Raw genomic sequence first — 143,585 nt, forward strand, 5'->3', positions numbered from 1 at the left:
CCGCGCGGCTCCCTAGGAGAGCGGCGGCGGGGGCTCTCCGAGCTGCACGCGGATTCGGCGGGGGGACCGTGGCCGGCGATGGAGGTGCCGGCGGCGTGCGCACCCGGCGAGCTGCTGCGGCGCGGGCTCGCGGCGGAGGCGCCGGCGTGGAGGTGGCTGAAGCCGGCGGCTGGGAGCTTGGCGTCCAGAGAGGCTGCGCTGCGGAGGTGCTCGCCGATGCGGGCGGCGGTCGGCGAGGCTGGTCAGCAGGGCTCCTATGGAGGCTTGGCGGCCGGATCCATCGTCCCCCATGGCCGGATCTGCCACCCCCATGGGTGGATCTGCGGCCATTGGGGCCGGCCGCGCGTGGACGGCGATGGAGGGCGGCGGTCCGGCGTCTGGGCCCGTCTTCAAGACGGAGGGTGATGTGTCGGGTGTCCGCGCGCCACGGATGCGGTGACGGCGGCCTCGTCGCAGGGCGTGGTGCCTAGTGCGCGGCGTTCGACGTTCGCCGCAGCAGGGGCAACGGTGCGAGGCACGGGGGCATGCGCGGCGTCGGTTTCGGCGCGGGCCTGCGCGCGGTGTTGGTGGAGCTGTGACAGTGGCGTCTCTCGGTTGGGGCAGCCGCAGTGATGGTGCAGGCTTGAGGCGACGAACGCGTGTATTGGGGTGCCGGCACTCCGGGCGAAAGCCCTCGCCAGATTTATTCTGGTGAAATGGCGGCGGCGCCTCCGGGCGTTGCTCTCCCTATTGAGGGCGTCATTTTGGAGTTGCAATCCTCCTGCACGAGGTCTCTGGGTGAAAACCCGGTCCAGCTCCTGGACGAGCGACGGCGGCGCCTGTGGGCATCGTGGCCTCCTTGGAGGCGTCGTCTCTAGAGACACCGTTCGGCGACTTGGCCGGCTTGCTACTCGCGATTTGCTTCGGCCGGTGGTGACAAATCTATCGGAGAGCGTGCGGAGAAGGGGGTTGCTTACCTCACGCCAAGACGCCTGCTCTTCTGTTGGTGGCCGGGGGTCATCACTCGGGCTGTTGTTCGCCTGCTTGCAGCGTTCCGCAGTGCATGGAGCTGCGTGGCAGTCTCCAGTGCGGTGCGGGACAACGTTTAAAGGATGGCGCTAGCGGCAACGACAATCAGTGACGACTTGGCCTGCAGCGGATCGCGGCGGGATGTTCAGCACGGCTGAACCCTTCTGATGCGATACAACGTCGGAAGACGGCGCGGGCGACATCTTCGATCGTCTGGCTCGAGGCGGCGTCTTCGTGCGAGGGGGAAAGCAACGTGATGATTTCGAACCACGGCGGTAGTCTGGCGGCTTGGTTTAGTTCCGGCGGCGGGGGGGGCACCTCTTCTTGCTGCCTCGACGGCAATCCCTGAAACGAGTACAGAGCGTGGTGCCGTGTGGCGGGTTGGAGGTCCCCGCACACGAGAGAGGCGTGCTGAGTGGCGGGTTGGAGGTCCCTGTGCACGCGAGAGTAGCGTCCAATGGCGGAAGTGGCGAGGCCCCCGCGCGTTGGGTTGCTCCGAACTTGGTGTTTTTCATGCCGTCGGGCAGTCGGTTTGGGTGCAACAGCACTGCGGCGTTGGGTCCTGCACGGCAGTGGCCTCCTGGTGTGGTGGTGTCTGCCTCTTCTGCTCCTCTATCAACGCTAGAACACTTCAGTTGTTTCGATAGCCGTAAGAGTGCGATGGTAGGTGGAAGCTGCGGTTGTGCCTTTTCCCCTCTGTCGTCGTTGTGATTAGAGTTTGGCCGTGTTGATGTCCCAATCCAACCGGCCAGTGAGTATAGTTGAGTGGTAACCCGTGTTGACGTCCCAATCCAACCAGGCGAGTTTGTTGTTTTCTTTTCTTTTTGTTTCCTGTCTATGGCCTCCTAGGGCCGTAGTCTTGTATTTTTCTGCTATATCAATAGAAACGCACTCGTCGAGTGCCGTTCGTTCAAAAAAAACCGAACAGAGCCTTTGAAATTTTAATGTATATAAGGTTTAAAAAAAGAAGTTGAATCAAAGCAGCGGCTAAATATGGATACTGAGATTTTCGTCAGCTATACCTCCCTGTTTGTAAATTTTAAATGTTTGTTTATTGTACGTGCAACAAATCACTAATTAGCGTTATCTTGGACCATGGCGGCTAAAGAAAGCTACCGTTCTGTACATATTTGTTAGGTATCACCTTCTATACAGTGGCCACTGGGGCTTCCAGTTATCTCGATAGCAATATGATAACAGTACTTCCTAGGACTGGGCAAATATCACGGAGAACCGACCGAAAAACCGAGAACCGGAACTAAACTGAAACTAAGAATTTCGGTTCCTAGTTCTCAGGAACCAAAGTATTCGGTTCGGTTCCGGTTCCGGTTCCGGTTCCTAAGTCGCTTAACCGAGGAACCGACCCATACATTCAGTCCATCAACCTATTAGTTTATAGTCTGTTGTGAGTGTGAATCACTGAATTGCTTGTGATTGTTGCTTATTTTTCTTTGAATTCTTTGTAGTTTGTTGTACATTCAGCCCATTGTACATTGTTTTCCTTTAAATAAGGCAAAACGTTGTCGAAATTTGCTATTAAATAAGCTATTTTTTGTGCATCTTGGAAGTTCGATTCTATCGGTTATAATCGGAACCGAAACGAAACCGAAGTTCCTCAGTTCCTAGTCCTAAAAAAACCGAATGGTTCCTATTTTCCAGGAACTGAACTTCTTCAAGAACTGAGAAACCGAACCGATCGATTCGGTTCTAACCGAACGCCCAGGCCTAGTACTTACATCACATCTTTTTTCCAGATGGGTCGTGCTGTCCTTTTACAAAATCACGAGCCTATTTGCATATAAGTATAGAAGAAAATGTTTTAAGTAAAATATATTTTTAAAAAAGGAAATCAAATCCTTTCAAAATCTAATGGTTAGAAGAGCGGCAGATAATAAGGATTTGCAGAAAAGATTTGCATCACTTAGTGACATTATACTAACATGGACGCACCCATATTTTCCCACCACAGACCTGTATATCGTGTCAATGCTCTTCTTCCAGCTTCTATTTGTCTTGCCGTGATCCAAACGGGTTAAGTACCTGAAGAGCATATCTACTAGAACAAATACGATTACCTCGGTAGGATTGAAATACATTGCTTACTAAGTATGGCAGTAAGTAGAGATAGTACAAAGGTATGTAAACTATAAAAATGAATCATTTTCGCCCTATATTGTAGGGTGGATCTCCAAAGAAAAGAAGGATCTACCTCCAAACCATCATACTGACTTTCATCATTTATGGCTTTCCACGGAATTCTATAGGGATCTATGAGATCGAATTGGAGATTGACCACAGTTATTAATTCATAATCCGGTATGTACACAATCAAAACCTCATTTTTAATTCTACGAGCCCTTCTTCTAAACCCTGCCCTTTCTCAACTGAATTTTTGTATAGCCTACTACGAGGAATTCCATCAAGACCTACTCTATTGGTAATTCCATCAGTGCCACCCTTATAAAAAAAGATCTTTAGTTCAGCTAATAATCTTATACCCAAGATCATTTTAGAAAGAGCCATTAAACTAAATTCTCTTTTATATGGAGTATGAACGCTTCAATCTGGAGCACGACCTCTAGGCCTTTCCACCTCCACACGACATTGCTCCGTCAAGGTTTCCCTCATTGCGGAAAAATCCACATTCCTGCCTCCTATGAATCTTGTTTTTTAATTTGTTTCTTTTACTACAATATTCTATTCACGTATTATTTTTCTCCCCTGCCATGGATGTCGTAAAAAAAAGGCAGTTGAGTTAGACACCATTTTAGTCTACTAATCAATTCTATGTACATTCAAGATAATGTGCCAGCAACAATATGTAAATGTGGTAGTTCTTGCTACCACAGTTTAAAATGCTAACCAGATCCTTTCATTTAACACTTGGGGTTGTTTTATTTTCTGCGATCCCTTTTTTATGTCTTCAATAACTGAATGGAATTCCAACTAATCCCTTTTTTATCCATTGTTTATAATATTTTATCTCATGCACCATAGTCTCGTGCATACAACCAAATAACATCTATCTATCCTGGCTGAACCAGCACCGGTAAACAAAAAAAAAATAATCAAACTATCATTGCATACGCTGAGCCAGGCTCCCAGAGCCAAGCTCCAAGGTTCCACTTAGCAACCAACCAATCAGACCAAGCTGTCATGGCATAAGTTGAGCTACGCTCCAAGAGCCAAGTTCCCGGATACGAGCCAAGCTCGACTCAGCGACCAACCAATCAGGTCAAACTGTCATGTCATAAGTTGAACCAGGTCCCAGAACCAAGCTTGTAGATAGGAGCCAAACTTTTGAAAAAGAGAACATATCATGTGCAAATAGCCCTGCTAATGGATTGAGTTGAAATGAGTTTAATGAGTTGGATTTTGATATGGATTGTATTTGGATGGATTCAAATGGGTTATATTAGCTAATGGGGTGGGGTGGAGTGAGTTCTATGTAAATATAGATCGAAGCGGGTTGGAGTAGGCTGAAATGAATATTTTATGCAAAACAGTATAACTATATATAAATATCGGTCCCATAGGAGCCGGACTCTAAAAATAAATCTCTCATTCGCACTATAAAATTTTATCGAAACTGACTGAAATTTGTTGGAGATAACTCAGTATGACTAGCAGCTACTCTGTGCAAAGCAGTGTGGCTAGAATTATATGTGGGCCTTACGGCAAGAGCCGGACCCCAAAAATAAAACCTCGCGTTCACATTATAAAATTCTATCAAAATTGATCGAAATTTATTGGAGATGACTCAGTATAACTGGCTGCTATTCTGTGCAAAACAGTGTGGCATAATCTACACTATAATTTTTTTTTGAGAAACGAGTTTTTATTGGGTTGTAACTATAGTTTGGCTAATAGTTTATTACATTATGACCGAAATGTTTGGGCTGGATTGGTGTGTGGTGGTGGTGGTTTGGAGTGGTGCGAGTAATATTAATCTCTCTAAGGAGAATGGATTGGTATGGGCATAGTTTGGTTTCCAACTTATTTGCAGGGCTAGGTGCAAACTAATCTCTTCGTACAAACCGTGTAAACTTTAATCTGGACTACCAGATCAATATTCAAGCGGGTGCACCGGGGTGGGATGGAGGATTTACAAAAGTGTGATTAGAGGTTGGTGGTTAATTGTAAAATTACCTAATCCCACCATATCTCTTGGATGTTGATCCGGTAACCCACAGTAAATTTTGCACGATTTGTATAAAAATTAATTTACACATGATATATTTTATATTTCTTTTAAAAGATAAGATACGAGCCAAACTTGACCCAGGGACCAACTATCAGGCCCCACCTCAAGATAAGAATGAGCCGGGTCGACCCATTGGGTCGCTGGCCCGACCCACTATAGCAAGACCAATGGACCATTAGGTTGGCCTCAAATGAGAAACAGTCCATTTAAAGCCGAAACCTGTTGACCAGATGGGTCGACCCGCGTGACACCTCCCCCCGTGATATTCTAATTCAGATGGGCTGATCTAGTAGCACCTATTTAGGATTAGACCTTTTAACTATTGCAAATTGTAGTTTTCTTTATGTCAGAGTTTGTAGAAGGCTATCAAACTAATCATAAGGATAACTTAAAGCTTGAGATATTTTTGTTCAGATGAATCATGTATCTTCTACCATATTTATATTTTTCAATTATGTCTGCTGCCTGGATGTTGAATTGTATCTGCTTATTTTTTGTACAGAAGTTTGTTTGTGCTTGTTTATTAAAAGAAATATTTATGATACCTTATCTGTATAGGAAATTGTTGCTGCACAAATTACTTTTCCATTAAACCCTTGTGGTCGATAGGGAATTCTTGAAAATTTTGTTGTTATCTCCTAAAGTTCTAGTCCTCAAGAGGTACTAGGTGCCCTGTGATGATACATTTGATATCAGCCATATGTTTGATCTGCTACGTCAGGTAAAAAGAATGGATGTTGCTGGTTTTGTTTGTAACTTGCTTCAGATATTTGAAATAAAAATAAAATCAACGCTTGTTAAATTTACTTTTCAGTTCAAATCATGGTTACGAATAATGATGCTTGAAATGATTGTCTATACATAGGTTTGATCGGACCGACCCGTGATGCCCATTGGACCATCAAGATCATAGAAAAATGTTAATTTGGATCGACCCATGACTTCAAAAATTGACCTTGAGACCCTAGAGACCAGGTCCAAGGCAGATCCGGGCTGGCCCGTTCTCATCCTGGGTGTTGAAAGCTGTGTGCACTTCTTGTAAGCTGTGTGCCCTTCTTGTAAGTGTGACCGTCCACTCCACACAAGTTGCAACGTTTTTTCTTCATTCCAGTCGGACTCGTCCATTCCGTTCCGGATACGACGTGTCTGCCGTCGGCCTATACCCCTCTTCGTAGCTAGATCAGGGATGAGCATTGGATGGAGATTTTTTTGAGTGAATGGGCCTAGAATACCGATGCCATATATCTCATGACACCAAGTCTGTGCTGCGGCTTCTTTTGTGAAATATTGAGAAACATATGACGCAGCATCTAACTCAGATACAGAACAAGCCGCGATGACATGGGAGCATGGTAAGTGATGCACCTTTGGCTTCTGGCATCGGCAGAACACCCTCCCGTCAATGGTTATCAAGACTTCTTGAATTACCCTTTGTCTGCGGACACCCTGTCCGGTCCTATCCCTGCATGATACCTCAAATCTTTGCTCCTTTGTACCCATCGATATGACTGAGTGAAATCGAGCCTTTTCAATTTTTTCCTCCATGTACTCATTGACCCTTCTGCAAAAACGCACTCCTGGATCATGAAGTAAGGAAGCGGCTGATGCGTACCGCTCCCTAAAATACCTTATACATCCATACATGATGAACTCAACAATGTCAACAAGAGGAAATCCACGAACACGACGCATTACCATATTGTAACACTCAGCATGGTTGGTTGTCTCGATTCCGTAACGCCTCCCATCTGTGTCATACAGAAGTGACCACTTCTCTTTAGGCGCACCATCAATCTACTGTGAAAATGGCTTAGCATGTCCAACTACTGAATCTGTAGAACGTCTCCTGCTGGATGATGAGGCCTGGCTCTTAAGCAATTCGGCGCTTATATCATCAATTATTTCCCACAAAGCATCGAACTTCCTCTGCTGATTCTGAGCGCACAATCACTTGAACAAATTCATCAGATCCTTGTTCTTGAACTGCTCATAAAAATTAGCAGCCATATGCCTCACACACCACCTACTGACAACATCTGGCCATATAGGAGGTGAAAATGGACTACCTTCTTGTAGCTACCTTATAGCTGCAAGGAGACCTGCATGTCTATCACTGATAAGGCAAACATTAGGCCTTCCAACAACAACGTGATTCTTCAGACGTTCAAGAAACCAATACCAGCTTTCTGTATTCTCATTCTCAACAAAGGCAAAGGCGATGGGAACTATCTGCTTGTTGCAATCAATTCCGATTGCCGTCAATATTGTTCCCTTATATTTCCCTGTCAGGAAAGTGCCGTCAATACACAGAACAGGAAGGCAGTAAATGAATGCCCTCACACATGCTCCAATACAGAAGAAAGCTCGCAGCAGAATGCTTGGCCCCCTGACAAGCTCGGTACACTGTATGTATCAAGAGCACTTCCAGGATTTCTGTGCATAATTGCTTCAAGCATACGAGGTAGGTTGTCATATGATGCTTCATAAGTGCCAAACCTCATCTCAAATACTTTTTGTTTAGCCCGCCAAGCCTTTGCATAGCTGATCACGTACTGGAAATTCTGTTCAACGTCCCTAATTATCAATGCAGGTTCATAATCCATGTTGTCAAGAATCACCCCATACATCTTCTTAGCCACGAAAGTTGATGTGATATTACGATGATGTTCCACAACACCTGTCAATCTACAAGTATGTGGTGTAACAATTGAACATTCCAAGTATGTCTTGAACTTTCCCTTGTAGGCATGCACTCGCCATGTACAGTCTCTATCTGCATACCTCACCTCGTATTCTTTGCTGCTAGACTTCATTACTCTGAATTCCTTCCTCAGAGATACAGCCCAGAGCTTCACATCATCCTTCACATCCTCAATGGTACGATACTTTGCCCCTTGTACAACCTTATTCACTCTGTATTCAAACTCCGAACTCCTAATATCTTGTACCACTGGATTCCCAAAACCCTCTTCACGCCATTCACATAGCACTGGGAAGCGCTCATCGTCCTCATCGTCCGATGAGTCCCCACATTGCTCCATTATTCGCGCATCCTGGTCTTCTTTCTCCATGTCCTCCACAATTCCAGGTATCCGCTCGCCTTCATCTGTTAAACCTTGTGGTTCTGGTTCTGGAGCTTGCACGTTCTCTTCTTCTTTATCCTCTTCTATCTCTTCATTCTAGTCAGATGTTGTGTGTGTTGACCCTTCACCTAAATCACCGGCCTTCTGGTGAATCTGAATTACCATTGTGAGAGGCCACCCACTTTCAAGAGCTGCGTGCATGTAATGTTGCCATTCTTCCGTACTACTTATAGGCGTCAACTCCCAGAAATCCCCATTAGTTTCCCAGGAAGTCAAGGTATGAACCGTAAGCAAATGAGTCTTTGGGTTCACATTGAACTTCCTGTGAAGACATTTTCGTATGGACTCAAAACTCCTTTCTAGGGGTTTATCTAGACTGTACTGTCTTCTTTCCAATGCTGATAGATTTACTCCATAGGAATCATGAGTAATTCTATAGAAGTCACCGTAATGAACTTGAAACGCCACCTTGCTCGACATATCTGGCCATCCAAAGACTTTATTTTAATTAATCCAATATCTAGAAACATGGTATGGCTTCAATTATAACCACTAATCCGAACCCTAAGTGCTTGCAATAATAAAAAATACTAATCATAGAATTAAATATACAAAAAAATTCCAATGAGAAAGTTGAGAAATATTGGTTACCTGCGGTTCGGATCCAAAATCCGGCAGGGCTTCGCCGGTGGAATTACCTCCCTCACCCCTCCTCTCTCCCTCTCCCCTCTCTGGATCTCGTGGGCAGGAAATGAGGGTGCGAGGAAAGGGGCTTAGCTTTTATATTTGGGGGGGGGGAGCCTGCCGCCCCCCCTGCCGGGAGGCAGGCTGCCAGCCGTCCCTCCACCGGGCGGCAGGGGGGCGGCAGGCTCCCATCAGGGGCCTCCGTGCAAAAACAATTTATATTTGTTTACATGTAGGTCCCTGCTGGGCGGCAGGGGTACAAAACTGTAAAATATGAAACCGAAAATATATTTTTGAAAAAAATGTTTTTAAAAAATATAAAAATAAAAAGCCTCCCGGACGGCCAGGGAAAGAGAAAAAAAAGAAAAAAAGGGCTAAACCCTAAACCACCCGTCCTCCGCCTGGCCGCCTCTTCCGGTGATGTCGTCATCGTCACCGCCGCCGCCGCCGGTGCTGCCGATATCGGAGCACGAGGACGAGATCGTAGCCGCGGTGGATGTGAACCCGGTGGTGGTGGTCATCGGCAAGACGGGCTCTGGCAAGAGCACCCAGCTCTCTCAGATCCTCCACTGCTGCAGATACACTCGCCGGGGTGCCATCGCCGTCATCCAACCCCGCCGCGTCGCCGCCGTCTCCGTCTCCAGGTTTCCGCACCAATACCTCTCTCGCTCTATCACGTGCACGCAAGGGCATGTTTTTTTAGCTATAGCAGATGACGCCCATGATTTCATCTTGCGAATATCTACCCTATGTGTTTCTTTTGCTTTGTCTTGCTGTCAATTTGCGAGTTGAAATTTGCAATTAGAAGGATTTTTGAATTGGGATTGGAATTGGAACAACCTTTGCATTTAGAAAGGAGACCGCCTGTCAGATTGGAAGCTTTTGCAAGCTACTGACAGCTAATTTGGATTTGGATAGCCCTATTCATTTCTTAGCAAAAGTGTCATGCAGAACAAGCTTAGAAGGAACTGTTATGTGAGGGTTATTAGGTGGAGTCGTGGTACTTCCTATTTGATCAACTACTCTCAATTTTGAATCAGTTTCCTCCTGTTTGCTCAGCTAGCTGCTGTCAATTTAAAAAAAAAACTCGGCCGGGTGGGGAAAGACCGCCCCACCGGTATTATCTAAGAGAAGACTCGGCTTCCCCGACCGAGAAAATCCCCGAACCCTGGCCCCGCCCTGACACTGGGAGACGTAACCCCTGGGGACTACCTGCCTGGGCCATGTAAGGGTCCTCAGGCCGACCTGGGGCCGGCTCACAACCAGTGCTTTGGCACACAGGGCCAGCGGGGGGATTTTTTTAACCTCAGCCTGAAATTCACTCCCACGGGGAGTCGAACCCAGGACCTGAGGAGTGCCGCTGGGTTCCTCTAACCATCTCAGGTAGAGGCCCTTTGGCACTGCTGTCAATTTAACAGCATGGGATTCTCTGTTCGTTCTTTTACTCACTGCCTTCAAATACAAAACATATATGTAACTGATTTTGTGAGTAAGAGCACTTTTGTTTGTTATTTCGCAGAAGAGTAGCTCAGGAGCTTGGTGTCCCACTTGGGGATGAAGTTGGTTATGCAATTCGATTTGAGGACAGAACTTCGGAGAGAACATGCATAAAGTAAGCCTCAGAAACATGCAGAAATATTGCATTCCAAGCTCAATACCAACGGAGGTGCATGATGTAATAAACCTTTTGGTCCATAGAGTGTTGGAGCAACCAGTGTTGGAAGAAGGGAAAAATAAGTTAAAGGTTGCTTAAAAACTGTAACACTGCCGTTTCCTTTTTCTTGTTTTCACTTATTCACTACTACAAAACAGGCCTTTGTTCCTGGCCATTTGTTCCGGCAGCCTTTGGGCCCGGGACAATAGGTGGCTTTTGTCCCGGGTCCAACGGCTAGCCGGGCCAGCGGGGGGACGGGGGCCTTTTGTCCCGGTTGGAGACACCAACCGGGACAAAATGGGAGCCTTTTGTCCCGGTTGGTGGCTCCAACCGGGACAAAAAGCTATACGGACCTTTTGTCCCGGTTGATAACTCCACCCGGGATTAAAAGTGACTTTTTATCCCGGGTAAAGTCTCCACCCGGAACAAAACCTGCATCCAGCATTTATTAATCTCCACCGTCACTTCCTCTCTCTCATCAGTCTCTTCTTCTCCCTCCCAGATCTCTCCGCCTGCTTCATTCCTCTCCGTGATCCATCCCCTTCCTCCCTCCGGCCCGCTCCCTCATCGATCCCCTTCCTCCCTCCCTCCCTTAGCTTTCACGGGTACTGCCGCCAGTGCGGCCGAGACGGCATCCCGGGACCAGGTGATCCGAGCCCGCCTTGTTTCTTGGCTTCTTGCTTCGCTCTTCTTGCAGTTTTGAAGCTCTGGTTTTTCTTCTCGTTTTGCAGGGAACCTTGGCCAGGAGCCAGGAGTCCAGGACGCCCCCGCTCCTCGTCAACTAGCCGCACGGCCACCTGATGGGGCCGCAGTCTCCGGCGTCGCTCCTGGAGCGAGCATTTCCGGGCTTCCGGCCGGTTGGACAGTGCGGTGTAGCACCAACTCGGGCAGGCCGCGGCCTTAGCCGGGACAGCAGGCACGTCCAGTGCTCCCCGCCGACCAGCCGGTGGGACTCCGTCGCCAGACCGCACCCCCTCGTCCTCATAACACCCGCGACCTCCTCCACCTGGCCGGCGAGCCGCCGCTGGCGCGGGCCAGTGCGTCGCCGCGCGGGCGCGGGCCGGTGCGCCGCCACCAGGCACCGGCGCAGGCGGGGCCTGCGGCGCGGGCGGGCTCGGCCTCGGCGGGTGCTGGCGGGAGCAGTGCGTCCAGGCCGGCGGGGGCAGCTCCGCCAAGAGACGGCGGCCGGCGGCGCAGCGCTAAGCTTTGTTCTCTTTTTTTTTTCCCAAATATGTATATGTGAGGAAATTGATTTGTGCATGATTTGTTCGTTGTTGTGATTGACTCGTAGTTGTGATTGACTCGTAGTTGTGATTGATTTTGAGATTATAATTGTCATTAAATTTTTGTGCATCAATCTGGCTCCCGCTCCGAGCTCCGGAAGGCGGGAGCTAGCTAGTTTTTTTTTATTTGCCAAAATTTACATTGTTCCCGGTTCGGAAGGTGCCGGGACAAAAGGTTGAGACCTATTTGTCCCGGATGGTTTGTCCCGGTTGAAAAACCGGGACTAAAAGAGGTTGTAAACCGGGATAAATGAGCTATTTTGTAGTAGTGATTTCCTATAAGCCTTTGATCACTCTTGTTGCTTGTAATGCAGAGTGCTGTTGAAACTCTATGCATAGCTAGAGTAAAATGAGCCAAGTCTTGATTCTTGAATTTTTATTTAGTAGTAACCAGATTAAAAGTGATTGCAAGGTTTCATCATAAAGAGTGATTTCACAGTTGAACCCATTGGGCTGATTATGCTTGATATCTGCCCTATGCCTATGTGTTGGAATTGTGGATTTAAGTTCTTCACCTCTTTTGTAGATACCTCACAGATGGCGTTCTTCGTGAAAGCCTTTCAAATCCTGAATTGAAGCAATACTCAGTGATCATACTGGATGAAGCTCATGAGCGTAGTTTGAACACGTATGTGTACCTGAATCTTATCTACTTGAGCCAATTTAAAATTAGATAGCATGTGTTTTGATATTCATGTCTATTGTATTCCAATTCATTTACTTGATAGTTGTGTCAACTACTATAATATGAATTCTTGTCTTAGATGTGAATGTATTACATTACCATAAGCATACCATACACTTTGTTTTCTTGTGCATCATCATTGTTAAGAACATAGGACCATCAAAGATTCATTATATGGCCACTGTATATAGTGAGGCTAACTGGCTAATCCAAATATTTGTATAAATGCTAGTCATTACCACTTATTCTTATTTTAGTAGAGTGAGCCACACACTATCATAGATGTCTTATAGACAACAACTTTAGGGCCTACCAGATCATTTGATGTGCTTTCTTATCTTTGTTGTTGTAGCAGTTCTTGTCATGTGTTTGTAGCAGTTCTTGTCATGTGTTGTAGCAGTTCTTGTCATGTGTTTGTTTTGTTGGTTAATTCTATCTTACTCCCTCCGTCCCAAAATAAGTGTTTATTTAGCATTCGAATTTTGTCCCACAAAGAGTGTTCTTTTAGATTGTAGTGAAGTTCATTTAATTAAAGCAATGTCAAATACCAAGAAACAATTGTATTGAGAAGGGCATGGAGCCAATCAAATGCATATGTAGATGCTACTTTTCTGGTTCCAATGCATTTACATTTATTGAGGATCTAGGGAACCAATCAAACAACGCGGTTTTCAATCACAATTGCTAGAGTTAATTAGGGGTAACATGGTTATTTCTCACTACTACTAATGTGTTTGAAATGTTCTAAATGAACACTTATTTTGGGACGGAGGGAGTATGTCCTAACCTGTACCGGCGAAAAGGTAGTTCGTAGTGGGCACTTGGCACATACTCCCTCCGTCCCTTTTTATTTGTCGTTTTCGGTATGCGTGCCACAAGTTTAACTCAATTTATAGAAAATATGTATAACATTTGTATCTCCAAATAAATTTATTAAAAAACTAGATTAAAATATCTATCTAATGATATTAATTATATATCATAAACATTAATACATTTTTATATAAAATTAATCAAAATCATTTCTCGGGAAGCGAAAGCGACAGTTATTTAGGTATTTAGGGACGGAGGGAGTATGTTGCTAACTAGCCCGTTGTGTTTCATCCTGCCACATATTTGAATTAGGATTACATCTAGCTTTTTTTTGTCAATGCCTTCTTTCTCTATTGATAGGGCATGTACGACCTACAAACTAATATCACTTACTGTCTATTTTTTCTAGGTGACACTACTGTCTATCTTTTCTAGGTGACGCTAACCAGGGGGCTGTTTGAATTAGAAATGTTCCCTAGGAATTTTAGGATTGAGTATAAAATGAACTGAATTTGAATGATGTTGAATGAAATACCCTTTATTTAAACAGGCCCTTAATATTTTTTCTGGTTCGGCATTATGGATCCTTAGTGGTGTGAATGGAGAATGGAAGAAATGTTATAGAAAATAGTAAGATGCTGCTAGCTTAGAGTATGTTCCCTGAGGTTCTCATTTTCCATAGTTCGCACATTAGATGGATTAATTGTGCGGAGCTGCTTTGTGCTACCCTTGAACTTACAAATGTACTTTACCCACTATAGTTCTGAGATGATAGGCATTCAGTACTGCTCTATTCTTTTTTGAGTTGGGACTGGTGTTACAGGGGATATGTACATTCTTGTGGAAAGTGTTTGCATAAACTCATTTTAATATTTATCTGGTTATACACAGTGATATCCTTTTAGGTTTGATGAAAAGATTGATCAAGGACAGAGCTTCAGATTTAAAAGTTCTGATCACCTCTGCGATTCTTGATGGTTTAAAAGTTTCAAAGTTCTTCTCAGGATGCCCTGTGTTAAACATTCCTGGAACTTTATTCCCTGTGGAGAAACTTTACAGCACTGAGCGCCCAACAAATTATATAGAATCTTCACTTAGAACAGCCATAGGTAAGCAGCAGTTTTGTCTTATTGTAACCTTTTACAGTTTTAAGCTTTTGGGATGGTCATGTCAGTATTGTTAGGTCATCAACTATGTTCTGCATCTGCGTTGTATCACATAGAATCTTATTCATTATTGTCAATAGAGAGAATATTTCTGACAAAGGCCACCAATTATTTTAACATGTACCATGAAGAATAGTGGTCATTACAGTGGTAAGAGGGAATCTGCGTTGCTGCCATTGGCCCTTATGTTGAACACACTATTCTACCATGAAATTGGTTGGTAGGGTGGAAAGAGCCAAAGAAGAAATTCTCTCTATTTGTAGCTGCCTAGAGTAAAATAGTGTGGAGTGGCATGGCAAATACTAGGGTCTTGCTGTAACTAACCTTGGAGATTTGGGTGAAATGAGATAATCTGTCCATTAGGGACAAGACATATATATAGGGTCCTCATGGGCCATATGGGCCTACAATAATGATGGGCCTTCATATACTTAACACCCCCCCTTCAAACTCAAAGTGGAAGTGGAGGATATGAAGCATTGAGTTTGAGCAAGTGAAGCCGATGTTGCTGTCGAGTATGTGCTTTAGTGAAAAAATATGCTACTTGGACACCTACTGAAGAGCAATAGTTTTCTGATGACAATGTGACCGGGTAAAAGAGGCATCGACACCAATATGCTTTGTTAACTCATGTTTGACTGGATCATTAGCAATTTGCTATGTTTTTAAAGCGGTAAGGCGAGGCGAGGCGATCCACCACCGCCTTATCGCCTAGGCGGGCTAAGGCGAGACCTTAAGCAAGGCGAGCTGCCACCGCCTTGTCGCCTAGGCGATGCCTTGAAAACAGAGGCAATTTGTATTGCTCCAGTGTTGTCACATAGGAGAGGTGTGGGAGCATCACAGGAGATACCAAAATCAGCCAATAACCAACGAAGCCACACAATCTCTGAAGTGGTGGTTGCTAGTGCTCGAAGTTCTGCCTCTGTACTAGATCGAGATATGGCTGCTTGCTTCTTGGACTTCCATGTAAGAGGAGAAGAGCCAAGAAGAATACAATAGCCTGTGACTGATCGACGATCTGTTGGATCACTCGCCCAAGTGGAGTCCGAGTAAGCATGGAGCTGAAGCGGACTGTCACGAGCATAGAACAAACACTGGGATGATGTCCCTCTCAAGTATCTCAGCACACGAAGCAAATGACCAAAATGAACAGAAGTAGGAGCACTCACGAACTGACTCAAGATATTAACTGCATGCGCAATATCAGGTCTTGTAACAGTGAGATAAACAAGACTGCCACAATATGCCTATATCGAGATGGATCCTCAAGAACTGTACCATCAGTAGGACGAAGCTGCAAGTGAAGATCCATTGGTGTTGCAGCAGTCCTATTGTCAGTGATTCCAGAACGAGCAATGAGGTCTTGAATGTATTTGGATTGAGAAATATAATATCCCTTTGCATAGTGCAAAACCTCAATCCCTAAGAAGTAACTGAGGGGACCCAAATCAGACATCTGAAACTCCTTACCAAGCTGCTATTTGACATGAGAAATATGATCCAAATCATCTCCAGTAATCAACATATCATCAACATAGAGAAGAAGTAAGGTACGTCCATGTGGAGAGAGATGAATAAATAAAGCAGGATCATGATCACTTGGTGCAAAACCAGCAGCCTGTATGACGGAGACAAAGCGCTCAAACCAAGCACGAGGGGCTTGTTTAAGACCATAAAGAGCACGGCGGAGACGACAAACATGTCCTGAAGGAACATCAACACCGGGAGGTGGCTGCATATAAACTTCCTCATGCAAATCTCCATGAAGAAATGCATTTTTGACATCCATCTGAGAGATAGTCCAAGAAGATGCAGCAGCCACTGCAATCAAAGTACGAACTGTGGTCATATGAGCAACAGGAGCAAAAGTCTCATCATAATCTCTTCCATGAGTTTGTTGAAAACCCCGAGCAACAAGACGAGCTTTATATCGCTCAATGGAACCATCTGACTTGGTCTTAATTTTGAATACCCACATGCATGTAATAGGAACTGCATGTGATGGTAACGGAACAATATCCCAAGTTCCTGTACGATCAAGGGTAGCAAGTTCCTCAGATATAGCAAGTTGCCATTCTAGAACACCAGAAGCTTCCTTATAAGTGGATGGCTCTTGAACAACAGCATTCACATGTGAAAAACCATACTTGTTGGCGGGCCCAATTGTCGCACGATCACAGAGATTATATTGTGGACCTTATCTGTATCTCATCAGAAATAACATGTGACTCATCAATATTATTAGAATCATCAATAACCGGAGTGTCAGGACTAGCCGAGGAGAGCGGATTAGGTGGAGGCGCTTTGGGACGACGTGTGTAGACTTTTGTGATAGAAGGTTTGGAAGGTGGGAGTGAGGGTGGGGCTGATGGGGGCTCAATAGGGGCAGTGGATATGGAATCGGGAATGGATATAACAGGTGGTGGTGGCGGCGGTGGTGGTGGAGTAGCATCAACACTGGATGGAAAATGAGGCAAACTAAGAAATGATGTGGACTTTGTAGGAGAGTATGAAGGTTGAGTAGAGGGGTTGTAGAAGAAAGGATGATCCTCTACAAAAGTCACATCACGTGAAATCCATACGCGACGAGCTGAAGGGTCATAACACCGATAACCCTTATGCTCAGGACTATATCCTAGAAAAACACACTCAACCGACTGTGCAGTCAACTTAGTTCGCTCACGGGGTGCTAACAGAACATAGCACGTACATCCAAAAACCCGAAGATGATCATAGTTAGGAGGAGTACCAAAAAGTACTTCACCTGGGCATTTTCCAGACAATTTGGATGAAGGTTGCCTATTTATGAGATATACCACAGTAGAAACAGCTTCTCCCCAAAAATGAGTGGGAATGAAAGAGGAAATGAGAAGCGTTCGAGCGGTCTCTATGAGATGACGATGTTTGCGTTCCGCAACACCATTCTGAGCATGACCACCAGGGCATGAGAGTTGAGTAAGGGTACCCTGAGGTATCAAAAACTGGCAAAAAGCATCAGATAAATACTCCCCACCAGAGTAGGAGCGAAAGACTTTAATAGGAGTGGAAAACTGAGTATGAATCATGTGAGTAAAAGACTGATATATGGAGCACAACTGGGAATGATGTTTCATAAGATAAATCCATGTATAACAGGAATGATCATCAATAAAAATGACATAGTATTTGTGACTGCCCTTTGTAGCAAAAGGCGCTGGACCCCATACATCTGAGTGAATAAGATCAAAAGGTCTAGCTGAATGAGAAACACTAGAGGAATATGGAAGTTGTATCTGTTTTCGAAGCTTTTGTTTTCCAAGCTTGCATCCCTTACAATGAAAACTAGACTCAACAGATGTCTACCCTAAACAACCTTTATTTATTAATGTAGACAACCGAGACCCACAAAGATGACCAAGACGATGATGCCACTTGGCAAAGGACGACGTGGAGGATGATGCAGCGGCTGACACACGAGCGGAAGACCGAGTGGAAGATGGAGGAAGGCGCAGGGGGTGTCGAGAACATAGAGGCTAGGAGAACCTCAACGGCGATGGCCAGTCCCAATCACTGTCCCGGTGCGACGATCCTGAATAAAGCAAGATGAGTCATCAAATCCAACAAAGCAATTATTATCTGCTACTTGACCAACTGAAAGAAGGTTCATAGACAACTGAGGTACAAAAGATACATCATGTACAGAAAAGTGAGAGGTGCAAAGAGAACCCTCATGAGTGATGTAACAAGATGTACCATCTGCTGTCTGAATAGAAGCACCATCAGCAACTGGTGTGCAATCAGTAAGCTGAGTCCGATTTGATGTCACATGAAAAGATGCCCCTGAATCAAGTACCCAAGATGATGGAGCAGCACTGACAGGTGAAGCAGCAGCAGCAGACACTGAACCTCTAGAAGTAGGTGCTGTACCGCGACCACGAGCAGCCCGACGTGCACGAAAATCAGCCAACTTCTCCGGATGCGCAGGAAAACAATTCTCTGCCGTATGAGTAGTCTTGCCACAATGCTTACATGGCTCTGAAGAGGTGCCTCTAGAAGTGCTGTACTTTTGAGAAGCTGCCAACACACTGTGAGATACTGATACAGGAGCAACAGACATAGACTTAAGGCGAGTCTCTTCAGCAAGTAAATCAGACAACACCTTAGCCATGGTAAGATCAGAACTATCATGGAGTAACCATTTACGAATGGAGTCAAATTCTTCTCGTACACCCATGACAAAACGATATGTAAGGAACTTGGCAATAAAATTGTGTGCTGGACATGAATCTGATGTACAGGTAGGCACCATGGAAGTCAATGAGCCCATCAAACGATCAAAAGCAGTGAAGTACTCATCAATAGACATATCATTCTGCTCAATAACAAGAGTTTGCTGCATAAGACTATGTAAAAGAGCACCACTATCCTGAACATAATGCTGTTTCAGAGAAGACCATATTGCTTTGGCTGTTTGGAACTTAGAGAGACTCATAATCATAGATTGCTTAACACTATTAACCATAGCAGCCATAACTTTCCCATCATTAATCTGCCATTGTTTTACTTCTGCTGCATTAGTGTTATCAGTCTTAAGCACAACAGGTTCATCAGTCAAATGAAAGAGCAAACATGGCCCCTCAATGCGGTCTCTACACAAAAAGCCCACTCTGGATAATTCTGACCATCTAGGGTGATATTGATGACAATTGCACTGACCGACATAGTGGATTACTTGCTACTGTTATCAATTTCAGCAACAGAAGGAACAGAGAGCAGGAACTGCGCAAATCACCAGCAAAACAGAGCACTAGAGCTGACCACACGTACAGCAGCAGAACAACAGACTCACGACCGGAGGAGGTTGGAGACAGGAGACGAACACCACAGCCAGCTTCGCAGCAACAAAGGAAGAGGCTGCAGCCGGAGCAGATGGAGGCGGGGCGCAACGTCCACGACTGGCGGAGGAGACGGTGCCAGGCGGCGCCAGGCGCGTCCTGGACGGGTGGAGGAAGGTTGCGACGGGCGCGGCAGACGCCCGCCATGGACGGGCGGCGGACGGGCGGATGGAGGCCCGCGGACTGCGCGGACGGGCGCTGCACAACGAGCGCAGATGGCGCGGACGGCGCTGACGGGAGCCGCGCAGATGGTGCGGACGGGCTCCGCGTGACGGGGACGGCGCGGACGGCGACAAATCGGCGCCGGGATGAGCTGCAATGGGCGGCCGCGGCGGACGGCCGCGACGGGCGGCGGACGAGCGGCTGCTGCGGATGGCCGCGACGGGCGGCGGACGGGCGGCCGCGGCGGAAGGCCGCGACTGGCAGCGGACGGGCCGCGGTGGAAAAGAACCCAAGGCAGGGAAAATTTTTTTGGATCTTGAGGGATTATATTAGTCTAACCCTAACCCTAATCCTTGCTCTGATCCCATGTAACTAACCTTGGAGATTTGGGTGAAATGAGATAATCTGTCCATTAGGGACAAGACATATATATAGGGTCCTCATGGGCCATATGGGCCTACAATAATGATGGGCCTTCATATACTTAACACTTGCAACCCCATATGCTTTCCTACAATTCGATTAACTTGATCTCCTTTCATCTTCTCAGAACAAAGGAATATGCAATCCCCATTTAAAGTCTAGTGCATCCACAATACTACTGCCAAGTTTATCGAATGGATACTACACTTTATCTCTTAAACCAGAAAACAACTGTAGGTACATGAATACATGATGGTTGCCAGTGATTGTACCATCAATTTTGCAATATTTCACAAAGTGAAAAAGGTTGACCAACAAATAACTTGTTTCTAGAATCTTACTCATCTATGATGGGCTTGAGTCCCGCTCATCTCAAGGTAGCCCTGTTTGGCGCAGCTTCTGCTTGTGCGGAATCCACTTATTGTAGAAGCTGGTGACACACAACTTCAGTTCTTAGACTCTGCTTATTGATAAGCTGCTGCAGTTATGTTGTTTAGCGCAGCTTTTGCTTTTGTGTGGAGATGCCAAGAAATAAGTTGCGCCCTGCATTGGCTTTACGAGCCTTCTGTCGCACTTAATTGTTGGCAGCATATTTTGGAAACCATAAAAAATCTGAACTAGCTTCATATCTCTTTTTATGATATCACAAATCTATCACATGGGAATATTATAGTTCCATGTTAATGTTTTGTTAAATATTTGGGTTATGTAATGTTTATAAATTAAACTTTATAAATTCCCATTTCTTTCGCTAAACTTAACATGTTTGTTGTCACATATCCATGCCAAGGAACCCCCAGGGGATGTCTTAATATTTATGACAGGAAATGTCAGTTTTTTTCTCGAACACGTTGGAGAGCTGCATATTATTGTATTAATAGAAGAGGAGTCTTACAGAGACCACACACACACAACATAATCACCTATGCTTGTTAATAAAGACCTGACCACAACACCCACTAAGGCCATGTTTAGTTCATGAAATTTTTTGGGTTTTGGTACCATAACACTTTCCTTGTTATTTGGCAATTAATATCCAATAATAAACTAATTAGGCTTAAAAGATTCATCTCGTCATTTACAGTTAAACTATGTAATTAATTATTTTTTCAATTGCATTTAATGCTTCATACATGTGTCCGAAGATTCGATGTGATGGGTATGTGATGGGTACTGTAGGAAAATTTTTGGGAACTAAACAGGGCATAAGCTACAACAACACTATCTGTGCAAGGACAGACCCTTTGCACCAGCTAAACTCCACAAATGGGCTTCCTCTCTGGCATGGGCTAGAGCTGCAGGTATGCTAGGGGCAGCACCATTGAACACAATCATTTCGAAGTTTCTAGATGGTCCAAGCACCAAGGATTATGACGGAGTTCAGACCCTTTCTTGTATCACAGCTGACCGTCAAAGCCACCTTGACCCACCAAAGGAAGGATCGTCATGATGTGGAGCAAGTGTTGCAAGGCCAACGATCTGCAGAAGTTCAAACCTGAATTGTCTTGTGAGAGCAATTGAGACTGCGTCGAATTAGTAGTTAGATTAGGGTATACAATACATGTACATATATAGGCAGCCCTGAGAGAGGTTTATAGAATCACAACCAATCTGGGGATAACCTGCCTAACCTAATCAACTAGGCACGACAGAGAGCCGGCCATGGGCCTTGACTCCAGGCCCATCACGCACACACATCACATATATTCACACACCCCTGCAGTCTGATCGTCGGCAGCCTGATCGTTCAGACTGAGACCTGAATTCCCTGAAAACAGAAGAAGACAGGCCTTTTGTGAAGATGTCGGCGTACAGAGAACTGGTAGGAACATGTAGAACGCGGACGTCTCTTGCAGCAACACGCTCCCGGACAAAGTGCAGATCTATCTCCACATGTTTGGTGCGTTGGTGCTGAACGGGGTTTGAAGACATATAAACTGTGCTGATGTTGTCACAATAAATCAGGGCACTGTGGGCAAGGGAACATGCAACTCAACCATTAATTGGCACAGCCAAGAAGCCTTAGCGACTGCATTGGCCATAGCTCGATACTCAGCTTCGGCGCTCAAGCGAGAGACACCATTCTGACGCTTGGAGGACCAGGAGGTGAGATTGTCGCCCAAAAACACAGCATAGCCGAGGTAGACTTGCGAGTATCCTGACAACCAGCCCAATCGACATCTGAATAAACCAGGCGACCAGACTGAGCAGACGGCCATAGAAGGAGCCCAGATGCAAAGTGCCCCTGATGTAGCGGAGAATCCTCTTGGAGTAGCAAAATGTGGCTCACGCGAGTCATGCATGTGAAGACAGATTTGCTGAACGGCATAAGCAATATCTGTTCTGGTGAAAGTGAGATACTGCAAAGCTCCAGTAAGGCTGCGAAAGTGTGACAGATCAGCAACAAGGGTACCATCTTCAGCGGACAGCTTTGGATTGGTGTCAACCAGAGTAGAGCAAGGCTTACAATCAACCATACTAGCACGATCAAGAATCTCCAACATATACTGTCTCCGAGACAGCAAAAAACCACCACCAGAGCGCTGCACATGCATACCTAGAAAATGAAGCTCACCAAGATCCTTCATGGAGAATTCCCGCTGAAGAGCATCAATAGAGCGGTGAAGCAAGCCAGTTGAGGAAGCGCTGAGCACAATATCATCCACATATAGCAACAAGTAAACTGTGTCGCCGCCACGATGGTAGACGAAAAGTGATGTGTCGGTCTTGGCCTCCACAAAACCAAGCGGCAACAGATACGTGGCGAAGCGACTATACCAGACACGAGGAGCTTGCTTAAGACCATAAAGAGATCGATTAAGCCGGCACACATAATTAGGATGGGTGGAGTCCTCGAAACCTGAAGGCTGAGTGCAGTAGACCGTCTCGGACAGAGTACCATGGAGGAAGGCGTTCTTGACATCAAGCTGATGAACAGGCCAGCTGCGGGAGAGTGCCAGAGAGAGCACGTTATGGATGGTGGCTGGCTTGATGATGGGGCGCTGTGTGAAGCCGCGCAACACCCAGCGCGCCTTGTAGTGCTCAAGAGATCCATCTGCCTTGAACTTGTGCTTGAAAACCCATTTGCAGGTCACAATATTGGCTCGAACTCCTCCTGCATAGCACCTTGCCAATTTGGACCAGCAAGGCCACCTCGGTAGGTTCGAGGGATGGGTGACAGCGGCGCCGTGTGGTATAGTGCTGGCAATCAAAACCCACTCTTCCCGTGTGTGACCATTCCGTGTTGGTTGTACACGGGAGGCACAGGAAGAGCGCCCGGTGGAAGCGGACGAGGCGCAGCCTGGACAGCTCCCTGAGGAGAGATCTGATCGGCGCATGAACTGCTCGGCGAGTGTAGACGTGGACGTAGTCGAGAAGAGGTTGATGACGAGCCGGATGCACCTGCTGCTCATCAGCATCTAGGGGAGCAGCAGGAGCGCTAGGAGGGCTGGTGTAGACGACCGATGGCCCAGTAGGAGTGCTGGGCGAACCAGCAAGGCGTGCAGGGGAACCAGCAACACCTACATGGGAGCCAACAACACTGCCAGTGCTGGCTGGAGAGCTTGGCGAGCTAGCAGGAGAGGCAACTTGGAGGAACAGAGTCAGCCATCAGGAAGGGAGGGGCGCAGCGGAGGATCGCGCGCCGGGGGCGCAGTGGGGTAGTCGCGCGCCGTGGAAGAGCGCTGCCAGAGATTGGCGGCGGGAGGGCCGCAGCGGAGGATCGCGCGCCGTGGAAGAACGCCGCCGGAGATTGGTGGTGCTAGGTTGCGGAAGCGAATTCAGGTTTGACCTGAACTCTTGATACCATGAGGGCAATTGAGATTGCGTGGAATTAGTAGTTAGATTAGGGTATACAATACATTTGCATATATAGCATAGTCTTGAGAGAGGTTTATAGAATCACAACTAATCAAGGGATAACCTGCCTAACCTAATTAACTAGGCATGATAAGCAATGTTCTTAAGGCGTCGCCTAGGCGACGCCAAGGCGTCAAGGCGCTCAGGAAGGCCAAGGCGTCGCTGACGCCCAGCTAGAAGAGAGGAAGAGCAAGGGGAAGGAGCGACCGGGAGATGAAAGGAGGAGCAAGAAGGTTACCAGAACTAGCAGGCGATGACCTCTGCCTTCCTCATCCTTGACGGCACTGGCGCCGGCGAGATCTGGCCCCCAAGAAACTGGGGAGGTGCGAGGACTTGAAAGGGGAGCGGCTGCGGTGCTCCATTTGAGCAGCTGGAGGGGACGCCGGGGTTCATTGCTGCACGGGTCTGCTACGGCTGTAGTCGATGTGCAGGGGAGCGCCAGCGGAAGGGAGGAGAGGCATGCGGGGCGGAAGGGAGGAGCGGCGGCACTGCTGCGAGGGAGGAAGAGAGGAGCGGCGCTGCTGCGAGGGAGAAGCGGCGGCAGTTTTGGACGTAGGGTTACGGGGGGATGGGGTAAACACAGATAAGGTGGTCATGGGCTTGTTAGTGGGCTGGGCCTTACCTTCTCCTTGCCCTTTTCTCCCTTTTCTTTTTCTTTTCTCATTTGTTTTCCCTGACTATGGCATCGCCTAGGCGTTGTGGCGGGGGTAGAGCACCACAGCTCGCCTCAACGCCTTAAGAACATTGAAAGAAATAAGAAATATTAATATCAAAATATTTGTGCAAACATACCATAACAAAACACTTCAAGGGAAAAATGGATATACTGTCATTTTGAGCTTTCAAAAACATGATAGATATTGTGAAGTTTGATAGTTCAGTTGGGCAGTTGCTCACTTGCTCCACTATGCCAACAGCTGAACTCTCTTGTATCACTATGTGCATCCTGATTAACATCATGTTTCTAGTTAAAGCACCCTCCGTTTCATAAAGCTATCATGTTTATGAAAAATTCTTGTTTTAAAATATCAATCAGTGAGGGGATCTACAGTTTGGTGATTTAAGTTCCTGCCAACTCTACTGCTGCTATTAGTGGTTTAAAAGATGTTCAGTGACACCAAAATGTCATACAGGTCTAGCCATGATTTAATTACAGTAAATATATCTATCGATTTTAGTACCACCTTGGTCTCTTAGATGTCATATAGTAAAAAGGAGTATTCAGCTATTAAGTATAAACAGTAAAATAGTTAAATATAATCACATTATCAAGTTTTGTTGCATCAGCTGTAAGCAATTCTACATGGACTTACAAGTGATTCAGGTAATTTTTTTATATTCAGACTACATATTTTAGACAGTGACAAAATTCTCAGATGGCAACAGCTTACTTGATTTATAAATAACACCAAACAATGTAGATAAAGTATGAAAATTTATGGCTTCACAAACAAATGAATGCTGTTTTGAATAAGATATTTTTCTTCTAAACAACAAATGTTTCAGTTCCTATTAGCAGAGAAATCAATGCCACACTATTCTATTGTTAGCATATTACTTTCCTATCCTCTACTACTTCAGAAAGCACCAAGCAATTTTATCAACTCCAATTTAAATACAAGAACTAGAATCTGAGATGGAAACAAAAAGCACATGCTCCTCAACTGATTATGTTTACTGCTTACACGACACCATCTACAGTCAGAGAAGTTTCAGCAACATTTGCTGCAACAATGAAGCGTCGACAGTTTGGAGGTGCTGGAGCAAATACCCTAACCTGTATGAGAAGTGTACAAAATCAGAAATGCTGCATAGCATGAAAAATGTTTAACGGAAGGAAAGAGAAAACCAAATATGAAGGACTGCAAAGCTATTAAATAAAAAAAAGGTATGATATTTATCCTGTAAGATAATAGCAAAGTTTCGTTGCTGAGAGGAGCAAACCAATGCAAGGCTAGGAACTTGCCTGCAGTTCAGGTGGCAATGAACCATGAAGAGGAAGGACAAGAGCATCCATACAGGAGCCTTCCTCAAGATTTTGAATTCTCTCCTCCAATTTTGAGACCATCTTGTCAATATCATCCTGCAGAAATCTCAAATAATCAAGTTCAGCATGAGCAGACAACACATAATTAATAAATGAAAGAAAAAAATAAGCATAAGAACCAATAGTTATCATTATATATAATACTTGAAGAATACAACATAAGTTCCCTAATTAATCCTACAAGAAAACGAAACTAGAACTTCCTGTATCAATGCGAAATTAAATATCAGCGAAATTCCAAATTAATTAATTACAACAAAAAAGATAGCAAAAAGGTACCAGCAATATGACAAAAGGTAGAAATTCCTACATTTGTCAAAAAGGATAGAGTTTGGTTCAGCAATTGTAAGGTAAACAGATTACAGAGGGTTATAAGGTACCGTTACAGAGGTTTGGTTCAACTTGACTCGGTAATTGGATACCCTGTAATATATATCTCAGCAGTTCCAGTATGTATGTCGATTATGGTCATGGAGCCAAGGAATATAGAAGTATATTTAAATGTCACAAAAAAATTGGTAACCAAATCACCAAATAATAAAAGGGACATTGGTGTTTTTTACCCTGGTTGTGAAGTCTAATTGAGATTTTGCCTTCATTTTTCCAACTTTAAGATTTTGCCCTGGCTTTTTGAAACCAAGGTCGCCATTTCCCCCTGTTTTTTACTCTGTTAGATGGAGCGGCAATAAATGAATTAATTGCAGCCTTTGCGCGAGTGCGCGGGTCACCCATGTCCTTGTGTTGGGTCATTCCCTTCCCAAGTGATTGCAAGGAGGACAACATTCCAGTGGCAGTGGTGGTGTACCCAACTTCCGCGCACGCCGGTTAGCGGAGGAAGGCTGGTTCCTTAGGCTCACAGCGTGTGGCAGGCACTTGCAGCAGCCACCGTCCATGGATGTGATGCCGCCGACACTGCGCCATCTAGGCCAAGCGGAAGCAAGTGACGGTGCTTGTCAAGGCCATGGAGACCATCCAGGATGTTGTGGCTGGAAGCGCCATCGAGGCCGCGTGTGGCGCGGGCCAGGCGAGCAGCACATGTAGGCATGGGACGGCAGCAGAAGCCGTGTGGCTTGATGGCTCCCCGGTGAGCAGCTAGTGCAAGCAGGCAATGTGGCCTGGGTGGCAGGTTGCATGCTGGATAGACAAACCTGACAGCCAAGCGTCCCAGCAGCTTCACGTGACAACACCCAGCAAAGTGCTTGAATCGACCGGACCAGTACACCGACATGTTCAACAATATTTTCATGCTTGCAATGATATTATAAGTAGCTTTGTTATGCATACTGTGCGATAGTTGCCAATTACTATATATAATTACAGCATTGAATATATATGCAAGAGGTATCGTAATGCTATCAAAATTTTGTCGAAGTTTTGTCATATTTCAAACATATGCAAATTGTGTCAAGTTTTGTTGACAAAAAAATGTTTTAAATCTGTCAAAGTGCTGTCCAAATGTTTGATGTCAAAACAGGGGTAAAATCTCTAAGTACTCAGAGAAGGTAGGATCAAATCCGCTAGGGCATACTTGTCTTTTTATAGCTGAATTGACAAAAAGCTCTTAACGGGATAAGAACAAAATCAATCTTCAGTTTGCATAGTTAAGGGCAAACTAATAGAGTTGAAAAAACAAGGGCAAAGTCCTGCGTTCAAAAAAGCCTTAGGCGGTTTCTAGGCAGTGACCCACCGCCTAGAGCCTAGGCGTTTCAAGGCGTTTTATAGGCGTTAGCACATACACACATATACTTATATCTTTTGTCATATACATACAAGTATCTCTAAAAGAAAAAGGGAAATAAGAAGCTGATGAGCCTAACTTTGGACAAAAGCCCATTAAAACAGCCCAACCCACCTCCTACCCTCCCCTTTATCCACTCACCGCTCCCTCGGTTCCTCGCACTCCCATCCGTCACACATGCTTCGTCTTCCTCCGCCGCCTGTCCGCCCACCCACCCCTGCCTCATCTCCCTCCGCCCGCCCCCACCTCCTCTTCCTCTTCCTTCTCCGACCGCCCGCCCTGCCTCGTCTTTCTCCTCCTTCGCCGCCAGCCAGCCCGCCCCTGCCTCCTCTTCCTCCTCCACCAGCCCCTGCCCCCTCTGCCATCACTGACGCTCTCTGCTCTGCCTCATCCCCTGGTTGTTGGATCTGCACGTAGGACACCGGATCGCTGCCAAGGGCCCGCCTACACCCAAGGTGCCGCGGTACCCCTCCTCCGCCAGCGCCGACGAGCTAGCACCGCCTAGGGGTCCACCTATGCCCTAGGCCAGGCTGGACCCCCTCACCTAGCACATAGTCGCGCCTAGGTGGGTGCCTAGCATTGCCTTTTTGAACACTAGCAAAGTCATAATTGGCCTTCAAAGTAGGGGCATGAACACAAAAGCCCAAATATATGTGTTGTGTGTGCGTGATGGGCCTGGAGTCCAGGTTCATGGCCGGCTTTTCTTTAGATTTGTGATTGATTGTGGTTATGTAAAGCAACGCCAGTATAATCCATCAAGTGGAATGTATTCACTTGATGTAGTTCAGATTAGCAGGTAAATAATTTGGCACATGTGATCTCGTTTTTATTTGCATCTTGTTCACTGTCATATTCCTTCCATCCATATATGCCTAGTTTTAGTTGCTAACATGCACTAATAATTTTAGTGAATAACTAGAGTGCAGGCTGATCAGCGAGCAGGGCGAGCTGGAAGAACTCGGCCCGGCAAGTGTTATAGGCTATATCCAATGTCTATATATGAAAAGGAGTTTTTTGAGGCTACAGTTCCTGAAATTCAACGCTCTTCTCTTGCTGGAAGTGTTCTGTATCTGAAATCGTTAAATCTTCCGGACATCAACATCTTGAAGTTTGATTTTCTAGATCCACCATCACGTAAGATAGCACTTCAGATTCTTACAGTTCTAATTATTCTTCTAAACCAGCCTGAAAGCATCTCTTTATTGCCTAGTTACTTATTTTGCACAGAGTTTTATGGCTTATTTCTATTTTATTGTTTTCTAAAGCATTGTAAAATTTTTTATTACTAATTACTATGAAGTCGTGCGAAGAAATTACTTTTAAAACGATTGTTACGGGGCTGGTTGGAGGACATGGTTTCTCAGAGGTTGTAGCTGCGGTAGGCAGTATGGGGGGGCAATAAACTTTGTCTCTGGCGAGCTGTGGTCGGCCTTGGTAGAGGTGGGCGCCTGGGTGGCAGCTTCAGCCTTCAGCTTGGCAGGGGCTGGTGGCAGCGGAAAGGACTGGGACAGGGAGCTTCCAGGGAAAATTACATTTCTGGTTAATCCATAATAATGATGGAGAGAATAATTGTTTGTATTCCTCCAACCCTATAAGGTTGGGTATATATAATTCCTATACATGGGCCTCTATACACATGAGCTCAATATACACCAACACCCCCCGCAGTCTGAACTACCGACACAGCGGTGTTCAAGACTGGACAACGAGAAAGCCAACACCCCCTGCAGTCTGAACTACCAGCGCAGCGGTGTTCAAGACTGGACAAGAAGAGAGTATAAATAGAGTACAAAGAGCAAATAGTCCCCCCGCAGCCACAACTAGCCACCGGCTACGTTGAGGCTGGAGCAAAACTCCGATAAGGTCGAGGAGGGTAGTCCCTTGGTGAAGATGTCAGCAAACTGGGAGGTAGTCGGGACATCGAGTACCCGAACATCGCCGATGGCGACTCTGTCGCGCACAAAGTGTAGGTCGATCTCCACATGCTTCATCCGCTGATGCTGGACGGGGTTGGTGGAGAGATACACGGCGCTGACGTTGCCGCAGTAGACGAGCGTGCTCTTCGCGTGCGGGCTGTCGAGCTCCGCCAAGAGCTGTCGTAACCAGGACGCCTCCGCCACGCCGTTAGCGACAGTCCGGTACTCCGCCTCAGCACCGGAGCGGGAGACAACTGGCTGCCGCTTGGACGACCAGGAGACCAGGTTGCCGCCCAGGAAGACGGTGTAGACGGAGGTGGAGCGACGAGTGTCCGGGCAGCCAGCCCAGTCAACGTCGGTGTAGACCACCAGCTCAGCAGAGGACGAGCGGTGAAGCACCAGGCCGAGGTCCATTGTGCCACGGACGTAGCGGAGGAGACGCTTCAGCGCAGCAAGGTGTGACTCCCGGGGATCATGCATATGGAGACAGACCTGCTGGACAGCGTAGGTGAGGTCCGGCCTGGTGAAGGTGAGGTACTGCAACGCGCCGGCCAGACTCCGGTAGGCAGTAGGATCAGCCACCAGATCACCCAGATCAGCAGACAGCTTCGCCTGAGTGTCGACAGGAGTGGAGCAGGGCTTGCAATCAGTCATCCTGGCCCACTCCAGGATATCAAGTGCGTACTGCCGCTAGTGAAGGAGAAGACCAGACGGGCGAGGCTCAACAGTGATGCCCAAGAAGTGGTGGAGCTGACCAAGATCCTTCATAGCAAACTCCTGCTGCAGAGAGGAGATGACACTCTGAAGCAACAGCTGACTGGAGGCTGTGAGCACAATGTCATCGACATAGAGCAGCAGATATGCAGCCTCATCCCCACGGCGGTAGTCGAAGAGAGACGTGTCAGAATTGGCCTCGGTGAACCCCAATTTCAGCAAGAACGTGGCGAACCGAGAGTACCAAACCCGAGGAGGCTGCTTCAGTCCATAGATAGACTTGTTGAGCCAGCAGACCATATCCGGACGAGTCGAGTCCACAAATCCCGCTGGCTGAGAGCAGTAGACAGTATCTAACAGAGTGCCGTGAAAAAACACATTCTTCACGTCCAGCTGGTGCACAGGCCAAGAGCGCGAGAGCGCAAGCGAGAGGATCGTGTGCACCGTAGCAGGCTTCACGACTAGGCTGAAGGTCTCATCATAGTCCACACCAGGCCGCTGAGTGAACCCCTGGAGAACCCAGCGAGCCTTGTAGCACTCCAGTGTACCATCAACCCGACGCTTGTGCGTCCAGATCCACTTGCCAGTCACCACATTGCAACCAGACGGACGCGGCACGAGGTCCCACGTCTGGTTGGCAAGAAGAGCCGCATTCTCCTCTTCCATCGCGCGACGCCAGTGAGGATCCACCAAGACGTCAAGGACAGAGGAGGGTACCGGATAGACCCGCGGCTCTCCCTCGGTGGCGGAGAGAGTCGCGGCCTGAGACGCCATCCGCAGAGTAACCATGGGATGGATATGCCGAGGATCCTGATGGATGACTGGCGGGTGGTACACCTCCGGCTCAGCTCGAGAGGGAGCCGGAGGAGGCGGCGACGGCCCCGGTGTCGGCGTCGCAGGAGCCTCCGGAGCAGGAGGCGGCGTCAGTGTCGACGCCGAATGACGCCAGTACACTTGCACCGGCTCATCGTACCACTGCGGCGCCGAGCGACGCCGGTACACCTGCACCGGCTGAGCGTACCGCGCAGGTGCAGGGGAAGGCACCGGGGCCGCGCGTGGCGTAGCGGGAGACACCGGGTCTGCGCGCGGCACGACCATAGGTCCGGGGGCTGTGCGTGGCGCGACCGCGGGCACCTTGGGCGCGCTCGGCGCAGCAGGGATCACCGGAAGCGGTGCCGGTGTGTCGGGAAAACCTGTAGGAAAAGGACAGACAGGTAACCATGGCTGAACCACCGGGTCAGTCGGAAACAGAGACTCCAGCTCGGGGTCAGGAGAAGGTGTGGAGGAGGTGGAGTAGGGGAAAACCGACTCGTCAAAGACGACGTGTCGGGAGATCAGAACACGGCGAGAGGTGAGGTCAAAGCATCGGTACCCCTTGTGGTCAGGGGAGTACCCGAGGAACAGACAACGAGTCGAGCGGGGGCGCCAGCTTGTGAGAAGCGGTGGCGGAGGTGTTAGGATAACACGCACACCTGAAGACCCGAAGGTGGTCGTAGCGAGGAGGGGTACCGAAGAGAGCGTAGCATGGAGTGGGAGCTGGAGATGCAGTGGACGGAAGGCGGTTGAGCAGGTAGGTGGCGGTGTGGAGGCTCTCAGCCCAGAAGTGCGGGGCAGAGAAGCCTGGATCAGAAGGGTGCGCACGACGTCGTTCGTTGTGCGAATCATCCGCTTAGCCTTGCCTTTCTGAGGAGATGTATATGGACAAGACATACGCATCTGAACACCCCGAGACAGGAAGAAGGACCGGGAGGTGGAGTTATCGAACTCCCGCCCGTTGTCACACTGGACGGCCTTAACGGTGAGGCCGAACTGAGTGGACACCTAGGCAAAGAAGTGGAGGAGGGTGGGGAAGGTCTCAGACTTGGCGCGCAAAGGGAAAGTCCAAGAGTAATGAGAAAAATCATCAACAATGACCAGATAATATTTATAGCCAGACATGCTGAGTACAGGAGATGTCCACAGGTCACAGTGAATCAGATCAAAAGCATGCGCATCATGCGATGATGAAGAAAACAGAAGTCTAACATGACGACATAACTGGCACGCATGACAGAGGTGCTCAGTAGGAGCCCTAGTACATGGAACATTGGTACTACGGCTAAGCTGAGCCAAAACGTCGAGGCCGGGGTGACCAAGCCGGTGGTGCCAGGTGGTGGAGAAAGGCGTCACGGCAAAAGCAGTAGACGAAGAAGCCGAAGGGGAGGTAGCGGAAGCAGAAAGCCGAAGAGTGTAAAGGGGCCCCGGGCTGTCACATCGGAGGAGCGGACGCCGGGAAGCCGAATCCTTCACAGTAAGACTAGAGGAGTCAAATTCGATAGAACAACAGTAAACTGGCGAATAGAAAGAAGGTTGTGAACCATTTGAGGAGCAACAAGGACATTAGGAAAACGAGGAGCAGAACCCACGGCAGTGATAGGAAGGCAAGACCCATCACCAACCATGATAGAAGAAGGACAAGAGGGGTGTGGGGGTCGGACAGAAGAGAGGATACTGGCATCAGGAGTGGTGTGGAACGAGGCACACGAGTCGGCGATCCACTCGGTGCTGACCGGCGGTGTCAGTCCCATGGTGCTAAAGGACTGCACCAGAGCGGCCTGGTCCCACCCCCCAGGCCAGGTCGGCTGTTGGCTGGGCTGAGCGGGCGGGGTCCAGGATGGCGCGAAGAGGGGAGCAGCACCAGTGAACATGGCCGCCGGCTGGAGCTGAGGATGAGGCCCCCTCCCGGACCTTGGAACAGCCACATCGAGATGCGCCCTGACCATGGGTTGCTGAAGGATGGCCAGGGCGTATCTCCAGGGGCAGGGGTAGGAGCGGGAGCCGGAGCTGGAGCCAGCGTGCCTCGACGCCCCCACCGATACCGATACTCCCAGGAGCAGGGCCACCAGTACCACCACCACCCCACCCCCCCGCCAGCGACGTCCACGGCCCCCCACCTCCGGTCTGCCCCGGCTAGAGCAGCACCAAGGAGCGAGGTGGCAGGAGCGGCGGAGGAGGCCAGAGGAGCAGCGACGAGCGCGGTGGCGGTGGGCGAGGACGATCCGGGCGCGAGACCCCTGGTGATCTCCTCGAGGGCGAGGTCGTCCCGGACCTGTAGGAAGTTGGCGAAGGGCCTCTGGCAGGCGATCCAACTCTTCAGGTGGTCGTAGGTGCTGCTCAAGCCCCATAGGACATTGAGCACCAACACCCGATCGGAGACGGGACACCCGAGGTCGTGAAGAGCATCGGCCATGCCCTTCATCCTCTGGCAGAACTCACCAACGGAGAGGTCCCCCTGCTGGAAGGTGCGGAAGGTGGCGTCGAGCTGGAGGGCGTGGTACTCGGCGTTGCCGAGGAACTGCCCCTCGAGCGCCACCCAGGCATGACGCGCGGTGCTGCCGTGGGTCCTGACGAGGTCCTGAAGATCCAGGGAGATGGTCCCGAAGATCCAGGACATGGCGACGCTGTCGAGGCGCAGCCACTCCGCATCCCGTGCCTCGGTCAGTGTGTCGAGGAAGACGTGGTCGTCGAGGGCGTAGCGGCGGAGGGCGAGTAGAACCTAGTCCCGCCAGCGTCCATAGGAGGAGGACGTCGGGTCGAGGAGGACGGTAACCAGGGCCCTGATGTTCTTGACGCCGGCGGCCTGGAGGTGGAGCTAGGCGACCATGGGGTCGGTCGAGTCGTGCAGGGCTCCAGATCCAGCGGGCGGGGCCTGGCGGGAGGAAGAGTCGCCGGGCTCGGGGTCGACGGGCAGCTGTCTGGAGGAGACGTGGAGGAAGTGCTCCGCCTTGGCGACCCGCAGAGCGGAGGCGTCGGCCACGGCGCGCTCGTGCTCCCTGGCGAGGGCAGCCACGCGGACCCGCTCCTGGGCCGTCGAAGCCTCCGACTTGGCGGCGAGGAGGGCCGCGGAGAGAGCGGCGTCGGCATGTTGCCCTCGGATGGCAGCGCCGGAGAGCGGCGCATCTGCGGGCGACATCCCGAGCCCGGTCTACGCGGCATCAGGCGCGACGTCCGTGGCGGGCCGCTTGCCCCCGGCGACAGCGGTGCGATGGGCCGCAGCGGTGGTGGCGGGATCCTGCAGCAGCGGTAGCGCGACCTGCAGGGTGACCGGATCGGCGCCTGCAGCCTGTAGCAGCTGTGCCGCGGCCCGCAGGACGGCCGGATCGACGGCGGCGCGGTGGGCGACGGCGGCCTGCGCGGCGGCAGCTGCAGCATCAGGCGCCGGCGCGGGCGTCCCAGACAGCTGTGCTGGACCCTCCGCATCCGTGGCCGCGGCCTCTGCCCCAGCTCCCGCGGCCGCGGCCCCTGCCCCAGCGGCATCGGTAGCAGCGCGATCAGGGAGGGGCGCAAGGGCCGCCAGGGCCGCGGCAGCGTATGGCGCACGCGGCAGGCGCCAGGCGGCGGCGGATCCAGGGTTGGCGGCCCCGTGGGCGGCGGATCCGGCGGCCCCCAGGCCCCTGCCGGCGGCGGCGGCCCCGTCCTGCTCGGGATCGAGCAGAACCAGAGAGGCGGTGGGCCTGGTAGGCCGAGCGGAAGGCCATGGCACCGGAGCAGAGAGAGGGGAAGGAAGGGAAGAGAGGGAGGGGAAGGAGGAGAGGGGAGGAGGAGGGGCTGGCGGCCGGCGGCCGGCCATGGCGGCCGGCGGCGGCGGCGGGCTGGAGGGTGGAGAGAGGAGAGAGAGGAACTCTAGGCTAATGATACCATGATGGAGAGAATAATTGCTTGTATTCCTCCAACCCTAGAAGGGTGGGTATATATAATTCCTATACATAGGCCTCTAGATGGACCTCTATACACATGGGCTCAATATACACCAACACATAAGGGTACTGCTAAAAGATTTATCTTATAGATATGATCCACCCTGCCTAATATGATTGAAGCTTTCCTAGCAAATCTATCTCTTATTCTTTAATATTCATAACGTGTTGGCGGCCCCCACTTGGAGGGGAAGGGAGGCTGCAGAATGCCAGCAGCACCCTCCGGTGGTGGCAACAGATAGGTGGTGTGGTAGCTGCCACCTGTGGGTCAGGCTGGCTGCTTGGTCTGTGCGCCTTATGCCCATAGTACAAATGTTCAAAACTATTCTTAGAAAGATATCCGTGGCCAAAAGGGAGTAGTGTGGGAATTATAATCTGTGGCTTCCGCATAGTTTTTTTAATTCAAGAATGGTCTGCAGGTGAGTCCTTAGAAGATGCTGAGGCAATTATACCTCATTGATGCAATTGATGAAAATGGGCAAATAACAGATGTTGGACGCATTATGGCAGGTATCTTGAATCTGTCTGCTTCTATTGAAATTCAAAGCCTTCTTGAGCTATTTATTTGCAGATTAGTTTTTTAACATATTTTAACCTGAAACGTTGGCAAATCTAATATAATATTCCTTAACTCTGAAGATTCTGTCGAATCTGTCTGCTTCTATTGAAAGTGAGAGCCTTCTTGAGCTTTTTATTTGCAGATTAGTTTTTTAACAGCTTTTAACCTGAAACATTGGCAAATCTAATATAATATTCCTTAACTTTGAAGAATCAAGCCACATGTCATTATAATATAATGCTGTCATCTTGAGTTTCAGATATGCTTGTAATGAGCTTCACTGTATCCATTCTCTGTTTTTCAGTATGCCTCTGGTATTGTCCCTTGAAATTCTTTCCATTCTCTGTATTTCAGTATGCCTCTGGTATTGTCCCTTGAAATTCTTTACAACCTGGATAGTATGTAGGCATATATTAGTTGGTGTTTATACATGACAACGTTAACATACCTTGAATTCTTGACACATGATTGTTTTTCATTTCTGATGTACTATGCAAGGAGGTTCTGTTTTATTGTTTCAAGCATCAAGTAGAATACTACCTTTGTTCTTAAGTATGCGTTGTTTAGGAGAAGCAAATCAGTTCATTATTTAACTAATTTTCTTGTCCTAAACGACATACCGGATGTGAAAGGATCAAGATGCATAAGAGGGGTGAGTTAGGCTTCTACAATTTTTTCATCCGGAAATTAAAACCTACATATAAGCCTAATCACCCTATGTTCCTAAACCTTAGAAAGTGTGATTATTCTAGTTGTTCCAAAGATTTGCAACATAGTTCTAACGCTATACCAGCGTAGCAATTCTAGAAATTGAAATTGTGGAAAGTAAAGAGAGGTTTAGAACCCAGATTTTTCTCTAGGTGTCGTAGAGTTGGCACTCTCCCTTAGTTCTCGTTGGAGCACCCGCGCAAGGATATCGCTCCCCCTTGGTCCGCATGTTGGTGTACATGTGAGCCCATATATAGAGGCCCATGTATAGGATCTATATATCTCACCCTTCAAGGGTTTGGAGGAATACAAGCCATTATTCTCTCCATCATAGTATCATTAGCCTAGGGTTAGGGTTTTCTCTTCTCCTCCCTCCCCTCCCCTCCCAGCCGCCGCCGCCGGCAGCCATGGCTGGCCCCCGGCTGCTAGCGCCTCCCCCCTCCTCCTCCTTCCCTCCCCTCCACCCTGCTTCCTCTGCTGGTGCCGCCATCTCCCCTGCGCCCAGCCCCTCCTCTGCCTGGGCCGCCGCTGCTGCTTGGTAGTAGATCCGGCCCGCAGCCGCCCGTGCCCTGCTCGAGACTGCGCCGGCTGGCTCTGCTCCGGCCGCCCAGGGCTAGCGCGCCCCTGCCGCCGCCGCTGGCCCGGCCTGGCAGGGTGCGTGGCCCTACGCCGCCACCATGGTCACTGGGCCACACCGCAGGGCCCCTGCCGGCGCAGGGGCCGCTGCCACCCCCAGTGCTGCCGCAGGGGCCGCCGCCGGCGCAGGGGTCGCATCAATTGCCGGTGCGGGCGCCGATCTCGACGACGCCGCCCTACAGGCTGATCCGGTCGCCCTCAGCCTCTGCTGCAGCCACCGGCCGTCGATCCCGCCGCCGCCGCCGCCACTGTGATAAAACCACCTGAATTATCCCGGCTCAAGTGCGCTGGCCATCACCCTTAAGGCAACACCGGCTCAAACGCACTTCAAACGGAACAATTATTGGTCTGTCGGGTAACGTCCCGATACAACCACTGGTTCTTGGATCGAACAAGCATTCCTCGCACAATGGCGAGTCCAGAGATATTACAACCATAATTTTACAACACAGGTATAACAGTTATTACAATAAGTTTAAAACATTATTATAGATCCAAACTTAGTAAATCATTATACAAGACATAAGTTTAAGTTCGGAGTTTAAAGCAGCGGAAAGAAAACATGACGGCTACAACACGTCGCAAAAGGACACCAAGCTAGCCCAAGCAAGGTATCACTCGTCGGGGTCATTGCCGGTCGAAGACGGATCCCACTCTACGGACCAGCCAGGGGGCAAAGAGCAGGGCCAAGTCAGACTAGCGATCTGGTCCTCAAAACTCATACCTGAAAAAGGTTTCAATAGCAAGGCTGAGTATTCTAATACTCAGCAAGACTTAACCGTCAACGGATATACTTAGTCCACCTAGCTAGACTATGCCGGGTTTTGTAGGCTCTGGTTTTTCTTTTGCTGAAAAGCAATAAAGAGTAGGTCCTTAATTTCACATTTTAGCTTTCAATATTCTAGTTGATTATCCATTCTATGTAAGCAACTAACTCTACTCAACCATGGTAGAACTTTAGTCAAACATCAAGAGTAGGGCTTGTGGATAGGGTCAAGCAGTCCCAAACCGTGAGGAGCGGACGATTCGAATCGAATTTGTTGACCTGGCCAGGCAGACCTAACACACACGTTTGGAACACCATCGGGTCATTCCCAAACAACCGTTGACCTTTCATTCCAGCTTGTGGATAGGGTCACTCTCCCCGATTATAGGGCACCAACTTCCTTCCTGCAACTGTGGTGTTGCGCAACATAAATATAAATAAAACCTATCTCTAAGAGAGAGTGAAAGGTATATCCACTCCCTGGTCCGATCGGCTACTAGGCTTACCGCGTACCATATTTACGGCATGTGGCTAGTACGTTCAAAAACTTAACCACCGCTACCACACACCGCGACCTTAGCAGAATTTATCAACACAGACGGGGTCTCACCCAAGGTCATGATATCGAACACGATCCCGTCCGTCGTCCTTATATTGAGAGCAGAAAGTAAACAAGCAATTCCTATAGAGCTCGCGAGGGACAGGCAATCACTCGACTTTTACCGGTCCTATAAGCTTAGCAATTGTTCGAACTCAGGTCTAGTGTTCAGTACATAGGTTTCTAGGATCATGCATCTAGGGTTTCAATTCAAATCCTAAGAACTGTAAATGCACAAGTAAGTAATAACGATAAATTGTAATAATTTGAAATACTGGGTTATGTCCGGGGCTTGCCTTCTCGGTAGTCGCTAGCTAAAACAGTCTTGGGCTCTTCCAAACTTTGGTCCGGGTCTTCAGTCAGTATGGCGTCATTCACTTGGGCTTCTTGATCAACTTCTTCGGAATCCGGGATCAGCTCGTACGTCCCGTCCGATAAAACAGTCGTATCTATATGTGATGAAAGAAACGATATTTCAAACACATACATTTCACGATAAAGTTGTAGTCTAACAACTAGAAACAAAACTTAGCATATGGGCAATCGTTTATAGAGTAGTTCTAATCTTAACTTTACTTCATTAAAAGAATTGGGTGGCAGTTTTTAAAAGCGAAAAGAAAAACATGAAAGACTTTGACTATTTTAAAACATAAGCTAAGCACAGATTCTGCAGCTACAAAATTTATGCAAGGTAATACATCTAATCAGCAGCTTGCAATAAAAAGCTTAGCTAAAAACAGTAAGGCATGATTACATGAAAAATACTCAAAACAGATTAAGTTTAAACAAAGATGAATTTCTACATAACAAACTACTACACCTATGAAGCTCATAATTTCTTAGAATATGCTTCATATGCTTATGAACATCCTATAAATTTTCAGAATTTATCTAGGCATAAAACAGAAGTAATAATATTGGCAAAATTAAACCACATATGGTAAAACTAATTAGTACAGAAAATTCTATAAGGTTTCTGGGTCCTAAGTTTTACACACATGAATACACAACAAAAGTAGAGTTACACAAAAATTCTCAGAATTTTCTAAGCAAGGAAATTATTTATCACAATTAAAGCCTACTTAACAAGCATTAAATTAAAGATATAGTTAGACAGCTCTAAAATTTCCCAAACTTGGGTAACAGTAAGGTTGTAGTGACATGTAAGCATCGAAAAAGTTTCACACTCACAACTTACATATTTCTACCAGCACAAAAAAATTAGCAAAACTAGTAGATTTAGGAATCTTGAAACTTTGGCCTAGTTAATGATGTCAAAAAGGTTTCAAATTTTTACCAGGTACTAGTAACACTGCAAGACACAAGGTAGCCAAAGCTCACATGAAATTACTGAGTAGAACTCGTAGAACAATTAAAGCCTAATTATTCACTTCTTTTTCTTGGATTAAAATACAGGCCAAAACTGAAGATGTGCATATAACAAAACTTACTCTGTGTTTGGATGTAGATATTCAGAACTAGACTTTGGAATTGGAACCCAATTTTTCCAATTCCAGTGTTTGGATATCTTTGGCATTGAGAGATGGAATTGAAGCTAATTTCCATGGTATTGGGCCATAACTAAATTTGCCCACCTTCGATACCGAGCTCCACACCTCCATATTCGTTAGAATCGTGAGCACATACCCTCCCTTTTCCTCCCTGCGGCCGGCGACGAGCACCCCTTCTTTCTCCGTGTGGCTGGCGGCGAGCACCCCCTCCTCTCCTTCCCCACGGCCGGCGACGAGCGCCCCTTCTTCTTCTTCCTCGTGGCCGGCGGCGAGCACCCCCTCCTCTCCTTCCCCGCGCCGGTGACGAGCGCCCCTTCTTCTTCTTCCTCGCGGCCGGCGGCGAGCACCCCCTCCTCTCCTTCCCCACGGCCGGCGACGAGCGCCCCTGCTTCTTCTTCCCCGCGGCCAGCAGTGCACACCCTTCTCTTCTTCCCTGCTGCCGGCGGTGACCGCCCCTTCTCTTCCTCGAGGCCGCCGGCGAGCACCCGTCTGTGCCCGAGGCCACGGCCGCATCGCTCCCGAGCCAGTCGCCGCTGGGGCCGGGCCAGGCCCGGGGCAAGTGCCAGGACCGCGCCCGAGCACGCCATGGCCGATGCCGCCTCCACCTGCGCATCTCGGTACATCCAGACAGGAACTAGTATTTGAGGTGTCCCTCGATTCCATATTGCGAATTCTTGTACATCCAAACAATAGATTTGGTATTTCGTCCATTTCCAATGCTGGTCAGATTTGGTATTGGTACTCAATTCAATTCCAGGGCCTCAATATCTACATCCAAACGGACCCTTATAGTTCTTGTAACAAGGATTCCAAAACATTTGAATTTTAATTTTTCTGATTTTTCTACGAATTTCTAGGTATTTTCAAAGTTCAGCCTAAAAACAAAAGGAAAAGAACTGAAGACTTGCATCCAGGCCCCTAGAATTCTAAAAGTATTTGCAGGGAAGCCCCTAGCCAGAGTCAGAGCAGGGGAAGGAGTTGATCGGCCGAATCTCGGCGAGGCTCGTCGCCGGCAGCGAGGGGAAAGAGACTAGGGAGCAAGAGGAAGTCAAGGCGCACCTGATGGTGTGCTTGGATGGGTCTGGGATGGTCGGAGCGAGGTGGTCCACTGCGAGCAGGGCGACGGCGGCGGAGAAGAACGGTGGAGCTCGACAGCGACTGTGCTGCGGTGGTGGATTGGGGGTGCAGAGGAGTCTGGGAGCTGCGCGAGACTCGGGCAGTACTAAAGGCTTCGAGCTCGCCGGCGTTCGGGCGGGCGGCGGCGATGTTCTGGGGGTTCTGGGCAGGGAGCGGGCAAGGCAAGGAGGGGAAAATGAAATGGGATTGCTCCTGGTATTGAGGCGCGCGCGAGTTGGGGAGCTGAGGCTCTGCATCGAGCTGTCCACGGCGACGGCGAGGTGGCGGCCGCGGAGCTCGTCGTGGTGTCGTGGCGAGGGGAGGAGGGGTCCAGCGCGAGGTGGAGTGGGTCCAGGAGATCGCTGGGGTGCCGCGTGGGGCGGTGGGCGAAGCAGGAGGTGGCCTGCGGCCTCCCACGGCGGCGAGCAGTGCCGCTCAGCGCCGGCGGCGGTGAAGCAGAGAGGGAGAGGTGGAAGAAGACTACTGGGTCTTTTTGCAAATTCCAAAAAGTTCAGGGATCCCATTGTAAAACTAAAATAACTTCTAAACTAGGGCTCAAATGAAAAAGTGGCCAACATGAAAGTTGTTCAACTTTTCAAGATCTACAACTTTTATGTTGTGCAAAAATTGATTTAACCAAAGGTTAAAGAGTTATTTTGAAAACATAGGAAGGATTTTGAATTTAATGGACTTTTGTCTTTTCCATTGCAAATTCGGTTTAATTTCAAACTAAAAAGCAAAATTTTCTGCCATGTAATGATTACACTGAATTTTACACATAAACCCTCCACAAAAGCAAAATTAGCTCTCCCTATTCAAATTAAACTATAGAAAGGACCCTACAATAAATCATATTTACACAACTACCCTTTTATTTTTACAATAAGATCCTTTTTCAAGAAAATTAAGCACATGATGCATAAAATAAATACAATTCTACTGTGCAGACACCTAGAGTGTCACAGCCTCCCACCCTAAAAGGAATCTCGCCCCGAGATTATAAGAAGAATAAGGATGGAAAGATTTAGTACCTGGATTGGTTCTAAGAAAGTCGGGAAAATTTCTTTGGAGATAAATTTCAGTCTCCCAAGTGGCTTCTTCCTCAGTATGGTGATTCCACTGAATTTTGTACATTCTAACTTTCTCCCTTCTAGTACTTCTTTCTTTGGTGTCAAGAACTCTGATTGGATACGCAGCATAAGATAGATCGGGTTCAATTTCGATATCTTGTGATTTAATGGTCTTAGTTGGCACTTTGATGCATTTCTTGAGTTGAGAGATATGGAAAACGTCATGAATGGCGGCCAACTGAGAAGGAAGACGGAGTCGGTAAGCAACCGGACCACAAGTTTCAATGATTTCAAATGGTCTGATATATCGGGGTGCCAATTTCACTTTTATGCCCAAACATTGAACCCCTTTAGTAGGAGATACTCGCATATATACGAAATCCCCTACCTTGAACTGTAAAGGGTCTCTTCTTTTGTCGGCATAATTTTTCTGTCTTGATTGGGCTACTTTAAGATTAGTCTGGATAACTTTGACTTTCTCTTCTGCTTCAATGACTAGACCTGGCCCAAAAAATTTGTGTTCTCCGGCTTGTGACCAACTCAAAAGAGTTTGACACATTCGACCGCATAACGCTTCAAATGGTGCCATTTGCAAGCTAGATTGGTAACTATTATTATATGAGAACTCTGCCAATGCTAGGCACTTATCCCAGTTCTTGCCATATTGAATAGCACATGCCCTCAACATATCTTCAAGGATTTGATTGATTCGTTCGGTTTGCCCATCTGTTTGTGGATGATAGGCTGAACTACGAATCAATTTGGTTCCAAGGGATTCTTGCAATTGCTCCCAGAAACGTGCAATGAACTGCGCCCCACAATCAGAAATGATCGTCTTTGGAACTCCATGCAGACGGACAATCTGGTCGAGATAAATCTCTGCATACCTCTTGGCAGAATAAGTGGTATTCACAGGAATAAAATGAGTGGTCTTGGTGAGTCTATCAATGATTACCCAAATAGAATCATGTTTCTGTGAAGTGTTGGGTAAACCAACGATAAAATCCATACTGATGTCCTCCCATTTCCAGGATGGAATGGGTAAAGGTTGGAGAGTACCAACTATTTTCAAGTGGCTAGCATTAACTCTTTGACAGACATCACACTCAGAAACATATTTGGCGATCTCTCTTTTTATTCGAGTCCACTAGAAATTCTGTTTAAGATCCTGGTGCATCTTGGTACTACCGGGATGAATAGAAAACTTCGATAGATGTGCCTCATCAAGGGTTTGTTTTCTAAGCTGGTGATTCTTGGGTACAACAAGACGAAATTCAAACCATAGAACTCCTTTATGATCGACTCGGAAACACTTGTACTTTGCTTCTCCTTGGGATAGCTTTTCCTTGATGATTTTGATACCTTCATCATGTAATTGTGCCATGATGATGCTATCATGAAGTGTAGGCTCGACAGCTATATGGTTCAGACTTCCTTGAGGTACCATTTCTAGATTTAGTTTCATCATTTCCTGGCATAGAGTTTCGTTGAATGGCTCTACAAATTGACAATGGCATTGTGACTTGCGGCTGAGTGCATCCGCAACCACATTAGCTTTTCCTGGATGATAGTGCACTTCTAGATCATAGTCCTTTATCAATTCTAGCCAGCGTCTCTGTCTCATGTTGAGATCAGCTTGGGTGAAGATATACTTGAGGCTCTTATGGTCAGTATAAATGTTACAATGAGTTCCCATAAGATGATGTCTCCAGAGCTTAAGAGCATGAATGACAGCTGCTAACTCTAGATCATGTGTTGGATAGTTCTTCTCATGATTCCGAAGAGCTCTTGATGCATACGCGATCACCCGGTTGTCTTGCATAAGTACACAACCAAGTCCCGTACCAGAAGCATCACAATAGACATCAAAAGGTTTGGTACTGTCTGGTGTAGCCAGCACTATAGTAGTAGTTAATCGTGCTTTGAGAGTTTGAAAGGCTTCTTCACATTTATCATCCCAAACAAATTTCACTTCTTTCTTTAATAACTCCGTCATAGGTTTGGCTATTCTGGAGAAATTAGGAATGAATTGATGATAGTATCCAGCTAAACCGAGAAAACTACGAATCTGATGAACTGAAGTAGGAGGTTCCCAATCCATTACTTCTTGCACTTTAGTTGGATCAACTGATATATCTTCACTGGAGATAGTATGACCTAAAAATTTCACAATATCTAGCCAAAATTCACATTTGGAGAATTTGGCGTAAAGGTGATGATCTCGTAATCGCTGAAGAACGATGCGTAAATGCTGAGCATGATCTTCTTCATTCTTGGAGTAGATCAAAATGTCATCGATGAACACCACAACGAATTTATCAAGCTACGACATGAAGACTGAATTCATCAGGTACATAAAATATGCCGGGGCATTGGTAAGACCAAAAGACATAACCAAATACTCATAGAGTCCATATCTGGTTGAGAAAGCTGTTTTTGGAATGTCACAAGGTTTGATCTTTATTTGATGGTAGCCAGAACGAAGATCAATCTTAGAGAAAATCTTGGCTCCAGCTAACTGATCAAACAGGATATCAATGCGGGGAAGAGGATACTTGTTTTTAATAGTGACTGCATTGAGTGGTCGATAGTCAACACATAGCCTCAAACTGTTGTCTTTCTTCTTCACAAACAGAGTTGGACATCCCCATGGTGAAGCACTCGGACATATAAAACCCTTGTCAAGAAGGTCTTGAAGTTGGATTTTTAATTCCGCTAACTCATTTGGAGGCATACGGTTTGACCTCTTAGAAATAGGGGCGGTACCAGGTTGAAGCTCGATAACGAATTTGATATCTCTATCAGGGGGCATTCCAGGTAAATCATCTGGAAATACATCTGCATACTCACACACAATAGGAATATCTTCAATTTTAATTTCTTTTGTGGCATAGGCACAAGAGTTGAAACACTCTCGTTGTGGCAGATAGAGTATGGTGGCTCCTTGATAAGGTGAATCTATCTCAATAGCTCGGGAAGAGATATCTAACAGTACTTTATGTCTAGTCATCTAATCCATGCCCAAAATAACATCCATGCCTTCTAAATTCAACAAGATCAAATTTGTCTTTATCAAATTGCTACCCAACTTAATTGGCACATGTCTAATGATTTAATTGGAAGCTATTTTCCCACCAGGGGTTGCTATCATGCAAGACCTCTTGGTATGACAAAAATCCAATCCTAACCTTGCTCCAAATTTGGATCTTATAAAGCTATGAGTTGCACCAGAATCAAATAATATGATTGCGGGTTTATTGTGGATAGAGAAAGTACCCGACATGACTGGTGCTCCTTCGGGAAGCTCTACAAGAGTAGTGAAATTAACTCGCTCCTGTCGGACTTGCACCATTTGCTTCTTGCCTTTGCCCTTGTTGTTCTGATTGGAGTTCTACCCTGGATAAGATTTCTTGGGGTGCGGGCAATTCCTGGCGAAATGGGAAGTACTGCCACAATTAAAGCATCGATTATCACCATTCCCACGATTGAACTATGGGGCATTTAGCCTTGGGCCAAACTGCTGCGGCTGCTAAAAAACTGGAGGTCTGAATCCTCCCGGTTGCTGAGGCAGCCTAAAAACAAACCTGCCCGTTGGGGCATTTCTCTGTGGAGCTCTTGGTGGAGTATTCTGCACCAGATGATACCTTGGTGGCTGAGCACTCGGGGGTCCCGTTGGTGCCTTTCGCTTCTTCTCGGCGCGATGTACCGCGATACAATCTTCTTGAGTAATGGCCATATTGACCAGCTCATTATAAGTATTTGGCTGAACAAGGTTCAGGTGTTCCTTGAGCTTGGTGTTGAGGCCACGACGAAAACGGTCGCGCTTCTTGGCGTCAGTATCCGCATGATGGCCCGCGTACTGGCACAAATGATTGAAGGCTTGTGCATACTAAAGCACAGTGCGTGTCCCTTGATTCAAAGCCAAGAATTCATTCAACTTTCTCTCAATCAGTCCCTCGGGAATATGATGTATCCGAAAATCATTCCGGAATTCCTCCCAAGATATAACATGTCCAGCAGGCTGCATAGCACAATAGTGATCCCACCAAATGCGAGCGGTGCCACGAAGTTGTTGGGCGGCGAATTGAGCCTTGTTCGCATTAGCACAAGATACTGCTAGCAAAGCAAACTTGGACTCAATAGTATTGAGCCAAGCATCGGTGTCCAAGGGTTCATCAGTCCGGCTGAACAGCGGAGGTTGGGTACCAAAGAATTCCTAGTAACCTGCTGGTTGTGCATCACGTCCTCCATGCTGCTGGCGTGGCGGATTCTGCTGCCCCTGCACCAGCTGATGAAGCAATTCGGTTTGCATGGCCATTAGCTCGGCCAGATTCAGTGGTAGTGGCGGTGGCTGCTGAGATCCACTGCCAGTTTCACGGCCGAAACCTTCAAGCGATCCACGGGTATGACCAACCATTTGTAATTATGGAAGACATCCATTAGATACATTATTCTTGCTCCCAAAATCAATGGTATGTGCAATGATCATACATTGGATATCAAAACAAAATCAGCAGAATTTAACAAAATATGATGTAATCCAATATGCATAACACACATTTGCTTAACCAACATAGCTCAAAATTGGTCATCTGTTAGATAACTTCATACTCTATCATTTCGGTATTCATCAAATAGCCTAAATATGCACAGATGAAGAGATAGAAAAGTTGGCAAGCAGAAAGATCAAGATTTCCAAACTGATAGCCATGACTATATTACATCCAAAATAGTCTTTATATTACAAGCCTAGCATCACACTTCCTAACCACATATGCTACAACAAGTGGTACTCCTTCCTAGGGCTATTTTACAACATTTCCTTCCCTATGTACATATACTACAACAAGGAAGATCACATACTATCTAAGAGAATCCTAATATGCCTAGAAGTCATCGAGGTTGCCCACAGAGGAGGCACTGCCGAAGGAAGAGTCGTCCGGCTGAGGGTTAGGCTCGGCAGGCGTGTGCTCGGAATCTATCTCTGAAACTCCCTCAATCTCCTCTGGGTCTTATTCTTCTGCTGCATGCTCGGCTGGGACAACTGGGGGTATTGGCTGCTCAAGGAGCATACCAATATGGTCCATAGCATCACCCAGCTCCAGTTGGAGCTCGTGAACCTGCTCCTGAAGAAAAGCAATCACTGTGTTGTGCTGCACTATTTTAGCACCATGCTCCATAACCTGAAGCTCATACTGTGCAATGGCGTTATCTCTCCCAGCAACAGCCTCCTGAAGCCCCTGAACATGAGTGTCTCTCAGGCTAAGACCTCGCTGAAAAGTCTGGGCCAAGTCTATCAACTGATCCATATGCCTCTGCTGAAGAGCCTGATAGTTGTACTGTGCATTCATATACCTAACCACCACCTGGATAGTCTCATCAGCCACATCTCCAACTAAATGACCAAAGTGGGTGGTCCTGAAGAGCCACTCTGCATTGCCAGCACTGACTGCTGGAAACAAGCCAATAGGATAAGCGGCCACTTCATTCGGATGGTGCTCACAGAAGGTGGTAATAGCTTTGAGAGCTGCTGTCTCAAAAGCGTCCACAAGGCGATATCCAACCACCTCAATCTCAATAGGCGGCCACTCCAAAGTAGGGTGCTGAGGAATGGTCATGGTGGCACTGCACTTCTGAACTCCATCCTCAGAAAACTGTCGTCCCATGTACCGGGTGTAGCGAAAATGGCCTCTCATGCCATATTTCAATATAATGTTTTGGTGATTGATATAGACAACACAACACTTGGACTAATATGAGTGTTAAGATGACCATTCTCAGGCTTTTAGGTTCAAGTGATGACAAAGAGAAGATAGGCGTAGCTAGGCCCGAAGGGCCGCCCCTACGGGGGTTCCGCCCTGAAAGCTCTTCGGTCCATGGGACAAGGATTGAGGCATTTTGCTATCATCGGTTAAACCGACGTAGGGCAAAATGAACTCACCGGTGCAATCACAGAGAAGGTCTGCGGGCTAGGGTTTTACACCGGATTAACTGACGCTAAAGAAATTGCATACGTCGGTGCATTGACAGATGAAGGCAGAGGAAATTCTCTACACCGGTTAAACCGACGATTAGATATTGGTGAACGTCGGTGCAGTTGTCCAGAGAGTTAGTTTTTCAGCAACTACACTCACCGGTTAAACCGACGTTTATATTACATTCACCGGTTGATTACGTCGGTCGATTGAGGTAGCCATTGAAGTATAACGGCTAGTTGGAAAATGCACTCATCGGTTAAACCGGTGATGACAAAAATGGGAGCGTCGGTTTAACCGGTGATAGCACTTTTTGTCAGCCTTTTTCCAACGACTAGTTTGGGGTGTGTGGGCTATATATATGCCATCCCACGGCTCATTTGAGAGTGCTGGAGACCATACAAGCATACAAGAGTAAAAGATCATCTCCAACCATCCTAGAACTTCATTGTACATCATATAGGCTTAAGCACACTTGTGAGAGTGCTTAGTGCTTGTAATAGGGATTAGTTCTTGCGAGAGCTCCCTTGAGAGAAGCCTTGCTGTGGCAAGCAACTTGTGATCCGTCGTGTGACCCTCCGTCTTGGTGTGGAGTGGCAACGACACTTTGTGCGGGGGAAGAAGAGGCCCCCTCCTTGGTGGAGAAGCTCCGTAGTGGATTTCGGCCGGGTGACCGAGAGAGACGGTGGCAGTGCACGAGACTTAGTGTCTTGTGGGCACTTGCCTTTGCTTGCCGACATTGCCTTGGTGGCGTAGTGCAAGACGTGATCGGAAGAGCCTCGGTGTCCCGTGGACGTAGGCGTTGTGCCGAACCACGTTACATGACCGTGTCTACTCGGGAGTTTGCATCCCTCTTGCACTTACATCTTTACTTATCGTATTACACTTCCGCATTTACTCTATCTTGCATGCCTTTACTTTCCTAGTTAGTTTGATTAGGATTGGCTATAGGTTGCAAGTTTTTAGGGGTAAGTAGAGAGTAGCATAGATAAACCTTAGTCATAACTAGCATGTGTAGGACGTGTTAGGTTTATCTTATGCAAGTAGTTTGAGCCCTAGGACAAAAAGCGATTAGCGACCCTATTCACCCCCTCCCCCTCTAGGGTCGGACACCCCGGTGATCCTTACACCGGGGTGGTTCTGGGTAGTGGAAAATACGATGTGTATCAAACAAAATCCTAGGAAAGCCCTCCCAGTACAAGCAATCAGTATGAGCATTTCCATCATCATCCCAGAAGATGCTCGGAAGGTCCGCCATCTGAATTCAAAAAGATTCAAATGTGAGTTATATGATTATCTCAAGACTTCTCAAATAAAGCTTTTAAGAAGGCTGCGGGAAAAATGTGAGTCTGATTCAAAAGATTATACGGTTTCATAAACTCAGGAGGTAAACAAACCACAATTGGTACAGGTTCATCATTTGAGATTCTTTGGAATAAAAAGATCATTAGAACATCAAGATGGGGCTAAGGATGAAGGCATGACTTAAATCCATCTTTTTATCCAAGGAAATCTAAATGTTTCAACAAACATGCTCCTAATATCAAATTTAACTAATCTTATTTTCAAGCACACTAATACATATCCATGAAGATCCACACTAGAAATCCCTCAAAAAGACTCATGCAACAATTTCAAATTCTAGGAATCAAATCATACATCATCAAACCATGCATGCACGGCCTATTCGCCCTCTCAAGATAAACAATTGCCAACTATTGTTGGGCTTACGCGGTTAGTATGGTGACATAACATAGATACGGCTCTCCCTATAATATCTAGTCGATAAATTCTAACCGTTCTTAACTTATCGAATCGCGGTTAGTGTACCTACAAAAGTTTGACAGAACATATATATGCATTGAACCTTTCATGCCAGCACTCATGAAAGCGTCCCCATACATTACCGCTCACTATAGAAGCGGCATCCATGCGTCCAACACTGCATGGACAGTGCTCATACGCCATCGAGGCAACATATTCACGGTACTTTTACTCCCAATATAATCGACCGATGGTCAATATATTGGCAGTAGCTCAAGTAGGTCACTGCTTGAGCGCAGCATTCGGTTCGCATTGCCGACGGAAAGGTCAGACTCCCTCAGCTGACTGAGTACACTTTACTCCCAATATAGTCAACTAATAGTTGGTATATTGGTAGCACCTCAAGTAAGCCACTGCTTGAGGGCAGCGTTCGGCTAGCATCACCGACAGAAAGGTCAGACTCCCTCAGCTGACTGAGGATCCTTACCTTCTTACCTTCGCGTAGGTGCGTCGTTACAGAATTCAAAAAGTTGATTGTGCACAAATGTAAGGTTTGACAGAATGTAAAGTGCTGGAAGTCAGATATAATAAACCATGCATAGATAGCCACCTGATAAATCCCATAATTTCCCTAGGGCTTTACACTCTATGCATAATCCTTAACGAAACCAACGTAGTTTTATAAACACTTTGTTGGTCTAATTTTTATACCGAAATCGATTTTTAAGGTTCCCACACCTCTGGTGTACACTTGTAGCTCTGATACCAGCTGTGGCAGAACCACCTGAATTATCTCGGCTCAAGTGCGCTGGCCATCACCCTAAAGGCAACACCGGCTCAAACGCACTTCAAACGGAACAATTCTTGGTCTGTCGGGTAACATCCCGATACAACCACCGGTTCTCGGATCGAACAAGCATACCCCGCACGATGGAGAGTCCAGAGATATTACAACCATAATTTTACAACACAGGTATAACAATTATTACAATAAGTGTAAAATATTATTACAGATCCAAACTTAGTAAATCATTATACAAGACATAAGTTTAAGTTCAGAGTTTAAAGCAGCAGAAAGAAAACACGACGGCTACAACACATCGCAAAAGGACACCAAGCTAGCCCAAGCAAGGTATCACTCGTCAAGGTCATTGCCGGTCGAAGATGGATCCCACTGTACGAACCAGCCAGGGGGCAAAGAGCAGGGCCAAGTCAGACTAGCGATCTGGTCCTCCAAACTCATACCTGAAAAAGGTTTCAACAGCAAGACTGAGTATTCTAATACTCAGCAAGACTTAACCGTCAACAGATATACTTAGTCCACCTAACTAGACTATGCTAGGTTTTGTAGGCTCTGGTTTTTCTTTTGCTGAAAAGCAATAAAGAGTAGGTCCTTAATTTCACATTTTAGCTTTCAATATTCTAGTTGATTGTCCATTCTATGTAAGCAACTAACTCTACTCAACCATGGTAGAACTTTAGTCAAACATCAAGATTGATCAAATAATGTTACTCTTATTACTCTGTGTGGCAAAGGGATCAAACAGTCCCAAACCGTGCGAAGCGGATGATTCGTATCGAATTTGTTGACCTGGCCATGCAGACCTAACACACACGTTTGGAACACCGCCGGGTCGTTCCCAAACAACCGTTGACCTTTCATTCCGACTTGTGGATAGGGTCACTCTCCCCGACTACAGGGCACCAACTTCCTCTCTGCACATGTGGTGTTGCGCAACATAAACATAAATAAAACCTATCTCTAAGAGAGAGTGAAAGGTATATCCACTCCCCGGACCGATCGGCTACTAGGCTTACCGCGTACCATATTTACGGCATGTGGCTAGTACGTTCAAAAACTTAACCACCGCTACCACACACCGCGACCTTAGCAGAATTTATCAACACAGACGGGGTCTCACCCAAGGTCATGATATCGAACACGACCCCGTCCGTCGTCCTTATATTGAGAGCAGAAAGTAAACAAGCAATTCCTATAGAGCTCTCGAGTGATAGGCAATCACTCGACTTTTACCGGTCCTATAAGCTTAGCAATTATTCGAACTCAGGTCTAGTGTTCAGTACATAGGTTCTTAGGATCATGCATGTAGGGTTTCAATTCAAATCCTAAGAACTGTAAATGCACAAATAAGTAATAATGATAAATTGTAATAATTTGAAATACTGGGTTATGTCCGGGGCTTGCCTTCTCGGTAGTTGCTAGCTAAAATAGCCTTGGGCTCTTCTGAACTTTGGTCCGGGTCTTCAGTCAATATGGCGGCGTTCACTTGGGCTTCTTGATCAACTTCTTCGGAATCCGGATTCAGCTCGTACGTCCCATCCGATAAAACAGTCGTATCTATATGTGATGTAAGAAACGATATTTCAAACACATACATTTCACGATAAAGTTGTAGTCGAACAACTAGCAACAAAACTTAACATATCGGCGATCGTTTATAGAGTAGTTCTAATCTTAACTTTACTTCATAAAAAGAATTGGGTGGCAGTTTTTAAAAGCGAAAAGAAAAGCATGAAATACTTTGACTATTTTAAAACATAAGCTAAGAACAGATTCTGCAGCTAAAAAATTTATGCAAGGTAGTACATCTAATCTGCAGCTTGCAGTAAAAAGCTTAGCTAAAAACAGTAAGGCATGATTACATGAAAAATACTCAAAACAGATTATGTTTAAACAAAGATGAATTTCTACAGAACAAAATACTGTACCTATGAAGCTCAAAATTTCTTAGAACATGAATCATATTCTTGTGAACATCCTATAAATTTTTTAGAATTTATCTAGGCATAAAATAGAAGTAATAATTTTGGCAAAATTAAACCACATATGGTAAAACTAATTAGTACAGAAAATTATATAAGGTTTCTGGATCCTAAATTTTGCAGACATGTACACACGACCAAAGTAGAGTTACACAAAAATTCTAAGAATTTTCTAATCAAGAAAATTAGTTATCACAATTAACGCCTACTTAACAAGCATTAAATTAAAGATATAGTTATACAGCTCTAAAATTTCTCAAACTTGGGTAACAGGAAGGCTGTAGTGATATGTAAGCATGAAACAATTTTCACACTCAGAACTTAAATATTTCTACCAGCACAAATAAATTAGCAAAACTAGTAGATTTAGGAATCTTGAAACTTTGACATAGTTAATGATGTCAAAAAGGTTTTAAATTTTTACCAGGTACTAGTAACACTACAAGACACAACCTAGCCAAAGCTCACATGAAATTACTGAGTAGAACTCCTAGAACAATTAAAGCCTAATTATTCACTTCTTTTTCTTGGATTAAAATACAGACCAAAACTGAAGATGTGCATGTAACAAAACTTGTAGTTCTTGTAACAAGGATTCCAAAACATTTTGATTTGAATTTTTCCTATTTTTCTATGAATTTCTAGCTATTTTCAAAGTTCAGCCTAAAAACAAAAGGAAAAGAACTGAAGACTTGCATCCAGGCCCCTAGAATTCTAAAAGTATTTGCAGGGAAGCCCCTGGCCGGAGTCAGAGCAGGGGAAGGAGTTGACCGGCCAAATCCCGGTGAGGCTCGTCGCCGGCGGCGAGGGGAAAGAGACTGGGGAGCAAGAGGAAGTCAAGGCGCACCTAATGGTGGGCTTGGACGGGTCTGGGATGGTCGGAGCGAGGTGGTCCACTGCGAGCAAGGCGACGGCGGCGAAGAAGAACGGCAGAGCTCGATGGCGACCGTGCTGCGGCGGTGGATTGGGGGTGCGGAGGAGTCTGGGAGCTGCGTGAGAATCGGGCAGTACTAAAGGCGGGGTTAGCGTGGGCGGAGCGGTTGCGGAGGTGCGGGGCGACGGTGAGGTTCGAACTCACCGGCGTTCGAGCGGGCGACGGAGATGTTCTGGGGGTTCTGGGCATGGAGCGGGTAAGGCAAGGAGGGGAAAGTGAAACGGGATTGCTCCTGGTACTGAGGCGCGCGCGAGTTGGGGAGCTGAGGCTCTGCAGCGAGCTGTCCACGGCGACGGCGAGGTGGCGGCCGCGGAGCTCGTCGGGGTGGCGTGGCGAGGGGAGGAGGGGTCCAGCGCGAGGGGGAGTGGGTCCAGGAGATCGCTGGGGTTCCGCGTGGGGCGGTGGGTGAAGCATGAGGTGGCCTGCGGCCTCCCACAGCGGCGGGCAGCGCCGCTCAGCGCCGGCGGCGGTGAAGCAGAGAGGAAGAGAGGTGGAAAAAGACTACTGGGTCTTTTTGCAAATTCCAAAAAAGTTCAGGGATCCCACTGTAAAACTAAAATAACTTCTAAACTAGGGGTCAAATGAAAAAGTGCCCAACATGAAAGTTGTTCCAATTTTCAAGATCTACAACTTTGATGTTGTGCAAAAATTGATTTAACCAAAGGTTAGAGAGTTATTTTGAAAACATAGGAAGGATTTTAAATTTAATGGACTTTTGTCTTTTCCATTGCAAATTCAGTTTAATTTCAAACTAAAAAGCAAAATTTTCTGCCATGTAATGATTACACAGAATTTTACAAATAAACCCTCCACAAAAGCAAAATTAGCTCTCCCTATTAAAATTAAACTATAGAAAGGACCTTGCAATAAATCATATTTACACAACTACCCATTTATTTTTACAATAAGATCCTTTTTCAAGAAAATTAAGCACATGATGCATAAAATAAATACAATTCTACTATGCAGACACCTAGGGTGTCACAGCCGCTGCAGCACACCGCGCCGCTGTCGCTGCGGGCAAGCAGCCCGCCCCCGACGCCGCACCCGATCCCGCGTGGACCGGGCTCGGGATGCCTCCCGCGGATGCGCTGTTCGCCGCCGCCGCCCTCCGCGGGTAGCAGGCTGATGCCGCTCTCGCCGCGGCCCTCCTCGCCGCCAAGTCGGAGGCTTCGGCGGCCCAGGAGCGGTTCCGCGTGGCTGCCCTGGCCTGGAAGCGCAAGCGCACCACGGCCGACACCCTCGCTCTCCGGGTCGCCGAGGCGGAGCACTTCCTCCGCGTCTCCTCCGGCCGGCCCGTCATCCCCGAGCCTGGCGCCTCTTCCTCCCACCAGGCCCCGCCTGCAGGTTCTAGAGCCCGGTACGACCCGACCGACCCCATGGTCGCCCAGCTCCACCTCCAGGCCGCCGGCTTCCAAAACATCAGGGCCCTGGTCACCGTCCTCCTTGACCCCATGTCCTCCTCCTACGGACGCTGGCGGGACCAGGTCCTGCTCGCCCTCTGCCGCTACACCCTCGACGACCACGTCCTCCTCGACACGCCGATCGAGGCGCAAGACGTGGTGTGGCTGCGCCTCGACAGCGTCGCCATGTCCTGGATCTTCGGGACCATCTCCCTAGATCTTCAGGACCTCATCAAGACACACAGCGGCACCGCACAGCAGGCCTGGGTGGCGCTCGAGGGGCAGTTCCTCGGCAACACCGAGTACCACGCCCTCCAGCTCGACGCCACCTTCATCTTCATGCAGGGGGACCTCTCCGCTGGTGAGTACTGCCGGCGGATGAAGGGCATGGACGATGCTCTTCACGACCTCGGGGATCCAGTGTCCGATCGGGTCTTGGTGCTCAATGTCCTGCGGGGCCTAAGCAGCACCTACGACCACCTGAAGAGCTGGATCGCCCGTCAGAGGCCCTTCCCCTCCGTCCTGCAGGTCCGGGACGACCTCGCCCTCGAGATCACTAGGGGTCTCGCGCCCGGATTGCCCTCGTCCACCTCCTCCGCGCTCGTCGCTGCTCCACCGGCTTCCTCCGCCGTCCCTGCCACCTCTCTCCTTGGTGCTGCTTCTGTTAGGCAGACCGGAGGTAGGAGGGGGAGGGCGTGGACGTCATCGGTGGGGGGGACGTGGTGGTGGTGGTTGCACTGGTGGCCCTGCTTCTGGGGGTACCGGTACCGATGGGGGCCGTCGGGGCGCGCCGACTTCGCCGGCTCCGACTCCCGCTTCAGCCCCTACCCCTGGAGGTACGCCCTGGCCATCCTTCAGCAATCCATGGTCAGGGCACATCTCGATGTGGCCGTTCCAGGGTCCGGGAGGGGGCCTCATATTCAGCTCCAGCCGGCGGCCATGTTCACTGGTGCTGCTCCCCTCTCCGCGCTGTACTGGACCCCGCCCGCTCAGCCCAGCCAGCAGTCGACCTGGCCTGGGGGGTGGGACTAGGCCGCTCTGGCACAGTCCTTCAGCACCATGGGACTGACACCGCCGGTCTGCACCGAGTGGATCGCCGACTCGGGTGTGTCGTTCCACACCATTCCTGATGCCAGTATCTTTTCTTCTGTCCGACCCCCACACCCCTCTTGTCCTTCTTCTATCATGGTTGGTGATGGGTCTTGCCTTCCTGTCACCACCGTGGGTTCTGCTCCTCGTCTTCCTAATGTTCTTGTTGCTCCTCAAATGGTTTACAACCTTCTTTCCATTCACCAGTTTACTGCTGACAACTGCTGTTCTATCGAATTTGACTCTTCTGGTCTTACTGTGAAGGATTCGGCTTCCCGGCGTCCGCTCCACCGATGTGACAGCCCGGGGCCCCTTCACACTCTTCGGCTTCCTGCTTCCGCTGCTCCATCTTCAACTTCTTCTTCGTCTACTGCTCTCAGCCAGCAGGATTTGTGGACTCGAGTCGTCCGGATATGGTCTGCCGGCTCAACAAGTCTCTATATGGTCTGAAGCAGGCTCCTCGGGTTTGGTACTCTCAGTTCGCCACGTTCTTGCTGACATTGGGGTTCACCGAGGCCAAGTCTGACACATCTCTTTTCATCTACCGCCGTGGGGATGAGATTGCCTATCTGCTGCTCTATGTCGATGACATTGAGCTCACAGCCTCCAGTCAGCGGTTGCTTCAGAGTGTCATCTCCTCTCTGCAGCAGGAGTTTGCTACGAAGGATCTTGGTAAGCTCCACCACTTCTTGGGCGTCACTGTTGAGCCTCGCCCGTCTGGTCTTCTCCTTCACCAGCGGCAGTACGCACTTGATATTCTGGAGTGGGCTGGGATGACTGATTGCAAGCCCTGCTCCACTCCTATCGACACTCAGGCGAAGCTGTCTGCTGATCTGGGTGTTCCGGTGGCTGATCCTGCTGCCTACCGGAGTCTGGCGGGCGCTTTGCAGTACCTCACCTTCACCAGGCCGGACCTCACCTACGCGGTTCAGCAGGTTTGTCTCCACATGCATGATCCCTGGGAGTCACACCTTGCTGCGCTGAAGCGTCTCCTCCGCTACGTCCGTGGCACTGTGGACCTCGGCCTGGTGCTTCACCGCTCGTCCTCTGCTGAGCTGGTTGTCTACACCGACGCTGACTGGGCTGGCTACCCGGACACTCGTCGCTCCACTTCTGGCTACGCCGTCTTCCTGGGCGGCAACCTGGTCTCCTAGTCGTCCAATCGGCAGCCGGTCGTCTTCCGCTTCAGTGCTGAGGCGGAGTACCAGGCTGTCGCTAACGGTGTGGCGGAGGCGTCCTGGCTCCGACAGCTCTTGGCGGAGCTCCACAGCCCGCTCGCCAAGAGCACGCTCATCTACTGCGACAACGTCAGCGCCGTGTATCTCTCCACCAACCCCGTCCAGCACCAGCGGACAAAGCATGTGGAGATCGATCTGCACTTCGTGCGTGACAGAGTCGCCATCGGCGATGTTCGGGTACTCCATGTCCCGACTACCTCCCAGTTTGCTGACATCTTCACCAAGGGACTACCCTCCTCGACCTTCTCAGAGTTTCGCTCCAGCCTCAACGTAGCAGGTGGCTAGTTGTGGCTGCGGGGTGGTATTTGCCCTTTGTACACTCTTTGTACTCTCTTCTTGTCCAGTCTTGAACACCGCTGCGCCAGTTGTTCAGACTGCGGGGGGTGTTGGCTTTCTTGTTGTCCAGTCTTGAACACCGCTGCGCCGGTAGTTCAGACTGTGGGGGGTGTTGGTGTATATGTGAGCCCATGTATAGAGGCCATCTAGAGGCCCATGTATAGGATCTATATATCCCACCCTTCTAGGGTTTGGAGGAATACAAGCCATTATTCTCTCCATCACCGCATAAGGATCAAGTGCTCTCTAGTGGATATCTGTTCTCCAAGTCCGGATCAGTAGATTCCAAACCAAGCACAACCTTCTTGGGAGCTTATCTTTTTTTCTTGAACACGTAGGAGAGCTGCGTATCTTTGTATTAGAGAGAATTGGCCAATTACAATAACCAATCACACACCTTGGGGCAAAGTGGGTGATGGTAGAAAAAACACAAAAAAGAGACTATTACAGAAAAAAGATAGAAGATAGGACCTGACCACAACACCCTAATGGTACAGTTAATCCACCCGGCCTACGCCGAGGGCCCTAAGCCCCTTAGCACCTGCAGCTTGCCATAGATGAAGTTCATCCCTAAAAGCTTGTAGGGCATCTTGCAAGAAGGAGCTGATCCATCAAAGACACAAAGCATTGCGGTGTTTCCTAAGGATCCAAGCCCACGATTGTTAGAGTATATTAGGCAACTCCGGATATGGTTAGTTTAGGATTTATTGTAATCCCAGGATAACCTTCCTTATCTCTAGGAGAGGCTACTTGCCCTCCAAACCATGTACTCCTATATAATCAGCTCAAGGGGCTCAAGCAATACATCCCACGCATTATACGCATCCTACTTTCCTACACTGACATAACCAGTGAATTGAACCCCTTTTTATGCTGTTTTGGTACTTTCCTCCAAGCTTTCAACCACCAATCCGCCAAAGAGACAGTCCATTGGTTGGGGACCAAAGCAAACAGATTCAGTGGCAGTAAGACAGCAAACCAGAATTATCTGGCGAAACACAGGTTGTGAGGATTTGTTGTACCATTTCATTTCCTCTTTTTGTGCAACCGGTCAGCTGTCCAACAACGGTTCCGGATTGCTAAACCAACAAAAGTTTTGCATTTTCCCGGGGCCCAAGACTTCCACAAACGCTTTCAAGGTTCAAAAGTAGTGGACCCAAAGAAGAAGGTACAGTAGGCCGATTTAGTGGAGAAAGAACCTGAAGCATCAAGCTTCCAGTGATGAGCATCCTCCATAGTATTAAGTGCAATGCTTGAAATTAAATCCCAGAGCTGCAAGTACTCAGCAAGCTCATGTCAGATACCCAAGTTAGCTCATGAAGGGCTTCAGCCACAGTCCTTGTTCTTCTCACTTTTGGGGGAACATTTGAGAACTTTGGGTGCCAAATTTCTAAGTTCTGTCCTTGCAACCAGTGGTCAGACCAGAATAAGGTGGTCTCACCATTGCCAACAATGGTGACGACTGAAATAGCAAACATAGCAGAAGTATTCTAGTGGATTGGGATTTCCAAGCCGGCCCAAGGGCGATCTGGTTTTATTTTTTCTATCCAAAGCCACCTCATTTGTAGTGCCCATCCCATGACCTTATGGATACCGAGACCACCTAGCTCAAGTGGTTGCATGACCTTTTCCCAAGCCTTCTTGGGGAGAGATACACACACGCGTGAAACAGTAGCCACCATGGACCTCTTTTCTCCCCTTCCATACAAAGCTCCTTATTTTTTCAATAGCCTTGAACCACTTAGGAACTTTCAGCGCTACTAGCAAGTAGATTGGAATTGCTGTGACGGCGCAGCAAAAAATGTATGTGGGTGACGGCGCTGGAGCGGCTAACCGGCAATTGGCGGTGGCCACCGCCGCCCGAACTCAGAGTGAGTACCAGCGAAGCAGGCGAACTCACCGAGGAGACGAATCAGGTTGGGGCAGGTCGCCGGTGATGAATTGGGCAGCAGCGGGCCGAGGATAACTGAATTTGATACCACTTGAGATACCCGTAGCTACTGATCTAGATAGCAGCGTGAGAAATCCACAAGAGCAAGCAAATTCTGATAGGGTTTGGGAAGGGTGATGAACCTTGGCTCCCAAGAACAGAGTCTTCGCTTTCAGATTCAGAACAGTCTCCCATCACCACATGGCACAGCCTATAACGCTGGCCACACTCACTCCACTGCCCACATGGGCCCACATGTCATAGCTATTACAAAACTTAAGATAAATGTACGCCACTCTTTGAGAGATACGTCGACGGAATAAACCTTCGCTATCTTGAGGATGCTGTCATGACAGTGGTTTTCTATGATTTGGAATTATGGCCATATAAGCTTTCTTCGTGGACTCATGTGGGATAAGTTTATTCGGGTCCACTTCCTTCATAATCATTTAATTTGGTTATCTAAGGGTTTAATTTTGTACAGAACTCCCGCTGGAGCCTTCTCTTTCAAGGACTTTGATTGAAGCGAATGAATTGGGATGTTTGTCGCTGGGGTGACCATATAATTGCTTCAGATATTCGAAAGTTGGGGCCGAACAGGATATGATCCAAAATGGTGCTCTGATCATGATTTGCAGGTGACTGAAAAGAACATGATTTTAATATGTGTAATAAAAAAGACTTGGCCATGCTAGATAGTAAAAGAAAATTCAATCTTCTTCGATCACCTAAGACAGAAGGAACAAAAGATATCACCTGACTTTTCCACAAAATACCCTAGTGATGGTTGTCCTCATGCAGTTTCATGATTTCCCACAACTTTCATCTGATTTCTCTGGAGGACAAAAGGGAATGAATGCTGTACAGAAATTTATCTATAAGATCGTAGGGATAAGTTTATCTGTTCAAATATATGGATCATGTAGTCTTATTTTACAGTGCTTGAAAGCTAGGGTTTGCACAAATTTCTGAGAGACTATTTTGTAGGAAGGAATAATGGATGATATTCCTCCAACCCAAGAAAGGTGGGTATATATAATTCCTATACATGGGCGTCTAAACACATGGGCTCAATATCAATATACACCAACACCCCCCGCAGTCTGAACTACCGGCACAGCGGTGTTCAAGACTGGACAACAAGAAAGCCAATACCCCCCCGCAGTCTGAACAACCGGCGCAGTGCTATTCAAGACTGGATAAGAAGAGAGTACAAAGGGCAAATACCCCCCCCCCCCCCCCCCCGCAGCCACAACTAACCACCGGCTACGTTGAGGCTGGAGCGAAACTCCGAGAAGGTCGAGGAGGGCAGTCCCTTGGTGAAGATGTCAGCAAACTAGGAGGTAGTCGGGACATGGAGTACCCGAACATCACCGATGGCGACCCTGTCGCGCACGAAGTGTAGGTCGATCTCCACATGCTTCGTCCGCTGATGCTGGACCGGGTTGGTGGAGAGATACACGGCGCTGACGTTGTCGCAGTAGGCGAGTGGGCTATGGAACTCCGCCAAGAGCTGTCGTAGTCAGGACACCTCCACCACGCCGTTAGCGACAGCCAGGTACTCCGCCTCAGCACTGGAGCGGGAGACAACCGGCTGCCGCTTGAACGACCAGGAGACCAGGTTGCCGCCCAGGAAGACGGCATAGCCGGAAGTGGAGCGACGAGTGTCCGGGCAGTCTGCCCAGTCAGCGTCGGTGTAGACCACCAGCTCAGCAGAGGATGAGCGGTGAAGCACCAGAACAAGGTCCACAGTGCCACGGACGTAGCGGAGGAGACGCTTCAGCGTAGCAAGGTGTGACTCCCGGGGATCATGCATGTGGAGACAGACCTGCTGAACAGCGTAGGTGAGGTCCGTCCTGGTGAAGGTGAGGTACTGGAAAGCGCCAGCCAGACTCCGGTAGGCAGTAGGATCAGCCACCGGATCACCCAGATCATCAGACAGCTTTGCCTGAGTGTCGACAGGAGTGGAGCAGGGCTTGCAATCAGTCATCCCAGCCCGATCTAGAATATCTAGTGCGTACTGCCGCTGGTGAAAGAGAAGACCAGATGGGCGAGGCTCAATAGTGATGCCCAAGAAGTGGTGGAGCTGACCCAGATCCTTCATAGCAAACTCCTGCTGTAGAGAGGAGATGACACTCTGAAGCAACTTCTAACTGGAGGCTGTGAGCACAATGTCATCGACATAGAGCAGCAGATATGCAGTCTCGTCCCCACGGCGGTAGATGAAGAGAGACTTGTCAAACTTGGCCTCGGTGAACCCCAATGTCAGCAGGACCGTGGCGAACCGAGAGTACCAAGCCCGAGGAGCCTGCTTCAGACCATAGAGAGACTTGTTGAGCCGGCAGACCATATCCGGACGACTCGTGCCCACAAATCCCGCTGGCTGAGAGCAGTAGATAGTCTTTGACAGAGTGCCATGAAGAAACGCATTCTTCACGTCCAGCTGGTGCACAGGCCAAGAGCGCGAGAGCGCAAGCGAGAGGACCGTGCGCACCATAGCGGACTTCACGACTGGGCTGAAGGTCTCATCATAGTCCACACCAGGCCGCTGAGTGAACTCCCGAAGAACCCAGCGAGCCTTGTAGCGCTCCAATGTACCATCAGCCCGATGCTTATGCGTCCAGATCTACTTGCCAGTCACCACATTGCAACCAGATGGATGAGGCACGAGGTCCCACGTCTGGTTGGCAAGTGCCGCGTACTCCTTTTCCATCGCGCGATGCCAGTGAGGATCCGCCAAGGCGTCGCGGACAGAGGAGGGTACCGGAGAGACCCGCGGCTCTCCCTCGGTGGCGGAGAGAGTCGCGGCCTGAGACGCCATCCGCCGAGTCACCATGGGATGGATATGCCGGGGATCCCGATGGATGACTGGCGGGTGGTACACCTCCGGCTCGGCTCGAGAGGGAGCCAGAGGAGGCGGCGGCGACGGCTCCGGTGTCGGCGCCAAACGACGCCGGTACACCTGCACCGGCTGAGCGTACTGCTGCGGCGCTGGTACACCTGCATCGGCCGAGCGTATCGTGCAGTTGCAGGGGAAGGCACCGGGGCCGCGCGTGGCGTAGCGGGAGACTCCGGGTCCGCGCGTGGCACGACCGGAGGTCCGGGAGCCGCGCGTGGTGCGACCGCGGGTACCGGGACCGCGCTCGGCGCAGCAGGGATCACCGGAAACGGTGCTGGTGCGCCAGGAAAAACTGCAGGGAAAGAACAAATAGGTAACGGTGGGTGAACCACTGGGTCAGTCAGAAACAGAGACTCCAGCTCGGGGTCAAGAGAAGGAGTGGAGGAGGTGGAGTAGGGGAAATCCGACTAGTCAAAGACGACGTGTCGGGAGATCAGGACGCGGCGAGAGGTCAGGTTAAAGCATCGGTACCCCTTGTGGTCAGGGGAGTAACCGAGGAACACGCAACGAGTCGAGCGGGGCGCCAGCTTGTGAGAAGCGGTGGCAGGGGTGTTAGGGTACCACGCACACCCGAAGACCCGAAGGTGGTCATAGTGAGGAGGGGTACCGAAGAGAGCGTGGTGTGGAGTGGGAGCAGGAGAAGCAGTGGACGGAAGGAGGTTGGGTAGGTTGGTGGCGGTGTGGAGGCTCTCAGCCCAGAAGCGCGGGGGCAGAGAGGCCTGGATAAGAAGGGTGCGCACGACATCGTTCGTCGTGCGAATCATCCGCTCAGCCTTGCCGTTCTGAGGAGAGGTATACGGACAAGACATACGCAGCTGAACACCCCGAGAGAGGAAGAAGGAACGGGAGGTGGAGTTATCGAACTCCCGCCCGTTGTCACACTGGACGGCCTTAACGGTGAGGCCGAACTGAGTGGACACCCAGGCAAAGAAGTGGAGGAGAGTGGGGAAGGTCTCAGACTTGGCGCGCAAAGGGAAGGTCCAAGAGTAATGAGAAAAAATCATCAACAATGACCAGATAATATTTATAGCCAGACATGCTGAGTACATGTGATGTCCACATGTCACAGTGAATAAGATCAAAAGCATGCGCAGCATGCGAAGAAGAAGAAGAAAATGGAAGTCTAACATGACGACCTAACTGGCACGCATGACAGAGGTGCTCAACAGGAGCCCTAGTACATGAAACATCGGTACTACGACTGAGCTGAGCCAAAACGTCGCGGCCGGGGTGACCAAGCCGGCGGTGCCAGGTGGTGGAAGAAGGCGTCACAGCAAAAGCAGTAGACGAAGAAGAAGTCGAGGACGGAGCATGTTGACGCTCCTTAAGTATCCATTTTTATCCCATGTTTAACTTTGATAATGGCATGAATTTAATATCAAAATCACTAACCATCCTAACCTTGGCCCAATTATTGGTCGTTTTCATGTTTGCACATATATTTTGGAGGTACTTCGTTTTTGCAGGTTTTTGACCAATTTTAGAGCATGAAATGGCGAGGCCCATGATCACGTTATGACATGAAGAAAGACGAAGGCCAAAGCCCGAACAAAGGATCGAAGGCCATGATGATTAGAGGCCCGTTCATGCACATCCACCCTCCAATGAAGCCCAAAAGACAAAGCCCACAAGATAAGATCGAGATACTTCGGGGCTAAGCAAAGAAAAGAGATATTTAAGGAAGGATTTTCCATCCTATCCTTCTCCTCGAAGAAATAGCGAAGATAACGACGTCTAAAAGGGTGCAATCGTGAAAGACATAAACTCTAGAAGATTCCAGGAGACTTGGGGAGAAAGTTGAGCACAAGCCGGTGAAGGAAAGTCCCAGGCCGGCCGGCCTAGGCTCATTGGGCCGGCCGGCCCAGACCTTTTTTAGGTCGGTTCGACCTCCCCTTTGACCGAGGGTTCCCTGAGGCTATTTAAAGACCCCTCCCCAAGGTTCACGCAGAGATCAATTGGGGAGACGACGCCAAGGAGCAGAGAAGATAGAGGGACACTTCTTGGAGAGCCGAGGGTCGTGCTAGTTGTCTAGGGTTTGCCCTAGCCGACGTGGGAACCTTGCAAGGAAGACCACATCGGAGTTCTGGAGCTAGGATCATCAAGATAAAGGTAGGGCCCCGGTTGTGATCTTGTGATGTACTATCATTCATGGTGAAGTTATTTGTGATTCCGAATGTTTAGCGACCATGTTCTCTCTTTCGATTTCGTTCTTTTCTTTGGGTTTGCTTCATCCTAGATCTATTATCGAGATAGATCACTTAGCATGATCTTGTAGTCATGGTGGCTAGAGGTTCATGGCGGAACTACCAAATGGGGTTCGACTTGCTTCAGGGTATCTCGTTGAAAGGGGTGGCGTCGTGACAGGCCGTTGCCACTTAGTAGGTTGGGTATCGAGGGATCGGATTGGAGATTTTGGGTTTAAAGAGGCTTTTCATTGAGATTCACATCTATCTTACTTCACTTTATCTAGCTGGAAGTACAACATATGCATGATCTAGGTGATCTAGATTGGTTATCTCTAACTTTCTCGTGCTACCTTCGGTGTTTGTCGTGTTTTTAGTATATTAGATTCGTTTTCACCATCTCACACAAAGGAATTTCTATGCTAGTAGATTTTTTCTTGTCTCTTTGGTTCCGTGGATTGATAAACCTTGGGGGAATACTCTAAGGGAAAAGCTACACGAAACCGTGCGCTTGCGGTATATAAATCGGGGGCGCGAAGGAGCGTCAACAAGCTTTTCTGGCGCCGTTGCCGGGGAACCATCGATTTAAGATCCAATCTTACTTGCATTCGTAAATATTTCTTTTTCTTGATTTTTCTTTTTGACCTTTTTAGATCTCTTATTTTTCTGAGCTAACTAAAAAAACGGATCTATTCCACGAAAATCAATCTAATCTAGAGTTTTCTTTATTTTGCTTTATTTTTTCTTTTATGTTTTAGATCTTGTATATTCATCTTTTAGATCTCGTATATATTTTTTCTTTTTCACTAACCCCTAACAGGAGATGGACGGGAGCCTCTCCAACAAACCCGAAAATTTTGTGGATGATCCAGAAAAAATTTACAGGCAAAGGAGACGAGAAGCACGATCAAGGAAGCCGGAACTAGTAGATCCAAAAGTTGAAGGCGACGATTTATCGTCTTCACCTCAAGCAACTCCACCAACAAGTCCAAAGGAGGCGCCACTTCACCAAGGGATGGCGCTACCGGAGCCGGAGCGTACGATCGGAGAGCTATGCACTCCGGATGTTCGGGACTTGCCGATCCAAAATCTCGACAACATCGGAGTTCCGTTCGAGATCAAGACTTCAATCATAAGGTTGGTGCAAAGCTCGCCCTTCACTGGAAAAGAAGACGCTAATCTACACCTTCAAGCGTTCCTCCAACTATGCCGCACCTTCGACATGCAAGGGATGACTCAAGATCAAATAAGAGCAAGGCTTTTTCCGTTCTCTCTACTTGGGAGAGTGCTGCAATGGTTTCATTCTCTACCACCGCACACGGTGCAAAATTGGGACTCCTTGATGAAAGAGTTCATGACGGAGTTCTACTCGCCGGGCAAGACCCAGATTCTGCGCAACAAGATTGCAACATTCGCGCAAGCCCCGACGGAGACTATTGCGGAAGCCTGTGAGCGCTTCAACGACTACATCCGCGCCGTACCTCATCACAAGTTTTCAAGGGAGGATGTGGTCCAGAAGTTCTATCAAGGCCTCACTACTGCATCAAGGGGGATCATTGACGCATCGGCCGGAGGTTCTATCATTGAGCTCACGCCTACTCAAGTTTTCAAGCTATTCAAGAAGGTGGCGGACAATGACGCATGGGCATCATCGGGGCGCCTACAACCACTCCAAGCCGCGGGCGCCACGAAGAGTGTATTACAAGTGGAACGTGAAGAAGTGCTAGAAGGGAAAATCGACTCGCTCATGAGAAGGTTGGAGAAGATGGAAGTGGAAAAGAGAGAAGCCCAAGCTATCGATTTAAAGGCGGCCGAAGCAAGGTCTACATGTGAAGAATGTGGAGAGTACGGCCATGTACAAAAGAATTGCCCAGAGGAAGCCAAGATGCTCGACTACATGAAGAAGGGAGAATGGATTCCGCCGACCAACTTCCGCTACGGGCAAGGTAGACTCCAATTTAATGCAAGCTCTTCCATTCAAAACTCGGTGCCTCTTCGTATACAAATGAAGGAGTTCATGGAGGAGCAAGGCAAGATCAACAAGGACACCGTCACCAAGTTCAAGGCTATGGACAAGATCTTGGAGAACATTGATGGCAAGGTGACGGAGGTCGGGAGCTCTAACCTTCAAGTACTCAACATGATGAAGATGCTAGAAACACAAGTAGCCCAGCTCGCCGGACGCCTATCTAGCAACGAAGGAAAATTGCCCGGGCAACCTCAAAGTCCGGAGATGGCAAAGGCAATTCAAACTCGCTCGGGAAAGGAGACCGAAGAACCCGAACATGCAGCAGGAGCAAGGAAGCCTAAGCCAAGAGTTGAAGTGGAGTCCATCATCAAGGAGAAAGCACCTACTCCTATGCCAGAGATAGTCACCGAAGAGCCGGAGTTTGAGCTAGATGATATAGACACCAAGATTCTACCACCAAGGCCACGATACCGCAAAGGTAAACATGAAGATGAGTAGTTCAACAGATTTGTTGACATGGTACGCAGGTTGAGCATCAATATGCCGCTCTTGGATGCTCTACAAGTTCCGACGTATTCTCGCTACTTCAAAGACATCATGGGAAACAAGCGCGAGATACCGCCAAGCACTGTCAAGCTAACCGAGGAATGTAGTGTGGCAATCGCTAATGAAGCTCCTGAAAAGAAGAGGGACCCCGGATGTCCTACCATCCCGTGTTCCATTGGATCTCTTATGTTCGAAAGAGCACTTTGTGATCTCGGTGCAAGTGTGAGCGTCATGCCCAAGAATGTGTTCGAGAAGCTATGCTTACCGGAGCCGGAGCCCACTGCCATGTGCCTAGAGTTAGCGGACAATGCCGTTCGCTATCCTTTGGGAATCGCCGAAGACGTGCCCGTGAAGATTGGAGAACACTTAGTCCCCGTTGACTTTGTGATTCTCGATATGGGAGAAGGGAGCAAGGCGCCTCTCATACTTGGGAGGCCTTTCCTCAAGACCGCAAGGGCAAACATCGACGTTGGCAAGGGGGAGATAAAGTTCGACATCAATGGCACCACAAGCGAATTCAAGTTTCGTCCACGCCTCGAGGTATGCAACATGATCAATGTCAAATATGTTCTGCCTCACCGCCGAGTCACAGAGGAGAAGCCAAAGAAAGAAGAGGAGCCGAACAAGAAGGAAGTGAAGAAGGAGATAGAAGTCGTCGCGTCCATCGCGACAAAGAAGATCGTTGCACCCGTCAAGAAGAAAGCTAAAAGCCCGCCTGTGAAGACCAAAAAGAAGACTAACGTAGAAGACAAACCCGCACCAAGGATTGTGCGAAAGTGGGTACCCAAGACTGCAGCGCCATCACCGAGCGTTGGTCCGAAGTGAAGAAGAAGAAAGTCTAGCTATAGACTATAAACGAAGCGCTTTGCGGGAGGCAACCCGTTCGTCGAGTCAAAAATAAAGCTGACGGGAGTTCAACCCGTTCGTCGAGTCAAGAATAAGCTGCCGGGAGGACAACCCGTGAAAGGTTTAGGTAAGTGAGTCGAGAATTTTACTACGCAAGAACATGATATACTTTTGAACAATTGGTAGTTCGGTCAAACAATTCGATTTGGATTTTATTCGCTTGGTCATTCCAATGTTATTTCTTATTTTAAACCAATGACATGAGCCATCCTATGATTTATTTGCCTCTTCTTGAGAAAGCCACATCCAAAATTCCATACCTATTTTTGGCGACCGTCCTGTCCATGACGGCCGGACCAAGTTGAGATAAAACACACGAATAGAGCCGCGCTATGTTTATATCATTTGAATTCTTGATGCGTAGGTTCGCACAAACATAGAGAGAATTTTCAGTTTCATCACCATAGGATTAGAATTTTCCTAACTTTATTATTCTCTTTTTCAAAAATCTCTCTCTCATTTTGGCAAAACTTAGAACCTAAACCCAATACCCACGGTTGAATTCGAGATTGTTCACTATCCATTCATGAAAGTGAACGGTTCCGATGCAATCAAAATTAATGTAGTCGGGAAATATTTTTCGACTTACAAATGTAAAGATGTTTCAATTCCCCTCTAATTATTCATTTAAACTCATTGCATGCTTTGAGTCAATTCTGAAATTTCGAAGTTAGAGGAGGACTAAACATCTAAGCATGATTTGGAAAGGGTTTATGTGCTTGATTAACATCCATTGATCAAAGTGAGTTTACGGGAAAGAGTTGTGCTCTCTACCTACCACCACATGCAAATAATTCAAAGGAGGGAGCAGCCATGCATGGGAAGGACAAGTGATTTTCAGCAAAGATGGCACCATGTGATGAATGATTAAGCAGGGGACAAGGTGAATGACACAAAGTGGAGAAATAATGTTGCAAGTGGACATCAAAGGCAAAGAAGGAGTGGTTCACATGATTTGGGCGGTGCAAAGCATACAAGATGTACTGGACAGAAGCAAATAATTGCACCAGGAAGCCACCAGAGAAAATTGAAGTGGAGAGGAGCCAAAAACACCCTAGGCCGGCCGGCCCCAAGGCCCTAGGCCGGCCGGCCTGGCCCCTATTTAAGCCCTCTGGTGCTCCCCTTTGGCAGGTATACTCCTCACTCAGTTCCTTTCTTATGTTCTTCAATTTCTTTGCCCAGAAACATCAGTTAGAGCCCTGAAAAATTCGTCCACCAAAATCTACTCCAAAAATCTCAGAAAATTCAACACAATTCCTAGTTTGTTCCACTCTTCGATATATTGTTCTCCCGCCGGCAAGAAACCCCCGGTGTGTTTGTTTTTGAGTGTGTGCAGCAAGGAGTCACCATGAGTGGCCTCATGAAGATCATCGCCGGGAGGAGAAGGACGCGTTCATCAACATCCGACGCATCGGCAAGTTCTTCGCGGAGGCACTCGGTCTTCGAGTCTCCACGGAGCATGGAGGAAGACAACCCCGCACCGAGGAGCGACATGCTGCTCCTTGGTGGGATGAGAGACCCGAGAAGCTCCTCCATGCGATTCACCGAAGGGATGCCACCTCCTCCACGGCATTCGACAAGGTCATCCGCACCACCACCATACAAGCCCAAGAATTCAGAATATGGGTTTATTATCTTGTCGAAGGAAGAAGATGAAAGGCTCAAGTTCATGAAGGGAAGACTACGAGCAAATTATGATTTTGATGATGAAGCATTGGTGAAGCTGGGATTTCATCATGACATCTATGAGCTATTGGAGAACATCGGTTGGAAGTTATTTTCCGACGGTGTCACGGTTGATATGCAAGAAGAAGTGGCTCTTGAGATGTTCATGACATTAGAAAAATCAACGGAAGTGGTGGATGATGAAGAAGTTCCGTGTCTGAAATTTAGGCTTAAAAATGAAGAGAAAGTAATCACCTATGGAGAAATAAGAAGCTTGCTCGGATTCAAAAATAATGCATATGAAATGGTGCAAGTTGAAGATAGAGAGCTTGATGAATTTTGGACAAAAATAGCAAAAGATGTCAACCGCCAAAGGAAAAATATAAGTAATGTGACCCTCCAAATATTCCACTCTTAGTTGAGCAAGAGAATTCTCGGGAGGATGAGAGAATCGAAGGTCACCGACCAAGAATTAAATTGGATGTATGCTGCATTGGTGAAGAAGCAAGTAATTGATCCCACCAACATCATGGTTGAAAGGTGGCTTTGTGAAGCATCATCCGGCACGGGAGAAGTTGGTTCGGGATGTTATCTCACAATGATAGCCTAAGACATGAATCCGAGGTTACAAGTGATCCAAAAATTTTATGTCCCGGGAAGAGATATTGGGATTGATCAATTGAGGCAAGGCCATTATATCGGAGGGGATGAAAAGAAGGGATTTACTATTTCTGAGATGGATATTTCCCTCCCCGATCAAAGGCTAAAATTATTTGCAAGAGGGAGGACTGATTGGCGAGTTGAAAATATTGGAAAAAAGGTGAAGAAATCAAAAAGAGGAAGGTTAATTGAAGAGACATCAGCATCGGCACAACAAGAAGGCTTGGAAGTAAACCTTCCACCGCCAACTTCTGCTTATTGGAGGAATGAATTTCAAGGTGCATCAAGTGGACAGGGATATCCGCAAGGATGGACGAGTCAATGGGAAGGAAGCCAAGAACAAGCATGGGGGCACGCTGCGGCGGCACCCCCACCATTTAGCAACTACGGCTACCCACCCTCGTCATATCAAGGAGAGATGCCCGACCCGTCATTTGGAGCACAATATTTTGACCTCCCTCAACCATAACAAGGAATGAGAATTATGGGTGCTTATGCGAGAAGAAACATGGAAGATATAGATGCCATCTGGAGACATACAACTCAACTAGAAGATGGAACTGCAGGAATTGCATATCAAATGAGACTTCTAGGCCTGGCGCCACCGGAATAATTTAATGGAGGAGCATTTCAGCAGTATTATGATCAAGGATACAACGCAAGAGCCAATCAAGGAGATTGATCGACGGCATGACCATGAATAAAATGCTCGCACGTGTGGTTTGGATTTTATATTTCTTTTCATTTATTTTCAGCATGTGTGCAAGCTTGTGTGTGCGTAGCAATTTTCTGTTTTATTTATTTCAGCATGTGTGCAATTTGTTTTCTTTTGTCTTCATCACCATGATAAATAAATGAATCACCTACGCTTTAATGTTATGGTTAGTAATGATGATAGAAAGTTTGTGCCATGTTAAAATATGATGATCGTTGCCGCTTTGTCTACTTTCTTGTGCTTGGTTTATGCATGATTAAACTAATGCTCTCTCTAACATGATCTGAAAATTAATTAAATGCCGGCTAATTCAATTGTGGAGGTTATAATAAATTAAGACACATATCTTTTATTCTTGCTCTTTTACTTAAGCTTGTCAAGGAAAATTTAATTTGGATTTAATTTTGAGCTAACCTTGTCAATGAAACCTTTTGCAATTGCTCTACCCTTCTACAAGTCTAAATGATATATCATAACAAACCATAGGGCAAGAATTATTTTCAAGTGAATTAATTCAGGATTTATCTTCTTTGGTACGAGACTAAGAAGCTGACCATTCCATATTTTTGTGTATCTCTCTTTTGCTAGCTATTCTATCCATGCAATGTGAGTTTCTATACCGGGAACATCGCAAACCTCGCTGGATATCCACCCCTAACCAAAAACATCTTTTTGTGAGACACCTCCTTGACCACAACCTATATATTGAGTATATATATTTATTTCGACGGCAAAACAGTGGAATCAAGAGCAAAATTCAGTAAAACATAAGCTTGGGAAGCATCAAAGAGTTCGCAGAAAAAAAATCCGAAGAAGTGGAGGCCTACAGGCAGTAGGCCGGCCGGCTCAACACCCCTAGGCCGGCTGGCCTGCCCCTTTTCCTCCTCTATTGGCTTCAATCTTTCACGAGGAGATGCTCCATTAAATTCCAAAGTTGAATCCAGAGAATTGATAAAGTTTTGTGCACTCACTCCATCAAGTTATCATCACTTCATTGCTTGAGGACAAGCAAAAGTTCGAGCATGGGGGGAGGTGGAGTAAGTGCATTGTGTTGCCAATGGTTCTGAGGAGCAGAAAGAAAGAAAAAAAAGAGGAAGAGAAAACAGAAAAAAAATGAATGATGATGAAAAGCTCCTCGGTCCCGTTTGCTTCATTAAAACTCTAGATACTTTGAAGATTATTCTATACTCAATTATTCCAACCATGTGCAATCCGATAACAAGGACTTCAGTCGTGCCTTGGGATCAACCGTTGCCATTTGCACATGTCCACCATCTAAAGTGTGTGTTCCATTCTCTCCCTCTCCACAAAGAAATTATTTTCCAATGGTCTTTTTGACGAGTCTCGGTAAATCCATAAGAAGTATTTCTTGTTTTGATAATATCTTGATTATAATATCTTTTGTTAGGACTAACCTTTCCAGAGCTCCAGATAAAGCCTCACACATACATATGAGAGAAAGAAAGGAGAGAGTTCTAGCAAGATTGAGAGACAAGATGAGCTGAGAGTTTCCAAGAGCAAATTGCAATGAGGTTTGAATTATTGATCTTGGTTTAGCATTACTTATGGAACTTACTTTCTTAATTCTGAGACTTGTTTAATTTTGAGAGCATGTGCTTAATAATTGTGGGGAAGCATTTAACTTGTATCTACCTTCCACATTGAAAAAGCTGGTTACAATTTGAATTATTAATTGCAAAATATTTTGGGAGCATTGTGTTTTATCGTGTATGATCAAGTGCAGGGATTGGACACTGAAAGGTAGCGCTGATTTTTATCAAAGACTTACTCGAGGACGAGCAAGGTTTAAGCATGGGGGGGGGAATGTTGGCGCTCCTTAAGTATCCATTTTATCCCCTGTTTAACTTTGATAATGGCATTAATTTAATATCAAAATCACTAACCATCCTAACCTCGGCCCAATTATTGGTCGTTTTCACGTTTGCACATATATTTTGGAGGTACTTCGTTTTTGCAGGTTTTTGACCAATTTTGGAGAATGAAATGGCGAGCCCCACGATCACGTGATGACACGAAGAAAGACGAAGGCCAAAGCCCGAACAAAGGATCGAAGGCCATGATGATTAGAGGCCCATTCATGCACATCCACCCTCCAATGAAGCCCAAAAGACAAAGCCCACAAGATAAGATCAAGATACTTCGGGGCTAAGCAAAGCAAAGAGATATTTAAGGAAGGATTTTCCATCCTATCCATCTCCTCGAAGAAATCTCGAAGATAACGACGTCTAAAGGGGTGCAATCGTGAAAGACATAAACTCTAGAAGATTCCAGGAGACTTGGGGAGAAAGTTGAGCACAAGCCGGCGAAGGAAAGTCCTAGGCCGGCCGGCCTAGGCTCATTGGGCCGGCCGGCCCAGACCTTTTTTAGGTCGGTTCGACCACCCCTTTGACCGAGGGTTCCCTGAGGCTATTTAAAGACCCCTCCCCAAGGTTCACACAGAGATCAATTGGGGAGACGACGCCAAGGAGCAGAGAAGATAGAGGGACACCTCTCGGAGAGCCGAGGGTCGTGCTAGTTGTCTAGGGTTTGCCCTAGCCGACGTGGGAACCTTGCAAGGAAGACCACGTCGAAGTTCTGGAGCTAGGATCATCAAGATCAAGGTAGGGCCCCGGTTGTGATCTTGTGATGTACAATCATTCATGGTGAAGTTATTTGTGATTCCGAATGTTTAGCGACCATGTTCTCTCTTTCGATTTCAGTTCTTTTCTTTGGGTTCGCTTCATCCTAGATCTATTATCAAGATAGATCACTTAGCATGATCTTGTAGTCATGGTGGCTAGAGGTTCATGGCGGAACTACCAAAGGGGGTTCGACTTGCTTCAGGGTATCTCGTTGAAAGGGGTGGCGTCGTGACAGGCCGTTGCCACTTAGTAGGTTGGGTATCGAGGGATCGGATTGGAGATTTTGGGTTTAAAGAGGCTTTTCATTGAGATTCACATCTATCTTACTTCACTTTATCTAGCTGGAACTACAACATATGCATGATCTAGGTGATCTAGATTGGTTATCTCTAACTTTCTCTTGCTACCTTCGGTGTTTGTCGTGTTTTTAGTAGATTAGATTCGTTTTCACCATCTCATACAAAGGAATTTCTATGCTAGTAGATTGTTTCTTGTCTCTTTGGTTCCGTGGATTGATAAACCTTGGGGGAATACTCTAAGGCAAAAGCTACACGAAACCGTGCGCTTGCGGTATATAAATCGGGGGCGCTAAGGAGCATCAACAGAGCAGCGGAAGCAGGAAGTCTAAGAGTGTAAAGGGGCTCCGGGCTGTCACATCCGAGGAGCGGACGCCGGAAAGCCAAATCCTTCATAGTAAGACCAGAAGAGTCAAATTCGATAGAACAGGAGTTGTCAGTAGTAAACTAGCGAATGGAAAGAAGGTTGTGAATCATTTGAGGAGCAACAAGAACATTAGGAAGACGAGGAGCACAACCCACGGCGGTGACAGGAAGTCAAGACCCATCACCAACCATGATAGATGAAGGACAAGAGAGGTGTGGGGGTCGGACAGAAGAGAGGATACCGGCATCAGGAGTGCTGTGGAAGGACTCACCCGAGTCGGCGATCCACTCGGTGCTGACCGGCGGCGTCAGTCCCATGGTGCCGAATGACTGCTCTAGAGCAGCCTAGTCCTACCCCCTAGGCCAGGTCAGCTGCTGGTTGGGCTGAGCTGGCAGGGTCCAGTACGGCGCGGAGAGGGGAGAAGCACCAGTGAACATGGCCGCCGGCTGGAGCTAAGGACGAGGCCCCCCTCCCGGGCCCTGGAACGGCCACATCAAGATGCGCCCTAACCATGGGTTGCTAAAGGATGGCCAGGGCGTACCTCCAGGGGCAGGGGTATAAGCGGGAGTCGGAGCCGGCGGAGTCGGCGCGCCTCGACGGCCCCCACTGGTACCGGTACCCCCAGAAGCAGGGCCACCAGTGCCACCACCACCACCACCACGTCCCCCCCCCCCCCCCGCCGACGATGTCCACGGCCCCCCCACCTCTGGTCTGCCCGGCGGGAGCAGCACCAAGGAGAGAGGTGGTAGGGGCGGCGGAGGAAGCCGTTGGAGGAGCGACGAGTGTGGTGGAGGTGGAAGAGGGCGATCCGGGCGCGAGACCCCTGGTGATCTCCTCAAGGGCGAGGTCATCCTGGACCTGCAGGAAGGAGGGGAAGGGCCTCTGGTGGGCGATCTAGCTCTTCAGGTGGTCGTAGGTGCTACTCATGCCCCGCAGGACATTGAGCACCAAGATTCCGATCGGACACCGGATCCCCGAGGTCGTGAAGAGCATCAGCCACGCCGTTCATCTGTCGGCAGTACTCACCAACGGAGAGGTCCCCCTGCACGAAGGTGCGGATGGTGGCATCGAGCTAGAGGGCGCGGTACTCGGCGTTGCCGAGGAACTGCCCCTCGATCGCCACCTAGGCCTGCGCACGGTGCCGCCGTGGGTCCAGACGAGGTCCTGAAGATCTAGGGAGATGGTCCCGAAGATCCAGGACATGGCGACATTGTCGAGGCGCAACCACGCCATGTCCTGCGCCTCGATCGGCATGTTGAGGAGGACTTGGTCGTCAAGGACGTAGCGGCAGAGGGCGAGCAGGACCTGGTCCCGCCAGCGTCCGTAGGAGGAGGACGTCGGGTTGAGCAGGACGGTGACCAGGAGCTTGATGTTCTGGACGCCGGCGGCCTGGAGGTGGAGCTGGGTGACCATGGGGTCGGTTGTGTCGTACCGGGCTCCAGATCCAGCGGGCGAGGCCTGGTGGGAGGAAGAGGCGCCGGGCTCGGGGACGACGGGCCGGCCAGAGGAGACGCGGAGGAAGTGCTCCGCCTCGGCGACCCGGAGAAAGCAAGCTTCGGCCGCGGCGTGCTCGCGCTCCCAGGCAAGGGCAGCCACACGGACCCGCTCCTGGGCCGCCGAATCCTCTGACTTGGCAGCGAGGAGGGCCGCGGCGAGAGCGGCGTCAGCCTGCTGCCCGCAGAGGGCAGTGGCGGAGAGTGGCGCATCTACGGGCGACATCCCGAGCCCGGTCCATGTGAGATCGGCGGCGGCGGCGGTGGGCCACTTGCCCGCCGCGACCGCAGCGCGGTGGGCCGCAGCGGCGGCGGCCGCCGCAGCGGCTGGATCGCCGCCCGCGGCCTGCAGTGCGGCCTGGAGGGCAGCCAGATTGGCGCCTGTGGCCTGCAGTGCAGCCTCCAGGGCGGCCAAATCGGCGCCTGCGGCAGCAGGATCGGTGGTGGCGACGGACAGGGGCCGCACGGGCGGCTGCACGTACGTCGGGGGCTCCAGGATGGGCGGCAGCGGCCCAGGCGGCACTGGTGGCGGCGGCAGCGGCTCGAGCGGGGCCTGAGGCGGGGGTCCAGGTGGCAGCGCGCCTCCCGCGCCCTTCTTGTCCGCGGCCCCTGCACCTGCAGCCCCCCGCGCCCGCACCACCAGCAGCGGCGGCGGGGTCGGGCAGGGGCGCAAGGGCCACCAGGGCGGCGGCGGCCGCAGCAGGGGTCCCTCCGGCGGCGGCCGCAGCAGGGGTCCCTCCGGCGGCGGATCCGGGTGGAGCAAGGGTCCAGGCGACGACAGAAGCGACGGATCGGGGCCAAGCGGCCGGAGTAGGGGATGCGGCGGCGCCTGCAGAGGACACAGCGGCCGGCCAGGCGCTCGGCGCAGAGGGAGCACCAGCAGTAGAGGAAGAGGAGGGGAGGGGAGGGAAGGAGGAGAGAGGAGGGGGTGCCTGCGGCCGGCGGCCAGCCATGGCTGCCGGCGGCGGCGGCGGCGGCGGCTGGGAGGTGAGGGAGAAAGGAAAACCCTAACCCTAGGCTAATGATACCATGTAGGAAGGAATAATGGATGATATTCCTCCAATCCTAGAAGGGTAGGTATATATAATTCCTATACATGAGCCTCTAGATGGGCCTCTATATATATGGGCTCAATATGCACCAACATATTTTATATCAATTCAACTTTGTGGCCATCACATATAGATTCCGGGGGTGCTAGGATCATAAGTGCTTACTTTATTCTGCTTTGCGACTTCTGCTCTCTGTCCTTCAGCTTTCCAATGCATACAATGATTTACTAAGGCTCACAGCTAACCATTGTCATGCTCACATTCACTGATTCACCCAAGGATACAACTCAGCCTCATTATGCGACTATAGTCAAACTTCTTGCATCAAATGTATATGTTTTAAAGACAGTAATTCTACTCTGTAACCATAATGTATTATATTGACTGTCTTTTGCAGGTGCGGGGTATGAAATTGAGCAAAGATGTGAGGAACCAACTATGTCAGATTATTCAAAAAATTGCAAAAGGCCAGTTCTCTAGCTTTTGTTTTATCTTCAGTCCTTAAATCAATAATAAAGAAGATCCCTTTGAAAGATCAGTGATAAAGTAGATCAGTTTCAAATATGCTCAGTGCTAATTAAGGATGCAAGTGGTGAACCAGTAGCTAGCTAGTTCATTTTTATCCCATTTCTGTTATTTGTTTCAAAATTTGGATTATTTCAATTAGATGAGTTTTGTGTTGACCGAATGACCCAGAGGAAGCAGAACTTGCATCCCTAGTGCTGACACTATTTATGAGCTTCCTCTTAAACCAATTTGAAGTTTCAGTTTATGAAGCATAGGCGCGCACTGTTGATCAATTATTTTATTGAGTCTAGGAGATTGTAGGTTTTGTTAATTTGTTTTGACTCTGAAGGCCAGCTTGGAAAAAACCAAAAGGCTTGTATAATGCAACTAAGGACATGTAACAAGTGATCATAGGAAGTCACCGAGAGCTCACTTTAGTTGTCTGATAAATCAGTTTTTTATTTGTTATAACCAAGGTTTGCTTGCTGCTGAAATGTAAGCACAAGGTCAGCCTGTCAGATATTTAAAAAGAATATACAGAAATGTGATATATGAAACGGAGCTGCTAGCGCCCAGACGCCCGATCCAGGTGCTGGCATCGGACGCTCCATTCAATCAGAGCCACTCATCCTATCCACTGGACATAGAGACTGATTGTCCCATCACAACATTTGCATATCAGGAAAATTCCGGTTGTAACATGACTGATTCCTTCCTGCCTCCTCTTTGCGTCGTCGTTGTTGTTTGGATGAACGAGATCGAAGTGAACCGTCCACTGATGAACTCCTTCCCAAGACATGCTCTGAAGAACAATCGGCTCAAACATGGCTGAGCTCCAAAGAATCAAGTTTTCATCACCGGATTAAGCATGTGCTCATCATCCCCTACTTATTGTTGAAAAAAAGAGTAACTACCACTGCAACATCGAAATTTACTGACCGTAACATGAAAACAAAATAATGTCAACATGCTGAATCACTTGCTGCAACATGGTAAAAGCTACCAACATCCAGACTCACTAGCTGCAACTTAGCCAAAAAGTAACCCCAACATCTAAATTCGCTTGATGCAACATTGGAAATAAATATCCGAAGTCATAAGCTGCAGGTAACCATAACATTAAAACTCGCTGCAATACCAGAATCATTCAACTGCAACATCCAAAAATCATAAATTGCAAAATTCAAAAATCTCATATTGCAACACGAAGAAACAATAAACACAACATCACAATTCAGCTGTCGGCATGGTTTTAAATAGCGGGCTATGACAAATAGCGGCGTATTTTTTAAAAATACTAAGAGGCTATAGTGGAGGCTATAGCGTGCTATGGCAAATAGCGGTTTACTACTAAATCATAAAAAATATAAGTAATAGATGCACAAAAACATAGTAATTAGTGAATTTTATAAACATAACTATATTTCTAGAGCCACGGGAACATTACTTAAGTTGACAATACAATAAAATTCATACAATCAAATATTCAGTTGTCCAAAAGACCAAAACAATAGCACTGAGATAAAGATAAGGCTATAGCGGCGCTAAAGCTACGCCATTTAGCGCAGTTATAGCCCAATTTAGCGTCCATAGCTGCCATAGCGGCACAAATACAAATAGCGTAGCGGGAACCCTCTAAAAAGGCTATAGCAGAGTTATAGCGGAGCTATAGCCGGCTATTTAAAACTATGGTTGTCGGTGGTTTTGGCATCTAGAACTCTGGAAGGTCTAATTCCTCTCTCCCCCTCTTTCCTACCTCGTGCCATTAACTCACACCCCCAATTTCTCTTCCCAGCATGGGAGCGATTTCCTCGCACGCGCGCCGCTTCTTGTCGCCCCCCCCCCCCCCCCCCCCCCCCTGATTTTTCATGTGTAAAGCCTTGCCGACGCTCGGACGCCTAGTCAACAAGGTGGACACCTAATCGGGCAAGGCGGGTGCCTTCCGCATGCAGGCCTGGGCGACCCGGACGCCTAGAAAACTTCAGCGCCTGAACGACTAGGCGATGCCTAGGCAACACCTTTTGAACATTGCTTCCACCAACTCTCGGCTCCCCGAGAAGGCCATCCTCCTCCAGAGGAATCTCTAGTTGCTATTGCTTCCAGTGAGGGAGAGGAGGTTGGTGAGGTTGTTGGAGCAGCGCCCTGGCGTCAACCACAAGGCGGCGGTCTTGATGATGAGACATCAGTGCTAGATGTGGAGCGGCACTTGCAGGCAGTGCCGCACTGGAGCCAAGGAGCTGAAGATGAGGGAGTGAGCTCCTCGAAGAGGTTGAAGGTCTGGTCGTCCCCGATGGCCAAATTGAAGAAAGTGAGGAGCTGCATTGGGCTGTCATCCCTCATTGACATCCCAAGATGGGCATGACATAGGGATGGTCCTGTGGAGCTAGATGGGTGTGTTACAAGCATGACCGCAAGAAGCTGCCAGTGGCAGCAGAGACGGTGTGCGGACGCGCGACACGGGAAAGGCCTGCAGGAGTCAGGATGTGCGCAAGGCGGAAGGGTCGAAGGAGATGCCGCCTAGAAAGAAAATATCCAGCAGGACGAAGGATAGGATACGCCTCATGTGCCGCACTAGTGCTGTCACGTGGCATGAGCAGGCTGTCCAAAAGTTTGCTTATATCGGACGCCTGCCGTAAACCATGATCATATATGGAAACTGGCCATTATTTTTTATGCTGCGTCTTAAGTTGTCAATTAATGGGATTACTCTAACTTGCCCATAACTTTTAATCACAAGTTACCCTTGATCTCTATAGACATCGTGGAAAAACAGGCAAGTTAACTTGATTTTTTTTAAATCTAGGTCCAACTGATGTTCATGCAAGGAAAAGCCAGAAGAATGACCCTGACTATAGAAAGTTGAGGAGAGCTCTCTGTGTAGGATATGGTAACCAGCTAGCTGAGAGGATGCTGCATCACAATGGGTACCATACTGTTGGCTATAGGGCCCAACTTGTGCAGGTATTGAATTGTGTAATTTCTTTGTCAGAATTAGTTTATTGTAATGATATAGCATCCCAAAAATTAGGGGTAGTGGAATACTCATGAATCATTTTACTTGTAAGATCAGCACCACCAAATTTGCATGCTTTTTTATCCCTTGTTTTACTGAACATAGAAACCAAAGAAACTGCTAGTAGCTACATAAAATTGTTTCTTAGGGTTCCATGTCTTGAGGGAATGCTGCTTAGGAATGCTTTCTTGCAGAACATACTTTAAGAGCACAAAACCACACTTATCATTTATGATTATTTGTGGTATGACATACAAATGAAGCAACTGATGGCATAATTAATCTCCTTTGATGAACTGATTGACGAGTTTTGATCACATTGTGTAGTTTGGGAATTTGAACGGTGAATTTCTTTTGCAGGTGCATCCATCTTCTGTACTGGAAGGTGATGAATACGGGAGGTTTCCGATGTACGTTGTTTATCATGAGCTGATAAGTACAACTTGTCCATATATGAGAAACATTTGTGCTGTCGATCAGGCCTGGGTTGTGCCTATATTGAAGAAGCTTCAGAAATTAGATGTAAGCCGATTAAGGTATATTGACAAGTTTCTTACTAAAAGCATTATTCCTGAATTCTGATCCAGCCAAACATTGTGATAGCTAATGTCAATGTTATGTATCTCATTGCAGTGGTGGTTCAAGTGCACCGAAAGATTCTGAACCTCTGGATGAACATGTAAACGTGCCAAAGAAAGCTATTGATGTTCAACAATCTGAGGTGGACAGTAAAATCCAGGCAGCACGGGAGCGCTACCTTGCACGAAAAGGCAAGAAATGACACGTTTTCCTGATACCTTACCTCAAGACTGCCTTCAAGCTTATCTGTCCCAGTCTTTTTTTTTTGGGTGGGGGGGGGGGGGTGATTGCTGGTTATTGATGGAGTGGCAATGCACTGCCTACTGGTTGAGTTCTTTGGCTGGATCGGATGTGAAATTGTGTACAGCATACATCCTATGTGAAATTAGGAAGCGACTTAGGCAACTTGTAGGATCATTCCGCTCAGGTTTTTGGGCATGGAAAAATTAGGAAGCTATTTAGGCAACTTGTTGGAGACCTTTTTTCACCACTACTGTTTTGGCCACTAGTATCCTTTCTTTCTCATCTGCAAGAGCTTTCCGGTTGTAATTTCTTGTGCACAAGCATACTAACGATTTTTTTTTTGCTCCTGAAGATGTTTCGGTAAAATACTTAGAGCATCTCTAGCAGATTACTTATCTATACCAACATCTTTTTACATTTTTGGTAGCTAGTGTTGTAGCAGAGTATAGCATGTTTTTACATTTTTGGTAGCTAGTGTTGTAGCAGAGTATAGCATGTTTTTACATTTTTCGTAGCTAGATTACTCAAAGCATAGCGTGGAGGAAGGAATTTTCTACAATTGAGCGAGAGAGGTGTCGCTGAGTCAAGTAGGTCAAGCTGAGTCAAGTCAGAGAAAATCGAAAAAAAAAGAGAAAGCCAACATATGCTTAGAGAGGCTTCACCTAGGGGAGTAATATTTTCATTCTGTAAGTAAAAGTCAAGTAGAAAGTAAAACTCATATTAAACCGTTGGAAACCGCCAAAAAACCGCCACCCTAGTCGTCGAAAGATTTCATCCCTCGGTCGTTAAGGAGCAAGAAAACAGATGCGTGTTAGTGCAACAGCTTTTGCGCTAATTGCTCAATCCCTTGCTTGTTTGGAACAAGATTAGCGATTATAATTTTTTTTATATTGTTGATGGAATTGGTAATCTACTAGAGCATCTCTTATTGTCAAAATAATAGACTTTTGGTATTAGGAAGATGATGAGTAATCTACTGGAGATTCACTTACAGCTCCTGAACATCGACTCCATCCCCCCAGTAAGAACCCATGTGGCCATGTCACGCAGTCATGCGCTAACTCCAAGAAGAGCGGTACCAGCACGAGGTGATGAGCTCCTCTTGTCCCGTCTGCTACTCACGGAGCTGCTCCGCTGCTGCGCACCTGCATTCAGCATAGCCGTAGACACGGACGACCGTATCATACTCAATGATCAGTTTGGGCGAAGCTTAGATGAAGGCGGACGACCGTATCATACTCAATGATCAGTTTGGGAGAAGCTTGGATGAAGGCAAACAAGCGTGAGCTCAGACTACGCTCATAATTCATTGGTCAGGACATCAAATTGGAGCAGAAAACTTAAGGAATTTCAGATCGGTGCTCAAGCCAAAGCTCCAACAAGCTAGATCACGAATACCATCTTGCAATAGCAATGGAGGCAGAGCTTGTTGTTGATAAACTCACCCAGAGATCTGGTCCGTTCTCGCCAATGATGAGATACGAGGTGAAGGGCGCAGCTCGAACGGAAGTGCTTGCCTAAAAGGAAAGAGGATGATGGGAACGTGTCCCGATCTGAATAGAAGTCGTAGTTGACGATGACTTGAAACTTGATGTAGAAAACGTTGTGGGCGTATCCACCACGGTGATGTCCTCATCATCCTCCCCTTCTTGAAAGAAAAGCCGTCCTCAGCGCCGATTGTACTCGAAGCTGATCCTGTAGGCTCCTTGATCCTAATCCACATGAGCTTTGTCAATACTATCCTGCAAAAGATTAGTACTAACAAAAGGCAGCATAGGAATAGATGGCATATGAATATCAATAGTATCGGATCCACTTAGTTGATTACAATCTTGAACAACAAAAGGAGAATTCAGATTTGCACAAATGTAAACCCAATATATCAAATATTATCCTTTATTGTTATATTTGCCAATAACATGATATATATGTCTAGATAACTATGGCAAATCAGCACATATAAAAAGTTTCTCCTTTAAATTACTTAGATTACACAAAACATCAAATTCAGTGTAACCCAAGGTATGTGAAGAAGACAACAATTTCATCTCATCTGTATCGCTAGCAACATGAATCACATTTGTAAATTTAACAGAAGCGTGTGGTTCAATGCTCTTATATTCATGATCAGGTAAGTCATCTTTATCACATGGAATATGAAGCAAACCATCTTGTGACAAAGGTAAATCAAGAGTTGGTTCCACTAATAATTGCTCTGTCATAGCATGATTGGTGGAAAAATTCAGCACATCAAGAAAATTCTCACCTTCCGTGAGTGTTGCAGCAGTAGTAATACGTGCATTGTGAAGTGATGGTTCTGAACTTGCACATGAGGATGTGAGCTCCTCATTTTCTTCCATGTCGTTCTTGTCCTCTTGCTTTTGATCAGCATCCTGCAAAAGGTTGGGCTTAGCAAGAGAAACAACAATGGACTGATCCTCTATGTTTTGCACCTCATCATATGAATTCCATGCAGGAGGTAGATTAACAAAGGTTTCACGCTTAAGAAGTTTCATATCTATCCATGTTTGGGGTTTATCTGAAGAACTTAAAGAATCCAACCAAACTAAAGCTCAGTGTCGCAAAACACTAGCTGCATTTTTTACCTTCTTCCTTGGACACATGCAACGAGTTGCAAATATGTTATCTATAGCAATTTTCCACTCCAAGTATGCATCATCACCCACACCATGATGTTGGTGGATATGAAGAACCTGTCATTGTTAGAAGACAGTGAAAGATAACGCAAAAGTATTATCCCTATCCACTAGCAACTACTGGGTGGTGGTGAAAGTGGAATGCAATATCTCAAGCGGCTTACCACCATCTTGCAAGTGTGCTTATCAAAGTCTAGCAGGCGGCACAATCAGTTGTCAAGCTTGGGTGTAACAGTTGCAAGGCGAACCTGTGTTGATCGAAGTATATGTGTAGCTTCAGGTAGGCACAATATAGTAGTAAGGATTAGCAATTAATCAATTCAGAAATTGCAAGTCTGAAAATTAGTTCCAAGTTAGTCCCAAGCAAGCAACAATACAACTCACCACAAGACCATAAAAGATGCAAGCACTTCTGAATTTTTTTATTATTTGTTTCTTTTATTTCTTGGTGCGGCTTTTTTCTCTCTCTTTTGTTAGCACCTTTGCCTTTTTTTCTTTGTTCTTTTTTTTTATGTAGCAGAAAGTGCCGCAGAAGATATTACAGCTCAAATACAAAAGCCTGCACTTCAGCACAATGCAAAGTTTTGTTGTCAAGCAGCAAGGAAAAACCTATGGCTCAGCTACTTATTATCAAAACATGCAAGGACCAGCTGGCACAACACAGATCAGGCGCAACAATCTGGTGAAGTATTTCTTGCGTTGTTGCGCACGGTGTCCTTACCAAACGATGCGGACTCCAAAATTGGATAGTAATATTTTATTCCAATGGTTTCAAAGATCCCTTATCTTTCTCACGTTGTATGCAACAAACAAGAATAGCACTCTGATGGCCAAACACAGCGAACATGCGCACAGGAACAGTCAAGCAAGACTTGATACTAAAGGCAAGAACAAGATCTAGACACGACAAACACAATGACACACGCGAGGGACTAAAATTCAGAAAAGCAATCTGAAAAGAAACATCGCAGAGGCACAAAAGGGTTGTAGGACAGCGGAAATATTTTTGTGGAGCTTTTTTTTGGACTATGGATAATGAAAACAAGATGAATCTAAAGGGCACACAATAATATACCTCATGGTTCACCTGATTCCTGATACCACTTGATGTAGACGTGGCCCGATCTTCCGAGAGGCAGGGTAAATTCGATTGGTGGAGTATGTGACGTTGGCGATCCGGCTTCTAATCAGACACGATTCGAAGTCCTACAACAAGCGTGAGCTCAGACTACGCTCATAATTCATTGGTCAGGACATCAAATTGGAGCAGAAAACTTAAGGAATTTCAGATCAGTGCTCAAGCCAAAGCTCCAACAAACTAGATCACGAGTACCATCTTGCAATAGTAATGGAGGCAGAGCTTGTTGTTGATAATTAAACTCACCCAGAGATCTGGTCCGTTCTCACTAATAATGAGATACGAGGCGAAGGACGCAGCTCGAGCGGAAGTGCTTGCCCAAAAGGAAAGAGGATGATGGGAATGTGGCCCGATCTTCCGAGAGATAGGGTAAATTCGATTGGTGGAGTTGTTGGCGATCTGGCTTCTAATCAGACATGATTCGAAGTTCTGCAACCGTTACACCGCTGCTCCGTTGGTTATCAACCAAGCACAACTTGATTGACCTCGCCAAGAAGACTTTTCCTGCAAACGAATAGACGAACACAAGCAAGAAGATGTAAACGCGCAATCTGATAATTGCAAATATGGATGAAGCAAATCACAAGAGGGGTTCAAGCACTCGATTCGAAAGGACTAATCGATACAGTCGAGGAGAGCAAAGAATAGGGGCTCTGGATCAATGTATAAGGACTTGTCGCAATAGATACAACGATGCAATCTTTGTTTCTCAAAGAAAAACACAAGAATTAAACAAAACCCAAGTCTAAAAGGTGGATGCTACTGATTTTATATCCTAAGGGATGTCTTAGGGTTGCTGGTGGAGGCCAAGGGGGCGTCCACCACTTGGGCCAACACAGTACACAGGCCAACAACCCAAAAGACGGCGGCACAACGCCCTGACAGATTCTGGATGTCTGTTGGCGGTCGATTTCGATGATTTTTACCGCCAACATTACTTCGGATTTCATGCTTTTTGAACTATAATGTTATAATTTTCACTAACATTAATAAGTTCCATGAGTTTTGGTGACTATTTGAACCCAGGAACAACATGTGCAAGAATTAGCCAAAATGGGATGAATCCCAGGCCGGCCGGCCTAGGCCAGGCCGGCCGGTCTACCCCTGCAACACTTTGTCATGCAACTTTGTGGGAGGTGGCTTGAGCCCAAGATCAAGGTCATATCATTGTGGTTTAGTCAGAATTCACAAATCAAGACCGAGATGCTTGAACCATATGGAGTTGAGCCCAAATCCAGTGACAACTTGACAACTCAGAACCCAATTCAACTAGAGAAGCAATGTGGGCCTTGAGAGCAACGTGCCAGAGAAATAGAAGTCCGAGCCGAGCCAGAGCCAGGCCGGCGGGCCTAGGAGAGGCCGGCCGGCCTCTAACTATCACCGTTGGGGCTATGCAACTTCCACCGACTCCAAGAGAAGATCCAGAGTGTCGACGCAAAGGCGGTGGCTAGGTGGCCACATCCCTAGGCTGGCCGGCCTAGGGGAGGCCGGTCGACCCAACCTTGCGGCCTCTGAAGCTCTCCCTTGGTGTGTAAGACAAGCACAACTAACTTACATGCGTGCAACTGACACTCAGCCCAGTACCGACCATAGAGTAGTATAAATAGAGCACCACACCCCTCTTGTAACACACACACCCATCCATAGAGAAGAGAGTCTCTTGTTACACTCTTGTGTTGAGTAGGAAGAGAGTGAGGTGAGTGCTCTGGTGAAAGCCGAGCTGAAAGGAGAGGACTCGAGTTCTCTCGGTCTTACTCCACTTTTGTATCCACCTCGAAGGAATATACTTGAGTAAGTTCCTTGTCTTAACTTCAGTTTCTCGCTAGCTTTACTTTCTGTCTTAGTTACTTGTTAAGTACTTACTTTGATCTGCGGGATCCTGAGTCTGCATAAGTAGCAAGTTCTGCTTATTTAAGGTTGCTTTCTATCTAAGTACACGGTAGGAGCAAGTAGCTCGAGAGCTGTGGGCGTGGTGCCCAGGCTTGGTAGCTATCTCAGGTTGTGTTCCACCCCACGGAACCGTTGTGGTAGTCGGTAGGTGGTGACAGCCCTATCCATCCTTTGTAGTCCACCACGTTCGGGTGTTTTCATAGTAGTAGTACAGGTTGCCGTTGGACTCCCATCTCATCCCTTTCTGAAGTCCTTCCTCTTCCAGCCGCCAAAGCAGATCAAGTCAGTAGTTAGCTCATCAACTAGTTAGAGTAGTAGGTTATCTGGAGTTAGGCCCTCTTCCCTTTATCTTCTTCTCACTGGTTGTGTTCGGTTGAAGATCTCTAAGTTTGGTCGAAGCTTTACCATTCCTTGGATTCGATATCCCAGGTATACTCCCAGGTGAAAGCTACAATTGGTCTCTGTGCGCTTGCAGAGTAATTCGCTAGGCTAAGGAGTGCCAACAAGCTTTCTGGCGTCGTTGCCGGGGAACGGTATCAACACTAGATCTAGGGCTAATCAGCCGTACGACTTTTCATCCATCCACATGGAGTTTTCTCCTAGTTATCCGGCAGTTCCATCTCACGAGTATTTGGAACCGCCACCATATTGCCACCCCATTCTATCAGATGGTTACGAGATCCGTCCCAGTCTTGTAGCCATGGTTCTCGCATAGTCCTTCTCTAGTAAAAAGGACGAGTGTCCCTATGCTCACTTGCAAATCTTCAAAGAGAATTGTTCTCTTCTGATTATACCCAATTGTTCTCTTCTGATTATACCTGGTATGATCTAAACCACCTTACGGTGGAAGCTATTCCCGTTCTCTCTGATGAGGAAAGCCAAGATTTGGTACAAACAGACGGCAAAGAGAGTCGGAGTTGATTGGATACAGTTGAAGGATGAATTCTGCTTGTTCTTCTATCCTATCTCCAAAGTGATTCCCCATCGGAAACAACTGCTATCATTCCAGCAAGGCGATGAATCACTTGGAGTAGCCTGGGCTAGATTCATGCATTTAGTAGACTCCGGGCCACCACATCAGATGCCGGTGGAAATACTTATGCAACACTTCTTCTATGGCCTTAAACCGGAAAGCGCACATTTCATGAATGTGGCGTCCGAGGGATCCGTCATGTACAAGACAGTGGCTGAAGTCAGAACTCTCCTAGAGAAGGTTCTGAATAGCACTGACTACACCGGTATCTATGACGATCCACCAGAGCCGATAGAGCAGCCCAGCGAGACACAGTAGCTTCAAATCCTTTCAGCCACATCCTCTCCACCTCCACCATACATAGAGGAAATAACTGAACCACCAAAGTCCCCAGATCATGAGCCCCTCATTGAAGACACGCCTATGTTCATACCCGATCTCTTCACAGAGAAAGTGTACTTAGAGCTCGGTAATGCTGCAAGCATGCCGAAAGAACATAAGTGTATTTGCTCAAGATCTGAGGCGTTCATTCCCGAAGCTTCATCGCAGATAGAGGGTGTTTTTGCGATCATAAGTAAGGAATTGACAGAGGAAGCCGAGGCTAGCAGTAGCATCATCTAGATCTACTGTAATCCTAGAGTGCTCCTCTGCACTATTGGGAATGCTGAACCACAAGAAACATTTTATGACCCGAAGGTCGGGGTGAACGTGATGTCCAAAACCTTGGCAGATCACATTTCATCTGAACCTTTGACCCTCTCGCATAAGCACCTGAAAGTGGATCGACGGCCAGATTGTGGAAAGTAAGGGAATTCTCCATACTATGTCCCTAAAGATGGGACGTAACAAGGTTTTTGTGGACTTTCACATCTTTGATGTCCCAAAAGGTGAAGAGTTTGTCTTGATTGGTCAGCCAATAGAGCCCCTTGTCAACCCTAATGGAGACCGAGCAACTCTCGAGGTCAAGGTTGGCAAAGAGAAAGATCCGGTCAGTCTAGTTCGTTCATGCAACACCATTGCTGAGGCTAGACCAGAAAAAGACCCATTGGAGGACGCAGTGAACATCAGCCAAGAAGAGCAAACTCAACCCATTCTTGAGGAAGATGTCTCACACTTCACCTAGGAAACAGATCCGGCTAGCAAAAGTAAGCTCGATGGAGAGGAGATCCCGCAACCTCCTCTACCTGTGCTGAAGCCGCTGCCCCCTGGTTTGAAGTATGCATTCCTCCATGACAACAGAGCCACGCCAGTTGTCATCAGCGATAAGCTGACAAAGAGTGAAACTCGGCGGCTCGTTGCAGTCTTAGAGAAGTATCGGTCCATCATCGAATATTCTCTTCAAGACTTGAAGGGGATCAGCCCCAATCTATGCACCTATCGCATTCCAATGGAGCCGGAACATAAGCCGTCACGAGAACATCAACGGCGGCTTAACGATGCGATGAGGGAGGTAATCAAGAAAGAGGTACTCGAGTTACTGCACGCGGGCATCATATACCCCGTGCAAGACAGTGAGTGGGTCAACCCAGTTCAAGTGGTCCCGAAGAAGGGAGGCATGACGGTAGTCCGAAATGAGAGGAACGAGCTCATACCTCAACGGACAGTGACCGGGTGGAGAATGTGTATCACTTCCCTCTTCCCTTCATCGACGAGATGCTTGAACGGTTGGCAAAGCACTCGTACTTTTGCTACCTCGACAGATACTCTGGTTATCATCAGATTCCTATCCATCCCGATGATCAGAGCAAGACTACCTTCACCTACCCCTATGGTACGTTCGCCTATCAGCGAATGTCTTTCGGCCTATGCAACGCACCAGCATCATTTCAAAGGTGCATGATGGCAATCTTCTCAGACTTGATTGAGCACATCAAGTGTTCATGGACAACTTCTCCGTCTATGGCAAAAACTTCGATCAATGTCTTGAGAACTTGGAAAAGATTCTTAAGAGGTGCCAAGAGACACACCTAGTTCTCAACTGGGAAAAGTGTCACTTCATGGTTAGAGAGGGAATTGTTCTCGGACATAGAGTGTCTGAGCGAGGGATAGAAGTGGATCGGGCAAAGATGGATGTCATTGAACAGTTTCCACCCCCGACTAATGTCAAGGGAGTCAGGAGTTTCTTGGGTCATGCTGGTTTCTACAGGAGGTTCATTAAGGACTTCTCCCGTATAGCCAAACCCTTGACAAACCTGCTGTCAAAAGACGCCTCGTTCAACTTTGAAGAGGAATGCCTCGTGGCCTTCTATACCCTCAAGAAGGCACTCGTATCCGCGCCCATCATACAACCTCCCGATTGGAAACTTCCTTTCGAGATCATGTGCAATGCAAGTGACTACGCCGTAGGCGCAGTGCTTGGTCAATGTAGAGATAAGCAACATTATACTATATCCTACACAAGTAAGACATTGACCGGACCACAATTCAACTACACCACAACGGAAAAGGAACTCCTGGCGGTAGTATTCGTCATGGATAAGTTCAGGTCCTACTTGGTTGGTGCAAGGGTGATTGTGTATACGGACCATGCAGCACTAAAGTACCTACTAACTAAGAAGGATGCCAAGCCACGACTCATCCGTTGGATTATGCTCCTACAAGAGTTTGATATGGAAATAAGAGACAAGAAAGGATCAGACAATTGTGTGACAGACCATCTCTCAAGGATGTAAGTACAAGGATCGGATCTCCCGATCAATGATTACTTGAGAGATGACACTCTCCTAAAGGTCACTTCATCTAGTCCATGGTACACAAACCTAGTGAATTTCATGGTGACTGGATATATACCTCTAGGAGAAGACAAGAAGAAACTGATTCACCTCAGCAGATTCCATTTATGGGATGACCCATATCTGTTCAAAGTCTGCGCTGATGGTTTACTCCACCGTTGTATCCTGTTATGTGAGACCCGCAAGATTCTAGAGCGTTGTCACTCCTCACCATATGGAAGACATTACGGAGCCTTCCGAACCCATGCAAAAGTTTGGCAAAGTGGATTCTTTTGGCCAAACATGTATGGAGACGCAAAAGAATTCGTGCGGCGTTGCCCAAGATGCCAAAAACACGGGAATATCAATTCTCGAGATGCAATGCCACTAAAGAGCAATCTTCAAGTGGATATATTCGACGTTTGGGGAGTTGAATTCATGGGTCCTTTCCCAATGTCGGAACAATGCGAATACATCTTGGTGGCAGTGGACTACGTGTCCAAATGGGTCGAAGCACTTCCTTGTGTTGCGGCCGATTCAAGGAGCTCCAAGAAAATGTTCCAGAAAATCATATTTCCTCACTTTGGAGTTCCAAGAGTTGTGATCAGCGATGGAGGCTCACACTTCATTGACAGAACCTTCAGGAAGTGCCTCAGCGAGCTAGGAGTAGACCACCGGGTTGCAACACCATACCATCCCCAAACAAGTGGTCAGGCAGAGACATCCAATAAGCAAATAAAAAACATCTTGCAAAAGACGGTCAATGCCATGGGGAAAGATTGGAAGAGCAAATTACCCGAGGCACTTTGGGCTTATTGAATGGCTTACAAAACGCCGATTGGTATGACACCGTATCAACTAGTTTATGGCAAGGCTTGCCATTTGCCGGTTGAACTCAAATATAAGTCCCATTGGGCTATTAAGAGGTGGAATATGGATCTCCAATCAGCCGGAATCAAGCGGCAAATCCAGTAGGCTGAATTGGATGAATGGAGGGAGAAGGCCTACCGCAGCTCTAAACTCTACAAAGAGCGAACAAAAAGATGGCATGATAAGCATTTCAAGATCAAACAGTTCAAAGTGGGAGATAAGGTACTCCTTTTCAACTCCCGCGTTCGTCTGTTTGGTCATGGTAAACTTAGAAGCAAGTGGGAAGGCCCCTTCTTAGTGCTTAACGCCGCTGACCACGGCGCTATAACCCTTTAGGATGATGACGGGAATGTTTTCAAGGCCAATGGCCAGAGATTGAAAATATTCCTCGAGCCCAAAATTCCCGAGCTCGAAGAAGTAGATGTCTACGAGCTTTCCGAGATAGAATAATCATCTACGGTCGTTGCCGTACCTAAAATGTGCCTTATCTTAGGTTAGATCTTTCTTTCCTTTTCCCCTCTATTCTTTCTTCCATTTTCTAGACCAAAACACCAAAACACCCGAGAAAGGAAAGCATCAGGAGGGTCTTCCAGAAGACCGGAGCCCAGACCTGGCAAGGCGGGGCTGGCCGACCTACCCTAGGCTGGCCGGCCTGGCTCCGGGGGCGTTCGGCCTCATCTTTTCGTGCAACATTCGCCGCAGCTCAAACATTCTGATCCTAGGTGTTCGGAGCTCGATGAGATGATTTAAACCGAAAGGCTCCATTCTCTTCCTCAGTTCACAGCCTTTCACCAGATCTCATTCCGAGTTTCATCCCTTTCTCCGAGATCACCACCATGGCCTCGCAATCTTCCCCTAAGACTCCCAAATCCGAAGCCAGGGACACACCCACTCCTAAGGCATCCTCCAAGTCCAACCAAACCCGTGGTTCGTCGAGCAACGTCAGGATCCTAGAACTGGTGGAGATCGCCGCCTTCTCGCCATCGTCTCCGGCTAGCCAGGGGTGCCAGCCCCAGGCTGGCCGGCCTATGGGGGGCCGGCCGGCCTCACCTCGAGGCCGCCTATCTCCCGGCTCGGTGGAGATTTCGGTCCAGGGCCCGGCATCAAAGGCCCTCGTGCGCTTCCCTGCGCACAGCCCGACATGACCTACCACAGGGGTTCTTTCCTCTACGAAGGTTGTGATGAAGCGCACGGGAATGTTGTCGGGAGGGGCGCGTGTCGCGCAAGTTGCTGCACTCCAAATGGTGCAGCAGGACTTGTCCACGTACTCCCCGGAGTACTCTCTTGCCAGCCCTAGCCCTCCACGCCATCACGTGTCTGGGACAAAGGTCGGCAGGGGGAAGGTGCTCACCCCTCCGTTGGATCGTACCGGCACAGATCTTCCGCCGAGTTCGGTGTGTCGCCACATCCGGCCACCACCGATCCGTGGACCGATAGAGGTCCACGCTTATACCGACTTCGACGATGACGAGGAGGAGGAGGAGGAGCCCAGCGACATCGCTTCACTCTGTGAGCAGCTTGCTGCTCTCCGGCTACGCCTCAACAACATGGATGAGCGCGTAGCCGAGACGGACATTGATAGGATGGAGTTAGGGGATAGGGTGGACACCCTTCGCAAGGCGGTTTGCTCCAAGATCAAATGTCTTGCGAATGCGACCGGGAACGAGGATCTCTATAGATCCCCGGATCCCAAGTAGGTGCTAGGTCTACATTAGATTTAGTTTAGTTTGGGTGTTTTTATTTCCTTTATTTCCTTGTTTTATTTGTAATCAATAACACCCCCAACTTTATTTTGAATAAAATAAAATTTCAAGTTCATTCCTCTTAGAGTTTATGTGGTTGGTGCAAATGTGTGTGCCAACCACACCCCTGCTCTCACGTTTGACTACTGCACAGCAAAACCAAATGAGGAGGGTGAACACAAGATGCCAGAAAAATTCGGACGAATTCCGAAAGAAAAGCAAGCCGGGCGGCTTAAATCAGGCCGGCCGGCTTGAGAACTTTGGAAAATCATCAAAACACCCTCACTAGGGTAGAACAGACCAAGCCTAAACCTGTACAAAAGGGCCACCAAGGATGGCCATAGGTCCAGGCCAGCCGGCCGGCCCCACCTATCAGCCACTGCCTGGCCCCCTTCGCGTGACCATGGTTTGCCATCTCTACTACCTGCTCCTTCCTGGTTTTGTGCAATTTCATTCAAAATCATGCCAATTAAATTCAAATAAAACATTTGAATGAAGTGACCAAGAAGAGTTGAAATCTTTTCACGAACATGGTTTTGCTTAGTATTATTTCTTATGCAAGTACCGAATTGCCTCCGGAACTCATATTTAGGATCACCTGATCGCTTGCTTATTGCTTTCTATGATATAATGACATGAAGCTGTGCTAGCTCTTAACTCAAAGTCTTGGAAGATTTTATTTCGAAAACACAAAACTAGGCAAAACTCATATGCTCAACTTTACCGATACCCATTCCAGAGCCATGAAATCCAAACACATAGCTATCCTCTGCATTGTGAGCTTGCTCAAGTTTAGTGCCTCTAAAAGGAGTTTAGATTGATTCATCTTCTTGGGATCATTCACATACACATCCATCAACCCGAATCCATGAGATGTGGTTACAAAACAGCGCTGCACCCCCCTAAAAAGAAAGAAAAGGATGAATGAAATTCATGCCTTGTCTCTTGATAAAAAAAAAGAGAAGAGAAGAAGGGGGAGGTGTATAGTGCTAAACACAAAACCACCATGGAAATACATCTTCATTTCTCACTTGCACTTGACCCATAAGATGAGCTTCTGGACTACTAAGAGACACTAGGTTTGATCTTGCAATATAAATGTTAAGGGTATGCAACACACTTAGCTCCACAAGCTCGTTTTCAGAACAGTTTCTGGGAGGGCTAGAGAAGTTGTGAACAAAAAAAATCGAGTGAATGTGTGACTTGAGCAAAAAGAGTATGCCCTAGATTTATTAAAAAAAACAAAAATCTACCAAGTACTGCGAAACAGGAGCTAGTCATAATCTTCATCGATTTATTCTAGAGATCAATAGGTGATCATGAAGGTGTGAGCCACCCGAAATTCGAGGTATGAAAGGAAAGCTCTGAAATAATTCTTATGCATACCTAAGTTTGTGAACCCCGGACTTTGCTTGATCCTCAGGATCTCTGTCGACTCCTTTTGCTCGAGACGAGCAAAGTCTAGGTGTGGGGGTGTGTTGGCGGTCTATTTCGATGATTTTTACCGCCAACATTCCTTCGGATTTCATGCTTTTAGAACTATAATGTTATAATTTTCACTAACATTAACAAGTTCCATGAATTTTGGTGACTATTTGAACCCAGGAACAATATGTGCAAGAATGAGCTAAAATGGGATGAATCCCAGGCCGGCCAGCCTAGGCCAGGCCGACCGGCCTACCCCTGCAACACTTTGTCATGCAACTTTGTGGGAGGTGGCCTGAGCCCAAGATCAAGGTCATATCATTGTGGTTTAGTCAGAATTCACAAATCAAGACCGAGAGGCTTGAACCAAATGGAGTTGAGCCCAAATCCAGTGACAACCTGACAACTCAGAACCCAATTCAACTAGAGAAGCATTGTGGGCCTTGAGAGCAACGTGCCAGAGAAACAGAAGCCCGAGCCAAGCCAGAGCCAGGCCGGCCAGCCTAGGAGAGGCTGGCCGGCCTCTAACTGTCACCGTTGGGGCTACACAACTTCCACCGACTCCAAGAGAAGATCCAGAGCGTCCACGCAAAAGCGGTGGCCAGGTGGCCACATCCCCAGGCCGGCCGGCCTAGGGGAGGCCGGCCGGCCCCACCTGGCGGCCTCTGAATCTCTCCCTTGGCGTGGAAGACAAGCATAACTAACTTACATGCGTGCAACTGACGGTCAGCCCAGTACTGACCATAGAGTAGTATAAATAGAGCACCACACCCCTCTTGTAACACACACACACACCCATCCAAAGAGAAGAGAGTCTCTTGTTACACTCTTGTGTTGAGTAGGAAGAGAGTGAGGTGAGTGCTCTGGTGAAAGCCGAGCTGAAAGGAGCGGGAGTTCTCTCGGTCTTACTCCACTTTTGTATCCACCTCGGAGGAATATACTTGAGTAAGTTCCTTCTCTCAACTTCAGTTTCTCGCTAGCTTTACTTTCTGTCTTAGTTACTTGTTAAGTACTTACTTTGATCTGCGGGATCCTGAGTCTGCATAAGTAGCAAGTTCTATTTATTTGAGGTTGCTTTCTATCTAAGTACACGGTAGGAGCAAGTAGCTCGAGAGCTGTGGGCGTGGTGCCCAGGCTTGGTAGTTATCTCAGGTTGTGTTCCATCCCACGGAACCGTTGTTGTAGTCGGTAGGTGGTGACAACCCTATCCGTCCTTTGTAGTCCACCACATTTGGGTGTTTTCATTACAGTAGTGCAGGTTTCCATTGGACTCCCCTCTCATCCCTTTTTGAAGTCCTTCCTCTTCCAGCCGCCGAAGCAGATCAAGTCAGTAGTTAGCTCGTCAACTATTTAGAGTAGTAGGTTATCTGGAGTTAGGCCCTCTTCCCTTTATATTCTTCTCACTGGTTGTGTCCGGTTGAAGATCTCTAAGTTTGGTTGAAGCTTTAGCATTCCTTGGATTCGATATCCCAGGTATAATCCCTGGTGAAAGCTACGATCGGTCTCTGTGCGCTTGCGCAGTAATTCATTAGGCTAAGGAGTGCCAACAATGTCATATTGTTTCGACGATTCCCATTGACCCCCAAAATTTATTGTCATAGGGCCGGATCCATTGGAAAGCTTATCTCCTTAGCTTTCCATACATATGTAGAACATCCAAAACAGACTACATATGCAACCTGAGCGACCGTTTTAGTGTGGGCTGCTCCTAAATTCCGAATCTGAATAGAAGTCGGAGTTGACCATGACTTGAAACTTGATGTAGGAAACGTCATGGGCGTATCTACCACCGTGATGTCCTCATCAGAGGAGGGAGGAGGGAGGTGGAGGAGGATGACTGTGCGGAGCTTGCGCCATCTTAGCTGCACATGGATCAAAGGATCCACGAAGTTATGCAAACGAACATACAATTGCCGGGACATTGTGCATAGGCTAGAGGGCCCACCTGCTAGTGACCTAGAGAAAGATGAAGGTGGTTGGAGGCTAGGTGGGATTGGCGACCTTGTTTCCTCTTTCAGACCCAGGCCACGAGACTGCTTACGCGGCATGGATCTTGTTAGAATAAGAATAGTGCATGTCCTATACATGTGGTAATATACTCGGATATTTGTAGAACTAGTAGGATTCCTAAGCTCGTATTTGCCAAACCATCTCCTTTCCTGTCTTGGCTCTTGTGGTCCTCGTAAACTTCACGGCCTGGCTATGTCTTTCCGTCATGATGGAGGCGTGCTCACCCTATGGTGATGATGACATCGTCCCCCATCCACTCACTAGGAGGGCAGGTGGAATAGTGGCTCCAACCATAGCAAAAAGATCGTTGTGACCCCATGGGGGGAGTAGTTGGCTCGTATGGCAAATTGATTGCGACATGTATCCTTATCCACCGTACCTGCTCTCGGGGCCCGCCAGCATGCAGACGTCGGCCGCTCCCAACACCTGGGATGGTGACATGTGCCAGGTGGAAACCCAGTCGGGGGAATTCAGTCGGAGTCATGGTATGAACTAGGCTGGAAATGAGCCGGCTCGGCTCGGTTCGGCTCGGCAAGTGAACGAGCCGAGCTCGGCTCGGCTTGCTATTTTTGCGAGCCAGAAAATCAGGCTCGGCTCGGCTCGGTGGAGGCTCGCGAGCCGGCTCACGAGCCATACTAAACAATGTGAACTAAACTCAAAATAAATTAATTTACTTTTTTTTTGAATGATAACAATAATTATGTGGTATATATTTTTTATGTACATACAAATTGCTATATTATGTGTATAAATATTAATTTATACCACTAATGATGAAGAATTAATTCATCAATCATCGTGAAATTATTCTTAAACTGTATTGGGTCGAGCTCGCGAGCCGGCTCGCGAGCCTGAACGAGCCGGCTCTGCTCGGCTCGCTATTTTTGCGAGCCAAAAAATCTGGCTCGGCTCGGCTCGTTTGAGGCTCGCGAGCTGCTCCGAGCCTAGCCGAGCCGTTTCGAGCCCGAGCCGAGCTACGAGCCACGAGCTATTTTTCCAGCCCCAGTATGAACCCAGCCTCCAACCATATATTTGACCAGGAGCATAGGTCATGCCTTTTTGACCAGCTGGTCGGTCGTGGCCGTGGGCCTAGTGGCCTAAGCAAAGTCGTGGCCCAAAAGATGGACCTTTGCTCCTAATGTGGCCTTGGGCCAGATGGAAACATTAGCAAGAGGCGGGTCTGCCGGGGACTCGAGTGCCTGGGCCCGTCAAAATGTAGTCGACTATTTGTGTCGTTTCATTATGCATGAAGTGGTCAACCCAAGGGACAAATATTTTTATAATGCACATGATGATGAATCCAGCACAGGTTGGGTTGGTCGAGGTCCAATAAATTAAGATTGCCCGGACCTATGACACTTCAGGTGTCTAGCTGTTAGATCAAAGTTTAATATGTGAATGTTGTGTTTATTCTTGTTTGATAGTTAAAAAAAATCAGTGCAAAATCAGGGGTATTTTAGTAATTATGAAAAATTACAAGTCTCTTTTTGCAAAAGAGTTTGACTTAGGGAGTAATTTTGACTTGGTGAAGGGCATTCTTGCAAATGTACTAGTAATCATTACCTTGGAAGCTTTGTTGCATTTTAGCCCAAAAGTATTATGATTTTACTATCAAAAAGTATTTTTCCTTAATTAATTAAAGTTCATTTGAATTTTTGAAAATATCTTCAAATCTTTTGATCTAGTGCAAATTTGCAGAACATGAAAGTTGTAGATCTTGAAAAACAAAACAACTTTCATTTTGGGCACTTTTTCATTTGAGCCCTAGTTCAGTGGCAAATTTTAGTTTACACTCAAGCCCCTGGACTTTTCACAAATTACAGACAAGTCCACCCAACTCATCTTCTACCTCCGGCTTTACCGGAGCTGCGCCGGCCGCTGCCGCCACAGTTTTCCCCGCCCAGTGGCCGCCTGCGCCGCCGTTTGGAGCGCCGCCAAGCCTCCATAACTCCCCCTGGCCCCATTCCTCTCCTCGCTGGCACTTCTCCCTTTCTCCACGACGTGACGCCACTCCGCCGCCCCTGTTTGAATTCCGGCGAGCTGGACCACCGCTGGAATCGGGCTTCCGAACCGCCTCGCCGCCTCCACGCGTCGCGCGTGAAGCCCCGCCGCTCTAGCACCGCCTTTGCTGGCCTTTTAGCCCTGCGCCATGCCGCCCCGAGGCTCCTCTGCTCGCCACCTCACCGGCCGCCCATGGAGAAGCTTAGCCAGCCGCCGATTTTGCCTCTCCTCGGTCGAGTTCATCCCCTGAACTCTTTCTCTCGCTTATCCTCCTCACCTTAGCCTATAAATAGCCCAGGCCGAGCCCTATTGCTGGCATACCCCGCCGCACCCTCTTCCTCAACTCCGACGAGCTTTGCCAGCCGTCGACCCACCACTATAGCGCCACTCCGACCTCCACAACCCCCTAGCTAGCTTCGCCTTGATCCCGTGAAGCTAACCCGCTACTTCTTGCCGCCATCCCCTTGCCGGAGCACCGCCGTCGTCGTTCACCCCCGCCGCCGCGCTCTGCTCTTCGCCGACGAGCCCCCTCCGGCCATCCCGCGCCCCACTCAAACCCTCCAGCAGGTGCGCCTCGAGCCACTCATGCTCCCTGGCCCCTTGGCCCTCGCCGCCGGCGACCAGCGGCGCTGGAACACGGCCGGCCCCCTCCCCTGTCTTCTTCTTCCTTGAGCTAATGACCTGATTGCTTTGATTCAAATCTTTCCAAGGTCCTTTCTGCAAAAGTTCAAGTTTCTTTTTAATTTTTTTCAATGGATTTGAAAATCCCTAGGAAATTGTAGAAAAATCAGAAAAATGCCAAACCAATTTTGTTGTGTTTCTTGTGATTAGATCTACAAGTTTGATGTTGTGGGTTTGAATTGAATCCTTGTGTAGAAGAATCTAAAAATAGGATTTTGTTATAGTTCTTTTATTTATAATTCTATGATCTAGAGTCACATTACTTGTGAACTTTGGACCATGTGTTGTATAGGGTATGAGTGACCCTATGTAAATTTTGAAGCCCTTTTAGCTTGTGCTTTTGCACATTTTTGCTTTATATTGTTTGTGTCTTTAAGGATTTAATTAAATTCTTCCTATGGGTTATTTTTAAAAACCTTTCTCCATGATATTTCATGTAGTTAGAGTACTTGACATGGTTAACCTAGTTTGCTTGATTGGTTGAATTACAATTTTATCGTGAAGGAAATCTATACTCACGCATCTTACTATTTTTCCAACTATTGCATTTCATATAGAAATCACCTTGTTAGTAGACGGAACGTATGATTTTATCCAGGAACCAGATGGGGATATTTCTGAAGCCCAGGCCAACGTTGTTGAATTAATTGAAGTCCCGAACTCCGATTCGGAAGAGCTAAAGTCTACTGACTCCATAGACACCAGTACAGGAAAGACCCGATGCATCGTCCTATTATTTTTAAATTATGCAATTCATTACTATTTACTTGTGCATTTAAGTTATTGGAATTGAATGAAAATCTCAGATGCATAATTCTAGGTACCTATTGATTGAACACTAGAACTGAGTCCACTTAGATGTCATGCTAATAGGACCGATAAAAGTCGAGTGATTACCTGTCACTCGCGAGATTTATATGAGTTGATTGTTTACATTCTTGCAATCACTATAAGGACCATGGATGGATTTGGTTACAAGCTTCATCGTTGAACTCCGTCTGTGTTGATAAATTACTAAGGCCGCAGTGTGTGGTAGCGGTGGTTAAGTGTTTGAAAGTACTAGACACATGCCGTAAATATGGTACGCGGTAAGCCTAATAACTGATCGGCCCGGCAAATGGACATACCTCTCACTCTCTCTTAGATATAGGAAGTTAAATTATGTTGCAACACCGCGGCTACAAAGATGTGGTGGTTCTTTGTAGTCGGGGAGAGTGGTCCTGGTCCATGAACCGGAATGAGAAGCAAACAGTTGCTTGGGAGTGACTTGACAGTACTCCAAGCGTGTGTGCTAGGTTTATCCTTGCAAGATTGGAAATTCGATTCAGAATCGTCCGTTTCTCACGGAATTTGAGACTGCTTGACCCCTTTGCTACACAGAGTAAGAAGTAGAACAATGATGATACCAAATATGGTTGAATAAAATTAATTCCTCTACTATGTTTGTATAGATAGGTGCATACCTAGAATGATTAATACAACTAAAATTTGAAAGCTAGAATTTAAAAATTAAGGACATACTCTTTGTGGCTTTTCAGCAAAAGAAAACTCAGAACCTTGCCATGCCTAGCATGTCTAGATATGGGGCTACTATATTCCCTTAGTTGGATCAGTCTTGCTGAGTATTAGTATACTCAGTCTTGTTGGTGACTTTCTTTTCAGGGATGACTTTAGAAGATCCAAACACTAGTTTGGCTTGGCCTAGTGTTTTAACTTCTGGCTGGTCTATGGAATGGGAACCATCTTCGACTAGCAATGACTCGACTGAATGATGTCAGGCTCGGGCTTACCATGGCATCTACCCTACGACGTTGGTGTATAGTTGTGCTTTAAATTCTGCTGCAGAACTTCTAAAGTAAGCTTAGCTTACTTTTATCTCTTTTCTTTTAAATAAGTTGTAAAAACTAGAATGTTAGTGTACTAGCTTCAAAACTCTAATGTAAATTACACCCCTTATCTATGTGATAAAAAATATTGTGAAATGTTGTATCTCTAACTCACCTTCGTGCGGGACGTATACTGTTACGATCGGATATTCAGTGGTCACATCGGGATGTTACTCGACAGACCAATGATTATACCAGTTAAGGTACGCTTAGATGTTTAGCGCACTCGATCTGGTATAATTCAAGGTGGTTCTACCACAGGACCCCACCAGTTCTTAGGCACACCCATTCGGGGAAAGCCCCAATCTCTCTAAAAGACTAGTCAAATAGGGGAAGTGTGACTCTCTCTTTTAATGTGGCTTCCTCCTCCTAAGCTAAGCAAGGTGGAATTATTCAGAGGCTCACACGGTCGCCGCCCGACTACAACTGGGCCACTTGGCCCTTTTGTTTCGTCTTTGCCAGTGGTTAATATTGGAGGATATCCTCATTATTCTCACCCCCTTAAACAAGGGCCCGGCTCTGATACCAAATGATGAATCCGGCACAGGTGGGGTTGGTCGAGGTCCAATAAATTAAGATTGCCCGGACCCCAACAATTCTTAGGCACACCCACTCGGAGAAAGCCCCTATCTCCCTAAAAGACTAGTCAAATAGGAGAAGAGTGGCTCTCCCTTTTAATGTGGCTTCCTCCTCCTAAGCTAAGCAAGGTGAGATTATTCAGAGGCTCATACGGTCGCCGCCCGACTACAACTGGGCCACTTGGCTCCTTTATTGTGTCTTTGCCAGCGGTTAATAGTGGAGGATGTCCTCATCACAGGAATAAGCAATGAACCCTAAATACATTGGCCTTCGTGAGTGGGAGAATCAAGAGCACCGTGGCGTGTCTAGTAGCGTCCATAGGGAATAGGCGAAAAATATGTATTCAATTTGCACTTTAATGATATACTCTAATGATGCTCTAAAACAATGTTTTATTTCCATATGATTTATTTTCGTATGCTTAAATATTCATATTTATCAAACATATTCCATGTCATGATCCAACTAGTTTGATAGATTAAAATTGGCGGGAATCCAAAATTTTTAAAATAGACAGAAACAGAAATGAGATTTCAATTTCAAATTGGTGAATTTTTGGTGGGCTGGGACATATTTCTAGGGCAGACCATCCCCACGCCCGCCTCTGAAAATGGATTTGTAGGGGCAGATGATGGGTGACCAACTCTGGAAATGTGTTTTTAGGTGCGAGCACATCACCCACCCTGCAAAACAATATTTTTCAGCTACGAGAGCTAGAGGTGAGTATTGCATCCGCTCTTAAAAATATATTTTTATCCGTCTCTAAAATTCATTTTCTTAGCGGTGCAAATAAGATGCGTTGTGTGACCTGCTGGATCAGGATCAGTTTTAGCCTTTATCGGTCTATCCCCCGTGCCAAAGACACGACTCATGCATCCATCCATGTTGCTTTCCCGAGTTACACGTGCGAGCCCAACAATGAAGTTGATCGACTGAATTTCTCCTACATGTTGTCGTCGCTGATGTTCATTAGCGTAATGTGCTTTCAGTATGTGAAGGACGAGCGTGACATTATTTTCACCTGATTTCCATGGTGCAGAACCTGCAGGGCGGTTGAGAATGACACCGGTCCACCACCAGAGATAGAAAGCTTTGCAGATCTGGGATGACATAGAATAAGCTAATGACTGACAGATTTTGTAGTAGTTGATTTAACACAACGTTCTAAGTTTGTGGATTCTTCCCAGCAAGAGGATTAGAGGAACCTAGCAGCGTTGCGTGTCGTGTCCTGTCCAATTTCCATGGGGGGGTGAACTGTCTCCAGGGGAGGACATGACACGCACACTCAAAGCACGAGCGAGTTGCTTTCTCGAGTTCCACATTCTCCAAGTCTATGAACCTATCGATCAAATGCACTTCTTCTCCAAGCTAGGTGATATATTCATCATGACGTCTGGTTGATGGGCCATGGATGTTATGACGGATGACCTTGGTGTCGGCGACTCCCCTTTCCACTTCCATGGGGCGGGTGATCTGGGATAGATGGCACAGACAGCGGCCTAGTTACTATAAACGTAACCTAGATAATCTATGTATCGAGTTATATATAAAAGGATCAGCTCCAATCTTTATTCAATTTTGAGCTGAAAAATATATAAGAGCCAAGTTGGATTGTGATTTGTGAAGAAATCATTAGGGTCATGATGCGTTACCACCTAGTGACACAGGTTGCGAAAATCCGGGAGCCAAGATATGGGATAAGGAAAAGCCAAATATTGACGGATGGTGTAATAATGGACTTGTGTTTTTCTTATAATGTCACAGAAGATCCCTAGTCAAAAGACTCACGGTTTATAGCCTAGCTGCTAGCTTCAGACACAGAAGTGCAACATTAAATACTTAGGGTCTGTTTGGATGGGTTAAAATTGTGTGTTAAACTTTAACCTCTATTAGCACACATACTTTTGCTGAAATTTTTAAATCTTGGTTAAAGTTTAGCTCAATCCATTAGCACTCCTATTTAGATTGGTTGGTGCTAAACTTCAGTACTTTTAGGCAATAGCACTTGGATCCAAACACCCCCGTAGTCTATTACTTACAATCCTGAAGTGAAAAGTAGCAGAAATACCAAAAAACACCATCAGATATAAGAATCAGCTTCATCAACAAGAACTGATCTAAGGTCTACAATTTGTTCATTCCCCTGCTTACTCACCATTCCTCCATCTTCTTGTTATGCCAATAGTGATTTTTACTTCCATTCTGAATGCACGCAAATCATTCCTTAGTTTTCAAAGCCTCTACATGACTGCGTAATTAATTAAGATCGCACTAGATTCTGATGATTTGAATTATAGAGCAAGAGAAAACAACATTGCATGCCGTAATCTTGAATAACCATATGGAAAAAGCAATATATGTTTTTCGATCGAGTTGACCACCAGAAACTGATAACCTGATATAAACCCTTTTACCTAGACAACTATATGAACAGTACAAAAAATCATTTGTAGGGACGGATAAAAATCTATTTTTAGAGGCGGATTTCGCACCCGCATCTAGTGTTGGCTAGTAAAAATGTTATTATTATGGATGGGTAACGCACCCGCCTCTAAAATAATTTAGAGGCGGGTCAAGATATTGTCCGCCATGACCTGCCTCTAAAAATCGATTTCTAGAGGCAGGTCATGTCGTGGCCCGCCTCTACAAACCAATGTCCATAAAACAAAAAAAATTCAAACAAAAATTGAAAACAACAAAACAAAAAAGGAAAAATATTCCAGGCAACCAGCCACCACCATAAGCCCTGTAGTGTTGCCGCCGATCTTATGGCTCGCGCGCTCTTTCCTTACCACTGCACCACACAATCACTTGTGACTCATATTCTTTTATATTAACTCTGAAGATGATTTGTAGGGGTAGGAGATGCTATCACCCGCCCCTAATAATCCTTTTTAGGGGCAGGTGACGCTTCCACCCGCCTTACAAATAATTTTCTAATTTATTCTGAAAAATTGTTTAGTTTATTAAAAAAAGCAAAACACTTCAAAAAATGTGAAAATTTTGCCATAAGCCTATTATGATATTTAGAATTTAAAAAATATCAAAACTAAATTTCAAGGTAATAATGGTTAAGAGTGTGAAACTATAATATATGACTCACTTACCCTACTCTCTCATACAACTCAAGATTTAATTTGTGTTTTCCACACTTATAATCACTATGTACAGCGAAATATACTTTTAGTACTTTCTTCCAGTTCTACAGATCACAATAGGCTTATGTACAATTTTCATCTTTTTGATGTTTTTTGCTATTTTTTAATTAAACAAATTTCTAAAATAAATTTAAAAATTATTTGTAGGGCCGGGTGAGGGGGCGGGTCACCCCTCACCCGTCCCTGAAAATGTATTTTAAGGGGTGGTCTGTTCATACAATAATTCCGTTCTATTTGTAACAACGGGTCAAATTTTGGTCCATTCCTAAAAAAATTGGAGGCGTTGCTACAAATCGCTTTTGTAGTAGTGGAAGCAAGTAGAGTTCATAGGCACTGTGAACCACCATAAGTCCCTATATATAGAGATTTGGTGTCAATGGCCTTCTATATCACCAACAAAGCCGTACCAAATTAAGCAAAGCTGAAGCATTGCACCATGGAGTCCATTCAGGAGCAACACAGCAGCGCTGGTCAGCAGGCCTTGCTCGATGCTCAGCTCGACCTCTGGCACAACACCTTTGCGTTCATCAAGTCCATGGCCCTCAAGTGCGCACTTGAGCTCCATATTGCCGATGCCATCCACCACCATGGTGGAACGGCCACCCTCACCCAGATAGCTAGTGTGGCTAAGCTCCACCCCTCCAAGCTACCCTGTCTACGTCGCCTCATGCGTGTCCTCACCGTCACTGGTATCTTCAGCGTCGCCATGAACCCAGCCGAGGATGCAGATCGCGTCTATGGTCTGACTCCGGCGTCCCGACTTCTGATCGGTTCGTCACAGAACTTAACTCCCACGCTAAGCGTGATCCTCCATAACATGTTTGTGTCACCATTCCTCGGTCTTGGCACTTGGCTCGAGCACGAGCTGCCAGACATGGCCCTCTTCGAGATGGCGCATGGGAAGGCCGTGTGGGACGTGATCATTCATGATGCAACCTTCAGCTCGCTCTTCAACGCGGGAATGTTCGCAGACAGCCGCTTCCTCATGGATATTGCTATCAAAGAGTGTGGCCACGTCTTCCAGGGGATAAGCTCCCTGATCGATGTTGCCGGAGGGCATGGTGCAGCGGCCCTGGCCATCAAAAAGGCGTTCCCGCACATTGATTGCAGCGTGCTGGATCTGCAACACGTCGTAGCTAGTGCTCCAGCTGATACCGGTCTGAAGTACATTGCCGGCGATATGTTTGAGAGCATTCCACCAGCAAAAGCCGTCTTCCTTAAGGTACAACATGTGAGACATGCAAAAATTGGGTAGCTGATGCACTAGTTTTTTCATACGTTCTAGATTACAGTAAGTGGTATCTCTTGGTAGTATGATTGAAATGCTAAAAAATAAAACTTTAATTACCTCTTGGCAACTTTCAAGGACCAAAAGTAATGAATAATCTCACTTTCAATGTTCAGTATTTATGCTGATAGCATATTTTCTTAACATCCATTTTCTTCTTGCTTATTTCAGTGGGTTATGCATGACTGGCGTGACTCCGAGTGTATTACAATATTGAAGAACCGTAAGAAAGCTATACCTACTCGTGATGCGGGTGGAAAAGTGATAATAGTAGATGCCGTGGTTGGTGCAGGGTGTTCAACTCCAAAGCATAGAGAGACACAAGTTTTGTATGACCTTTTCATTATGGTTGCCAATGGCATTGAGCGAGACGAGCAAGAGTGGAGAAACATAATTTTAGAAGCTGGCTTCACTCACTACAATATTATACCAGTTCTTGGTGTTCGATCTATCATTGAGGTCTACCCGTAAAGTTAACAAACAGATAAATACTACACATTGGAGTGAATTTGTAAGCTGGCCAACTGAGCATGTTTGCCTCAAGCTTGCGCGCGGGTGTGTTTTGTATAAAGAACGCACCCACCCTCTAAGTTGCAACTATGATAGTACTAGTTGCAACTGGATTATATCTAGTTGCAATCGGGTAGGTTTGAGTTGCAGCGGGTCAGACTGAGTTGCAACTGGTTCGTGCCCAGTTGAAATCAGTTCCGTCAGTTGCAATTGGTCTATTCTCCCAGTTGCAATCGATGTAGTCTGTCGGTTGCAACTACAGGTTGGGTGCATTTTGTACAGAGAATGTACCTTATTGTATTTTAGCCTCATCATCAAGGTTGCAAGAGTTTAAGCCTTATGATTTCTAAAATGATTATTTTATATTCTTTTAGATTAAGGGAAAGACCCGGTCTTGAACATTCACATGTGAATGTTCAAGACCACAAAAGAACATATTTGGTGACAAAGCCAGAAGTTTACACGAGTACTTAACTACAACCCTCCAACCGAGGTACACAAATAAAAGACAAGAAAAGAAGAAAAAAGAAAAGAAAGAATGAAAGACTAAGTTTCGAACTTTTACATCCTACTTTCAACCTTGCTTTGGTCTTCATGCAGTAATAAAATCTCACATTAATCATTTTCTTAGAAACTCTTAATGTAAGAATCGTTAATGGTCATGCGCCGTCCGGTCACCCTGTGATCTTGAAACTGCAATAAGTCGATCTCTACAATGCAAACAGATCAGCCACCGCCGGTGCTCCACGCTGATCGAGGTGTCGCCATCAAGGACTCCAAGACGACGCCTCAAAAAGAGAGCAACCTCAAGATGCAACTGCTGCCCGTGCCGGTGCGTCGGTTCATTGGTTTTCACCTTGATCTATCCGAGTAAGTTGAGGTCCTCACGGTAAAAGAAACTCTTAATATAAAGATCGTTAATGGTCCTGCGCCGTCCGGTCACCCTGTGATCTTGAAACTACACTAAGTCGATCTCTACTATGCAAACAGATCAGCCACCACCGATGCTCCAATCTGATCGAGGTGTCGCCATCAAGGACTCCAAGACGATGCCTCAAAAAAGAGAGCAACCTAAAGATGCTACTGCTGCCCGAGCCGATGTGTCGGTTCATTGGTTTTCACCTTGATCTGTCCGTGTAAGTTGGGGTCCTCACAGTAACGCCTTCAAGAAAGAAAACGATGCCCATGGTACCGTCATCATTGGCATTGGAGGACCAAGCTAGGTTTTTGCCCAAGAACCTGCACACCAACAAGCAAAGCACGTCGACCGTCAACCCGGCAGCTCCACCAGCATGCCCAAAGGGCGCCCAGCAGATTCCATATAGAGGATAGTAATCGGAGGCAAGCCCCATGGCGGCGACCATTGGAGGTGAAAGACGTCCTCCACCGGGAGCTCAGACCAGTAGATGTCGGCAAACATAATTATTTTATATACTTAAGTTCAAGTACGAGGATTTTTTAGCTGGAGGGCCATATTTTTTTAAAAAAAAAGCACTTCACGTATTTTCGTTATTGCTCAACATCCTTGAAACCATGTTCCCCATGAGGACTAGTGGAAAAGTTGGAGGAAGGATGGAAGAAAAGTAAAGACAAATTATACTCATCATGTATAACAAGATAAAATGCTAAGGAATGCTAGATGAAGCAACATATAGTTCAATCTGCGCTAGGTACTTTAGATAAACAATAACTAAAATCATTTTACACGGAGAAAGAGACTTGAAGGGGTTTGTGAGTTGGACCCCAAAATAAACTCTGCATGGTCGGAACCCATGGCGTCTATATATCGAACAATTTGCAAGGATTACTAAACTAAAATGATCTAAAAATAATTAATCCATGAATGCTTATAGGGCCAGGCACGAAATAAAGAGCACAAGCAAGTTGAAGAGAAACAGGGCATGCATAATTTGAGATAAACTGAAAGTATGTTCGCCCTCTGCCGTTCTGCCCTCCTCTCCCCATTGTGAACAACCTCTTGTTTGATGAAAGTGGCGGGCTGATGTCCATGGCATCAAAGGGACACACGAGACTCGGTTACCACTAGTGATAGCAGCTTGTAGGAGTTGACATAGATTGAGTTCCTTGTAACATAGGAATGGGTCCTTTATTCCTCAAGGCTATGAGTGAGAATCCGTGTGGCAGGGGAGTTGGGTCAGCAATGATTTGCTATAAAGTTTGTACCATTTCAGACAAATTGCTTGCTAATTCTTGTTTCGTTGCCTCGTTGGCGTGGATATTACTCTTTTTTTCTTTATTTAGCTTGCTTATGAAATTAGACTGAAACATATGGATTTTACTGAAGCCAAAGCTCATAAGGAATTTAGGAATATGGATCTTGGTCCCCTATATGCTTTGTTTTAGAGGAAAGATGATGTTTATACAGTGGGAATGTCTATTATTAAATTTGTTAATAGAAATATTACATAAACTTAGTGCTAAAACTTTGCATATTTATTTTGTCTTCTAGATCATGGATGCTAGTAACAAATCCGCTTCCAACTTTCGATCCATTCTTGAAAAAAGAAAAGCTCAATGGGGGCAAACTTTATTAATTGGTATCACAACTTGAGAATCGTTCATATCGATGAGAAAAAAGAGTATGTCCTTGAGCAACTAGACCTTGATGACCTTCCTTATGGTGCAACTGCTGCAGCCCCAGAGCTTATGAAAAGCTCTACAATGATTCACTCGAAGTTAGATGTCTCACTACTACAAATCCGGCCTTTTGTTCCGGTTCCACAGGGCCATTTGTCCCGGTTTTGGAACCGGGATTCGCCTTCCGGGACAAAAAACTGGAGGCTTTTGTCCCGGGTGGCAGAACCGGGACAAAATGTCCCACACGCTAAAAATTTTTTGCACCTCGCGGGATTCGATCCCAAGACCTCTTGTCTAGCATATGGTTTTCTTGCCAACTCACCTAAGTAGTACATGTGACTCAGTATAGAATAACTTCCTTTTGAACTGTCACGTGGAGGAGCCTTTTATCCGGGTTGGTGCCACCAACCGGGACAAAAGGGTCCTTTTGTCCGGGTTGGTGCCACTAACCGGGATAAAAGGGTCACCCTTTTGTCCCGGGTGGAGCCACCAACTGGGATAAAAGGGGGGACCTTTTGTCCGGGTTGGTGCCTCCAACCGGGACAAAAGGCCCCTGTCCCCCCCGCTGGCCCATCTAGCCGTTGGACCCGGGATAAAAGCCACCTATTGTTCCGGGTCCAAAGGCAATCGGGACAAATGGCCTGAAACAAAGGCCTTTTCTGTAGTAGTGTCTCATGCTTGCCATAATGTCCTCTCTGTTCTGCAGAAGCATTATGAAAATGCAGATGCTCACACTATGATTGAAGAGTTCCGTGAAATGTTTGAGAACCAAGCTAGATATGAGAGATTCAACATCTCAATGGTTCTTGTTTGCATGCAAGTTGACTAAAGGTAGTCTAGTTAGTCCTCATGTGATCAAAATGATTGGTTACATTGAGAGCTTGGAGATACTTAGTTCTCCCCTATACTACTAAACTGACAGCTTTGAGCAAATCCAAAAGAAAGAAGAGAAGGGTGATGATGGAGGAGGTAAAGATGAGCCATAACTAGATGATGTGGAACCTAATCTAGATGATGCTGATCTATTGGGTGAAGATATGGGAGGAAATGGTGATTGTGGAAACAATGGTAAGGTAAACACCCCCTGCTATATCGACATCATTCACTACCGAAAATAATACTTCCTCTACCTCTTGGTTTCATGGGCAAGCTTATTGGAGCCTTCGGAAATGGCATTAACAATATTGACCAATGGACCTCCGGAGTTGTTGTTGATACTAATAGTGGATCCTTACTTTTAGTATTTTAGCTCAAGTTTATTATACAAATACTGACTAGATTTGCCTGAACATCTAGAGCACGCATAGTTGATCACATTGTCTTTTCAGAGTACCACAGCCATAACTCATATTCTCAACTTTCCATTCTCAATTCCATCATTTACTATGATGTGACAGAGAGATCAAGGTTCTCATATCCGTGAGTCACAGCGAATCGATTCGATTTATTCTTGGAAGGTAGACCTAACCAACACGACACATGTAAACCCCGTCGGGCCACACGCATCAACTGTTTCCATCGTTACCCGAAGGTGTTGGGCCCCTCATGGTGAACTAACAGAGAACCCGAAGGTGGCATCCATCCAACACCCGCCAACTCCCACGCCCAGCATAGCAGGTAGGCATTCAAAGTATCGTTGTAAAGCGGTACACAGCTTACCGGTTTCGACTACCTCTGTCGTGGAGTGGAAACCCACAGCCGGGTGGCGTAATGCACCCGCCTAAGCCTAGAGGGTGAGTACTCGGGGGTTAGCTAGGACTAGTTTGATCTCGCTGGAAGAACACGATGAACACAGCTGGTTTAGAGTGGTTCGGGCCGCCGGAGCGTAATACCCTACGTCCACTGTGTGTTGTATTACTTGTGTTTCCCTCGTCTTGAGAGAGTCCGAGAGAGCTTGAGAGTGCTTGAGAGAGTTTGTGTGCAGCGAGCGCCTCCCTTTTATATCTCAAGGGAGGCGCGTATATGGCCGTTGGGTCCCCGACAGGTGGACCCAATGATGTAGTATATAATGACATATTGTACAGACATTATGGCATTGCAGGCGACGGAGATCTCATTCATGGATTCCCTTGCTCTGCCCGTGAAGATCTTCCGTCCTGCATATCCATGCCCTGTCTTGTCGAAACGGCGCCAGGGTGTAGCTTGCGGCGTTGCCTGCAGCGTAGCTGAATGGGCCGTGTAGCTTGCGGTGTAGGCGACATGATGGAAAAGTGCCGTGCCATCGTATCCAATTAATGCGGCAGACGGGCTCTGCATGGATGCGGCGCAGGCGGCTGCACTGTGTACCTCGGTAATACGCGGCCTACAGTGAGACCTGACAAAGGCTGCCCCGCGTGCCGCGGCGGCAGAGCATGCCTCAACCACCCGCATTGAATGCGGTGGGTGGGCGAGTCTTCCAGCGAAAGACTCGCGCCCGCGCCCGCGGGACACGGGGTGCCCCCGGACCCCGCCCCAGCGGTATGCTGGTTCTACGCACGTGGGAGGTCCGGATGGGCGCGATGAGGTTCTGGACTCCTATGGGGGGTCCGAGCCCTCGGCTGTTGGCTCGGAGCTTCCCCTCCTCAGGGACACGTGGCGTCACCGGACCCGTCCAACAGCGGGGAGCGGGTCCGGGGCCGTTGGCCCGGTGAGGAAAGAGCCTGACCTGTGGGACCTGGCTGCTCCGCCCCTCATGGCGTAGTTACGGTAGACTATGTGAGTCCTGCCTTGCTGCAGTAGGAGAGGGTATCCCTGCTACAGGGTACCGACAGTGGCCCCCGGGCCCATCTCGGGAGAGGTGACGAACCCGTAGTTGGGGCCACTACTGTGATTTGGCTCTGCATAACTTGAAGTCTCAAGCATTAGACTATGCATACTGCAGGAGTTTTGTCCGGCTTTGACCATCTATTGGGTTTTCGCTGCCTCATCACATCGCAACGGCTTACTGACTCGTGGTCCCCACATACAGTGGTACACCTAGTCACGCGAACGACGCTCTGCATTGTTGCGGCCGGAGTAAACGGGGTATTTACCACCAGAGCAGTTCCGAAAAGCCTGGTCATGCCAGTGCTTTATGCGCGTGTGTCAGCTCAGCTTCCGCCTCGCTTCGCGCGCGGGTGACGGTTCAGATCCCGCCTTTTCACACCTTTTCATTATGGTTGCCAATGGCATTGAGCGAGACGAGCAAGAGTGGAGAAACATAATTTTAGAAGCTGGCTTCACTCACTACAATATTATACCAGTTCTTGGTGTTTGATCTATCATTGAGGTCTACCCGTAAAGTTAACAAACAGATAAATACTACACATGGAGTGAATTTGTAAGCTAGCCAACTGAGCATGTTTGCCTCAAGCTTGCGCACGGGTGCGTTTTGTATAAAGAATGCATCCACGCTCTAAGCTGCAACTATGACAGTACTAGTTGCAACTGGATTGTCTCCAGTTGCAATCGGATCGGTTTGAGTCGCAGCTGGTCAGGCTGAGTTGCAACTGGTGGTTCGTGTCCAGTTGCAACTAGTTCGTGCCCAGTTGCAATCAGTTCCGTCAGTTGCAATTGGTCTATTCTCCCAGTTGCAATCGATGTAGTCTCTCGGTTGCAACTGTAGGATGGGTGCATTTTGTACAGAGAATGTACCTTGTTATATTTTAGCCTCGTCGTCAAGGTTGCAAGAGTTCAGACCTTATGATTTCTAAAATTATTATTTTATATTCTTTTAGATTAAGGGAAAGACCCGGTCTTGAACATTCACATTTGAATGTCTATGACCACAAAAGAACATATTTGGTTTCAAAACCAGAAGTTTACACGAGTACTTAGACTACAACTCTCCAACCGAGGTACACAAATAAAAGACAAGAAAAGAAGAAAAAAGAAAAGAAAGAAAGAAAGAATGAAAGACTAAGTTTCAAACTTTTACATCCTACTTTCAACCTTGCTTTGGTCTTCATGCAGTAATAAAATCTCACATTAATCATTTTCTTAGAAACTCTTAATGTAAGGATCGTTAGTGGTCATGCGCCGTCCGGTCACCCCATGATCTTGAAACCGCAATAAGTCGATCTCTACAATGCAAACAGATCAGCCACCGCCGGTGCTCCACACTGATCGAGGTGTCACCATCAAGGACTCCAAGACGACGCCTCAAAAAGAGAGCAACCTCAAGATGCTACTGCTGCCCGAGCCGGTGCGTCGGTTCATTGGTTTTCACCTTGATCTATCCGTGTAAGTTGAGGTCCTCACGGTAACAGAAACTCTTAATATAAGGATCGTTAATGGTCCTGCGCCGTCCGGTCACCCTGTGATCTTGAAACCACACTAAGTCGATCTCTACTATGCAAACAGATCAGCCACCGCCGATGCTCCAATCTGATCGAGGTGTCGCCCTCAAGGACTCCAAGACGACGCCTCAAAAAGAGAGCAACCTCAAGATGCTACTGCTGCCCGAGCCGGTGTGTCGGTTCATTGGTTTTCACCTTGATCTGTCCGTGTAAGTTGAGATCCTCACAGTAACGCCTTCAAGAAGGAAAATGATGCCCATGGTACCGTCATCATTGGCAGTGGAGGACCAAGCTAGGTTTTTGCCCAAGAACCTGCACACCAAATAGCAAAGCACATCGACCGGCAACCCGGCAGCTCCACCAGCATGCCCAAAGGGCGCCCAGCAGATTCCATATAGAGGACAGTAATCGGAGGCAAGCCCCATGGCGGCGACCATTGGAGGTGAAAGACGTCCTCCACCGGGAGCTCAGACCAGTAGATGTCGGCGAACATAATTATTTTATATACTTAAGTTCAAGTACGAGGATTTTTTAGCTGGAGGGCCATTTTTTTTAAAAAAAAAGCACTTCACGTATTTTCGTTATTGCTCAACATCCTTGAAACCATGTTCCCCATGAGGACTAGTGGAAAAGTTGGAGGAAGGATCGAAGAAAAGTAAAGATAAATTATACTCATCACGTATAACAAGATAAAATGCTAAGGAATGCCAGAATTGATGGAATGCTAGATGAAGCAACATATAGTTCAATCTGCGCTAGGTTCTTTAGATAAACAATAACTAAAATCATTTTACACGGAGAAAGAGACTTGAAGGGGTTTGTGAGTTGGACCCCAAAATAAATTCTGCATGGTCAGAACCCATGGCGTCTATATATCGAACAATTTGCAAGGATTTCTAAACTAAAATGATCTAAAAATAATTAATTCATGAATGCTTATAGGGCCAGGCATGAAATAAAGAGCACAAGCAAGTTGAAGAGAAACAGGGCATGCGTAATTTGAGATAAACTGAAAGTATGTTCGCCCTCTGCCGTTCTTCCCTCCTCTCCCCATTGTGAACAACCTCTTGTTTGATGAAAGTGGCGGGCTGATGTCCATGGCATCAAAGGGACACACGAGACTCGGTTACCACTAGTGATAGCAGCTTGTAGGAGTTGACATAGATTGAGTTCCTTGTAACATAGGAATGGGTCCTTTATTCCTCAAGGCTATGAGTGAGAATCCGTGTGGCAGGGTGTAACACCCGTATTTTCAAATTAGGAACCTAAATAAATTTAATTAGGTTTTCTGTAGGTTCGATAAGGTTTTATTTATTTTATCTTGAATTTAGAGCATTTATCGCAAGCTTAAATAAATTATTTAGCCATAAAATAAATATAAGGAAAATAGGTGTGTGCATCTCATGCTGGTTTGCATTTTTATTTGCTTGTGGTTCAACTTAAATTCAAAACTTTGAGTTTGATTTTTGAATTGAAAGTGTTTGAAACCTTTTCTGAAATTGGAAAACTCTTCTTTTTCCCCCTCACCCCTTTCAGCCCGGCCCACCTTTCTTTTTCTTCCTTTCTCCTTTTTCCGGCGGCCCGTTTTCAGCCCAGCAACTTCTTCCCACCGGCCCGTTCCCCGCCTCTCGGCCGTTCCGGCCCAACGCCCCTCCCCTCCCTGTTTCGCTGCCAAGCGGACCCCGCCCGTCGGGACCGTCTTCCTCCCCGACCGAGCCGGACTCTAGCTCGAGTCCGACCCGGCCACGCGCGCCGTCGCGTCCCCCTAAGGCCCGCACGCCCAGGCGCCACGCCCGCCCCTATAAAAGCAATGCCGCGCCCCCCTGGAACCCTAAACCGAAGCCGCAGCCGCCGCCTTCGCGAAACCTAGCTCGCGCCGCCATTGCTCTGCAGAGCTCGGAGCCCCGCGTCGCGCTGCCGCCCCGCTTCGCCTTCTCGACGACATCACAGCCCCGAAGCTTCGCGTCGAGGTGAGGGAGCTCTCCAGCTTCATTTTTCCTTCTCCCTCTCGCTCTGTTCGCCCGCTTTAGCTCGCCGGTGCCGCCGCTCCGCCATGCGCCGCCGCAATCCGCTCCGCTGCCCTAGCGCCCTCCCAAACCCCCCTAATTGAGTTCGCGAACTCACGAGCTCGCTAACCGTGCAACCCGCGCTCGAGAAGAGCCCCGGATGGCCGTTTTGGCCTACTCCGGCCGTCCCGCCGCCGCGCGCCGCCGCCTCAGCTTGCCGCCGGTCGCCTACGCCGCCTGCCTGCCCCGAAGAACCTTAACCGTCCGATCTAAAATCCACGGTCCGGATTAGATCCCATCTCAGTCAACTAAATCAGAAACCGGTCAACCATGGTCTTTTTGCACTTAAGCCCCTCTATTTTTCCAAAATTAACCCGTCGTCCACTGCTGTTGGAAAATATTTACAAAACAGCCCCTGTTTTTATGATCTAGCCCCTGCGTATAAGGTTTAATTACGTTTCAGCCCTTAGATCTTGTTTTAGCCATAACTTTCTCGTTTTAGATCCGTTTTCGGTGATCTTTACGCTCACGCGATCGTTGCAACGAGTAGAATAGTTTAGTAACCTCTTTTTGTACTGTTTTTGTTGTCTGGTGTACTGTTTCTTATTGTTTGTACTTGTTTGTTGTATGTGCGCGTTTGGTGCGATAGACGATCCGCAGTTCGAGGAGCAGCAGCAAGATCAAGGCTTCGGAGGACCAGACCAGCAGCAGTTTGAGGAAGGCAAGTGGACCTTTGATCATGCTTTTGACCCATGAAATCACCAAATTTATCACATTTACTTTTATGTTCATGCATGTGTCTATAATATGATGGGAACCGAGTTAAGGACATGCCTAGTATTGTTTACCTTATTCCTTGATCAACTTGGGTTTAATTTCATGTTGGGTAGCTATGCTAGCTGCTATACTTTGGGTTATGGTTGGTTAATGATGATACAAATGCTATACATGTTTTATCCCATGTTCATGATGCTTAATGTTGTTAATCAAGAGTATGTGATTTAATTGGAACATGGAGAACCACCCAGAAAAACAGTGCAACCACAATACTATATGGCTCTGGTCTTGGCTAAGTAACTAGATGATCTATATGTCGTGCTGGGGCATTTGATTGGTGGATTTTTTTTTCGGGTATCATGCTTTGAGGAGCGGGTGAAGGAAGCTTCGTCTTCTGAGGTACCGCAGAAAAAGGGACCAGTGCGTACATATAGTGATTCTTTGGAAAAGCCTCATAGTGAATCCCTAGCCACTCACCAAAGGAAGTGTTTAAGGGCTTTGCAAACCCGGGCGACATGGGAAACACGAATTGTGGGTAAAGTGTACAACCTCTGCAGAGTGTAAAACTAACCGGTTAGCCGTGCTCACGGTCAAGAGCGGCTTGGACCCTCACATGATAATTGAACTTGAAGTTGATCTAAATCGATGCTTTAATTTATGGTTAATTGTTGTTTATCTTTATATATGCTTATCTTGTGGGTTTAATGGTATATACTTATATCTAGTTAATGCTTGCTAATAAAATATGATCAACTAAAATTGCTGAGTGCAGTTAAACCGTGTCAGCTATTCCTTGAATTAGCCTTGCATATATTATAGTTGTTTCCCTGCCACTTGTTGAGTACCAACTATAAGTGTACTCACCCTTGCATACTTGCTGCTCAGACCGTAATAACAACTGTCCGGAGTTTCCAGAAGACTTCGAGGATTTCTAGGCGTATGTCTCCCAGTCATCTGCCTGTGCTGAAGAAGATTCCGCTGCTACTCTATAAATGTTTATTTATTCGCTTAAGACATTCGGTTTTGTAATAAAGTCTTTAATACTCTCTTTACGTTTGCACTAGTTGTGATATTCACTTTATGGTTAATCATATGTGTGTAAACTGATCCTGGTGCACATATGAGATGCATTCGGTTTGCCTTCATAAACGGGGTGTTACACAGGGTAGTTGGGTCAGCAATGATTTGCTATAAAGTTTGTACCATTTCAGACAAATTGCTTGCTAATTCTTCTTTCGTTGCCTCGTTGGCGTGGATATTACTCTTTTTTTTCTTTATTTAGCTTGCTTATGAAATTAGACTGAAACATATGGATTTTACTGAAGCCAAAGCTCATAAGGAATTTAGGAATATGGATCTTGGTCCCCTATATGCTTTTTTTAGAGGAAAGATGATGTTTATACAGTGGGAATGTCTATTATTAAATTTGTTAATAGAAATATTACATAAACTTAGTGCTAAAACTTTGCATATTTATTTTGTCTTCTAGATCATGGCTGCTAGTAACAAATCCGCTTCCAACTTTCGATCCATTCTTGAAAAAAGAAAAGCTCAATGGGGGCAAACTTTATTAATTGGTATCACAACTTGAGAATCGTTCATATGGATGAGAAAAAAGAGTATGTCCTTGAGCAACTAGACCCTGATGACCTTCCTTATGGTGCAACTGCTGCAGCCCCAGAGCTTATGAAAAGCACTACAATGATTCACTCGAAGTTAGATGTCTCACTACTACAAATCCGGCCTTTTGTTCTGGTTCCACAGGGCCATTTGTCCCGGTTTTGGAACCGGGATTCGCCTTCCGGGACAAAAAGCTGGAGGCTTTTGTCCCGGGTGGCAGAACCGGGACAAAATGTCCCACACGCTAAAAAAATGTTTGCACCCCACGGGATTCGATCCCAAGACCTCTTGTGTAGCACATGATTTTCTTGCCAACTCACCTAAGTAGTACATGTGACTCAGTATAGAATAACTCCTTTTGAACTGTCACCTAAGTAGCACCGGCTAAGAAGGGCCAAAGGAACCGGTTTCCCAACCGGTGCCCCGCAACCGTGACCAATGGCCTCGCCTTAAGACACCGGGTTTTTCAACCGGCGCCTTAGGCTTCCATTGGTACCGATTGGAAACACCAACCGGTACCAAAGAGGCTGCCACGCTGATGCAAGGTGGTAGCCCCTTTGGTACCGGTTGGTCTTTCCAACCGGTACCAATGAGCTTTTCTCTTTTTTCCCAAATCCAGTTTTGTTTGTTATATTTATTACTGTTTATTCTTTTATAATTGCTAAACGCACTCAAGCTCTACAGTACTATACGTTCATTGGTCGTTCGTGTTCGTTTTCAGATAATATTTGAAACTAACTAAAAGTGAAATGCGAGTATATAATTAAGCTAATTAGATGAACTAATATATTTACAAATTTACAAACATCAAGACATAATGTTTAAAAATATTTACAAATGTACAAGTCATGTTTATAGTCCAACTACTGGTCCCCTCAGGAGGTCGATGGAAAGTCCTCTATGGATGTGACCGTCGTGGTAGAACTCGCCTCTAGGATCCAAGATCTCATTCAAAATGAATCCGGCGAGCTGCTCGCACATGGCGTTGATCCGATCAGTAGAGTAACATTCATCCCCCATTTGAGACATCTATCATTTAGAAAAAAAGGATTAACATCATGTGCGTTACTACAATTATGAAAATATACTAGTGAACGGTTTGGACGTACTCTTGTGTCTTCATCAATAGCCTTCCCGCATGGAGTCATGATGTGCAAGTAGTCGCATACGTAGTACCCGCACCAATCTGTTCCTTGTTGTTGTCTCGCACACTTAAGGAGAAACAAATAAATTACACAATTTAGAACAATTTTGGATTATATACTTAACTAGACAAATCTTTATGAATCAACATACCGGATAATCCATGTTAACGTTCAGTTCGGGCCTCCATTGACCATGTCCTTTGTTATTTTTCACAAAAAAATTTCAAACCCTGCGCTCAAAGTTAAGTTTTATATTCAGGAATTGTTATTAACAGAAAAAAGATTTGATTGTGCAAACTGAACTTACCTGTTCAAGGGGTCAAGGATATGTTGGATTGCGGACTTTGGATTTCTCATTGAGTCAAAGACTATAAGATTGCCGGTCTCTACGGAAAGTATGAGTAAAATCCAATGATAATTGCGGATATAGATAGGATATATACATACATGCATTAGACGACTTAGTATTTATTTAGTAATATAACAGAGGATTGAGTCGACCAAGGCTTACCCAAAGTTGTATGGTATAAATATATAGGATTTGTAATTTTGCCTAGTCAACGAATCATACATGTTTTGGCACGTTTCCTTGTAATTTTCGTTGAGCACTTTCTGGTTGACTAGCAAAGGAGACATGAAGCTGATCTGATGGTGCTATCCATGTTTTCGGCTTCTTTGGGTCTCCCGTCTAAACGATACAGTAGAAATTTTATAATGCACACATATAATTATGTTCTTGTTAACAAAAAATATTAATGTAGAGGTAAGTGATACTTACAAAACCCAAATGGTGATGATAGAGGCGTCGAGGGCTTGTCGATGGTAAATGTGATATAAATTTTCGAAGTACACCCAGAAGTCCTCCTCCCCGCGGAAGAAATCATGGTCACGATACTTGACACCAAACATTTTCCCTTCTCGTAGGTTAATTTTCTTTCAACCGTTTTCTGCTTCTTCTTTGAGGGTCCAGCCGCTAGGAGGGATGCTGTCTTTTTCTTTCCTTTTTCTGGGTCAGGAGGAGTTGGAGTACTCATGGCCCTTTGCGCCGGTGGAGATGGTGGTGAAGGAAGTGGTTGTGGGGACGGCGGTGAGGGAGACGGCGGAGACGGGCGATCGGTCTGAAAGGGAGCCGTTGTGATTGCAGTAAGTATGATGTCGGCCTTGCGCCATAGAACGACCCCGTGCAGTGCGTCTCCCAATGTCTTCTCTCCATCCCCTCCAACGAAGTCGAGCTCAAGATCCTCATTGTTTCCAACTATCTGCTCGACCGTGACGGAGGTGTAGCCTGGGGGTATCGGCCTTCCATGAATTGTAGTAGAAGGATTCAGGGGTAGGGCTGACCCATATGCGACATGAATGGATATATTTCTTGCTCGCACATGAAGCTCGCATGGTGTCGGCATGGTGACATCGTCCACTGGATACCTCTGGTCATCTACCGCCATTGGCTCAATCTGGGGTTGCTGTTCCGCTTGTACGTCGGGCGCTGCTGTGGATGCACAGCTGCTGCATCGCTGAGAGACCGGGCTTATCACAACATCTGGGTGCGACCCAGCAGTGCCCCTTTGGCTCAGAGCTAGCTGCAATGCCTTATTGACCCTGGCATCCATTTGAGATTCCAAGGACGCAACCTTCCTTGTCATCTCTTCTTGCATGGCACGAAGTTTCTCTTCCTGTTCGGCTTTGCTCTTTCGGTGAGTCTTGTAAGAGGAATCTCCGGCCCAAGCAACATTCCATGGGACCACACCGATGCCGCGGGCTCATCCAGGGTGTTCCGGATTCTTTAATGCCCTTGTCAGCTCATCATTCTCCCTTTGAGGCTGGAATGTTCCTTGTTGGGTCTCATCTATTGCAGCGACTAGATCGCGGGACACTTCTTGCATATGCTCGGGCACGACCAAATTTCCATCCAACTGGTTTAGTGTCACGCCATTAGCAAATAACCACCACTTGGATCTATCCGGCCGATCCCAAGTCATCGGCCTGATGCCTCTATCCATAAGGTCCTGCTCCATCTTCTGCCATTTTTATTGACTTCTTGTACCCGGCAGCCCCAAGGTGGTGGCTGTACTTCTTATTTGCTGTATTCACCTTGGCCTGTTTGGATTTTTCTTGGGCTTCCTCTGATAGTTTGTATTGTTTGAACTCCTCCCAGTATGGTTTAACCTGAGGAAGATCATCCCAGTTTGGCTCCTTATCCTTCTTGATGTAATTGATGTACAACTTCTTCTTGAAAGTTGCAAAGGCAAGGGTCATCTTTTTCAAGGCACATTTCTTCACAAGTTCTTGGTCAACTCCTTCAGGAAGAGTGAACATATCCTTGAGTTCTGCCCATAGAATTTCCTTCTGATGTGCAGGCACGGCGTGTTGCTGTTCTTCGGGTTTGCTCGTTTTCCATAGTCTTGTGGTGATCGGAATTCTTGCCCGAACAATAACCCCACACTGGTTGACAAATTTTGTGCTAGCAGCCTCTGGAGCACTTGGACAGCCCTCTGCGTCCACTTCTGTGACGACCTGTCTTCCCTCCATTTTCTTGGTTGGCCGGCGTCTCCCTTTTGACTGGCTCAACGAAGTCGATGCGGAGGTCGACTAAATTACAGAAAAGATATGTTAATTGCAAAACTAATCTACTGAAGTCACCATGCATATAGTTTTAAGATTCGTACTGGAACATGCTGCTGCTGATTGGGCAGCGGCGCAAAGTCATCATCTTCTTCATCGGCATCTCCAGACATATTCAGGAACGAATCAGCTGTCCGAGCATCTTCTTCAGCGATTGGCTTGGTGGTGTTAGCCCTCATATCTTCGTTTATTGCGTCCAACATGTATTGCTTGACGACCTCGTCATCACCGAAGGGGTCCATCCTTAACTGAAAACCGTAAAAATGTGTTAGAGTATGTGTCCATCCTTAAATGAAGTAGGAGAATTCTATTCTTTGAACGAATATGCGTGTTTGAAAGACAGAGAGAGAGTGTGTGTGTGAGAGAGAGTGTGTATGTATGTTAGAGGGAGAGAGAGAGTGTGTGTGTGTTTGTGTGTTAGTGGGACAGAGAAAGAGAGAGAGTTAGTGAGTGTGTGTGTGTTTGTGTGTTAGTGGGACAGAGAAAGAGAGAGAGAGTTAGTGTGTGTGTGAGTCAGTGTGAGTGTGTGAGTGAGTGAGTGTGTGTGTGTGTGTGTGTGTGCGCGTGCGTGCGTGTGCGCGCGCACGCGCGCGTGTGTGTGAGCAAGAGACCGAGCATCAGTGAGGAGACAGCGAGAGAGTGTCGGTGGGGAGACAGCGAGAGAGCTTCGGGGACAAGGAGACAACGAGAGTTAGCGAGAGACCGATCACCGTTAAGAAGTCGTTAAGAAGGAGAGAGCGTCGTGTTTGATTTCATAATTAAGAATGAAGAATTCATAATACATAAATACATGCATGAGTTACAGAAATACACGAGTTACATGATAAATACATGACTTACATGAATACATGAGTTACAGAAATACACGAGTTACATGATAAATACATGAGTTACATGCACGATGCACGATGCAAGGATCGCTAAAATCGGAGTCAAAATGTGAAAGATATGGCTAAAACAAGATTCTAGGGACTTATTTGCAAGAAAAATCTAGAAAGGGCTTCTCTGGAATTTCTTTTGAACTAGGAAGGACTGCGGGTTAATTTTGAAGAAACTCAGGGTCTCTTTAGCAAAAGCGTCGGGGCGGCTCTGGTTCGACTCGGATCTAACAGATCTGATCTGTTGGATCTCGATCTAATGGCTGAAACAGGGTGGGGGCGGCTTGAGACGCGCCTGCTGGCTCAGCTGCGGCTCGGCTCTGCTCGGGCGACGGCTCAGGCGGATGGCGGCTTGGCGCTAGGCGGAGCCGGCGGCTCGGGCAGGCGACGCTTTGCGCTGGCGGCGAGCAGAGGCGGTGGCGGACTGCCGGAGTACACCGAAAACGGTGCTCCGGGGCTCGGTTCGTGGCGGGGTTAGGCCGAGGAGGGAGAGGGGGGCGACGGGGAACACGGCTAGGGGGTCCAGGAGGTGCGGCGGTGGCCGGAGGTGGCCGCTCGGCGGCGAGGGGGGAGCCGTGGCTTCGGGGAGGAATCGCCAGCAAGATAGAGCGACAGAGAGAGAGGGGAAATGTGGTATGGGCCGGGCTTCCTCACCACCTCTGTAAGGATCACCGGGGTGTCCGACCCTAAAGGGGCAGGGGTGAATATGGTCGCTAATCGCTTTTTAACCTAGGGCTCAAACTACTTGCATAAGATAAACCTAACACGTACTACACATGCTAGTTATGACTAAGGTTTATCTATGCAACTCTCTACTTACCCCTAAAAGACTTGCAACCTAGCTAATCCTAATCAAACTTAACTAGGAAAGTAAAGGTATGCAAGGTAGAGTAAATGCGGAAACGTAATGCGGTAAGTAAAGAGGTAAGTGCAAGAGGGATGCAAACTCCCGAGTAGACACGGTCATGTAACGTGGTTCGGCATAAACGCCTACGTCCATGGGACACCGAGGCTCTTCCGATCACCGTCTTGCACTACGCCACCAAGGCGATGCTGGCAAGCAAAGGCAAGTGCCCCTAAGACACCGAGTCTCGTGAACCGCCACCGTCTCTCTCGGTCACCCGGCCGTAATCCACTACGGAGCTTCTCCACCAAGGAGGGGGCCTCCTCTTCCCCCGCACAAAGTGTCGTTGCCACTCCACACCAAGACGGAGGGTCACACGACGGATCACAAGTTGCTTGTCGCAGCAAGGCTTCTCTCAAGGGAGCTCTCGCAAGAACTAATCCCTATTACAAGCACTCAGCACTCTCACAAGTGTGCTTAAGCCTATATGATGTACAATGAAGTTCTAAGGTGGTTGGAGATGATCTTTGGCTCTTGTATGCTTCCTTGGTCTCCAGCGCTCTTCAAATGGCCGGGGTGAGGCGTATATATAGGCCACCAAGTCTTGTAGCCGTTGCTCCAACGGTTAGCAGAAAATCTGCGGATCACCGGAAGAACCGATGCCTCTGGCTGAGGTAGCGTCAGTTCTTCTGGTCACTCATAACCCGAAGTAGCCGTTGAACTCCTGACAGCTGACGCAGTGACCACCGGTTGAACCGATGCTTTATACCGATGTATCACCGGTTCATCCGGTGCTTAAGGATCTTCTTCTGGGCGCTGACGTCATTACACCGATGGTATGCACCGATGCACCGTCGGTTGAACCGGTGCCGAAGAAACTTCTCCTGGGCACTTGACATCGTCTCTGGTACATAGTATGCCCAATGCACCGATGCCCTTTCTTGGACCGTCGGTTCAACCGGTGCCTATAGGCTGACTTGGCTTTAATTCCTTTCTGTCATGGCGTCGGTTCTTCCGACAACCATCGGATGCACCGATGCCTTATGCGTCGGTTCTTCGACAACCATCGGATGCACCGAAGAGCCTTGCTACGCCTATCTTCTCTTTCTCTTTGTCATCACTTGAACCTAAAAACCTGAGAATGATCATCTTAACAATCATATTAGTCCAAGTGTTGTGTTGTCATTCGATCACCAAAATCACTCGAAATGGCATAAATGGTGCCATGTTCGTTTCAACCTCACCTAGCTCCGGTGACGAACGGGCGGCGAAGAGGGACGGCGGGGCGGCGGATCAACGGCGGCGGTGCACGGGAGCGGTGCTTGGTGGCGGCGGCGCAGAGCTGCAGAGCGAGGAGTGTCGATAGCGGCGGCGCACGGGAGTAGTGCTCGGTGGCGCAGAGATGCAGAGCGAGGAGCGTCGATGTGGGGCGGAGGCGCGGTGGCAGCGGAGGTTGAGGAGGAGGATCGGAGGGCGGAGGTTGAGGCGGCGGCGGAGGTCGAGGCGGAGGATCGGAGGCACGGCGTTTATATGGTGGAAGCCTTTGGCATCGGGTGATAAATTCACCCAGTACCTAAGGCAGCCTTAGGTACCGGTTGGTTATCCAACCGGTTCCTAAGGAAAGCTTAGGTACCGGGTGACCTCCCACCCGGTGCCTTAGGTGCCTAACAGGCGGGAACTGAAATTCCCCTTTGGCACCGGGTGGGGAACGAAAACCGGTGCCTTAGGGTCTTTGAAATTTACTTTTGTAGATTTCTGGCGGGATGAGATATGAAATCTCTCGATAGCTCAATGGTAACTCTGTGTAATTTGTGCGCCACGGCCACGGTTCGAACCCGCGCCCAACCCTTTTTTTTTCGAATTGCCTGCCTTAGGTACCGGTTGACAATTCTAACCGGTACCTAAGGCTTTCTTTTAATCACTACATAATAAATCATTTAGGTGCATAAATAATTATTTTAATTGCATAATAAATCAAATAATTGCATAATAAATCATTTAAATGCACAATAATTCTAATTACTACATGATAAATCATTTAGATGCATAACTAATTATTTTAATTACATAATAAATCAAATAATTGCATAATAAATCATTTAAATGCACAATAATTCTAATTACTACATGATAAATCATTTAGATGCATAACTAATTATTTTAATTGCATAATAAATAAAATTATTGCATAATAAATCATTTAAATGCACAATAATTCTAATTACTACATAATAAATCATTTAGGTGCATTACTAATCATTTTAATTGCATAATAAATCAAATAATTGCATAATAAATCATTTAATTGTCCAATAAATCAATTAATTGCATAATAAATCTAATAATGTTCACAGAAAATATTACAAGACATAATCATTCAACTAAGGGAATATTAACGATGGTTCGCTTTACAATCGTCCCTTCATTATGATCATGACGTGCGTACGGAGCCTCCTCTTCGGCTAAAAGAATACTTGTGTCAACCTCCACTGCGAACGGAGTCATATCTTCAACCTTATTGTATTCTTCTTCATCTGTGACATCGTCGACTACCACAATTTTCCATTTTCCTGCCAGAACAATATGGCGCTTTGGCTCATCTCCGGCACCTACAAATCTTGATTTATTCCTGGACTTGTCCTTTCTCGGTTTGCTAGACATGTCCTGCACATAGAAAACTTGAGTGACATCTTTAGCTAGGACGAATGGTTCATCTCGATAGCCAAGCTCTTTGAGGTCTACCGTTGTCATTCCGTACTCGTCGATATCGACACCTTTTCCTGTGAGTTTAACCCATTGACAATGAAATAGAGGTATTTTCAACGGCCCATAGTCGAGTTCCCAGATCTCTTCAATGTAACCAAAATATGAGTTCGTTTGGCCACTAGAGTCGGTGGCATCTATACGGACACCACTATTTTGATTGGTGCTCTTGTTATCTTGGGCTCTTGTATAAAATGTGTAATTATTAATTTCATATCCTTGGTACATCAAGATTGAATTTGCCGGACCCCTGGCCAGCCAAGCTAGCTGCTCATGAATTTAATCGTTAGCCATGACTTCCTTCTGCAACCAGGTGGCGAATGTATCGTTATGATGTTTTGTAATCCATGTCTCAGACTTCAAAGGGTATATGCTTCGCACAATTTGCATGTGCTCCTCCATGTATGGAGCCACCAAGGCTGATTGTTGCAGAACTGTGAGATGTGCTTTGCTCAACGGGGCATGATTTGTGGCATTTACTGATTTTCTTCCAAGTGTTCCCTTTCCAATCAGCCACCCCTCATGATGTGATACTGGAATCTCAATTGGACAGAGTTCTTCCACATAGTCAACACAAAACTCAATGACCTCCTCTGTGATGTAACCCTTCGCAATGCTTCCTTCTGGACGAGCCCGATTACGAACGTATTTCTTTAGGACTGCAAAGTATCGTTCAAAAGGGAACATATTATGAATTAAAACAGGACCGAGAATACCAATCTCTTTGACCAGGTGAACTAGAAGATGTGTCATAATATTGAAGAATAATGGAGGAAATATCATTTCAAGACTGACTAAACTCTGGACAACATCCTCTTGTAGCCTGCTTAAACTCGATGGATCGATTGCCATCTGAGAAATTGTATTGAGAAAGACGCATAGCTTTATGATTGTTGCTCGAACATTAGCTGGTAGAATACCTCTAAGTGCAACTAGAATCAATTGCGTCATCAACACGTGACATTCATGGGACTTTACGTGTGCGAATTTCTTCTCTTTCAAGTTCAGTAGCCTCTTTATATTCGAAAGTAGTCTGATGGGACCTTGATACTGTTCAAACAGTCGAACATACTTTGCTTCTCTTCCTTACTAAGAGTGTTGCACGCAGGACCTAGATAATGATGTCCTTTATCCCTTTCTTCTGGATGTAGGGCGGCCCGTTGTTTCATACGTTGAAGATCTTGTTGCGCTTCTAATGTATCCTTTGCCTTACCGTAGACACCAAGGAAACCTAGAAGGTTCACACAAAATTTTTTGTTAGGTGCATCACATCAATTGCGTGGCGGACGTCTAAGACTTCCCAATAAGGTACCGGGTTACGAAAAGCAATGCACGAAGGTTAAAATGATCCTCTGCGTGCGCATCCCACATACGAACACCCTCCTCTTTCCACAACAATAGAAAATTCTCAATCAGTGATTTCAGATACACATCTATATCGTTACCGGGTTGCTTCGGGCCAGGGATAAGCACCGGCATCATAATGAATTTCCGCTTCATACACAACCAGGGAGGAAGGTTGTATATACAGAGTGTCACAGGCCAGGTACTATGGCCACTGCTCTGATCACCGAAAAGATTCATGCCATCCGTACTTAAGCCGAATCTTATATTCCTCGCATCATTTGCAAATGTTGGGAATGTTCTGTCCACTTTTATCCACTGCGACCCATCAGCGGGTTGTCTCAACATATTGTCTTACTTATGTTCTTCTTTGTGCCATCGCATCAATTTAGCATTCATTTTGTTCATGAACAAACGTTTCAGACGTGGTATTAGAGGAAAATACCACATCACCTTGGTAGGCACCGTCTTCTTGACACGCATCCCCTCATCGTCGCCTGGATCATCTCGAGGGATCTTATACTGGCATGCGTTGCATACAGGCCATGAATCCAAATTTTCATACTCACCTCGATATAGGATGCAGTCATTAGGACAAGCATGTATCTTCTGTGCATTTAGTCCTAAAGGTCAAACAACTTTTTTTTGCCTCGTATGTTGTCTCTGGCAAGGTGTTACCCTCAGGGAGTAAGTTTTTTATAAGTTTCAGCAACTCCTCGAATCCCTTGTCAGACAAACCATTTGATTCCTTCCATTGCAATAATTCCAATGTGGTACCCAACTTCTTTTGGTCTTGTTTGCAATCAGGGTACAATAATATTCTGTAGCCCTCCAACATACGCTTCAGATCTCTCGATTCTTTTTCTGTTTCGCAACCTTCCTCAGCTTCGCGCAGCATCTGACCAAGATCATCTTCTACAACGTATCCTTTAGTATCTTCTTCAGGCTCACCCATTGCAGTGTCATTGAAAAAGGAATTATAATTGGCTGCAAAGTCAGGAATCCTGTCCTCTTCTTCTACTTTATTATCCAGCACAATTCCTCTTTCGCCATGCTTGGTTCAAAAATAGTAGTTCGGCATGAAACCACTATTGAACAAGTGACTATGGATGGTTCTTGATGATGAGTAATCCTTCTCATTCTTACAGAATTTGCATGGACAACGAACGAAACCGCCATACTTGTGTTTCTCGGCCGCTTCTATGAATTCATGCACGCCATCCATAAACTCCTTTGAACGCCGGTCGGCCATGTACATCCATTGCCGACTCATCTGGGTCCACAATACATTTATATACATCATTGTACTGTACAAATAGTTCATTCATACTACCAATTTATAACAATATATTTATATAATTGATGATTCATATAACTATAATAAATGGATACTATTCACTTATCAAATAAATTGATAAAACATATAAATACAATAATTTGATAGTATTCAAATATCAAATAAATTGATAACACATATAATAACTACAATAAGATGCTACAAATAAAAATAATTATCACATGTATAAACTAAATCAAGTAATAACTGTTTCTAAAAATTAATTGCTAAGTTATAAAGAAAAATAACTAACCTTTGGACACATGCATGGAACATTAAATGCAGAGGGGCATGTTGCCAGCAGCTGCGAGGGCGGCATGGCCACTGGGGACTTGCGCCCGAGCCGCAGTAGCGCATGACAATACAGAGGTATCTGCTAGGGCGGGGGGTGACAACACCCATCAGGCAGCATGGAGTGATGGCGTCAGGGCATTCGGAGGTTTTCACGCCGGCAGCAATCACGACGCCCACCAACATAACCGCAGATGAGCTAGTTCTAGAAAAAGCCAAAAGGCGGGCCGCTATTAGGAATCTGGACAACCCGGTAGGGACACCCTCACCAGGTTATTTACTCAACTACGCACTGGCTCCGTACGTGGGCTATCCTTCAGAAACATACTTTACAGGACAAGCTTGTAGCGGCATCTCGTTTCTTGGAACAGGCGGCCAAGGATTTTTTTGCCCGGGCACATGGGTGGCGGTCTAGTCTTGGGATTGACAGTCATTAGTGTCGAAGGCTCTTTGTCAAACTCTTTTAGACTGTGTGTCGGTTAGGCAAAGGTCGGGAAAATTTCAAGACGATGTATCACCTTGATGTATTGTGCTTGAAATCAATAAAATTTCCCTTTTGAAAAAAAAAACAGTTTAACTGTTTCATACTAGATGAATATTTTAAACCTAATTAGCCTATAATTGGATATTAGTTGTCAAATAATAATAAAATATGTTACAATATCAAAACTCAAACTTTTTCATGAACTAAACACATGCAGCCTAAGTTTGTGGATTCCTCCCCAGCAAGAGGAAGCTAGCAGCATTGCGTGTCGTGCCCTGTCCAATTTCCATGGAGCGGGTGAACTGTCTCCAGGGGAGGACAGGACACGCACACTCAAAGCACACGCGAGTTGCTTTCTCGAGTTCCACGTTCTCCGAGTCTATGAACCTATCGATCAAATGCACTTCTTCTCCAAGCTAGGTGGTATATTCATCATGACGTCTGGTTGATGTGCCATGGTTCTGGTTGGTGAGATCAAAAGTGCTCTTTATGGTTTAGTATGAAGAAAAGATATCCCACAAAGAGTCACATACGCTGTGTAGGTGGGATGGTAAGAAAGTTGTGGCTGAGGCAGGCGATCTTGAGTTTGATTCCCGCAGATTCTTCGGTCCCGGTTGTAGCAACCGGGACTAAAGCCCGAGTCTCGTAGATCCTTTGATCCCGGTTGTAGCAATCAGGGCTAAAGCCCGGGTCTCCAGTTGTAGCAATCGGGACTGAAGCCCGGGACTTTTAGTTCCGGATTCATAGTCCCGGTTGCTACAATCGTGACTAAAGGAGGTTGGGATAAGGAAAAGCCAAAAAATGATGGACGATGTAATAATTAACTTGTGTTTTTCTTATAATATTACGGAAGATCCCTAGTCAAAAGACTCACGGTTTATAGCCCAGCTGCTAGCTTCAGACACAGCACTGCAACATTAAATACTTAGGGTCTGTTTGGAGGGGCTAAAATTAAGTGTTAAATTTTAACCTCTATTAGCACTCATTTTTTTGCTAAATTTTTTAAATCTTAGTTAAAGTTTAGCTCAATATAATTCATTAGCACTCCTATTTAGATGGGTTGGTGCTAAGCTTTAGTACTTTCAGGCAATAGCACTTGGATCCAAACACCCCCGTAGTCTATTATTTGCAACGCAAAAGTGAAAAGTAGCAGAAATACAAAAAAAAACACCATCAGATATACGAATCAGCTTCATCAACAAGAACTGATCTAAGGTCTACAATTTGTTCATTCCCTTGCTTACTCACCGTTCCTCCAGCTTCTTTTTATGCCAATAGTGATTTTTACTTCCATTCTGAATGCACGCAAATCATTCCTTAATTTTCAAAGCCTCTATACATGACTGCGTAATTAATTAAGATCGCACCAGAGAAAACAACATTGCATGCCGTAATCTTGGATAACTATCTGGAAAAAGCAATATATGTTTTTCGATCGAGTTGACCACAAGAAACTGATAACCTACCTAGACAACTATGGCCTCGTTTGGTTCGCGATAGGATTTTAGCGTGCTAATGAATAGTGACATTTTGACCACTAATTACGGTATCAAATAAAGCCAGTTTACAAAACCAACTCCAAAACCACCGCGCTAGTGACCCGAAAGAATCTAATAAGGCCTTTGACTGTGCGATTAGAGGATGATTACTGTAGTATCACTGTAGCCAATCATCGATTAATTACCGTCATTAGATTCATCGCGAAAAGTTACACCCATCCCTAAAAAAGTTTTACAAATAGATTTCATTTAGTACTTTATGCATGCGAGATTCTTTTTTCGGGAAACGTGCGCGCTATTTTTGTAGAATGCCAAACAGGGCCTATATGAAGCAAGTAGAGTTCATAGGCACTGTGAACCACCATAAGTCCCTATATATAGAGATTTGGTGTCAATGGCCTTCTATATCACCAACAAAGCCGTACCAAATTAAGCAAAGCTGAAGCATTGCACCATGGAGTCCATTCAGGAGCAACACAGCAGCGCTGGTCAGCAGGCCTTGCTCGATGCTCAGCTCGACCTCTGGCACAACACCTTTGCGTTCATCAAGTCCATGGCCCTCAAGTGCGCACTTGAGCTCCATACACTACTACAAAAACGTTGATTTGTCCCGGTTGGGAAACCGCTGTTGTCCCGGTTTCCCAACCGGGAACGCCTGTCCGGGACAAAAGGGGGTGCCCTTTTGTCCCGGTTGTGGCAACCGGGACAAAAGAGGACCTTTTGTCCCGGTTGGTAACACCAACCGGGACAAAAGGTGCAGCCAGCGCCCACGTGGCTGGCGCACCCTTTTGTCCCGGTTGGTGTTACCAACCGGGACAAAAGGTCTCTTTTTTTTTCATGTTTTTCTTTTCTCAATTCTTTTTCTATTTCAATTATACTTTTGCATTTCAATAAAACTTATGTATTGGAATTCAGTGTGTATGATCTCCACTAATATATACATATATATATATATAGTTACTTATATAATATTTGTCCTAGATAGTTTTCATATATAAATTAATTCACTTATATATATATGTATACACATATCTATACATGTGAATTCCTTTACATATGAAAATGTCTAGGACCAATATTATATAAATATATATATATACACATATATATTATTGGAGTGCTTATATATATAATACATACATACTCCATCATATTTGCATAGGTATATTCGTTCTTAATTACATAGTAGAATTTGCCTTTTGGAAATTTAATTAATACATACATACTCATAAATAGAAATTTAATACATAGACACACATATATATTTACATAGTTATATTCGTTCTTAATTACATATATACGCGTATATTGTCATATTTACTGTGATTGTCAATATTAGATATTCCATCATAGTAGAATTCGCCTTTTGGATCGAGGACTTGCTCAACAATAAATCCGGAGAATTGTTCTTGAATCGCCATAACCTTTTCCTCCGGTATGAGTTTATCGCGCATCTCCCCGACCTATGGAAAAAAGGGATAATTAATTTCGACTAATTAAAATACGAGTTCAAATATTAACAAGTTTTTTTACTTACTTCCTCCTCCCAATCTGTCCAGCCCTTTGGAGGACCTACCAGACCATGGATGTTCTCGCATACATAGTATGCGCACAATACAGTGCCTGGTTTCTGCCTCATACACTTTAAGAGAGAAGAAATTATCAGGTATTTACATGAATATATAATAAAACTAATGAATCGTGCAACGAATCATCCAAGCGCGTACCGGAAAATCTGTCTTGATCTTCAATTCCTTGTCAAATTTGCCTGGATGATTTTTAGCGAATTCTTTCCAAACCCTGTGCATGATTAGAACAATTATAGTCAAGTAACAAAGTGATTCAAATTATCGGTCATGGACGGAGTAGTGGTAGAATTACTTTTTCATCATGTTAAGAAGATTTTCGTATTGTTCTGGAGGTCTCCTCAATGAGTCCATAACCACGAGTAGGCTCTTCTCGGGAATTATGACAATTAGGATCCAGTGTTCACTGCAAGATTATACGGAGGCAGTTCTTGGTAGTTAAGGTTTAAACAATTCGATTACAGAATAGAAAGAGTTAGACGGAAGGAATCACTCACGCAAAGTTGTAAGGAAACAATATCATTTGCTTGTTGTGATAAACGCTTATGTACTTGAACAACATTTGGAATATCTCATCGGTATTGTCGCGTAGAAGCCTCCAATTACAAGTAATTGGGTCGATGAAGCCGAGGTGAGAGTATCCCTTTCTTCTGCAAGTATGTATCTCCATTCTACATGATACCGAATAAATCAAGAGATCAGTATGTTGAGATCATGCAAAACAATACGTAAGGAGAGTAAAATACTTACAGAACCCACAAGGCGACCATAGAGATGTCGAGGGCCTCCTGATGGAATAGTTGGTAAATTTCTTCCCAGTTTATCCATAGAATGGCCTCCCCCCGTAAGAAATCGTCATCTTTAATCTTTGCGCCCTGCATGAAGATGCAATCGGCCATCGCACGCATGTAGTGCTGGTGCAGCTTATACATTTGCGTTGGAAGCACAGACACTACTTCGGGGGGTACAAGAGTTTTGCCGATCTCAAACGTCCATTTGACGACCACATCGGCCTTTGGAATATCTTCTCCCCCTGCAATCTGAGCGGGCCGTCAGGTTTGATTCTTTCAAAAATGTAACAAAGTCTTGTTTTTGCGTCGTCTGTCCCACTACGAGAGGCTCTATTGATTGTTTCTTTTGGGCTCCGAGCTGTGGAACGTCGGACGACGACGACTTTGATTGTCTCTTCTTTTTCTCAGTAGTTTTGATAATTGTGCGTTCGTAGTCTGAAGGGGGGTCTCTCGGAATGAATTTTCTCTTATTTGCTTCGCACATTCCCTTAAAAAAATTTCAAATCTATCGGATTTATCACTTTCTCGGGCTCCGGCTTCGGCTTCGGCTTGAAGTGCTCTTTAACTCTTTCTTGAGTTATCCGATCGCATTCTTCAAGGCTCATGTCCCAGGGTTTAATAGGAGCCTCCTTGGTTTTCTTCTTCTTTTCCTTCTTCTTTGGAGGCTCCCTAGCCGGTTGCAGCTACCTTCTTTGCCGGCGGCCGTTTCTGCTTCTTTGCCGGCGGCGGAGGGGGTGACCATGGAGGCGACGGTGACGCTTGAGTGTTCATCGGCGCATGAGATGATGGTGATGGAGAATGTGCCGGTGAACCTTGCCGAGACAGTGCTGCCCTTGGGGAGTTTTGCGGAGATGCCGGTCTTGGAGAGGCATGCTGAGATGCCGGTCTTGGTGTTTGATCATCCGACTTTAGGACAATGTAGCGCTTATCCCATAGGATGTAGCCATGAATGGCTTCTGCTAGTGTCCTCTCCCCATCGCCTCTAGGAATATCAAGCTCGAGCGTCTCCCAACCCTGGCACACCTGCTCCACGCCAACTCTTGTGTATCTAGGCGGAATTTGCTGCCCGTGGTACACGTCGCCTGGTTCGGTTGGCATGGGCGGGTACCGTACGCAACAGTGAACATTAAGTTCTTAACGGCAGTCTGCAGGTCACAAGGTGTCCGGTGGGTGATCTCATCCACTGGAAATCGCTGCGGGGCCGACGCTTCAACTGCGGCCTGGATCCCCGTGGGCTCGGCAGCGGCGACGTCTGTGGAAGCGCAGCTGCTTTTCCGCTGAGACAGGTGATCTGCTGCGACACTAGGCTCTGGAGGCAACGTTTGCGCTTGCTGTTGCTGGCTCATTGCTACGGCCACTTGGCGTTGAACCTCTTCCTCCAGTCTTTGATCGTGTGACATGAGCCGTTCCTCTAGCCTTCGCAGGTGCTCCCGCTCATCATTCTTTCTTCTTTGCCGGCTTCTATATGAATCAATGTATTCCCTGAACCCATACTTCCACGGAACCACGCCTTTGCCTCTTGTGCGGCCCGGATGCTCTGGATTCCCAAGGGCGTAAGTCAGCTCGTCCCTCTCTCTATCCGGCTGGAATGTTCCCTCGGCCGCTGCTTGTATGGCCTCCTGTAGTCTCTGGGCTGCTCGCTGGATGTTTGGCCCATAGATGCAGTCACCAGTCAATGGGTCCAAGCTTCCCCCGTGACCATAAAACCAGGTCCTTGACCTTTCAGGCCAGTTCATGGTCGCAGGTCGGATGCCTCTGTCAAGCAGATCCTGCTCCATCTTCTCCCATTTGGGTACTGCAAGCTTGTAGCCTCCTTGGCCTAGAGTGTGATGGTACACTTTCTTCGAGGCGTTGTCTTTGGCCTTCTGCACCTTCTGAAGCCCAAGCTCTGAAGACTTGTATTCCACAAATGCATCCCAGTGACCCCTGAGCTTTTCGAGCTCGCCGGTAAATACGGGTGTGGTCCCGGGTCTTGATATATTTCTTCGTCAAATTTTCTTGAATGATCGCAGTTGTTCGGCCATCTTACTCAGGGGTCCAGCGCTTGCATATCTCTTCGGATTCAGCTGAAACCGTGAAGTTTTTCTTAAGCTCCCGCCAGCACCATTCTTTTTCTCTTTCGGGTACCGCATCCCGTTCCTCGCTTGGATTGGAAGCTTTCCAGAGCCTAAAGCTGATCGGGATGTGGTCCCTGACAATACATCCGGATTGTCTTATGAATTTTTTGGCGGCAGCTTCTGGAGCGATCGGTTCGCCATCTGGACCAACTTCCGTTATAATGAACCGCCCTTCCAGTTTTTTTGTTGGGCCTCGCTTCGTCTTTTTCTGCTGCGACGATGATCCAGACGGCTATAAAAAAAACATTCATAGTATTCATATAGATTCAGATGAAAATATGATTGTCACTACAAATAAGTATAGTTTTGATATGTACATTAGCACTTTGTTCAGCAGCAGCGTCATCCTGAATAGATGGTGCCTCAATTCCATCACCGGACATATTCAAATATATGTCGGTATTGCTGCCATCATCAGCTTGTTCAGCGACATCTCCTTGACCTTCGCCAATCATATTCAACAGGAACTGTTCGTCTTCCGCGTCTGTGTGTCGCGGGTCCATCGTAACTAAAATATGAATACAAATAAAACCCTTAAAAATTATCTAAATAATCCACTCCAGAAATTTGCGGCTAGGGATAGGCGGAGGGCCGAGGGCCGAAGGCGAAGGGCTCAAAGCCAAGGGCCGGAGGCGCACTGGGGCGAACGCGGAGCCGGGGGGGACGTGGGCTCAGGGCGAGCTATGAGCAGAGACGGAGAGAATGATTCTTTTGCATTGGGGGCTTCCTTGCTAGGCTTTATTGAATTGGGTCCATATATGATACTCTCTCCATGTCAAAATAAGTATAGTTTTTTGCATCCAAATTTTGTCCCACAAAGAATGTAGTTTTAGCTTGTAATGAGATTCATCTAATTAAAGCAATACTAATTATACTCTCTCCATGTCAAAATAAGTATAGTTTTTTTCCTATATGATTTTTTTGTTTGATTTTCTTTCTGGAAGATCACATCTAGATATAAGTGTCACTATCGATCTGATGACAATTGGATTGAATCACTAGAGGTTCAAACAGTAACCAAGCCATTTGCAGTAGAAGAACAGAAACATTATGGTATTTCCTTTCACGATTCTACTGATCATGATAGATCTAAAAATTAAACTCATATAACTAATATTCTTTTCTTAACTATCCAGCTTTCATTTGTATGTACTATTTCTTTTGACAACTAAAATTGAATATTTCACGCTTAGTTTTGGTTCTCTTACTATTGCTAGCATCGATGTATCATTATTAAATCAGTTATTTGTAGGATGGAATGCTCAAGTTTTGCCAAAAGGAGGCATTGGTTTAGGAGGCTTGTTCAGTGGACTCAAAGGGATACATACAAAACCTGAATTCAATCTGGGACTCATTGGTCAAGAACAAACAGGTAGCATGCTAGAAAAAAATATTTATCATTTTAAATTACATCTCTCATAATTGCTGTGCATCTTTTAAAGTAAAAGTCAATACAATCATTTACCTGTACGATACAGAAAAGGCAAAAGCTTTCCTTTCTACCACCAGTTTTTTATTCTTAATTCCTTGAAACATTGAATTTCCTTTTTTGCCAGTGGGTTCTCTCAATGAAATATGGTTCCAAAACCCATCCAGTGCCAAAGGGGAAATGAAGCTTCAACTGACAGGTAAAATGGAAAATAAGCTGAAGTAAAATAAGCTTAGAATTACTGCAGCATTAGGTTGTGAAGAAGGACATTTTCTGAGCAATTATTTTTTGTTTCCTGTCTCTTTTCCAGTAGGCTTTACAGTGTGAAGAAGAACAGATCGAAGAATACCCACACAACAGGGCGGGCGGAGCGGCGGCGTGCAGTGGAGGCCGCCGACGAGGGCGTGCGCGAGCGAGTGGGAGGCCGGGGGCGGCGCTCGCAGGGACGACGGCACTCGGTGACGTGGGCTCGCGCGGCGGGGCTCTGGGCGGCAACGTCGACGGCGGCGGTGCTCGGGGAGCTCGAGCGGTGGGGGGAGCAGGGGAACGGACGGCGCGGGAGGGAGGAAGGGCGAAGGAGGGAGGAAGCTAGGAAATATATGGGGGGGGGCCTTTTGTCCCGGGTGAAGCCACCACCCGGGACAAAAGGTCCTTTTGTCCCGGGTGGTGGCTTCACCCGGGACAAAGGCCCCCCCTTTTGTCCCGGGTGAAACCACCACCCGGGACAAAAGAACCTTTTGTCCCGGGTGGTGGCTTCACCCGGGACAAAAGGGGTTTTGGGCGGGCCGGGAAAATTCCCAGCCCGCGGCCCACCTTTAGTCCCGGGTGGATCTACCACCCGGGACAAAAGGGGCCCGTTTTCCCTCGTTCCCGCCTAATGTTATGTTTGTTTTTGTTTCTTTTAACTTCTCTTTTAAAATTGGCTTTCATTTGTTATTTCAGTTAATAAAATTATGATTCCAAAAATTATGGAACAAAATTTCTTATCTCTATATAAACTTGATACACGCAACAAAAATAATTAATTTTCATTCAAGTGATTGGGTCAATGAAATATCTAACTTTTTTTGAAATCATATTTGTTATTTTGACCATGCAAAATATATTAGGTGAAATTTTTTTTCAAAACTGTTGCTTTTCGATAGAAAGTGGATTCTATCACGATATTAACGTTTAAAAGTGAATTTTAGATAAAATTAAGCAATTTCATGATATTAATGAGTAGTGTGTGAGTTTGAGAGATAGTGTTGTGTTAGTGAGATTGTTGTGTGTTAGTGAAAGAGTATAGTGTGTTAATGTGAATGTAATTTCATTGAAATAAATAAAATGATTCAAGTACATGAAGGATTAGCTGGTAACAGACTTTCTCTTCACAAATGTCCCTTGATTATGATCACGGCGCAAGTATGGAGCATCATCATTGGCTAGCAGGATGCAGGATCAGCATTTACTTCGAAAGGTGGAATGGCAACAAATTATTATATTCTTCTGAAAAGTCTGTCTTGTCCTCCACTCCAACGATGTTTCTCTTTCCTGATAGAACTATGTGTCGCTTAGGCTCATCCTTTTGCTTGTTGATCCCCTTCTTTGGCTTGCTGGACATGTCCTTAATGTAGAAAACCTGAGCGACATCCTGGGCTAGGACAAATGGCTCGTCTCTATACCCAAGATTGTTGAGATCAACTATTGTCATCCCATACTCATCTTTTGTTACCCCTCCTCCAGATAGCTTAACCCATTGGCAACGAAATAGAGGCACCTTGAAATTGGGACCGTAATCCAGCTCCCATATCTCTTCAATGTAGCCGTAATATGTGTCTTTTTTTCCATTATTGTCCGTGGCATCCATACGAACACCGCTGTTTTGGTTGGTACTCTTTTTATCTTGGGCTATCGTATAAAATGTGTTTCCATTTATCTCGTACCCTTGGTATGTTAAGATATTCCAAGATGGTCCCCTAGCCAATAAGAACAGTTGTTCACTTATATCCATGTTATGCATTAGATGCTTCCGCAACCAGCTACAGAAAGTGTTCATGTGCTCACGTGTAATCCATGCCTCAGACTTTTCCGGGAAATTGGAGAGCAGAATTTTCTTGTGTTCCTCGATATATGGGTCAACCAAGGATGATTGTTGAAGAACCGTATAATGCGCTTTCTTGAATGAGAAATCATCTGTGCAGACATAAGATTTCTTTCCTAATGTACCCTTTCCAGATAGTCTCCCCTCATATCGCGATTCAGGGACTCCAATCAGTTTAAGGTCATCAATAAAGTCAACACAAAAGTCAATGACCTCCTCAGTTCCGTAGGCACTGGCGATGCTTCCTTCTGGACGAGCTCTATTACGAACACATTTCTTGAGTACCCCCATGAACCTTTCGAATGGGAACATGTTGTGTAGAAATACTGGTCCGAGAATATCAATCTCTTTGACAAGGTGCACTAGAAGATGTGTCATGATGTTGAAGAAAGATGGTGGAAATATCAGCTCAAAGCCAACAAGACATTGCACCACATCGTTTTGCAGCTTTATCAAATTCTCCGGGTCAATTATCTTCTGAGAAACTGCGTTGAGGAAGGCACATATCTTCACGATGGTTAACCGGACGTTATCAGGCAGAATCCCCCGCAGCACAACCGGAAGAAGTTCGGTCATAAGCACATGGCAGTCATGGGACTTGAGATTTGTAAATTTCTTCTCTGCCAAATTTAAGATTCCTTTTATATTGGATGAGTATCCAGATGGAACCTTTATACTGCTCAAGCAGTCAAACATGGTTTCTTTCTCTTCCTTGCTAAGAGTATAGCTGGCAGGACTTAAGTATTGTCGTCCATTATCTCGCTGTTGTGGATGTAAGGCATCTCGTTCTTCCATACGTTGCAATTCTTGACGTGCTTCTACTGTATCTTTTGTCTTTCCGTACACTCCCAAGAATGCTATCAGGTTGACGCAAAAATTCTTCGTGAGGTGCATCACATCAATTGCATGACGAACATCTAAGACTTCCCAATATGGTAGCTCCCAAAATATAGATTTCTTCTTCCACATGGGCGCCATTCCATTTTCGTTCGGAACAGGTTGGCTACCAGATCCCTTTCCAAAAACAACTTCTAGATCTTTTACCATGTTGAAGACGTCTTTACCACTACGGTGCATCGGTTTTGTTCGGTGGTCCGCTTGGCCTTTGAAATGCTTGCCCTTCTTTCGTACCGCATGCCTGATGGGAAGAAACCGACGATGACCCATGTATACAACCTTCTTACAGTGAGTCAACCATATATTATCGGTATCATCTAAACAGTGTGTGCATGCTTTGTATCCCTTGTTCGAATGTCCTGACAAGTTACTAAGAGCAGGCCAGTCATTGATCGTTACGAACAGCAATGCTCGTAGGTTGAAGTTTTCCTGTTTGTATTCATCCCACATCCGTACACCTTCATCGCCCCAGAGCAATAAGAGTTCTTCGACCAATGGTCTTAGGTACACATCAATGTCATTTCCGGGCTGCTTTGGACCCGGGATAAGCACTGGCATCATGATGAACTTTCGTTTCATGCAGAGCCATGGTGGAAGATTGTACAGACAAAGAGTCACAGGCCAAGTGCTATGACCACTGCTCATCTCACCAAAAGGATTCATGCCATCCGTACTCAAACCGAACCTTATGTTTCTCGCATCCAAATCAAATTTAGGGTACGTTCTATCTATTTTTCTCCACTGCGACCCATCAGGGGTGTCTCAACATCGAGTCTTTCTTGCGTTCCTCTTTGTGCCATCGCATCAACTTAGCATTATCTTTATTTCTAAACAGACGCTTCAAACGTGGTATTATAGGCAAATACCACATGACCTTCGCAGGAACTCTCTTCCGGGGAGGCTCTCCCTCGACATCTCCAGGATCATCTTTTCTAATCTTGTAACGCAATGCACTGCATACGGGACATGCATCCAAATTCTCGTACTCGCCTCGGTAGAGGATGCAGTCGTTGGGGCATGCATGTATTTGCACTTCCAGTCCCAAAGGGCAAACAAGTTGTTTGGCTTCATACGTTGTGGCAGGCAATTCATTGTCCTTAGGAAGCATTTTTTTAACAAGTTTGAGTAATTCACCAAATCCCTTGTCGGATACACCATTTGTCGCCTTCCATTGCAGCAACTCCAAGGTGGTGCCAAGTTTCTTAAATCCATTTTGACAATCTGGGTACAACAACTTATGGTGGTCCTCTAACAACTTCTGGAACTTCAACCTCTCCGTTTCACTCTCACAGTCTGCCTGCACATTGTGCAATGCTTGCCCCAGATCGTCGCTGGGATCATTTTCTGCTACATCTACTTCGGGCTCTTCCATGGGAATATCGTCATCGAATGCACCGATTCCAGCATTCCCGGGAAAGTGGTCGTCAAAATCTTCTTCTTCATTGTCTTCCATGGTAACCCCCTGTTCTCCGTGCTTCGTCCAACAAACATACTTTTTCATGAAACCATTTGCGAAAATGTGGCTGTGTAGGATTCTTGAAGATGAGTAATCCTTGTTATTGTTGCAATGAACACACGGGCAGCACATAAAACCATTCTGCTTGTTTGCCTCAGCCACAGACAAAAAATAATGCAGGCCATCAATGAATTCTTTCGAACGTCGGTCAGCATTGTACATCCATTGCCGGTCCATCTGCATTTTAAATAAATCGATTTGAATTCTTTACACGTATCGAATAAATAAAATATATCAAACCTAAATTAAACTAAATGTAACATAACATGAATAATTAAAAGATATGCAATATCTATCATACATCTTGATTAATTAAAAGGGGTACTTAATCCATTACAGAACTTAACAAAGGAGTACTATACATGAAATTTAAAAATTCGGTCAACAACACATAGGTTTTCAACCGTCCTTGCGTTGGAACGCAGAATGTTCTAACGGATTTCTTGCTGGCGCAGAATAAGATGGCGGAGCTGAAACCTCCGAGTTTGGTGGTGACGAACCGTAACGCCGCAATAAATCCTCAAGATCAAACGGAGGTTCCTCGCCCCTTGCCATGCATTCTCTATATTCTTTTTCCAAATAACGGAGCGCGCTGCCCTATGAAAAGCACTAGGTTTTTTGGACCGACGACCTACTCGAGTTGTGCCCTTCTCTCCAGAAGGACAACGATCACCCCACCCCCCACTCCCTCCAGCTGTTGAAGCCATATTTTACTGAAAAATACCTTATTTTCCACAAAATTATAAATTCTTACCATTACAAAGCAAAAATTATTTACTATTACAATTACAATGATCAGATTAATAACTCTTGCAAATAACAATGAAATTATAAAAAAAAGACGAAATGTATCATTAATCCTCAAGAAATCTCTAATTAATTGAAAGAAATCTCTATAACTTCTAATTACTTTGACACCCTTCAGTTCCAGGAGTACACTCTTTTCAATATCCAGAAACCCTCTAGAAGAAAAATAAACCTTTATTTCTGAAAATGTATATGTCAGTAACCTCAACCCTGCGGTGATGACACTGCCTTTCGGGGGGACACGGTGCGGTACAAGGATGTCACCAATCGGCTAGTCGCAGCACCAACATTTACGATTAATAGGCACAGCACTTGGCACAGGCAGCATGCTCGTTCATATGCTCTCAGTACAACAACGGCATGCTGACTGCGTCAAATGCTGTCTTCTTATCAATCGGAAGTGCTGGTGATGCGACCAACCGATTTGCGACGTCCTTATAGCGCATCGTGTATCCCTGAAAGGTAGTGCCATCACCGTTGGATGGAGATTAACGACGTATACTTGTTTCGAAATAAAGATTTTTTTAGCTTCTAGATGGTTTCAATGTGAGCCTGATTAAATACATCACTAGAGTGTCAAAATAATCCATTCATAATACAAAAAATTCTATAATATACTCATTTCATTAATTCATTCACGAATAAAAAAATCAACTATCCACAATATGGTCATATATACAAGTACATCACATGAAGTATCTACACTCATTCTAAAAATTTCTACTATCCATATACTCATCTAAATCTAAAAGAAAATTACGCCTACATATGCAATCTAGCTAGCAAAATAATGTCCAAGAAATGAGCTAGCTACACATTTTCTCTATTTCTAAAGTATGAAATGAGCTATACAAGCCAAGGAAGAAGAGAGAAAAACAAGCCCCAAACCTTTAGAGCAGATGGATGGACGGGGAATCAAAGATCTTCACAAATGTGGTGAAGAAATGAGCAAAACTCCTCTATCCCGAGCCAAGAACAGAGAAAACAAGTGAGCTGAATGGCTCGGGCGGGGGGGGAGAGGGAAGGGGATAAGGGGCGCAAGGCCTTTTGTCCCGGTTGGAGGCACGAACCGGGACAAAAGGGGGGACTTTTGTCCCGGTTGGTGGTTCCAACCGGGACAAAAGGCTACGCGGGCCTTTTGTCCCGGTTGGAACCACCAACCGGGACAAAAAGGCTC

General features: G+C 46.6%; 2 protein-coding genes and 1 long non-coding RNA gene across 3 annotated transcripts; all 3 read left to right on the forward strand.

Moving 5' to 3' along the window:
* Nucleotides 1-9,343: 9,343 nt before the first annotated feature.
* On the forward strand, nt 9,344-81,168 carry LOC120667781 (probable pre-mRNA-splicing factor ATP-dependent RNA helicase DEAH4). The gene is given in 16 exon segments (XM_039947783.1): nt 9,344-9,623; nt 10,499-10,591; nt 12,443-12,544; nt 14,306-14,523; nt 20,816-20,868; nt 28,369-28,478; nt 28,602-28,816; nt 31,584-31,600; nt 35,483-35,558; nt 59,950-60,013; nt 60,015-60,029; nt 60,031-60,103; nt 77,256-77,325; nt 80,169-80,326; nt 80,739-80,914; nt 81,012-81,168. Coding segments are annotated over 16 exon segments (1,812 nt in total). The 5' UTR covers nt 9,344-9,399; the 3' UTR covers nt 81,160-81,168.
* A 24,164-nt stretch (nt 81,169-105,332) lies between these two features.
* Nucleotides 105,333-107,071, forward strand: LOC120668138 (O-methyltransferase ZRP4-like). Its single transcript, XM_039948063.1, has 2 exons — nt 105,333-106,143; nt 106,381-107,071. The coding sequence occupies exons 1-2, from the start codon at nt 105,358-105,360 to the stop codon at nt 106,678-106,680; spliced, it is 1,086 nt and encodes a 361-aa protein (XP_039803997.1). The 5' UTR covers nt 105,333-105,357; the 3' UTR covers nt 106,681-107,071.
* Nucleotides 107,072-136,491: 29,420 nt separating this feature from the next.
* On the forward strand, nt 136,492-137,470 carry LOC120663303. Its single transcript, XR_005670463.1, has 4 exons — nt 136,492-136,729; nt 136,929-137,048; nt 137,233-137,304; nt 137,416-137,470. It is a non-coding gene; the product is annotated as an uncharacterized LOC120663303 (long non-coding RNA).
* The last annotated feature ends 6,115 nt before the right edge of the window (nt 137,471-143,585 follow it).

The sequence above is a fragment of the Panicum virgatum genome, chromosome 3N, assembly GCF_016808335.1.
Source record: "Panicum virgatum strain AP13 chromosome 3N, P.virgatum_v5, whole genome shotgun sequence".
Taxonomy (NCBI): domain Eukaryota; kingdom Viridiplantae; phylum Streptophyta; class Magnoliopsida; order Poales; family Poaceae; genus Panicum; species Panicum virgatum.

What these genes read in the sequence shown, in the direction of transcription:
- LOC120668138 (XM_039948063.1), top strand. Translation starts at nt 105,358, where the DNA reads ATGGAGTCCATTCAGGAGCAACACAGCAGCGCTGGTCAGCAGGCCTTG. An exon ending in CAAAAGCCGTCTTCCTTAAG is followed by an intron (nt 106,144 to 106,380) that starts GTACAACATGTG and finishes TGCTTATTTCAG; the next exon opens with TGGGTTATGCATGACTGGCG.